General features: G+C 40.8%; 2 protein-coding genes across 6 annotated transcripts; both read right to left on the bottom strand.

The window, feature by feature from the left end:
• Positions 1-85,361: 85,361 nt before the first annotated feature.
• Positions 85,362-133,971, bottom strand: LOC148018440 (uncharacterized). 5 transcript variants are annotated; one of them, XM_087661926.1, is made up of 3 exons: positions 130,131-133,971; positions 129,507-129,885; positions 85,362-88,180 (listed from the first exon to the last, which is right to left on the bottom strand). In XM_087661926.1, exon 1 carries the CDS (start codon positions 133,704-133,706, stop codon positions 130,236-130,238), a length of 3,471 nt encoding a protein of 1,156 aa, XP_087518052.1. In that variant the 5' UTR covers positions 133,707-133,971; the 3' UTR covers positions 85,362-88,180; positions 129,507-129,885; positions 130,131-130,235. The 5 variants fall into 5 exon arrangements, with proteins under 5 accessions (XP_087518052.1, XP_087518051.1, XP_087518050.1 ...); XM_087661925.1 differs by having other exon boundaries at positions 129,511-129,885; XM_087661927.1 differs by lacking the exon at positions 85,362-88,180 and adding an exon at positions 107,159-107,794.
• LOC148018441 (putative pentatricopeptide repeat-containing protein At3g28640) lies at positions 86,277-87,719 on the bottom strand. The gene is made up of 5 exons (XM_087661573.1): positions 87,455-87,719; positions 87,127-87,307; positions 86,922-87,021; positions 86,803-86,880; positions 86,277-86,522 (listed from the first exon to the last, which is right to left on the bottom strand). The coding sequence occupies exons 1-5, from the start codon at positions 87,717-87,719 to the stop codon at positions 86,277-86,279; spliced, it is 870 nt and encodes a 289-aa protein (XP_087517699.1).
• Positions 133,972-144,179: the final 10,208 nt, after the last annotated feature.

Genomic DNA, 144,179 nt, shown 5'->3' with positions numbered 1-144,179 from the left:
CTTGCATGATGATGATTGCTTTTATCATGAGTAGCAGATGAAGATGAAGAAGAAGATGATGATTACACTGTCCACAAGTAGCAGCATGCACAACTTGAAGATGATGTTGATGGTGATGGTGCCCTACTCAGATCATGAATAGCAGAGGAATATAAAGATGATGATGATGATAAGCATAAGGTAGAAAATGTAGAGGATTTGTGTGAGATAGGGAGTAGGGTTGCTAAAAGAAACTATTGCTTTTCTCCACTAATTTTTTGCCCTACTTTTCTTTATTATTTTCTTCCTCAATATAAAAGCAAACCCACAAAAGCAAGCAACTTAAGGCTCTTAATCCTTAATATGCACAAGGTGGTTTCTTTATATTCTAAGGTGATTATTTACGACTATGATTACCACTTACAATCTTGAAATCATGAATTATTAAATTATTATCCTACCATAATTGCAAATCATAATCTCAATCATAATCTCAATCATAAAACCTAAATCTACAACTATGCACCATGCAAGTGACTTTTGTAGTCAAGATATCCTTGCTCCTGGAAATGGAACCAAAAATGTTGGATACCATACTCTGAACATATTTGGGATGTTTAAACACACTCATATTATTTTAGGAACTTCATCCACATAGTCGTTGACTACCTCTCACATAGTCTCTTGCACTCGAATCCACATTTGATTGTAGTGAATGCACAAGGCAAATCTCCATGCACAAAGAATATTGTCATGCATCCCACAATCCAAGGCACACTCTTTAGGCTCCCACACTCTACAGCCTTTATCATGCAAGAGGAGAGCATGGATAAGGCATGAAAGAGTACACGAGAAGAGAAGAAGGCTTCATGGTTTGTCCCTCACCACACACACTCTCTCTTTTTCCCTCAATATCAACCTTCCATAGGACAAAAGCAAGAAAGCAAGAGCCAAAAGTTAGCACACACAAGAATAGCTTGTTCCATTCTTTCTCATTATTTTTATATAAGTTTTTAGGGTTATGATTTCCCTATCCCCTTTAGGCATTCTAGCCTTATGTTGGCCATGTGACCAATCACCATCAACATCATTTAACTTAAATGCCTTTAACTTAAATGCTAGACATCTATCAATATAATTTTCACATGCTAGCTCTCTTTAGATATTTTAAAATAATATAGAACTTAGAAATTTGAAAAAATTTATGGTCCCTCCAAGCTCTTCCTTTCTTTGTGTCTTCACATTGTTCACAATGGTCTTGGGTAACCTTGATATCATGATGGATGGCTTAAACTTGTTGGTCCATTTCTTTAGGCATAGCTTTTGAAGCTTCCACTTTAGACTAGAGTTTGGAAAATTTAATATGATGTATGGCATTCTTTCCCATAGAGAGATTAGAATGGGAACATCTTGATCATCAATTTTGCTAGCAAGTGTCATTATAGGAAAATTTTACAAGAGGTAGATATTCAATATAGTATCTTAGCTCTTTGCCATAGAAGAATGTTAGTACTTATTCAATGGTTTGATTCACACACCTTCTCAATTTGGTCATTTTCTTAGAAAGTCATGTTAAAGCATAGTTAAGTTTTGATGGCTTAGAATAGACAGGTCCAAAACTTTGAGGTGAACTTGGAATGCTATCCCCAACTATACTTTTTGGTTGCCCATGAAGTCTAATATTTTATTGATAAAGAATTAATGCCATATCAAAATATTTATAAGTAGACTTGACCAAAATCATGTGAGTAACTATAGTCAATCTGTCTACCATCTCCATGATAGAATCATATCCACTAGTAGTAGGGCAATCTAACTACAAAGCATGTGCTTATAAACTTCTACCTCATCTACAAAATGCCCAAGGGTTGAAGTTTCCTAGGCATCTTGTGTAATGTTCCCGTGCAAATATTAGTAATAAGTTAGTAAGTTAATAAGTTAGTTAGTCTATAAGTTAGTAAAGTTAGTTAAGTTATGAGTTAGTAAGTTAGCTATAGTTAGCTTATACATTAGTTAGTAAGGTTAATAGTTAGTAAGTTATATAGCTTATATATATTATAGCAAGTTACTAACATTAAAAATATTAACGTTAAGAAAAGAAAAGGGGCGTCACGAATTGATGACTGCCATAAAAGTGCCCCCCTAATCATCATCATCATCATCAGTGTTGTCATCATCATAATCATCATCATCAACATCATCATCATCGTCATTGTCATCTTCTTTGTCATTTTTATCATCGTCTTCATCATCATGAACAAAATCGTTGTCAATAGCCTCACAATCCCCCCTTTTCAGAAAATTAAAGAGAAAATAAAATAATAATAAAAGAGGGAAGCTCCCACTCTGAGTGAAGAAGTTGGTTTTAACATAAAGAGAGGAGAAAGAGAGAGGAAGGGAGAGGTAGCATGCACTCCCTTCTGCCTATAGAAAGGCATGCCCTCTACTCAATTGTGAAGGCACAAAGAGACCCTAAGAGGCTGCGAGAGAGAGAGAGAGAGAGAGAGAGAGAGAGAGAGAGAGAGAGAGAGAGAGAGAGAGAGAGAGAGAGAGAGGAGTTACCCCGAGAGGCTGTGAGAGAGGGAATTAGAGAGAGGGTTAGAAAGGAAAAGAATTAACTCAACCCCCCGTCTCAATCTTCAACTATGTAATGTGCCCAACTGTCCTCTAGGCATGTTTTTAGCAGTCCATCGAGAGATGAGAATCTAAGCAACTCTGCCCAGCACTCTCATGGAATGCAACGGGGTTTGTCACCTAGGGTTTCTCGAGTCCACCCCACAATGGAATGTTCACTGCCAAACCTTGTAGGATCGACCTGAAATCTGGGTTCCTAGTGGTCAAAGTTTCTTAGCAGCATTCTAGTGTCGAGTCCTGGACGTTCTACCTTACACAGAGATACCCAAGCCAAATCAAACCCATGTCACACTTTGTTCAAAGGGAATGGGAAATGAGAGGGATGCACCACACAACCTCTCTGCCTGTAGGGCATAGTCCCATTCCAGTCCCCTAAAATGGCATGAATCGGGATTCCAACCTAACAATACTTAAAGGTCACAAACGATGGTAAAACCTTGTGAGAAGCCTCCTAGTTCTCTGGGACCACTCTATTGTAGGATGGACCTGTCGAGGGTTTCGCCCACCCGCTTCCCTTAGTAAGCGTTCTTTAGTTATCTAATTAGGTTCTATCACATTTATGTATGACATTTAAAATCAGCTTCCTTAATTAAGCCTTTTAGGGAACAAGGTTCATTCGCGTAATTTACAACACAAACACGAAAATAGTGCAAGCAGTCCTTTTGACAAACAAGTTCCTTAACTTATCTTCAAGTTAATCTTTGTCTTCTACCCATACAAGAGAAATTATATATCCCTTTTTCCCAATAGAAGTACCCAATCCAAATCACATGGCACCATAATTTCCATCCTTTATCTAGAATAGCATCTTCAATGCCTCAGGCATTAGGCTCATGGCAATCTTCAACTCCATTCCGGACTAGACAAGGGGTGTCCAGAGCTCCACCTGACCCCAAGTGGCCTAGGAGTGAGACACAATTTTCGTGGTTAGCCTTTTCACCACTCGACCTTCAGCCCATGAATCGACTAGTGCCCTTCTCATGTTGAAGCACGATGTGACATTGGAGATGATCCACACGTGCAAAATATCATTTCCTTAATTAATCCAGTTATGAATCAAGCACAATCAGCCCAATATCATTTTCCAAGAAAATATTCATTTATTCCCATGGCAACTTGTCATCACAAACCCCTACCATACATTTACCATCAATCACAAGCACTTGGAATAATCATCCAAACCACAATCCAACAATCAGTTAATGCAAATGCATTTAGGATGTTGTTTGATCAATCAACAAAAACAATGGTATTCTTTTCCAAACATTGCAAGAATAGTCGTGATAACCTTTCCATCGCATATTTGCTCTCCCCCTTGGGATCAGGAGTAGTTTTATGTAAAATTTACTTCACACACTCTTCTTTCGGCTAAGGCATATGTTAAGGTTTCAAACACTGTACAAGACATAAGTTCTATTAATCACTTACTTTGATCGATAACCCAGCCTTCAACAAGTACAAAAACATTGGTCACTTAGGGTTTCCTAATCCTTGAGCTCTTCATTTTCCTTGGAGTTGATGTTGCGTCTAGCCCAACCCCAAATAGGAATGATAAACATAGTAGCATGACAATGGAGCTAATTGTGTATGTACGTGGAGTTGTATATTGTTAGATATGATCTGCCCCACCCTCATTAGGTGCTACCAATGATCCATGGTGCTCAAAGTTGTAAGGCTCGCATTATGAGGAGAAGCCAAATGTGAGCCTGGACATTGGTAGAGTCCTGACTTGTATATCAGATGAGGTCTATGTGACCGGATGGAAAAAAGGTGACTGTTGTGGGTCTAATCTTTGGGTTAGATGGAGTGGTTAAGCTGGTAGCAACTCGAGGCGCATTGCATCGAGTTGGGGTGTAAGGGAGTTAAAAGGGGGCCCGATGGTAAAGGGAATATTCCCTAGTCGACTAGTGGAGGCTCATATGGTAGGTCGGTCAGCAGGCTGACCTAACGACCTTCGCGGGCTATAAAAGCTAAACCCCTTCGCAGCCATCTCACACTCATCTTTCACCCGGTCAGAGTTGTTGTTCCAGCTAGCCTTAAGCTCTTCACCTATCTTCTGTCTAGATCGCCATCTAAGCTTCACACAGTGGAAGTGCACGGGTGGACAGAGCCATCTTTGTATCAGTTGTTTGGAGTTAAAGAATTTACTGATTCTCCTCTTATCTGTTGTGTACTCTCTATCTCTTTCTCAGATCCTGTTCGTTGCGCCATGTAATATTTTACATATATATAGGGATGAATTGGAGCTATGCCTATGTCAACCCATCATCTCTTCCTCTCTACTCCTTATATTGCCTTTGTTGCCTACAGTCCCTTGAAGTCCTTCTATTATCCTTGGCTACATTGCCATCCTCCATTATTATGCCACTGCCATCATCCTTGATTGACACTTTAGCTACCAATCTACACCATCCGAGCCTAATAAACATGATTATTGGCATCATTAACTATATCTTTTGCCTTACTTAAGATAGCAATTTCTTGAAACCTAGGCCTATCTCCAATATAATCCCAACTTCTTTGATTGGTTTACTGCAAGCCTAATTAACACAAAACCAAATCTTTCATCTGCTTTTGTTACCATGCCAAATGCATCTTCATCAAATATTATAGAATAGAGTGACATATATGAGCATTCTAGAAGCAAGGGTATGGTAGTATGCTTGAGACTTTAGACCCTAATCCTGAAGCCATTGATGTCTCTACCAAATCCACCCATTACTTAGACCAATTTGAGCCAATTGAATCCCAAATTACTTTCAAGGAGGTTTCTTAGACTAACTTATAGATCAATGCTAGAAAAAAGGCAAGAATTTTATTACTTATGACCAATATCGTGGTTGGATTGGCAGTGATGCCCTCGCCCAAGGCTTCATTGTGGATTATGGGATTCCCAGGTGCATTCGATATTCTTTGCTTCGGTCAATCACTCCAGCATTCCCATTGGACCTTGGGGCTAGTCTAATATTGATGGCTTTGGATCCAACAACCATATAACGGGGCCATTTCCCAGTCTTCTTTGCTTTAAATGCAATCCCCACAAGTCTTCAGCTACCTCTTTCTCAAATAGAGGGCCAATTGGGAGAGGGAAATTAAGTTGTAGATAACCAAGAGGAACAAGGGGGAGAAGGACAGCTCGTGTGATCACCCTCTAAGGAGGGGGAGAGAAGAAGATCCTTGAGAGACTCTCTCTCTCTCTCTCTCTCTTCAAGGCCATTTAGGCCTCTTCCTACAGCATAGAGGGGGGAAAAGGGAAGGGGGGGGGGGGATAGGCTCGTGGCTCCCCCCCTCATCATCATCGATTTTCTCGTCATCTTCTTTCTCCCCATCAACTCATCATCACGCCATCTTCCTCCTCTTTCCCCACGCCACCTGTCAGCAACGACAGGGGGGGAAAGATAAATTTTTTTGAAATAATTAATTTGTTTTGGGGGGTGGTTCCCATGTGGGCGCACGGGGATAAATTACATGAAGGAACCTGTGATTTAATGAACTAATTAAAGAATTTGGTTGTATATGTTTCAATAAATGTGCTATAGGTAATTTAAAAAAAAACTAAAGATGATACCATCATCAAAGGAAAGCATGTGGGCGTGACCCTTGACGGTTCTGTCCAATGGTAGGGTGGTCCCGGATAGTTGGGAGCTTTTCTAAATCGGTGATAGAAATAGGAAGGTAATAAATTGACCAAGTAATCGTTAGGTAGAACCGACTTGCATTTTTTTAGGGGGCCCGATTGGGATTTTGCCCTCTTTGAACCAAGTGCAATGGCAAGTCCGCTTTGGTGCTAGTAATCCTGTAGGATGTGGAAACTCAAAATTACTGATGCTATCTGGCTATTAGGATACTTGTGTGATTTTAGGAACCTGGAAATTTAGATTAATCCTAGTGGGTTTAATCAAAACTCTTCCATTGCGATGTAGACTTAGTAGGGTCTAAGTGACAAACCCCGTGATACTCCAAGGGAGTGCCAGTCGGTGTCATTTGGAAAACCTACTGATGGACTATAAAAAAGCGCACCTTGGAATGAGCCTGGGGCAGTAGATACCTCACATCTTGATTATTTTTACCTTGACTCTTTGGAAATTTAGGCATTGGGTCACATACTATAGTACATATCCTTGCATTGCAAATTGCGTTAAGGTTTTAGAATGACTTAGGTATCTAGCTATTGGATTATCATGAGTTTCCCACAAGATCTTAGCCTTAATATCTTGACTCTTAGGGATACAAATGAAATCTTGGGAATAGAGACACCCATTGCTTGCATGATAGTCCTTTATCTTGGCTTGTTCTTTGTCTGAGCTTCCACCTTAGAGTATCGTGGCCATGAGCAATTTGTACTCCTTGTCATGGGAAAATGGCTTGTCATACAAGCTCTAGGATTGGGTTATCAAGTATGGATAGCACTCTTAAGCTTCTTTCCTCAACAATACTATTAATGAATGTTTTTGGACTCAAGGAATCTATAATAAAAAAATTTACCATTTTTCTGTTGGTACTTGATCTCAAAATCAAACTCTTGCATTATCTCAAACCATCTTCTTTGGGCATCTCAATCCATATTTTTTGCCTTGTGTTTAGGTTGGTTTGGATGAAGATCCACTTAAGGCTCTTATGGTCTATCATTAGAATATTGTTCGTAAAGTCCACTTACATTAATGATCATTTCAAATTCTTTAGTAAAATCAAAGAGTTTCAATACCAAGGTTTTGGCTATAGATTCATTGAGTCAATCAAAACTCTCTCGGTGTTTAACTATCCATATGATTAGAGTCTTTTTCTTCAATAGGTTACTCAAAGGTGTTACAATATGCAAATAGTCATTGATGAAGATTTGATACCATCCTATCAATCCCAAGAATCCTCAAATCTCTTTGACTATCTTAGATATTGTAATGTCCCCATTACTTAGTTTATTTTAATGTGCGTATACATTCCAAAGAACATTGATTTATGAAACTCACTCTCATTATGAAGATAATAATTATTATTAATGAGGTATTATATGCCAATTCATGGAAGAAAGACTTGGGAGACCCTCACAAGACTAGCTTATTAAAACTATGTTTGTAGTATAGAACAACAAAAAGACCTAGCCTAGTGGATAGTCACTTGGCAGTTAAGTGCACTTGGGTGACGACATTGCTAGGATAGGTGACCTCCCATGAAGATTTTCCTACAAGGTAGTGGGAGCTTCTCACACGTAGCCAATGGTGCCAACGAAGCCTTTGTAGCCTGTTGCCAAGTATGCCAAAGCCAAGATGCCAAGGTCTATACCTTGGTTGCTGCCTTAGTTATAAGACTTGGAGTGACGGCCATGTGGTGCTCACCCATATATTTGTAAATTTTTATCTTCACACTACAAAAATGGAGCTCTCTCTCTGACATCATCAATGATGTCATTAGAAGTGCTAAAAGAAGTGTTCTCTCTTTGTCATTGATGATGCCATTAAAAAATGATAAAAAGCAAGTGTCCTCTCTTTTACCCCTCCCCCCCATCGCAAAACTATAAATTGAGGGCTTGGGGACGACCAGGAAGGGGGGGAGGAGAGCAATCTTGACAAGGATGAGACACTGGTCGAGAAGAAGGAGACTCTATTCCACGAGACAAAGAGATATCATTCCATTCAACCCAAGGAAGGGAATATGCAGAAGGTCTCTCATCCTCTTCTACTTTAATTCAAGAAGAGAAGACACTGAAGAACTTTATCCTATTCTATCAATCCGGTTAGAAGTCATACCTCTACTCTTATCCCTATTCTGCTTACTAGAGAGAGAGAAGTATTTCTCTCCATGAGGCAAGAAGAACCATCCGCGAGGCCTACATCATTGAATCTTGCAATAACCATCATCATCATTGAGAGTCTTACACCCTTGCCAACCAGTATTATTGTCGTCTTCTTCTTCTTCTACAAATCATATTTCCATCATGGCCTCGAAGAAAAAGAATTCAAAAGCAGAAGTTGGGAATGACCCTACTAACTTGGAAGCAACAATTGGATTTGTGAGCACGGGAGTCACTAATGAAGTCACAAATGCGGATAACAACTCTTTACCAATTTTGATACCACTGGTTTTTTTCCTAAAAATTTCTATCTGAATTCAATAGAAATAAGATAAGAAATACTGCGATATTAGAGTATTCACTTTGTAAACTATTAGAACATCTTATAGGCTAGAAACTGTAAGGAAAACTATGAAATTCTAAAACTCAAGAGAAATCATGAGGAATTTTTCAAGATGGATTTATTAAGAACGAACCTTGAAGAAATTAGTTAAGGATATAGTTTAATCTAGAAGCTTTGATAGAAGATTTTAAGACAAAAAATATCTCTAAGTTAAAGAAATTGACTTAAGGCCGAAACTTGGTTATAAGAACAAACCTTAAACTAGGAAGTTAGAGACCCCGAAATCTAGATACCCTTAGTTAATTTCCAAGGGAAGAGTTCATTATGTGAAATTCAAGTATCGATTACTACTAGATTAATCATCACTTGAAAGTTGCATGATTGATTGAAGTCATAACTGGTTAAAGACATCAATCTTGTTTGATATTTTCTAGATTAGATCCTGATTGAATTAAGTATTGGAATAGATATAAATTGAGGAGCCCTATACTCCCCCAAGGATAGGTGCTGAATCCTCATACCAAGAGAGGATGTTTTTACTGCTGCATAAGCATGGACTGACTCTGATGGCGAGAGGTCTCCAAATAGAGATCGTATTAAGTAGGAGGTGGTTAAGGTGCCAAGGGAGCTCTAGCTAGTAAATCCTTTACACACATAGGAACTACTTGGTCCCCTATATGGCCCAAGCTCTACTTGGGACACCTTAAAATGCTAGATATAGCTGGATTTGATCTTGGTGACGTGCAGATGCACTGGATGAGGCATCACGTGATTTTGTAATTTTTCTCATGTATGGGCAAGAGAACACATATTATGGAACATAATCAATGAATTTTTTTAATTCTGATTGTATGTCCATGAGTAAATTATGCAAACGAACAACTGTGCATGAAATGATTCTTTTTAATTAATGAAGCTATTTTTATATGTTTCACATAATGTGGTAGGTAATTAGATAAGTAAGAACTTCCATAAAGGGAAGTGGATGGATGGGTTCCTACTAGCGATCCAGTCCTATGGTAGGGTGGTCTTGGTTAGCCGAGAGGTTTTCCCAAAAATAAACACTAGGAAGAAACTCTAGGAAGGGCCGATTTATTGACTTACTTAGGGTTTGGTCTCAATATCCAAATTGTAAATTATCTTAGGGGAAAGGTACGGTGGATGTAAATCCTTAGTTTGCTACTGGAAAAAAGTGTTGTACTCCATGAACCAAGGGTAATAGCAGTTGCTCCTTCCAGACAAGAAGCCTCTCAAAGGACACCTCCGAATGTGAGCTAGTTGTTGATAGGTGATTATTAGGTCAATTAGGAACCTTTAGGTTGGTCCTTCATGGGCAATGATAGGATGCTTCCCCTATGGGGTAGACCTAGGGAAAATCTGATCATTCTTGTTAGAGTACGAATGGCAACAGCTAGAAGGTAAACTCTGGGCCACTACTAAAATGTCACTCATTGCGTAATCAAGGCAAGTACGTTACAGATACCAACCTTACTAATATAGGATGTCTCTTACTTCTATAGGGTCTACCAAAATTTCCTCACTAGAGAGACAATGTATCTCGAGAATTAGATCATATCCATGCAAAATATGCATCTCCTATTCTTGCCATAGAGTAGCTAGTTCTCATGAAAGGTTTGTAGTGCAATCTTTAGATGGACCTCATTATCCTTTAAAAATTTGGAATATTCTAGTATATCATCAAAGAATAGTAGCATAAAGTCATCTAGATGTGGCCAAAAGATATCTTCAATCAATTGGTTGAATGTTTCCAAGGCGTTGGTCAATCCAAAGGGCATGACCAAGAATTCTTAATGTCCATATCTAGTGTTGAATCTAGTCTTTGGGATGATTGCTCTTTGATTTAGATTCGATAGTACCCAAACCTCAAGCCTATCTTTAAAAAGACCTTGGCTCTATGAAGTCATTCTAAGAGCTAATCAGTCTTGGATATGGGATACTTATTCTTGATTGTCACTTGGTTTAGTCCTCTAAAGTCAATACAAATTATGAGGGATACATCTTTCCTTTTTTGAAAGAGGACAAATGCTTCTATGGATACTAGTTTGACTCCTAGAATTAGCTCTATCTCATGGTCAAATTCTTGGTTCGAAGAAGGTAATTGCACCAACCCTTAGGGAGGAAGATATCATCAAATTTTTTTATCCACAAAGGTAATTTTCCTTCATTGGTCTTTTCAACCTTGTTGAAAACTAATCACATAAATTGGTTGCCCCTTTCTCAACCCTTTTTGAAGTCACCTTGCTTTGGATAGCTAGACTTTGGTCCTTCCACCTTTCCCTTGAGTCTTTACCATGTTTCCTTCCAAGTCTTGGAGGATAACTTCTTCTTTGGTACATAGGATTTGGGCTTTATTCTTCTTGAGTTGATCCATGTCCAAGATGCAATTGTAGCAACCCAATGGTATAATATGGAATTTGGGTTTGGTTTTTTGCCTCTCTAATAATACAAGGAGATTGGAACACCACTTGACTAGTGAAGTCTATGAATCCCATGGAATTTAGATGGTGTTGGTCATGGGAAGATGTTCAAGTGACTATTAAATATTGCCTTCTCTAGCTTGGCTAAGGGTGGATATGTTGCATGCGATATCAAAGCATAAATATTTTGTTCTTATTTGATTTATTAATCAAAATAAATAAACAAGTGTTCATCCAAATCACTTGGTAAAATGTTAGTCCATGTCCTACGCTTTTAGTAGAGTTCCTTCCCCATTAGCCAATTCTACAATCATTTTCTTACGTTCAATAGAGTTCCTTCCATTACCCAATTCTATAATCATTTTCTCTATAATATTGGAATCTAGTCACAAATCTTAACTATACTTGGAGCAAAAAAGGGAAGATTACTTCCATGTTCAATTGGTGTTTTGAAGGACTTACTCATATAAGTTGATGGAGATAATGGGTTTGAAGGACTTACTCATTTAAGTTGATAGAATCTAGATAAAAAAGCATTTGTTGTTAGCTCCTTGTTCTCCATGGCCACATGTATGGCTCCTCATTTGATTTCCTCCCCTATGGTATACTCTTCTTCTTCTACTAGCCTATCATAGAGTTCAATCATGCTCTCACCACTCTTCCTCATCCATAGCTTTTGATGTTATTTCCATTTTCATAATATTTTTTGATTGGTTGGTTCAAATTAGTGTTTCAAGGGTGCTTTGGATAGTTAGCTCTTAGATCTCTAATCTTTTTGCATTGGTAGCACTGCTTTGCTTAGCTAGCACGAGCCTTGAGTAATAGCATTAGCCCACCCATTGCCTTTGTGTTGTTTATATTGCTTCCATAATTTAGATCATTTCTCCCATAGTTATTGTTTTCTATGTAGTTTCTTTGGCCATTTTGGGCAATCAATTTGGCTATGGACCTGGTTTACATAAGGGTATCTGCAAGAGTTGTGGGTATAGTTGGCTCAAGTTGCATGTTTAGAGGAGGATTTAGACCATGGTAGAATCTCATGATTTGTGGAGATGCTGTCATTGGTGGTGCATACTTGTGAAGGCTCATAACTTTGAGTAATACACTTCCAAGGTCAGATTCAATTGAGAAAGGCTAAAAATTTTATTCATCTTGATGGATTCAGATGATGGATGCAAATATTGTTGTTTCATAGCTTTCTTGATTTGTTTCCAAGTACAAAAGCTTTGATAACCCCATTATCTTGACATCATTGTTTCCATCAAAGCATAGCCTCACTGGTGAGATAAAGGTGTACACTCATGTATTGGTATGCAACATTGGTTATGATAACCTCAAAATAATCATCCATGGCTTCAGTCCAAATGTTTGCATCTTATTCTATCTTAGATCATTTTTTGTTGAACTTTGGTGGCAAGAACTGCTTCAAAATGAATTTCTTTTATTGGAACCCCTTGGAGGTGTTTAGAGTTCACTTGCTTAAGAATTGCAAAAATTCACCAAAATTTGTGGTGATCCAATAAAGTATTTTGAGCTAGAACCACTTTATTGTTAAGAAAAACCCCTTACTTTCATGGTGATTCAATAAATTATTTTGACTAGATTGTGTGGTGAGTGAAATTAGGTGCCATTGAGTATTCACCCTCAATGTTGGTGGGGAAGGCAAGAACCCTCAAGCTCCAAGAAACAAAGAAGTTTACAAATGTGCTAAAAGATGTTTACAATGGCACATATCCTTGCCTTTTATACTCCATCCTCGATTAAGCTAAATTTCCCTAAGCTACAGGGTACAAAATTATTTATTACAAACTTTCTGTATAGCCTATGGTACAAATGAAATATAAATTTATAGCTCTATTTTTTTTGTAAAAATCTTGCCAAATTGGTTATGAAGAAACCTTTTGATCTATATAAAATCCATGATGTAAATATTATATCTCAAATAGGCCAAACATGTTTCATAAAATGGTCTCAAGCAAAGATTGTATTGGCAATCAAGTTAAATTTAGAGAAACATTAGAGCAATCAAGGAGTATGTTTGAGACATGTAGTTAGAATATGATATAAGTTAGAAAAACTTTGAGCAAGCTCTTAAACAAGAACATTGTATGTAGGATCTCGAGCAAGATGGTGATTTAGCAAGTCTTTGAAAGGTCTCAAGAATAGGATTTAGTAGAACTATTACAATAATTACATGAGTTGCAATTGAAGGTTGCAAGACTTCAAGAAAAAGAGCAAACAATACCAAAAGGAATGGTTTGCAAGGATACAGGAATGACTATGTAGGATGAAGTTAAGGAACTCTTATATGAAATGTATAAGTTACAGTGGAACCTATCGTGACTCAAAGAAGATGCTCAATATGCTGAAGATACAGAAGAAGTTGCTTGATGTTGCATATGTGTTTTTGATAGATGCTTTGCCTAAAGATGTAGAGGACACATTTCTTCTAAATACAAATGATATAAACAGAATGAATGCAAAAGATATAGAGGCAATGGATACATATGATTTGTTTGAAGATGCAAATGATGTGGAAACAATGAACACAACTGAGATAATGACAATGCATGCCGATGATAATGTGAATACAACCAACATAGATGATATCTTGATAGAGAATGCATATGGTGCTTTGATTGTGAATGTAGATGTGAATGATACAAATGTTATACAATCCGTGCAAGCCAAAGAGAATGTTTTTCAAGGTGTTTCCCTAGCACAAAACAGAGAGATATTTTTCATGCAATTTGCTTCTTTATGGATACTTGTATTAAGATCCTATCCTTTTATATATATAATGACCTGGAAAACATGGATGCATGCTTTTCTATATGTATGATGTTGGGGAAAATGTGGATATGTTTTATGGACCAAAACCATTTAAGCTAATTGCAAAAGGGAAGTGGGAAGCCTCAATGCTACCATATGATCTAGGTGGATTTGCAAGCTTTTGAATGCTACAAAGTTTTGATAGGATGCAGCTACCATTTGATCCTGGTGGATCTATGAATTTCTTGGAGTAGGATACAGATAGCTACATGCGATTTGGATTTCATGAGCTTTCGATGCCCTATGATCCACGAGGAAGTACTTGGATTAGGTGCATGCTTTTGTGGATATCAAGTATCTAGATTTATGTTCCAAGAGGAAGCTATGGTAATCATCACTTATGTAAGGTGATTATTTGGATTTTTGATGAAGCATCACTATGTTGATATGCATGACTTTTGGGAGATGAGTATTTGGTCTTTTGACCCAATGGGTTGCCTTATCATGCCAGAGGATGTATAGGTTTAAAGGGGATGGATGTCATGTGGTTACATGTTCAATGAAGGAAAAGTAGGGATATCTATATAAATATTTCAGATATATGCTTATGGGATACTTACCCATGATCCTAACAGGTTTTTCTAAGATCAAAACCGGCGGTCCATTAAAGAAGTCTAAGTTTTTATTATTAAGTTCTATTAACTTAATGAGAACCTTGGGTGGATCTAAACATATGCAAGAAGATATATTGAGTGTTACAAGGCATCCAAGCCTAAAAATACAAAAAACTAACATGTTTTTTAAAAAGTAACATTTTTTACTATTCTAAGAGAATTCTTGTAATTTTACCCACGTGGGCTTGTCGACTAAGTCTACTCGCTTCCATTTAAGTACCTAGATGATCAACTTTAGAGTTTGTATGTGAAAGTTATGGTGGAAACAAGTTGTAGCCAAGCTCAAGAAATGACTACTATCTTAAAGAATCTGTCATAGCTACATGGACTACTTGGATGTATGCTAACTTGAAGATCAATGAAAGATTTTGTGATGTTTTAGAGGCCTAATGGTGCTCCTATAGAAGATATTTTGGATATGCATGTTGATTTATCTTGAATGAAATCTATGTATATATAGATTTTGTTCTTGGAAAAGGGGTTTATGTCTTGAATTTGGATCATGTGTATAGCAATTGGATTGGTGTATACAATGTATTTTTGAGCTATCCTCTCATGCTGAGCTATGGTCTCAAACTTGTCTAAATTGGATTCATGCATGTTGTATAAAATCTAAATCAAGGACTCTCCTATAGATAGGTTTCCAATATTTCTTATGTCTCTCTTGTAGAATACATTCTTTCTTTTTGAGATCATTTCTCTCTTCTCTATGACTCTTCTTATTGAATTGGGATGCCATACAATTTACATCCATACTATGAAGGCAAATGAGGACTTGTAACTCCAAATGCAAAAGGCCTCACAACCAAAGATATGCAAATGAGCATATGATGGAGCTCTTTCAAACCATATCTCCTCTGCAGCCGCTTGATAGTGGTCAAGAGCAGTACATAGGGATTGATTAATCAAATGTATGGCAGTAGTAATTGCCTCGCCCCAAAAGTGTTATGATAAGCCTACTTGGCTAAAAGCATACTATGAACTCACTCCTAAATCATCCTATTCATGCCCTCAGCCATACCATTTTGGGTTTGGATATATAGGGCAGTCAACTAATGCTTAATACCCTTCTTTATCACAAAATTGCTCAAAGGCTTTAGATACATACTCACCCCCATTATCAAATTGTAGGCATTTCAGTCTATACCCAAACTAGTTCTCAACAAAAGCAAGCCAATGTTGAAATGTAGCTAAGACTTTTGATTTTTTCTTTATGGGATATGCCCAAACCTTATGTGAGTAATTATTAATGAACATAGTAAAATAATTTGCAGCACCTAACAACTTGTAGGGCACAGGTCCATAAACATAAAAAATGAACAAGATCCATAAGTTTGCTAGCCATAAAGACAATGATCACAAGAATCAAAATACTTACAATCAAGGGAGGTGGAATATACTGCAAATGGGTAAGCATTTCCATTCCCTTTAATGTCATGTACCCAAGGCGGTGATGTCATAACAATATATATGGTAGCCAAAACATGGTCAATAGACCCAAATACAAGCAAGAGGTAAAGAGTGCCAGACTTGGCACCTCATGCCAAGGCAAGATTCCCACAGGTAAGCTTCCATGAGGAATCACCAAAAGAGATCAACCAACTACCTAGCCAAAAGAAGGCTTTTAGTCAAAGCCAAAACATGGCATACATCATGCAAAGTAAACATACTTCTTGAAGAAAACTGTAGCGGGACATCTCCAATACCAACAATATCCAAGGCCTAGTCATTATCCAATTTGATAGATCTTTTCATGCTGCGATAGGAATGGAACCACTCTTGATGAGGGGTGACATGAAATGAAGCCCTTGAATCAAGTAGCCAACATGGAGCATAGGTGAATGAGGCATCAATTGAGTGTGAAATATAGAGAAAAAGTTGCAAGTATGTAGTGATCATCAAAATCAATATGCACAACATTAATCTCTTCAACGTTGACATTGGACTTGCTACTAGGGACAATGCAACGATCATCATTCTTTTTCTATAGTTTTTCTTTTCTCTTTTCTTTTCTCTCATCATCATGCATTCTATGGTAGTGTGACCAAATATGGTTATGCTTCCCACAATAGTGACAAGTCAATGTAGACTGACAACCACGAGACTTAGTGCAAGATTGTCCATGTGGCTGAGAATAAGACTTCTGAGAGTCTCTCCCATGGTGGTCATTACTGCTCCTACCATTATTACCTCTTACTATCAAAGCATGAGCGGTGTGGGAAGCATCTTTCTATTAACATCTTCATTCAAGAGAGTACCCTCTAGATCCAACAATTCTAGCCTATTAATAGGCACATGTGTACACATAGCAGTATGAAATTCATCCCATGGCTCAAATAATATAACCAACAAGAACAAGGGAGGAAGATTGTCCTTAAATTCAATTCTCTACAAAGACAAGTGGTTAAAAATAGAATGACCCATTTAAGTGGGCAGACATGGAAGTCCCCTCCTTCATATAAAGATCCATAAGTTGCTTCAACCAAAATATTTGAGAGGCAAGGCTTTGCTTATCATAGACATTGCAAATCTTGTCCCATAACTCCATGCAGTTGCCAGTCAAAGGCAACATTATAATAGACTTACTTAGAGAGACAAAATGATTGTACATTTACATAACTCATCTTGTTCAACCCAATCCTCTGCATCAAAGCATTCATGCTTTACACCCTCATATCTCAATGGGTCAATCTGCAATTTATATCCTAGAACCTACCAAATTTGTGCCTTCTAATAGTTGCAATTTGTGCCATCCAACTTCTCAATGTTAAAGATAGCACTATTATTTGGCCACTAGCCATAATGTAAGATATAAAAGCACAATACAAGACAAACAAGCTATTGTAAATGATAGCAAAACAATCCCAAAATCACAGCAAAATCAAGGGCTAAGTAAGAGAAACTGCTAGAAGGATGAGTTGTCCTCTAACTATAATCAAGTAACTATTACATCCAAGTGACTATCATGAGGAAGGGGAGTTCCATGATATGTTTGCTTTGAGTTACATTGAATTTAAGGGTTTGAACTAGATAGACTAATCCATGCCATTCTAACAAACCTTGTCACAAGCCAATGACACAAATATCCTATTATTATGAGGGTAATAAGAATTTGGCAAGGACAAGGATTGTTGTGAGGGTGACAAGAACTTGGCAAGGACAAGGATTGTTGGCTCACAACTTACAAGGAATTAACTTGAAGAAGAAGAAGAAGAAAAACTTGATTCTTTATTGCAAGGAGAGAAATTTAAAAAATGTACTTCTTGACACAAGATTGATGCAGTGATGCTTATAACAAGGCTAGATTCTCAATACAAGACAAGATCAAAGACAAGACGAGACAAGAACTAGAGTTACATGGCTTGGATTGGAACTAGAGAGAATTGATCTTGAAGGAGCCTCACAACTGGCATTGGCAAGAGAGAAGGGCTTATAGCTTGAGACCTCTATTTATGCTAGAGTTTAATTAAAATGACATGCTATTGTAATAAACTATAGCAAAATGCCAACAACCATATATGAGCAACCAAAAAAGAAAGACTAGGAACAACTAACACTGAAGACTGTCACAACCGTAATGTGTCAATACCATACATGTGGTAGGCATATACATCATGCACATAGGAGATCTTAAGCTAAAAACAAGAGAGCTACCAAATGCATAACCCATTGAGTAAAGCTCAATATATAATCCAAAAGCATATAAATATCACTAACAATACACAGATAGACATAAGTGCCAGGTCTAAAGTAAGTGATCAAATCAACCCAAGATAGGATAACTGCATCCAATATATATCAAGAGAGGATGTACATGAAGTGTCCCTGACATATGATTTTTGATGCCGAGAAGTGCTTAAAAATAGCCAAAAATTACGAATCTCAGGGAAAAAATAGACTTCGTCGAAGGCGGCGGTGGCGATCAGTACAATTTTAAGCGGCAAGTCCCTAAAGCGCTAGTGCTAATTTTCATGGAAAATCAAATGGTGGCGGATGACAAGCTAGAGTTTTCCTAGATGCAAAACGATGTCAGGAATCCAACGCAAGTCTCATATCTCAATTCCGAGGTTGTTTGATTCCCCATTTAATCCCTGTAAGGTTCGGGGTTGTGAAGTGGCTACTGGATCTAAAAGTTGAGAAGAGCGTGACGGGGCCCAGCTTTGTAGATTTCGATACCACGGAACCAGCCATCCAGATGGATCTCGATTTCGATGTCGTTTGCCCCCCCAAAACTGAAAAATCCACTTCCGTGCAGTGTGAAACCCAAGTCATGAACCAATTCTTTTGTGTTTTAAAGCTGAAAGCTCTAATTAAGAGCTTAAAAAGCTCAAGAATGAAATGCCATGGGGGCAGGGCATCAATTTTTTGCGCCCCATTTTTTCCTCCAATTTTCATCATTTTCTGATCGGTGCAGGCAGGAGGAATCCTTTTGGCCCTGAGATGCTTTGATCCTTCACCCTCCATCGCCATAAATGGATCAAGGAATGATGCATTGAGCAAAGAGAAAAAAAACCAGTATTTCTCTCTCCTCCCTCCCTCTCCTGCATAGAGGTAATTCATGTGCAAGAAATCAAGAAGAAGAGGGGCTGAAGGATGCTTGTCCGGCTATGATCGGATTACTCCAAGATGAAGAGGAGGGTAAGGAAAGAGGTTCAGCACTGAAGAATGGCTGCTAGTCAGCATGTGGACTACCTAGAATAATTATTAAAAAACCCACAATGCGCAAGACATGCGGTATGCTCCAATTTTATGAAGAAATTTACTTGTTTTTGTCTGGAAACTTCTCAATGAATACCAAATCTTCCATGGATAGTCATTCTCTTTGCTTCTCTATTCTTCAGTTCGTTCCCAAACAATTTGCCACCAAGATGCAAGTTTCTGCTGCCTCAACAGAAAACACATCCTTTCCATGAGAACAACAAGCCTTTTGGGAAAAGCCTAAGAAAAGTAGTATAGCACATCCATCTAAGCTGTTGATACATCCTCATTAGGATTGATTAGAAGAGGAGGGATAGACTTCCTTGTAGTCATGTGTGACTATCAATGCATAAAAGCTAAATACCAACAAAAGTGAGCAATCAACCTCACAAAAACATCATCTAATTGGGCATATCATCTTTTGGTGCTTCCAAGTCAACAATGCTCCTTAGAGATATATATAAGCAAACTTCTATTATTGGTATTTAATCCAAAATATAGGGGAGACAACACAAGGTTGGCAAAGCAAAGAAAATGTCCATGCAAACAATCGATACGTTGCTAAAGATGGTCCATCTTAGCAAAAAGAGTATCACTTAATTTGCTTGCTACTTTAGGCTTTCAAGTTCATCTATGGAAGATTGAACAAAAGAGACTACATGAGAAAGGGGAGAAATAAAACGTTCAATTAACTTACATTGTAACTCCTCAATGTAAAGTAATTGAACTCACCCTCACAATTACCTAGCTTGGAAGCTAAATTAACCATATCAAATAGGGCAAAATTACGCTCCTGTGTTAGTGAGGCTTGAACATCCTTGGCAACAGCTAACTTATTTGTCATCAAAGTAATGGTTTCTTTCTTGCCATCCAAAAAATTTGCAACTTTGGTCATCTCCTTATGAATACCACTTAGAGCGGTTCATTCTAATACTAAATCCTCCAAATCTTTACTCAAATTACTAGTCAAGAAATCTACTTTTTCTTGCAAAGAGATATAGACTCCTATAGACACATCTTGGAGAGAAGAAATCACCACTATTTCTAGTGTTGCCACGACATTGGAGACCATCTATGAGAGCATGGGCCCAAATAATATAGTTTCTAAAAATTATGGTTTCCCTTTCCTTTGTGATGTAAATAGATTGGTACATGAAAGGAATGCAAGAAGGGAACTAGTGGAAACAATAGGCATAGGGGCCTATACAGAAGAAGGATTAGAAACAAGGACAAAACAAGGACTTTGTAGGCAACATTGTTTTCTACGAATCACCCTCGTACGAGGTTTATCTTCCTCGTCAAAATTTTCTAGCATTGGAGGAGGGAAAGGAATTGAAAGTGGACATTGCACAAGAGTATCATCAAAATCAAGAACAAGAAATCATCGTCCACACTCCGTTGGAATGTTTGGACTTTGAGCAGTCTAGGCTGCCTCGCAAGGAAACATCCTACCTCATCCCACAAGGATTGACCTAAGTGTTTCCTAAGAGTCTCCTATCTTTAGCTAGCTCACATTTAGAGGTGTCCTTTGAGAGACTTCTCATCAAAACGAAGAGGGGTCATTGCCCTTGGTTCATGGAGTGCAACACTTTTTCCCTGTAATGGGCTCAGGTTCGTGGAATACCAACGTGTTCTAGTAGAGCCGCTACACCTTTCCCCTAAGATAATGATCAACCTGGGTTCTAAGGATCTAACCCTAAGATAAGTCATTGTGTTGGTTCTTATCCTATTTTTTCCTTTTAGGAAAGTATCCAACTCATCGGGTCCACCCAACCATCGAACGCCTTTCGTAGGTCGCTCGCCCAATTTGGCGATATGCAGGTTTCAGGAGGTCGTGGTAACTTTAGAGGCAAGGGGAGCTTTAGAGGAAGAGGTGGATGGCAGAATAGAGGTTCTAAAAACTCTAGTATTGTGTGTCACTACTGTGGCAAAACATGTCATATTGCAGCTCAATGTTATACTAAGAAAGATGATATTCGCAGTGGTAAGTTGCAGTAAGGAAACTATGCATTGTCTTCACGACAGAATGAAGATAAAAATGAACCTCTGTTTGTTATGCAGCATATGTTGAATGCTGTTACAGGAAAGGGAACACATGATGACATTTGGTATGTTGATTCAGGTGCATCCAATCTTATGACCAGCCATGCAGAATGGTTTGGAGAGATGCAGGATTTGCAAAATGCAGATTATGTGCAGACGGGTGATGATTCATGCCACCCAATTTCACACATTGGAAAAGTTCCCTTGTCCTTGCATGATGGTAATACAAAGAGTCTTTCAGATGTATTACATGTGCCATCTATTACAAAGAACTTGGTGTCAGTCGGTCAAATGGTAGAGTAAGGGCTGCAAGTCAGATTTAATGCAAAGGACTGCTTTGTAGAAGACTTCAATGACAAGTACAGGTTGGTAGCAAAGGGAAGTAGAGTTGGACGTATGTTTACTCTGGATGCTGGAATTCCTACTATGCTATGTATGCTAAAGGAAAAGGTGTTGTTGAAGATATTGAAAGTTGGCGCAAACGCATTGGACATGCAAATATACAAAGGCTAAAATTAATGCAGTCCAAAGGGTTGGTTACAGGTTTGCCTACATTTAGAGTTGCAGAATTTCATAAGGTATGCGAAGCATGTCAGTTTGGTAAGCAAGCAAGACAACCCTTTTCACATGACAGAGATATAAGCAGAAATATCCTTGATGTTGTGCATACAGACATTTGGGAGCCTACACAAAATGTATCTCTTGGAGGCAGTTCATAGTTTGACACATTCATTGATGATTGTTCTAGAAAGCTGTGGGTATATTTTATAAAGGAAAAGAGTGAAGCGTTTGAGTACTTTAGAACTTTCAAGGCTGCAATTGAAAGAGAAACATGCTTGAAAGTAAAGTGCTTGAGGTCAGATGGAGGGGGAGAGTACCTCTCAAATGAGTTCAGTGATTTTCTGAGGTCTCATGGGATAAAGAGACAGTTCACATGCACGTATACCCCACAGCAAAATGAGGTTGCAGAAAGGAAAAACATGCATATTGCAGAAGTTGCATGTGCCTTGATGGATGAAAAGAATATCCTAAGCATTTTTTGTCTAAGGCTGTTCATATTGCTGTTTATATTATGAACAGAACTCCCACAGCTGCAGTTCATGGGATGGCTCCTGAAGAATGCTTTACTGGCAAGAAGCCTGATGTATCGCACTTGAAGGTATTTGGATGTATTGCATATGTTCATGTACCAGATGAGCTACGGAAGAAGCTTGATCCAAAGGCAGAAAAATGTGTCTTTATTGGATACTCTTTAGAGCAGAAAGGGTATCGATGTTATAACCCTGTCACATGTAAGTTCAGAGTGAGCAGGGATGTCATCTTTGATGAAATGAGCACTTGGTATGCATCTAGTGGTGATGCATTGGATGATGATGATGATCATGACACTCATGTGTAGGCTGAAAAGCAAGAATCATGGACTCTTAGTGGACCAGAGACATTATCTGGTAGTCCTTGGTCTGGGAGACTAAGGAGCACCTCTACATCTTCAGATGCATCTAGTAGCACTACAGGTAAAGACAAAGGAAAGAATAAAGTGTTAGATGGCATTGATGCAGTTCTTGATGGAGACTCCAGTGGCTCAGAGAGCTTGGATGATGAGCTTGGTATTCCTTCTGTCAAGACACTAGGTGTATAGAGAGCTCATAGTAATGTAAAGGCTCCATTGAGTGATCCGGTGGTACACTGATCTAGCAGGCTCAGATACCTTGTTAAAAGATTTGGTTTTGAAGGTTATGCAGCTCACCATTATGCTTATATGGTGAAACTAATTGAGGATGTTGAGCCCACTTGCTTTGAGGATGCTGTTGGTCATACTCATTGGGATGCAGCAATGGATGAGGAGATGGCTGCATTAGAGGCCAATAAGACTTGGGATCCAGTATCATTTGCTGAAGGGCAAGAAAGCTATTGGATGTAAGTGGGTTTATAAGATTAAGCACAATGCAGATGGTTCTATTAGTAGGTACAAAGCTAGGCTGGTTGCAAAAGGCTATGCCTAGACATATGGCATAGATTATGAAGAAACCTTCAGTCTAGTTGCTAGGATGGCAAGTGCCAGATGTGTGATTGCTTTGGCAACAACCAAAGGTTGGAGATTGCAGCAAATGGATGTGAAGAATGCCTTCTTGCATGGTGATTTGCAGGAAGAAGTGTATATGGATCAACTAGCAGGTTATGAAGATTTAGAGCATCCCACGTATGTGTGTAGGTGGAAGAATGCGCTCTATGGGCTCAAGCAGCACCTAGAGCATGGTCTAACAAGATCAGAGAGTATCTTGTCAATATTGGCTTTTATGTTTCTGATGCTGATCACTCACTTTATGTGAGAAAGGGAGATGGAGGTTTGGTCATCATAGTCATCTATGTGGATGACTTGATTATTACAGGTGATAGTGATAGTGGGATTGCTGAAGTCAAGGATTTTTTTATGAAGAAGTTTGAGATGAAGGATTTAGGTGAGCTAAGGTAATTCCTTGGCATTGAGTTGATCAAATGTGATGATGGTATATGGCTGTCCCAAAGATAGTATGGCTTGGATATGTTGTCCAAGTATGGTATGACAGCATGCAAACCATTTTCAGTCCCGTTGAAGTAGAATGTTATGTTGAGTGCTAATGTTGGGGATGAGATAGAAGACCCTACTATGTTCGGGAGGATAGTGGGGAGTTTGATCTACATGACCATTACAAGGCCAGACTTGAGCTACGATGTTGGTCTTGTGAGTCAGTTTATGCAAGTACCTAGGAAGCCACATTTGGATGCTCAATATATGAAGTCCACATTACATTATGGACTTTTCTATAAGGCAGGTACAGATGTACAGGTGTTTGGATACACAGATGCAGATTTGGCTGGTAGTATGTCTGATAGAAGATCTACAAGCGGATACATGTTCTCTCTTGGTAGTGCAGCAGTTTCTTGGAGCAGCAAAAAGCAATCTACAGTTGCTTTGTCGAGTACAGAGGCTGAGTATAGAGGTGCTGCTGTTGCAGCATGTGAGGTAGTATGGCTACAAAACTTAATGGTTGATTTGGATGTGCAGGTGGAAGGTCCAGTTGTCATTTATTGTGACAACATGAGCAGTATACAGTTGGCTAGAAACCCTGTGTTACATGCCAGGACAAAACATATTGAAGTACACTACCACTTTGTGAGAGAGAAGGTACTAGTAGGTGAGATTGACTTGGTGTATGTCAGCACACAAGATCAGATAGTTGACATCTTCACGAAGGCATTGGGTACAGAGAAGCTTCAAAAGTTTCGAAGCTTACTTGGAGTTGCAGAGATGCAGTTGAGCTTGAGGGGGAGTGTTGAGATGACAAGCTCAACACATGCGAACAGTAATGATGGGCTGCCTGGTTAGATGGGTCCACACGTCTATACTTAGCACATCGGTGGTCATTATGACTCTCACATAGCCACTGACTCATTACTTATTATATTCAGGTTGTTGCACCTATTTACAGCTAGCATAGTTATAGTGCCAATCAACTAGTGTAGTTGGTTATGCATTGTTTGACTTAGTAGGCCACTTTCCTTTATGTTGTATCTTATCTATACTTTGCGTACATTGTAAAGTGTGTGTAAGAAGAAGAAGAAACCAGCAAGAAAACGTTTTGGCCTCCATCTCTCTTCTTGTCTCTTGAGTGAGCTTCTCCTTGTGCATTCTGTGTGTGTTCGGCGCAGCATCTTGAGTAAGTCCCCCCACCACACAATTCTTGGCGCCCACCATATGGGATGTTTCAGCCATAATTGCCCTCCACTGTATGTCAAATTTTTCCCATGGCACTACGACTTTAGCATAATCACTTGTTGATGCCATGACCACCATAGCTTCCAATATACTTATTCCATGCCCTCTAGGTTGATGGATGATTATACATGATTTCTCTTGGGTAGAGACCACACCAAGGCAAACCTCGGCCCATGCCATCGCATTAGAGAATGGGGTAATAACTAACTGGTTATTCTTCTCATCCCTAAATTATCTTCTGTAGAGGACTCGTACTCTACATAACTAACTAAGTCCATCAATAAGTTTTGTATAGGGAAAGCCAAGGTTTTCCATCCTTGAACAAACCCCATTTTATGGTTAGCTTAGCATATACTGATGGAAATTATAAACTTAGGTCCCTTTACAACTTAGATTCGGAGACCGCCACTTATAGACAGCTCTCGGCAGATGCACCACTGATGGGACCTAAAATGGGTCCGCACTAGCTATGGCACTAGCTGGATCTCATGCATATGACAAATAACCCCACCACACGGCGTCACGGGCCAGGAGCATCCAAAACTCACTTTGCACTAAATACTTATGATGATTTTGTGTTTATATCCAATATGTAGTCCAACGTTCATCTTCCCTTCTCCTCATAGGGAGATCCCATAACATATAGGCATAATGCCTCGTAATACACACATAGGGAAGCACCTTTTGACTGATTGCCGCGGCTCCACTACGACTCTCCTACACCTCGGGGATTAGCCCCAAGATGCATCGCTAACACATATAACATTTGCGCAAACTCCACTCTTTCATAATTCAGTGTTCCAGGCGATTTTGATTTGCCTCACAAAACTTTCCCCAACGGAAGCGCCCATCTAAACCTACAGCTTAGGTTTCCTGTCCTCTCAGTGTTTATCAAAGTTTATCAATTAATTGTAATGCATTCCAAGAGATACCACGTGGCATGCTTGATGTAAGTTGTATGACGATTGTGCACAACCATTTTATGATTTTTTTTTAAAACAGCCATATGAGGTGCAAAAAGCAACCCTTTTGTGGATTTTAACTAAGCATTACATGTTGTGCTGCTTTAGGGACTAGCACTGGAACTTCCGTGCTACTAGTCGCCTATATTTAATTATGGCACGATCCCTAAATGCTATGCACAAAGAGGAAAATCAAAATTTGTATCTTTTCAGCAATTAGATTGGTGCACAAACTTCCTCTCCCCCTTACCGTTTAGGTGTTGCTACATTGCATAGGTATAAATGGTTGTTTGTGTCTTTTTGTATGTAAAAAATAATAAACACATACTATAACACAAAGGAAGAGGCCAAACTGAGGTTTGACCTCATGATTTAACCTCACCAAACATTCACGCACATAAATCTTATTTTTCCATATTTTTTTAGCACGAAAACCCCAAATTTTCCTATTTTTTCCTACTTATTATTCATGAAAAATATGTATTTTTTTATTTATTTGTGTTGGCTTATTATTTTGACTGAAAATTAATATTTTCTCTAAGTTTATCCCATTTTCATTCCTTTTTTCCAACTCAAAATTGAAAAAACCAATAATTTTCATTAAAAATAACATTTTTGCTTGCTTTAAAGAATTAATAACGGCTCTAAATCATTACGAGTTCTGCATTTCTATAGTTACAGCCCTCAAACGTGATGCACACAAGGTTCAAACAAAAATTCATTGCATATGAACAACATTTGGACCATGAAACCTGTTGACCACTTCTTTCAGATGTCTCACTCTACATGTTGATCTCTTCAGTGATCATAAGGGAGACCAACTCATCGAAATCTGGAAATGGCTTTCTGACATATACGAAAGTTACAAAAGACTTCCGAGCCTTTTCATTGTTAAGTCTACCCAAGGTAGACGGCACCAAATCATCATCATCGGGCATTGCATCAATCACTGCCAATGCATCTGCAATGCTCCTTACCTTCAGTGCATACTCATTGATAGACATCTTCCCTTTCTTCAATATATTCAACTCTTGCTTGAGTTGAATCTTTCATGACTTTGTATTTACAGAAAACATACTTTCAAGTATGGTCCAAGCTGCATATGAATTCTCTGCATTTCTAATATGTCCCAGCATATTATTGTCAATTACTGCAGACAGCCAATACATGACCTTCTTGTCTTTTTCATTCCATTCCTTCCGTGCCTTTGTCTCTTTTGCAGTTGGAGGATCACTCACCTCCAGCTCCTTTTCTTCACCTGAAACAAACTCGTAGAGGCCTTTTCCAATAAGGAAGTTCGTGACATAGAACTTCCATGAAGGGTAGTTGTTCTTGTCGAGCTTCTCAATGATGGGGCTTCCACTGTTCTCTTCCATTATCACAAAACTAATACCAAACAGCAAGCAAATCTTCTGCAACCCTCAACTTGTAGTGCACAGCAATACATTAGACAACCTTTTTCACTGTCTGCTCAACAATACATGCAATCTGCAACCTGTTTGCAGATAAACCTTATGTTTAATTCTTGCAAACACCTCAAGAATTATAGAGTCGCAATCTGTAACTTGCGCACCCACTTTCAGTCAAAACAACCGAAATCACAGTGTACCTTGAAACTGTTGTCCGCAACCTTGTGGCTTTAAAACGGGGCCTGAAACGGCCTCAAATGCTCAAAATAACTGTGGAAAAAGCCCTAAAGGGCATATATGCAGAATACACAGCGTTCTTCATGCACACTAAATCTCACTGCAATTTGAGATATTTGCTCTGCCATGCTTCCGGTGCCTCCACAGGTACTATCCAAGAGAAAGAGTGGAAGGATGGGTGAGCTTCTTACCCATGGCTTGCTTGCTCGAACTTTGCTTCTTCTCCTTCACTTTAGCCTTCGAAATCAGCCTCTCTCAATGGCGCGGCTCTGATACCATGTCAAGAATCACATGGTGGGGGGACTTGCTCAAGATGCTGCGCCAAACACACACAGAATGCACAAGGAGAAGCTCACTCAAGAGACAAGAAGAGAGATGGAGGCCAAAACGTTTTCTTGTTGGTTTCTTTTTCTTCTTACACACACTTTACAATGTACACAAAGTATAGATAAGATACAACATAAAGGAAAGTGGCCTACTAAGTCAAACAATGCATAACCGACTACAGTAGTCGACTGGCGCTATAACTATGCCAGCTGTAAATAGGTGTAACAACCTAAATATAATAAGTAATGAGTCAGTGGCCATGTGAGATTCATAATGACCACCGACATGCTAAGTGTAGACGTGTGGACCCATCTAACTAGGCGGTCCATCATTAATGTCCGCATGTGTTGAGCTTGTCATGTCAACAATGGGGCATCGTGCCAAAATTTTAAGTATCACAAGGATGTTAGAAGCCCTAGATGTAAAGGGGAAACCATTGCTTAAAAGACATAGCCATACACGGCGTAGCGAACAAAATTTGAGAAAGAGATAGAGAGTACACAACAGATAAGAGGAGAATCAGTAAATTCTTTAACTCTAAACAACTGATACAAAGATGGCTCTGTCCACCCGTGCGCTTCCACTGTGTGAAGCTTAGATGGCGGTCTAGATAGAAGATAGGTGAAGAGCTTAAGGCTAGCTGGAACAACAACTCTGACTGGGTGAAAGATGAGTGAGTGATGGCTGCGAAGGGGTTTAGCTTTTATAGCCTGCGAAGGTCGTTAGGTCGGCCTGTTGACCGACCTACCATATGAGCCTCCACTAGTCGGCCAGGGAATATTCCAGGGAATATTCCCTTTACCATCGGGCCGGGGGTGCTGCCCCCGGACCCCCACCAGGGGGGTTGTTGGCCCACCTGGGACCCCCCAGCCAGGGGCCGCTTCCGCGGCCCCCGGACCCCACAATAGGGGCCCCTTTTAACTCCCTTACCACGCAACTCAATGCAATGTGCCTCGAGTTGCTACCAGGTTAACCACTCCGTCTAACCCAAAGATTAGACCCACAACAGTCACCTTTTTGCCATCCGGTCACATAGACCTCATCTAATATACAAGTCAGGACTCAACCAATGTCCGGGCTCACATTTGGCTTCTCCTCATAATGGGGGCCTTACAACTTTGAGCACCATGGATCATTGGTAGCACCTAATGAGGGTGGGGCATTGATCATATCTAACAGCCGCCCTCAATGTCCACCCATAGGTGAACTATCTTCTCGGCCCAATGCCGAGTCTCTGAAGATGAACTTGAAGCAGATCCTTCGTAAGTGCTTTGGTGAAGATATCTGCTCCATTATCCTCTGTTGGATAGTAGACCAATTCCACTATCCCATCCTCCATCAAATCACGCACATAGTGATATTGGATCTCTAAATGTTTGGTGCGTGCATGAAACACTGGATTTTTGGCAATGGCGATGCAACTCTGATTGTCACATCTCAGCACAGTTGGTTCTTCATCCTGCACTCCCATATGCCATAGAATCCTTCTCAACCATACGGCCTCACATGCAGCAAAACAAGCTGCCTTGTACTCTGCTTCGGTAGAAGACAATGCCACTGTTGGTTGCTTCTTACTAATCCAAGAGAAAATTCCTGAACCCAAAGAGAAACAATAACTAGAAACTGACTTCTTGGAATCAATTTCTCCTGCCCAATCTGAATCACAGTTCCCCACAAGAGAAGTTCCGAAACTGTATGTGATACCATAGTCAAGAGTTTTCTTCAAGTATCTGAGCACCCGCATCCCAGCCTTCCAATGACTCTCATGAGGTTTGTTTGAGAACCTGCTCAAAACACCAACAGCAAAACTGATATATGGTCTGGTGTTACACAAGTAGATCAGACTGCCAACCAACCTCCTATACCTCCCAATGTCTGCTAGTGCTGATGTATCCTCGACGGATAACTTTGCATTCACCTCCATAGGTGTAGCTATCTCCTTGCACTCGGTCATGCCAAATGCCTTCAAGATCTCCCATGCATACTTCTTCTGAGAGATGAAGATCTTTCCTGGCTCTTGCCAGACTTCAATCCCCAAACAATAGTGTAGCAAGCCCAAGTCTGTCATTTCAAACTCAGAACTCAAAGCCTTTCGAGTTTGGTTGATCATATCTTCATAGTCACTTGTAATAAGAAGGTCGTCCACATATAGGACAATCACTACATACTTTTTACCATCCCTGTAAACATACAAGTTAGCATCTGAGGCACATCTTTTGAAGTTTAGGTTTAAAAAGAACCTATCTATCCGCTGGTACCATGCTCTGGGGGCTTGTTTCAGCCCATACAATGCCTTCTTCAGTTTACACACTTTGTTCTCAGAATGGGGGGCCTCAAACCCTGGTGGCTGAGCCACGTACACCTCCTCCTTGAGGTCACCATTTAAGAACGCTGACTTAACATCCATTTGGTACACTGGCCACTTCTTATGGGCAGCCACTGCAAGTACCGTGCAAATAGTGGTCATTCTGGCAGTTGGGGCAAATGACTCTTGAAAATCAAACCCTTCAACTTGTGAAAATCCTTGGGCAACCTGTCTAGCTTTGTACTTTTCTAAGGTACCATCAGCCTTGTACTTTACCTTCCAGATCCACTTGGTGCCAATAACCTTCCGCTTTGCTGGTCTATCCACTAGCTCCCAAGTGTCATTCTTCATTATGCTGTCATACTCTGCCTGCATAGCAGCCTTCCATGATGGATCTGCAAGTGCTTCTTCTAAGTCAGTTGGCTCCTTTACTTCTCTCATAATCTCAACCATCAAGGCCATATTGACTATGTGAGCAGAAGCCCTCCTTTGCTCCTCTATTCTCTGAGACCTCCTTGGTCCGTCTGCCTTCTCCTCAACAGATGCAGGCATAGGATTATTGTGGTCATAGAGCTGCTTCACCCAGCGCGGCAATGGCTTTTCCGGTGGGGTGATATCAGGTTGGTGAACTTTTTCCTCATCATCTGAAGATGATGCTTCCTCCTCCTTAAGGATAGGGATAGCTCTCGAGACAGGTTCATAGTGGACTACTTCTTCGCTTGATGATAAAGTGGAAGAAATTGCCTTCTCCTCCTCCACTGTATGCGGCTCCTCCTTGAACACCACATCACGGCTCGCGATGATCTTCTTTGCCTCTTGGTCATATAATTTGTAAGCCTTCTGCTCATCACTATAACCCAAGAAGATACATTTTCTGCTTTTTGGTTGTAACTTGTTTCTCTTCTCATCTGGAACATGTGCATAACGTTCACATCCAAAAATTCTGAAATGTGAGACAGATGGTTTCTTACCAGTGTAAGCCTCATGAGGTGTTTTTCCCTTGAGAGCCTTTGTATAGCTCCGATTTAGAATGTAGACTGCAGTATTAACAGCTTCAGCCCAAAAATGGTTAGGCAATCCCTTGCCCTTTAGCATGCATCTTGCCATCTCCACAATGGTGCGATTCCTGCGTTCCACAACACCGTTCTGCTGAGGTGTTTGAGGCGTCGTCAATTGACGCTTGATCCCTTTGCTCTTGCAAAAGCCTTCAAACTCCTTTGAGTTGAACTCACCACCACCATCTGTTCTAAATTTCTTCACACTTTTCCCAGTTTCATTCTCAACAAGTATTAGCCATTCTTTAAACTTACCAAAAGCTTGAGCCTTATCACGAAGGAAGTACACCCACATCTTCCTACTGTAGTCGTCGACAATCAACATAAAATAAGAAGATCCCCCCAAGGCCTGTGTAGGCATCTTACCACACAAGTCAGCATGCACCAACTCTAGAGGAGCTTGTGCTCTATTCTTGCTTTCTTGTGGAAATGCCTTTCTTTGTTGCTTGCCCATCATACAAGCTTCACATGGTTCCTTCAATTCAGTTATTGTAGGTAGGTGAGCAACCATACCTTGCTTTTGCATCTCCTTCAATACTGCAAATCCGATGTGTCCAAACCTTTCATGCCAAAGCTTACTTGTGCCCACTCCAGCGGTGGCTGTAAGAGCACTTAGCTCATACAGGTTGTTCCTTCTTTCTCCTTTGCCAACAATTGTGCCAGCACTATCAATAATTTATGCACCTGTCTTCTTGAACCTCACTTCATGACCAAGATCAGTTATGGCAGCAAGTGATAAGAGATTTCTCCTGATTTCGGGAACATACAACACATTTGAAAGCTTTTTGACTTCACCATTTGCAGCAACAAAAGAAATAGTACCTGTGTCCGCAGCAGGGCATTTAGCATCATTTCCAACCGTCACAGTGATGGATTCTTGTAGAGGCTGCATAGAACTGTATAGACCTTTCTTGTTGGTCATGTGACGGGAGGCCCCACTATCCAACACCCAAGAGTCAGTGGTAGATTCTTCTTGTGCTGAGGAGCACACTTCCTCAATGGTCGCCATGAATAATTCCAACTCTGCTTCAGCCGTATTGGCTGTCTCTTTCCCTTTACTTTTAAGGATACCATTCTTTTCATCTGCCTTCTTGACACGACAATCTGCAATTGCATGTCCTTTCTTCTTACAGTAGAAGCACTCTCCTTGAAACTTCTTCTTGCCGCCCTTCTTCTTTTTGTCACCATCATTTTTGGTGGAGGAAACACCTTTGCCTTTTGCATTGGCAGAGAATGCAGCATCTCCATTGTTGCTTCCTTCTCGGGCTTTCAACCTCAACTCCTCCTCCATTAATAATGCACAAAAGTCCTCAAAAGTCAAAGCTTGAGGTCTCACTTGAGTATTAAGGGCAGTTACTAGTCCATCAAACTTTTGTAGACAAATCCGAAGACACCTCCGAGCTAGCTCTTCGCTAGTCTTTTGTATCCCAGCGCCAGCCATCTGGTCGCGCAGATTCTTAATCCGAGTGATGAATGCTTCAACCGTCTCTCCTTCAGCAAACTTCTCCGCTGCTAGTTGATTCTCCAAGTTTTGAATCCTTGTTTGGTTTCGCGTTTCGTACTGACTCCTTAGTACATTCCAAGCCTCTGACGCTTTGGTTGTATGCTGAATTAGAGTCAAAACACTGTCAGAACAGCTTGTAACTAAGGCACACAATGCATCTGCATTCCTTCGTTTCCAAGCTCGTAGAAGATCTGCATTCGGAGGAATCATCACACTAGGATTTGATGGGTCGAGGGTAGGCTGTGGTTCTGCGTTAGTCCCCAGCACAGTCTCCAGAAGCTCATAAGAATCAAGGATAGTTGTAATTTTGAACTTCCACAAGGTGTAGTTTGTACCATCTAACTTGCCTTCGCTGAAGGTTGGTGGACGAATCCTCAGTGTTTGAATAGCCGGTACAGCAGCACCACCTCCTGCACCGCTTCCTGATGCGCTAGAACCGCTTTCCGGAGTCGACATCGTTTCTCTTTGCTGTTGAAGCCTTTGCCTCTTGCACGCTCTCCGATCTCTAGAGCCCCCTGGGCTCTGATACCATGTAAAATATACACAGCGCAACGAACAGAATCTGAGAAAGAGATAGAGAGTACACAACAGATAAGAGGAGAATCAGTAAATTCTTTAACTCCAAACAACTGATACAAAGATGGCTCTGTCCACCCGTGCGCTTCCACTGTGTGAAGCTTAGATGGCGATCTAGATAGAAGATAGGTGAAGAGCTTAAGGCTAGCTGGAACAACAACTCTGACTGGGTGAAAGATGAGTGAGTGATGGCTGCGAAGGGGTTTAGCTTTTATAGCCTGCGAAGGTCGTTAGGTCGGCCTATTGACCGACCTACCATATGAGCCTCCACTAGTCGGCCAGGGAATATTCCAGGGAATATTCCCTTTACCATCGGGCCGGGGGCGCTGCCCCCGGACCCCCACCAGGGGGGCCGTTGGCCCACCTGGGACCCCCCAGCCAGGGGCCGCTTCCGCGGCCCCCGGACCCCACAATAGGGGCCCCTTTTAACTCCCTTACCACGCAACTCAATGCAATGTGCCTCGAGTTGCTACCAGGTTAACCACTCCGTCTAACCCAAAGATTAGACCCACAACAGTCACCTTTTTGCCATCCGGTCACATAGACCTCATCTGATATACAAGTCAGGACTCAACCAATGTCCGGGCTCACATTTGGCTTCTCCTCATAATGGGAGCCTTACAACTTTGAGCACCATGGATCATTGGTAGCACCTAATGAGGGTGGGGCATTGATCATATCTAACACCCAGGTCCTAAGTGCTAAGGATAAGGTTGCTTTTGATGAGAGGCAGAAGCTCCAAGATAAAGCCATCATGGAACTACCTAGGAAGGGGCAAGATATGGAAGATCCTCTAAGAAAGGATCGGAATGATATGGTAAGAGCTATAGGTCTCCCTAGACCACTTTATGAGTTGGCAGAAAGGGACATTAAGGATAATATTAACCTCCCTACTCAGTAAAGGTGGAAATGGAAGAGGTTGGAGATCCTAAGACACTAGGCTTAGGCCATGAGATTACGAGGATTTTAATGGCCCAGTGCTGATCCCGAAGGAAAGGACTAAATGCCCTCCTCCCTATTGGGATCTCCCAGTGTTTCATGGGTGGTTAACGATGAGGATCTGATGGTGCATTTATGAGAATACGGTCTAACTTACCTTGCAAGTGGGCTCAATGATATTCATCGAATGCTTGTATTCTCAAGTACCCTAAAGGGAGTGTCTAGAAAATGGTATTGGAGCCTCCCAAGGGGGTCTATTAAATCCTTTGAGGAGTTGAGTGATCGATTTTTAGATGAATATGAGAAGAAGGTGCCTATGACCCAAGTTTTAGGGTAGCTGATGTAGATTAGGCAAGAGTCCTATCCTTTTGTTAAAGAATATGCTAGAGCCTTTGATGATATTTTGAGGCTTTGGCCAAGAAGAGCTACTGCATTGCCAGGTGATGTGCTATGTGAGCTCTTTTTGAGTGGCTTAGAGATTAACATGAAAATCCAAGTGGAATTACAGAATCCTAAGTCGTTAAGGGAAGCAAAGATGCATGCCATTGATTATGAGGGACATATTCAGAGATGTTTGGAAAATTTTTGGAGTTTTCCCCGCTCAGTACAAGTGCATCCTAGCTTCCAACCATTTCTACAAGGAGATAGCTCACTTGTTGATACTAAGGCAGCCTATGAGAGGAACCTTGGTAGCCAAAATCTCCAAGTAGAAAATGGCAATAGTAGGGATAATATACCCACCCCCTGGGGATAAAAGATTCCAAGCCCAGTAAGTCCCATCAAGGCTTGCAACATTTCCATGAGAAGTAGTCGTGACGGTGGAATTGATAGAACCATTAGGTCTACAAGCTTAGATGAGCGTTCTAGTTGTGCTCCTAATAAGGCTCTTGAGAGACCTTTCCAATTTATAGATGAATCATGCTTTCGAGTAGATGTTATTCCTTTTAGTAAAAGCATGGTTCCTATGGCTAAGCAGTTGTTGTAGAGTGGACAAAGGCAAGTAAAGACATCTCGTGTAGAGAAGATGCGGCATGCCAAAGGTCCACCTATACTAAATAGAAGCCATAAGGCTATGAGGCCATCTGGTAATGGTGATAAATCCACAGTGAGTCCATTGGACCAATGTGGGCAGATGAGGCAATCTAAGAATATGAAAAGGAATATGAGATGGATTTGGAGGCCCAAAATCCCTAAAAATATTGTTGGTGTCAGATGAAGGGCCAGGAATTGCATGTAGACATGCTTTGATGGATTCCCAAGAGGATGCGACTAAAGGCCATAATGCGGCATATGACAATAGGAACCACCACTTTGAGATGCATCTATGTGATGGGTCTAGGCTTGAAGCTCTGTCTAGTTTGGATCGTATCATTGACATATGTAATGGTCCAATTAGAGAAGAGTTGAATGATCATAAATCCATGATTCTCCCTGTAGGAGGAGTTACTGGAAAGTTGGGACAAGCGATCCATTTGAATGACGACCAAGGGGATGAGATATATCAACCTAACAATGTCATTCATTCAGCTCAGAGTACCCAAGAAGAGATGGCCATTATTATTGAGATATCAGTAGAAAGGCTTGGGCTAGTGGATCTACAAAGAGCATAGATCAAGCTTTTAGCTAACTCGCATGAGTAGCATGGGGCTAGTCCTCCTATTTTATACTATCCTTGGTATCCTGATTAGTTTGATAGGATGTGCTGTATATGCCAAGAAGATCATATATTGCATGGATTAGAATGAACTATCCATTTTAGGACCAAAGGGCCAACTAGTTTGCAGTGAAATGTGCTATTTCTTTAGGCCCAGAGGGCCATTCATCTATTTGGTGCAGGTACAGTTAATGGGGTTTTGTTGTTTTAGTGATTGCAACATATAAGTTGATGAAGTCGCTGGAGGGAGGCTTTGCTACAAAGGAGATTCTTGTGGCCATTCCAAGTGGTTTCATCCCCTTTTCGATTTTTTCCCTTAAGCAATTATTTATATATGTGCGGGTGAGGGTTTTCTTTCTTGTTGGGGACCGACAATCAAGGCATGAAGTCCTAGGTTTAGGTTAGGTATGTTTGAGGGAGGTATGAGTAGTTGTTGGCTTCTATAACGACATTGCCAGGCATTGAAAGACCTGTTTTAGAATGCAGTTCTAGTGACCCTATTCTGCCAGCCTGCTAGTAGGCGGCCATTCTAGGAGTTCCTATTAGTTGTGAGGCAGTTAGAGAAGCCTACTAAAATAATGATGGAAATAGACAAAACCCTAAAGATCTGAAAGACAATATATGAATATATGAAGGTGTGTAAAAAGGGATTTTACCCCTATAAAAACAGAAAAGGAATGAAAGAAAAATCCTTGAGCTGTTATTTATCACCTTGCAAAGGCCTGGTAGATTCCTGGGGACGAGACAAGACTCGGGGTTGATGCCTTGCCCTTCCTTGGGGTGACATCTTGCCATTAAAAAAAAGAAAATAAAAGATGGTTGGAGCGAAAATAAAAGTGAGCATTAGAAAAGTATTAAGTGTCTCCTTGTGAGGGCTTGGTAGGTTTTTGGATACTGATACAGGACCTGAGGCTAATGCTCTATTCTCCTTGGGTCACTACGCTCAGCTCTCTCCTTTTTACATGCCTGAGCATGGACAATCGGGGGCGCTAAAAGGGAAAAAATGTGCTAAAAAATAATACCTTTTGATCAGGCTATAGGAGTCCTCGCCTAGGAGGAGCTCGTGGTTGAGTTGTCCTTAGTTAGGAAGGTAGGTCAGACCACCACTTAGGGAGACCTCTTTGATAGTTCCTTTTAGCTTGGCTGTGTTGCAACAGTTGGTTAGTGACTAGCTTTGGGCCTTCTATCAGATTATGTTGGGCCTACTTCTCATGGATTTCATGCCTTGGTTTTGTCAGGGGGTAGGGTATGAGCTGTGATGTGTTGTGTTGTGTATTTTTTGTATCAGCTTGATACTCCTTTTTGTTGTTTATGTGCAGATCTCTTCATGGGATTTGACGGGTTGAGTTGCCCTATCCTGTGGTCGCCAATGAGTGACATATGATTTTTGATGCAGAGAAGTGCTTAAAAATAGCCAAAAATTATGAATATCAGGGGAAAAATAGACTTCGTCGAAGGCGGCGGTGGCAATCAGTAAAGCGACAGGTCCCTAAAGCGCTAGTGATAATTTTCATGGAAAATAAAATGGTGGTGGATGACCGAGATGGAGTTTTCCTAGATGCAAAACGACGTCAGGAATCTAACGCAAGTCTCATATCTCAATTCCGAGGTCGTTTGGTTCCCCATTTAATCCCCGCAAGGTTCAGGGTTGTGAAGTGGCTACTAGATTTGGAAGTCGAGAAGAGCACGATGGGGCCCAGTTTCATAGATTTCGATGCCACGAAACCACCCGTCCAGACGGATCTCGATTCCGATGTCGTATGCCCTCTCAAAACTGGAAAACCCACTTCCGCGCAGTGTGAAACCCAAGTCATGAACCGGTTCTTTTGTGTTTTAAAGCTTAAAGCTCTAATTAAGAGCTTAAAAAGCTCAAGAATGAAACACTGGGGGGGCGCCGGGGGGGGGGGGGGGGGGGGGGGGGGGGGTTTAGTTTTTTGCGCCCCATTTTTTCCCCCAATTTTTATCATTTTCTGATCGGTGGAGGGAGGAAGAATCCTCTTGGCCCTGAGATGCTTCTATCCTTTGCCCTCCATCGCCATAAACGGATCAAGGAATGATGCATTGAGCAAAGAGATAAAAAACTAGTCTTTCTCTCTCCTCCCTCTCTCTCCTACATAGAGGCAATTCATGTGCAAGAAATCAAGAAGAAGAGGGGCTGAAGGATGCTTGTCCGGCTATGATCGGATTGCTCCAAGATGAAGAGGAGGCTAAGGAAAGAGGTTCAGCACTGAAGAATGGTTGTTGGTCGGTCTGTGGGCTGCCTAGAATAATTATTAAAAAACCCGCAACACGCAAGACATACGGTATGCTCCAATTTTGTGAAGAAATTTGCTTGTTTTTGTTGTTTCATGGTTCAAATGTTGTTCATATGCAATGAATTTTTGTTTGAACCTTGTTTGCATCATGTTGAGGGCTATAACTATAGAAATGCAGAACCTATAATGATTTAGACCCGTTATTAATTCTTTAAAACTTGCAAAATGTCATTTTTAATAGAAATTAGCGGTTTTTTCGATTTTGAGTTGGGAAAAAGTAATGGAAATGGGATAAACTTAGAGAAAATGTTAAGTTTCAATAAAAATAATAAGCCAACACAAATAAATCAGAAAATACCTATTTTCCATGAATAATAAATAGGAAAAAATAGGGAAAATTGGGATTTTCGCACTCAAAAAGTATGAAAAAATAAGATTTATGTGCGTGAATGTTTGGCGAGGTTAAATCATGAGGTCAAGCCTCAGTTTGGCCTCGTCCTTTGTGCTATAGTACGTGTTTATTGCTTTTTACATACAAAAAGACACAAACAACCATTTATACCTATACAACGCAGCAACACCTAAACGATAAGGGGGGAGGAAGTTTGTGTGACGATCTAATTGATGTAAAGATACAAATTCTAATTTCCTCTTTGTGCATAGCATTTAGGGATCGTTCTAGAATTAAATATAGGTGACTAGTAGCACGAAAGTTTCGGTGCTAGTCCCTAAAGCAGCGTAGCACGTAACGCTTAGTTAAAATCCATGAAAGGGCTGTTTTTCGCACCTCACATGTCTTTTTTTTTATATCATAAAATGATTGTGCACAATCGTTATACACCTTGCATCAAGCATGCGACGTGGTATCTCCTGGAATGCATTGCAATTGATTGATAAACTTTGACCAATGTTGAGAGGACAGGAAACCTAAGCTGTAGGTTTAGACGGGCGCTTCCATTGGGGAAAATTTTGTGAGGCAAATTAAAATCTCCTAGAACACTGAATTATGAAAGAGTGGAGTTTGTGCGAATGTTATATGTGTTAGCGACGCATTGTGGGGCCAATCCCCGAGGTGTGGAAGAGTCGCAGTGGAGCCACGGCAATCAGTCGAGAGGTGCTTCCCTATGTGTGTATTACGAGGCATTATGCCTATATGTTATGGGATCTCCCTCTGAGGAGAAGGGAATATGAACGTTGGACTACATATTGGATATAAACACAAAATCATCATAAGTATTTAGTGCAAAGTGAGTTTTAGACGCTCCTAGCCTGCGAGGCCGTGTGGTGGGGTTGTCTATCTTATGCATGAGGTCCGACTAGTGCCATAGCCAGTGCCAACCCATTTTAGGTCCCATCAGTTCCACAGTCTAAGTGTAAGCTCAAGCTTAACTACATAAATCCAAAGCTCTATGTAACATCCAAAGTAGTGTAAGTAACTCCCACTAGAATAAAATCAAATACCAAATGAGCAGTACAAGCTCAAAACATCAAGTACAGGACATCTAAGTATCTAAGATACATAAAGCGTATGCCATGAATATAAAACCTAATAGATTCTTCAAGCTCGTAGCTATGTAAGCCACTAGAGTAACCAAGGCATGTAACCACGGCTAAGATCAATGTAATGGAGCCCAAATATTGGCTCAAAATCATGCCATAGCATATCAAGAAGTATACATAACAATCGAAGCAGCGGTATATCCATTGAGTATCTCGTAAAGTATTAATGAGCATTAGGTATAAGCTTTTCACTTATAAAATGCTTGTTGCCTTGTTATTATAGTACCAAAATGACATTGAAATAACTCAAATCCATCCCAAAAGCATAACCATACCATTTGAGCATCAAAATAGCATCCCTAAAGTATCTAACATTCATTATGAAATTTACTATTTGATGCTAAACCAAAACTATTATATTCTATGTGAAATAGAGAACATAAAATTGCATAGAATCAAATTTGTAAATGCTCAAATCTATAGCTCTTGTCATGCTCTTTGTTTCTAGCTATAGAATATCTAAATCTAATACCATATGCAAAAGTTATGAACAAAATATAACAATACTATCAAGCTTGCATACATGTCCATGACTTCTACAATATGCTCTATATCCACTCAAAATGGATAAAATGGATGCTCCTCAACTAAATAAGTACTCAACAAGGCTCAACTAAGCCTTGGGAAGCTTCTCAACAAGGTGGGAGTAAGTTGAAATGGGACTGAAATAAAGCCAGAAGAAGGAAAGACTCAATGCATACCTCGATATAGAAAGAAACAATAGCTACCATGAAACCTTGAGCTAAAGTTTTAAATCTAGGTTGAAGCAAAGAATGACGAAGCTCCTTGAGTGATTAATCTTGATACCAATTAAAAGGTAGGGCTTAAGTAGAAGCACACAAGTGGAAGCAAGAGCTATGGCGGATGGAGTAAGAGAGCAAGAGAGAGACACCATATGTGGGAACTCCAACAACCACAATGTGTGACTAGCCTTCCCTTATTTAAATGTCACTAAAAGAATAAAGAATGGAGTGATAGTGATGGGTGCCTACCATGTGTAGTGTACAAGTGTGGGGTTATTATTAGTGTAATGAATACATGGGTGGCTAGGCATAGGTGCCTTTACCCCCAACAACTTTTTTATCTCCACTACATACATAGGTACTATTAGTGTTATGAATACATGGGTAGTTAGACATACGTGCCTTTAACCCCTAACAACTTTTTTAGCACAACATATCATATAAGCCTACAATGGATACTAGGTTTCATCTAGCTTTCCTTGATAGCCAACATATGGAATACATCATTGTTTTGCCACCCATGGCTATTGAATGCACTTGATGCAAAAGTTGCATGTATAGAGGAAAAACTACATAAAGGTAACCTATGTTATGTAGCACAATAGAAAGTAGATTGTAAAAGCCATTGCTTGTAGAAATGACCTTTATTGAAAATTCTACACAAAAGGACCACTTGCACCACATTGATAATAGGAAAAATGGAGTTTGAAATAAACATGAATGTTCATCAAATCTCTTCCCTCCTTGATCTTCTTTGTTTCCATTGGACATTATGTGTAATAGTATCTCCATATTCTACACAATGATAGATTCACTCCACATGAGCTCATACCTAAGTTCTTTGACACATGTCACATCAATGTCTGAGTAATTTGGCTTGACTTTTATAGTATCATGGAGTAGATAGAAATGATTTCTAAAAGGTCTTGCAAGAGGTAGAATGTTTAGTGGTTTGCCAATCCTTTTGCATTGTTGGAAAAAAGTTAAAAGGAAGAGTCCGAGTGGAAGCACACAAATGAAAGCAAGAGAAAGGCAAGAGCTATGGTAGAGGAAGCAAGAGAGAAAGAGAGAGAGACACTATATGTGGAAATTCCAACAATCACAATGTGTGATCAAACTTCTCTTATTCAATAGTCACAGAAAGAATAAAGAATAAAGTGCTAGTGATGGTGCTCGCTATCTATGATGTACATGTGTGTAGTTACAATGTACAATGAGTAAATGTGGGTGGATAGGCACAAGCATCTTTACCCCTGATAATTTCCCACTTAAAGGCGAATGTACCTTAGTGAGAAGTAAAAGAAAAAGAGAAAAAATACAACATGTACAGAGAGTACAATAGGATGAGGAATGATGTTATCCCATCCTACTTCCATCATCTCCGTAAGGAAGGTAAAATATTTAGTTGAGAGACTTTTACTAAGCAAATTTGCAGGATTCTCACTAGTTGAGATTTTGACAAGCTCAATGGACTTGTCCTCTACCACCTCCCTGATGAAATGGGCACATGGGCACCTCAATATACTTTGTCTTCACATGGAAGACCAAAATCTTAGCTAACTAAATATGAAAGGTAAGAAGGATCGAAGCTTGCTTGGAAGAGCTATGGCGGGAGAGCAAGAGTAAGAAAGAGATAGAGACCAAATGGGAACTCTAACAGTCACAATGTGTGACCGGTGGGCCTTTCTTTATTCAAAATATCACTAAAAGAATAAAGAATAAAGTGACAGTGATGGGCGCTTGCCACCTGTAGTGGCGAGTACTGTCAATGTAGTAATACATGTTGAGATGGCAAGCTCAACACATGCGGACATTGATGATGGAATGCCTAGCTAGATGGGTCTGCACGTCTACACTTAGCACATTGGTGGTCATTATGATACTCACATGGCCACTGACTTATCACTTATTATATTTAATTTGTTACACCTATCTACAGCTGGCAAAGATATAGTGCCAATTGATTAGTGTAGTTAATTATACACGATTTGACTTAGTAGTTTACTTTCCTTTATGTTGTATCTTATCTATACTTTGTGTACATTATATAGTGTGTGGAAAAATAAGGAGAAATCACCAAGATAACATTTTGGCCTCCATCTCTCTTCTTATGTTCTTGAGTGAGCTTCCTCTTGTATATACAGTGTGTGTTTGGCACAGCAGCTCAAGCAAGTCCCCCACCGCACAATTCTTGACATGATATCAGAACCGAGCTACTAAGAGAGGCTGATTTTGAAAGCTGAAGTGAAGGAAAAGAAGTAAGGTTCGAGCAAGCAAGCAATGGGTAAGAAGCTCTCCCATTCTTCCACTCTTTCTCTTTGATAGTGCCTGTGGAGGCACCAAAAGCAAGATAGAGTGAAAATCTTAGATTGGTGTGATTTTGGTGTGTGAGCAAAGTACTATATATCCTATAAATAGTCCCTTTAGGACATTCCCGCAGATTTTTTGGGCACTTGAGGCCATTTTAGGCCGTGTTTTAGAGCTGCAAGGTTGTGGACAACAATTTCAAGGTACACTGTGATTTCGACTGTATTGACCAAACATGGATGCATAGGTTATAGATTTCAAATCTGTAATTTTTGAGGTGTTTGTCAAGAAGAAAACATAAGGTTTATCTGCAAATAAGTTGCAGATTACATGTATTATTGAGCAATCAGTGAAAAAGATTGCTTGGTGTATTGATGTGCAGTTGTTGTGAAAGGCTAAAACAAACTAGCTTGCTGTGTTGTATCCTTTTTTGTGATAATGGCAAAGAATAGTGAAAATTCCATTATTGAGAAGCTCGACAAGAACTACCCTTCATGGAAGTTCCGTGTGATAAACTTCCTCATTGGAAAGGGCCTTTATGAGTTTGTTTCAAGTGAAGAAAAGGAGCCAGAGCTGGGTATCCCTCCGACCTACAGATGAACTAAAGGCATGGAAAGAATGGAATGCAAAAGACAAAAAGATGATGTACTGGCTATCTGGACTCATTGATAATACTATGCTGGGACATATCAGGAATGCAAAAACTTCACGTGCAGCTTGGACAATTTTTGAGAACATGTTTTCAGTAAATACAAAGGCACGAAAGATTCAACTCAAGCAAGAGTTAAATACCTTGAAGAAAGGAAAAAATGTCTATTAATGAGTATGTTTTAAAGGTGAGGAGCATCGCAAATGCTTTAGCAAGCGATTGATGCAATGCTTGATGATGATGATTTGGCTTCATCCACTTTGAGTGGCCTTAATAATGAAAAGGCATGGAAATCATTCGTTACTTCAGTATACGTACAGAAGCCATTTCCAGATTTTGATGAGCTGGTCTCTCTTATGATTATCGAAAGAGATCAATATGCAGGGTGACTTGTCTGAAAGAAATGGTGAACAAGTCCAAGCATTTTACTTAAGTTTAGGAAGGGGACGTGGTAGATCCTGTTCGAGAGGCCATGGTATGGGACATGCTGGTGATAACCAGCAAAAAAGGTTCAAAAAGCTCTAAAGGAAGAGGTGGATGGAAGAATAGAGGTTCTGAAAATTTTGCTATTGTTTGCCATTATTGTGGCAAAACAGGTCATATTACAGCCCATTATTATGCTAAGAAGAATGATATTTGTAGTGGTAAATTACAGCAATGAAACTATGCATCATCTTCACAATAGAATGAAGACAAAAATGAGTGTTTGTTTGTTATGCAACATATGATGAATGTAGTTATAGGAAAGGGGACATATGATGATGTATGGTATGTAGATTCAAGTGCATCTAATCATATGACCAGTCATGTTGAATGGTTTGGAGAGATGCAGTACTTAAAAAATCCAGGTTATGTGTAGATGAGTGATGATTCATGCCACCCAATTTCACATATTGGAAAGGTTCCTTGTCCTTGCATGATGGCCAGACAAAGAGTCTAACAAATGTATTCCATGTGCCTTCAATCACAAAGAATCTAGTGTCTGTTGGCCAAATGGTAGAGCAAGGGTTGCAGGTCCCATTCAATTCAAAAGGTTGTTTTGTAGAAGACTTTAATGATAAGTGTAGATTCGTCACAAAAGGAAGTAGAGTTGGCCACATGTTCACTTTAGATGTTGGAATTCTTGCAATGGATGCTGCTATGTATGCTAAAGGAAAAGGAGTGGTTGCAGATATTGAAATACGACATAAACGTATTGGACATGCAAATGTGCAAAGGTTGAAATTAATGCAATCCAAAGGATTGGTTACAGGGTTGCTTTCCTTTAGAGTTGCAGAATTTCATAAAGTTTGTGAAGCATGCCAGTTTGGTAAGCAAGCAAGATAACCCTTCTCGCATGATAGAGAAGTGAGTAGAAAAATACTTGATGTAGTGCATATAGATATTTGGGGGTCTACACAGAATGTATCTCTTGGTGGTAGCAAATACTTTGTCACATTTATTGATGACTTTTCAAGGAAGCTATCGGTATATTTCATGAAGGAAAAGAGTGATGTATTTGAGCACTTCAAATCTTTCAAGGCAGCTATTGAAACAAAAACAAGATTGAAAGTGAAGTGTTTGAGATCAAATGGAGGGGGAGATTATCTCTCTAATGAGTTTACTAGCTTATTGAGGACTCATGAGATAAAGATGCAATTTACTTGTAGGTATACCCCACGCAAAATGGGGTTGGAGAAAGAAAAATAGGCATATTACAGAAGTTGCACAAGCATTAATGGCTAGAAAAAATATGCCAAAATATTTTTGGTCTAAAGCTATCCATACTGCTGTCTATATTATGAAAAGAACCCCCACAACTAAATTCATGGGATGACTCCTGAAGAATGCTTTATTGGCAAGAAGCCTGATGTATCACTCTTAAAGGTATTTGGCTACGTTGCATATGTTCATGTGCCAAATGAGCTACGGAAGAAGCTTGATCCAAAGGCTGAAAAATGTATTTTTATTGGATACTCTTTAGAGCAAAAAGGATATCATTGTTATAACCTTATCACATGTGAGTTCAGAGTGAGCAGGGATGTTATTTTTTATGAGATGAGCAATTAGTATGCACCTGTTGGTGATGTATTAGATGATGATAATGATCATGATAGCTATGCGCAAAAAGAAAAGCAAGAATCACGGAGTCTTAGTGGACCAGAAACATCATTTACTACTACACCTATAGTGAGCCCTTGGTCTAGGAGACTGAGTAGCCCCACATCTTCAGGTGATAAGTGTTGTAGACAAAGACAAAGGAAAGAAAAAAGTGCTAGATGGTAATGATGCATCTACTAGTCATTTGGGATTTGATGAAGATTCTAGTAGTTCAAAGAGTTTGGATGATGCACTTGGTATTCCTTCAGTCATGACACCAGTTATACAGAGAACTCATAGTAATGTAATGTTGTAGGCAAAGACAAAGGAAAGAAAAAAGTACTAGATGGTAATGATGCATCTACTAGTCATTTGGGATTCGATGAAGATTCTAGTAGTTCATAGAGTTTGGATGATGCACTTGGTATTCCTTCAGTCAGGACACCAGTTATACAGAGAACTCATAGTAATGTAATGTTGTAGGCAAAGACAAAGGAAAGAAAAAAGTACTAGATGGTAATGATGCATCTACTAGTCATTTGTGATTCGATGAAGATTCTAGTAGTTCAGAGAGTTTGGATGATGCACTTGGTATTCCTTCAGTCAGGACACCAGTTATACAGATAACTCATAGTAATGTACTGTAATATTTTCACAGTGAAATATTAACGACCCTAGACCCCGCACACCCCGCGCAAAAAGCAACTCAAAATAATATCCCGCAATAAAGATACACTGGCCTAAGTGCTCCAGCATCGTGCATTTACAATACCATTTCCACGTAGTGCATATGCAACCGTGGCTTGAAAACCGCAAGCCACCGTAGGCCTCCGCGGGAACACCCCTTCATGGGACAAAAAGATAATTAAGTGCAAATTTTTTTAAAATTAAACCCCCTCCCCTTCAGCCGTTGCATGGAAGGGAGAGGGAGTATGAGTAATGTCATGGAGGGGCATGGGGGAGGGAGGCATGCAATTGCCACTTGTGTGGCCACTCTTGCCCCTCCCCCCCCCCCCCCCCCCCTTCAACCCTATATATGAACCCCCCTCCCCAAGCTTGAGGGGGGAGGAGAGAGGAGAGGAGGATCGTGTGCTACTGCCACCGCCTGTGGAACTGCCCGCCGTCGTCCAACAGCTGTCACCATGCCACCTGGTCGTTGTCGTCGCATCCATCATCATCACCATCATCATCATCATCTCCATCTTTATCCCCAATCATCACTCTCTCTCCATGTCATCCTTATATCCAAAAGTATGGAAGCTTCTACTGGAAGCTTCTAATTGAAGCTTCCTTAGCCCTAGTTCACCCCTGCCTCCGGTTTTTCTCAAAATCGTGTCTTGCAAGGCCCAATTTCTGTGCAGGAAAGCAATCTCGGGCAGAAGTGACTTCGTAACGCGTGAGAAAGCTAAGAGGAAGTTTGCTTAATGGAAATTTGTTGCGTTAATGGCTCCTAGGAAAAAGGCGAGAGGAGCACACACGGGAGCTTCCACCCAAAGCACGAGAGTGGACAAAGCCCCGATTTCGAATGCCCAGGTTCCAAGAAATATTTCCGCATGGAAAAGATGCATAAAGCATGTTTAATTCTTGTAGGGAGCTTTAAATGCATTTACTCATTCGATCTACAAAGTTTAGTTGCATGTCGTGTATTTGCAATTGCTTGCACTTCCGTAGTCAAGAGTAGTTCCAAAATCTGAACGTATGATGCATAACTTATAAGATGATATCATGCTAAGACCGTGTCCTTGTTGCATCTCACAAAGGATAGGGCTTAAGTCGCATAATGCACTTATGTAATAATTTTCCAATTGTATCTCATATATAAGATAAGCATAGACCGTCATTAAATTATATTCGGATAGTCGCAATGCATGGAAAGGATTTATGAAATTTGCAAATTGCATGTGATGATAATTACATTTTAGGTTGGGTTAAGTGCTAAAGGAAGGATTAAATCAATGATGAACTCATGGCATTCGCTCATGCATGGAGTTCTTTTATCAAAGTTTGAATGCATCTTCATTAAAAATATTAAAGCTTGATTTCAATGCATCAACATAGCGTTTATAAGAGTTAGCTCTGAATATCAATCATTATAAGGCAAGGAAAAGGAAGATTATTGTAGATTCTTAGTTGCATAAATGCAAAAGGGTCTTTGGTCTTGAAATTGCATAGAATGATACATCTCGCTCGTCTTGCAGTTACTTACACCTTTTAGCAAGTAATTGCATCTTTAAAAGGGAAGATCATCTTTAATCGTGGGTTGGTTAGATCAACTAGGTAATTCACATATAATTGAGTAGCATTACATGAGAATCATAAAGGTATGATTAGTTAGCATATGACGATCACCTCAATGTGCTAGGTAAGGTTAAGCTGTGTTAAAATTCTGCCTAGTATCGCACTTGGGATGCCGATTTAATACTTCCAATCTTAAAGGTCCTACCCACATCCACGAAATGTTAGGATTATTTAATCGCCATGCAAAAATGATCTAGGGTTCTCACCCTAAGGATTAGTTGATCAAATGCTAGACTTCTGCAAGAAATCTAGGAACCCTAGGGCCAAAACGTTTATCGGCCTAGAAGGGTTAGGTTTTGGATTGGGTCAATAGGTCTCCCAAACCCTACAACTTGATCAAAGGTATTCTTGACCAAGGAATACCATGTAATGAGAAAAATAATCCCCACAAGTTAGATGCTAACACCTATCTCGTGCAACAAGCTGCAACATCATATGGTCTTGTGTCTAAATAGCATTGCCACTCCTTAGATCAAGTTTGGTGAGTTCTAAGTAGAGGTCTAACTTTTCTAGAGGATGAATAGTCATCCTGCCACATCACTCTTCCTTGGACTTAACTGCCAAGCTAGGGGAGTTACGAATTTGCCAAGAAAGCAACTGATCAACCAAGTTAGGGTGACGAGGTTGCCCAAGATTTATTGACCTTAATTTAAGAAAACCTAAAAAATAGAGAAAATTTGGGTCAACAGGGTATAAGCCCTAACCCAAGGAAAAAGGGTAAACAAGCAACTCAGCTTACAAAACCCTTGGGATCTTGCCAAGTCGCAATTAATCCAGGATCGAATGCTGCAAGCATTCAAGGAGAGGGAATTATACCTTAGCAGTTGGCCATATAAACGACCATTGGAATGTTCTTGATTGTACACTTAGGTGTACTGTTTGTACTTCTTTTCTCAAGGAACTAATTCAGGAAAAAATATCTAATGCTTCAGGTTAAAATCCTGGAGGGAGAGGCAGTACCAGTTACCTCCGACTCTCTGTCTGACCCTATCTAGGGGGGTTGTTAGCCGTGCCAGGTACGTGGACCGAACCGGCTGCGAGAGGTCTCTCCGTGGGTGCTATTTGGAGTAGGAGGATGCTTGGGTGCCAGGGGAGGCTCTGACCATAAATCCCTTGCCTCCAAATCCTACATAAGAGGCCGACATGACTCGAGATGGGATCTCGAGGCCCACATACTAGTCAACGGGCAGAACTTGGAATAGCGATCCCTGAGGATTACTGGAATAGCCTCGGGCAGGTTTATTTGATGTATCCCAAAGACTGATAAATAAAGATCAAATGTTGGAAAAGAAACTTGCTTGATATTGTTTTTCTATGTCAGTGCTTAAGTTACATAAAGGAACCAGTGATTAATTTGGTTAATTAAGGAAGCTATTTTTACTTGTCAAACTAAATGTGGTAGGTAATTAGATAACTAAAGCAACCTGAGGAAAGTGCAGTGGACGTGACTCTGTGTCCGTCCTATGGAAGGGTGGTCCCGATTGGCCGGGAACTTTTCTCAAAGTAATTGACAACGAGGTAACAATGACCTAAAATCTATAGAGCTAGAGTCCCGATTTATGTTGTTTTAGGGGAACAAAATGGGACTATGCCTTATGGGCAGAGAGGTCGAGCTTCGCATCCCTTTCGTTTCCCATTCTCCTTGAACCAAGTGCAGTATAAATCCACTTTGACCCTGATGTTTCTGCGTAAAGTAGTTCATCTGGGGCTCGACGCTAGCTACTTTCTAAGAACTTGACCATTAGGAAACCCTGATTCAGGTCGGTCCTAAGTGGGAATGGCCGGAATGCTTCCGCTTCATGGCAGACTCAGGAAAACCTAGATCGCAAACCCCGTGTCATTCCTTGGGAGTGCCCGGCGGTGCTTTCTAGACTCTCTTCCCGATGGGCTGCTAAGACGTGTCCTACAAGTGGATAGGGGGGGACATGTTACATGTAAAGGCTTCATTGAGTGATCCAGTGGTACGCAGGTCTAGTAGGGTCAAATACCCTATTAAAAGATTTGGTTTTGAAGTTATGCAACTCACCATTATGCTTATATGGTGAAACTAGTTGAGGATGTTGAGCCCACTTGTTTTGAGGATGTTGTTAGCCATGCTCATTGGAATGCAGCAATGGATGAGGAGATGGCTTTATTAGAAGCCAATAAGAATTTGGATTTGGTACCCTTGCCAAAGGATAATAAATCTATTGGTTGTAAGTGGGTTTACAAAGTCAAGCATAATGAAAATGGTTCTATTAGTAGGTATAACGCTAGGCTAGTTGCAAAAGGTTATGCTCAAACATATGGCATAGATTATGAAGAGACATTTAGTCCAGTTGCTAGGATGGCAAATGTTAGATGCGTGATTTCCTTGACAATAGCCAAAGATTGGAATTTGCAGCGAATGGATGTTAAGAATGCCTTCTTGCATGGTGAATTGCAAGAAGAAGTGTATATGGAGCAACCAGCAGATTATGAGGATTTAGAGCATCCCACATATGTGTGTAGTTAAAGAAGACGCTTTATGGGTTGAAGCAAGCATCGAGACCATGGTTTAACAAGATTGGAGAATATATTGTCAATATTGGATTTTGTATTTCTAATGTTGATCACTCACTTTATGTGAGAAGGGGAGATGCAAGTTTGGTCATCATAGTCATTTATGTGGATGACTTGATTATTACATGTGACAATGACAATGGGATTGCTAAAGTTAAGAACTTCTTGAAGAAGAAGTTTGAGATGAAGGATTTGGGTGAGTTGAGATACTTTCTTGGTATTGAGATGATTAGATGTGATGATGATATATGGCTATCCCAAAGGCAGTATGGCTTGGATATGTTATCCAAGTATGATATAACAGCATGTAAGCCTCTTTCAATACCGTTGGAGCATGAAGTTGAGTGCCGACATTGGGGATGAGATAGAAGACCCTACTATGTTCAGGAGGATAGTAGGGAGTTTGATTTACATGACTATCACAAGGCCAGACTTGAGCTATGTTGTTGGCCTTGTCAATCAGTTTATGTAGATGCCTAGAAAGCCTAACTTGGATGCAGTTAGACATATATTGAGATATGTGAAGTCTACTTTACATTATGGAATTTTTTTATGAGGCAGGTATGGATGTACAGGTCTTTGGATACACAGATGCAGATTGGGCCGCCGGTAGCGTGTTAGATAGAAGATCTACTAGTGGATTCATGTTTTCCCTTGGTAGTGCATGAATTACATGGAGTAGCAAAAAGCAACTGTAACGTGTCCACTAGAATCCTCTAGGACACGTCTTAGCAGTCCATCGAAAAGGTTGTCTAGAAAACTCCACCCGGCACTCCCACGGAATGTTGCGGGTTTTGCAATCTAGGACTTTCCGCGTCTGCCACGTAACGGAAGCGCCCTGGCCGTTCCCACTAGGATCGACTGGAATTGTTTGGTCATTGTACTAACAGCGACTAGCGTCAGACCTGATCGAACTACTTTACGCAGAAACGCCAGGTCTGAAGCGGATTCATGCTGCACTTGGTTCAAGGAGAATGGGAAACGAGAGGGATGCAAGGCTCGACCTCTCTGCCAAAAGGCATAGTCCCATTCCGTTCCCCTAAAACAGCGTGAATCGGGTAATCGGTAATTCCAAGTCATCGTTCTCACTACTTGTTTCGGTGATGTTGATCATCCTTCTGTTCGTCGAAGACTTTGAGAAAAGTTCCCGGCTAACCGGGACCACCCATCCATAGGACGGACCCATGGTCCATCCTCCGCACTTTCCTCGGCTTGTTTTAGTTATGTAATTACCTACCACATTAGTTTGACATATACAAACAGCTTCTTTGAATTAACCCTGTTATGCACTGGTTCCTTCACGTAATCTTATCACAGGACATAAAGAAAACAATGCCAAACAACTTCTTTATTATCATTTTATCCTTTTATCTTTGAAATACAAGGAGTTCCCGCCCGTAGGCGTATTCATAATCTGCCCGAAGGCTATCCAGTAATCCACCAGGGATCACTAATCCAAGTTTCCGCCCGTAGACTAGTATGCGGGCCTCGAGATCCAATCCCGAGTCACGTTAGCCTCTTGTGCAGGGCCCGGAAGGCGAGGGATTTACGGCCAGAGCCCCCTCTGGCACCCAAGCGTCCTCCTGCTCCAAGTAGAACTCAACGGAGAGACCTCTCGCGGCGGGTTCGGTCCACGTTCCCGGCGCGGCTAACAACCCCCTTGGTTAGGGTCAGGCAGGCAGTCGGGGGTAACTGAAGCTGCCTCTCCCTTCAGGCTTCAACCTGAAGTATTTAGATATATTTTCGTCCTTTAGTACATTAAGCAAACAATGCAAACAGTGCTTTCCAAACTGTTACAAGCACAATCAATTTCCAATGGTCGTTCAGCTGGCAAACTGTTAAGGAGTGACTTCCTTTCCTCCGAATGCAATCCGCATTCGTTCCGGAATCAATTGCAACTTGGCAAGATTCCTATCATTCTTGGGTTAGGGTCATACCCTACCCATACTTTAGTGTTTAGTTGTGGTAGGTTCCAGCAACCATGTCGCTTTGGTTTATAGTCTGGTCATTTGCTTCAAGGCAAATACTTAACCTTCCTTTTCCTTGGCAAATTATTCCAAAAGTGAGTAACAGGATGATTAGACATCCTCCAAATCATTCCTAATTAGGTTGGCCCATGGTTCTGGAAATATGCAACTCTGTCGGAGTTTCGTCATGATCCTTAGGATAACCTTAGATCATTTCATACATGAACATCCAATTGCTTCGACATTTTGTGAACGTGTGTAGGATCTTTAGATTCACGGTTTTTGTCTAAAGCTAGGTCGAATTATTATTGCACTAAGTTCTAGTTGGCACTTGGAATACCTTTCATTCCGACGGAACCATACCCATGATTAGGTTACTTAGTCACTATCTTGCGACGAGGATGATCCTTCTAAAGGTAATAACTAAATCTAACGGAGAGCAATAGATACAATTCCACCAAAACGCGTAAACATGCGATTGATTGCCTCTACGTATCACATGGTTCATGATAACATTATCTTTCCTTAGTAAGGTAAAATGCTTGCCAATCTGTACGCTAACTTTCCTAGGTCCTACTAGGATTTACCAATTAATCATGCCTACTACTTGTAGTCCATACTTTCGAATACTATGCTTTGACCCTAAATGCAGCTCTTAATGATGGCATGACGACTACGCAATACACAACGTTCTCCTAGCTACGAAGTAGATAATGAAGTTTATACAAACTAGTGTTAATTTATTCCATCTTACAAGCTATTTGCAAGTCCATACGTTCACTTTAGTACTCTATTCTTTCCGGAAAATACCTTATGGTGTTAACCCTTTTCCTATGAAGTCATTGCGAGAAGTATGTTGCCTAATGTGCAGCACACACTTATTCCTACCATGTCTAGGACGGAAGATAATGTACTTATAAATTCCATTTCTTTGCCTAAGTTTAGACTCATTACCTTGATGATGTACCAAAAACTACATGCAACTAGCCTTCTACTCGTTCAAATTCACGACATATATCAATCTTACCTAATGTTCAAGAGATGCCTTAACACCTGTATTTCTTTCCAATTTCCGTATGCATTAAAATTAAACGTAAAAATGTGCAATTTCCTTTATGAGCTAAGCGCGCCTAATCATTTCCTTATGCGGAATTAACTCGAAAGAACCTGGACTTGAGGAGTCGGCGAGATGTCCACTTGTACATTCGGAGATGAGCCTTCCGCGGTCGCACCTTGCGATCTTTTTGGGGCCATCGTAGACGTAAATCCGACTTCCGATTCGCCTTTGGGATCTACGGAGTGACGGCCCTCGGAATGCGGCCTTCCAACCTTTGCCTTTATCCTTGTAGGCGGAAGATTTCTTTACGCGATGTTGCTTGTGGCAAAAGCTTTAGGAGTCTTTCAAGAAACTCGAATCGGCACGGAATTTAATCTCGGTCGGCTTGCGGCTTTAAAAATCTATCTGCGAAATCCTTGTCGATGGGTCTCGTGGGGTCTTTACGGTCCTCACCTCCTCCTCTTCAAAGTTCCGGGGAGGGTATGAAAAGATCTTCTTGGCAAAGTGGTGGGAAGGGCCTTTGGAAAGATGGTGGGAAGGGGGCTTAAGGAGGCCCCCCCCCTTAGAAGCTCCTAAAGAAGCTTCTAAAGAAGCTTCTTCTTCCACAGGACCACGTGGGGGGGGGGGGGGGGGGGGGGGGGGGAAGGGGCCGTGATCTACGTGGCGGGGCCTGAGATGGCCGACGGACAGGGCGGGAGTGATGGCCTGGCGGCTGGCGGACCCCAGCGGCAGCGTGACGGCTCGGACGTGGCTGGCGAACCAGCAGCTGGCGGCAGCGACGGTGGTTCGTGGTGGCTCCTGCGCGATGGCGGCCCTTCCTCCCTTCACGTCGGCACGACGACCTCACCTCTCCAGCACGGTCCTCTCTCCCTCAATTCCTCCTCCACAGTTCCTTCTCACAGCCTCCCTCCTTAGCACACCCCCTTGATGAGGGGTGTTTATATAGGAATGGGGGTGGGGAAGAGGGTCTCCACCCACGTGGAGAACTTCCTCATGCAATCCCTCACTTGGCCATCCCCCCTCCACACTCCCTCTCCTCCAGCCATGCATCGGCTGGGGGAAGGGGTAATAGTAAAAAAAATTTGCCTTAATTTAATTAAATTGTCCCTCCCAAGAGGGTGTTTTTGCGGGTCTTGCGGTTTTGATCTCCCGGTCTTGATTTACCAAAGCGGAGGATCCCATTTCACGCGCGCTGGTCACACATTACACTGTCAATAATTTCAATGCAAGAGGTACCCTTTGCACAGGGTTTACACAGTGTGCGGAAGGTTAATATTTACGGTACGGATACGCGAAAATATTACATTCTCTCCCCCTTAGAAGAATCGAGATGTCCTCATCTCGAGATAAACTGGGGATATTGAAGATTGAGAGAGCTTTCATCCATCCAGGTAGCATCCTCTTCGGGATAATCTTTCCACTGGACGAGGCATTCTCTCAAGGTTCTAGATCTCAACTGTCTCTCCCTGACATCTAAAATCTTTTCCGGCCTTAGTTCAAGGATTCCTTGGCTAGGCATTACAATTTGTTGGTCATCAAGTACATGATTTGGGTTGGGTACATACTTTTTTAAGAGACTAATATGGAATACATTGTGAACCTTTAGGTTATCAGGAAGTTGCAATTTATAAGCATTGGGTCCTAGGCATTTGAGGATTTTATACGGCCCGCAATACCTTGGACTTAGCTTCTTGCATTTTCCTAGAGATAAAGAACTCTTTTTCGGCCGTACACGAATGAAGACCATGTCTCCTTCTCCGAAGATCCTCTCTTGGCGCTTCAAATCCGCATATGCCTTTTGTCTGTCTTTGGCTGCTTGTATGTCTTGTCTTATTGACCTTATTTGGTCATCCATGTCCTCCAACATTTGTCTTGAAGCTTCCACTCTTAGGGTAGGATCTGAAAAATTTAGAGGACTTCGATAATCATGACCATACAATGCCTGAAAAGGAGTCATTTGAATGCTCTGCTGATAAGAAGCATTGTAAGCAAATTCTACTAACGGCAAATATTGAATCCATCTCTTTGGCTCTCGACAGCAGTAAGCCCTAAGAATATCCTCAATGATTTGATTTACTCGCTCTGTTTGTCCATCTGTTTGGGGATGGTAGGCAGTGCTAAAACAGAGTTGGGTTCCAATAGCTTCAAAGATAGCTCTCCAGAAGTGAGAAGTGAAAAGAGAATCTCGATCGCTAATGATCCTTCTAGGTAACCCATGTAGCTTGAATATTTCTTTGATAAACACTCTTGCAATATCGGAGGCTTTATAGTTTGTCTTTACTGGAATCAGGTGTGCAACCTTAGTAAGCTTGTCAACTACAACCATAATGGAGTTGTATCCTCCTTGGACTTGGGGTAAGCCCACCACAAAATCCATACTGATGAATTCCCATTTCATTTGGGGAATGTCAAGTGGTTGCAATTTTCCTGGCATCATGGCATGTTCAGCCTTGATACGTTGGCAAGACAAACGTTCGGTGACATATTTGAGGACGTCACCTTTGAGCCTCTCCCAATGATAGCTCTTCCTGACTGCATTAAGAGTCTTTGCATAGCCGGGATGTCCTGCGAAAGGGGAGTCATGAGCTTCCCACAATATCTTCTGCTTAAGTGATTGGCTTGCTGGTATACATAGCCTTGTTCTATAGTAAATAAGTCCATTGTCAACAGAAAATTCATGATACTTGGCCTGTAACTTCGGATTCTGGTCCTTGGCAAATATTTCTTTTATCATTGCTTGGTAAGCTAAGTCATGGCATGATTCCTCTCTAGCTAATTCGAGTATAGGGTTGCTTGGCATGGATACCTTTGTAGCCAGAGATCTGGCCGTTGATGGATTCTGCAGGATTAGGGAATTTAGGAATGCCTTGTGACTGAGTGCATCGGCAACTACATTCTCTTTCCCTGGTCGATACTTGATTTCAAAATCATATTCCTCCAATACTTCAATCCATCGACGTTGCCTCATGTTGAGCTCGTTCTGGGTAAAAATCCATTTGAGACTCTTATGATCGGTTACTAGAGTGAACTTATTTCCCAACAGGTAGTGTCTCCAAAGCTTTAGAGCATGGATGACAGCTAATAACTCCAGATCATGAGTGGCATAATTCTTTTCGTGACTCTTCAATTTCCTTGAAGAATATGCTACTGGATGACCTTCCTGCATAAGAACACACCCCAATGCAAGAATGCTAGCATCAGTTACTACCTCGAACTCCTTACTGAGATCAGGAAGTCTCAGAATAGGTGCTGATACCAAACATTGCTTCAGTTGGTCGAAACTATTTTGCTCGGGAGTTGACCATGTAATAGAAGTCTGCTTCTTTAGTAAGTCAGTAAGAGGTGCTGCAATCAAAGCATAGTTTTTGATAAAGACCCTATACCATCCTGTCAAGCCAAGAAAGCTACGTATCTCTTTGACAGATACTGGTATTGGCCATTCAAGCACATCTCTGACTTTGGCTGGATCTACTGATATTCCTTCTGATGATACTATGAATCCTAGATATTCAATCTGACGTTTGAAGAATGCACATTTCTTCATTTTTGCATACAACTTATGGGACCTCATTGTCTCCAACACAATCCGTAGATGGGGTTCATGATCTTCTTCCTGTTTAGAATAGACTAAAATGTCATCGAAGAAGACAAGCACGAAGTCATCAAGATATGGCCTAAAAATATCCTGCATTAACCTATTGAAGGTGGCAGGTGCATTTGTAAGTCCGAATGACATAACCAAGAATTCAAAGTGCCCATATCTTGTATTGAAGGCCGTTTTGGAATATCCTCATCCTTGATCCTGATTTGATAGTAGCCTGACCTGAGATCAATTTTGGAAAAGATCTTTGCACCTTGAAGGCGATCAAGAAGCTCATCTATTCTAGGAATAGGATACTTGTTCTTGACTGTTGATTGATTCAACCCACGGTAATCAATACATAGTCGAAGTGTCCCATCTTTCTTTTTCTGGAATAGGACTGGAGCTCCCCATGGTGAATTGCTAGGCCGGATGTAGCCCTGATCTAACAGTTGCTTGAGTTGTTCCTTCAACTCAATAGCTTCCGGAATAGACATTCTATAAGGTCTCTTTGCAATTGGCGCAGCTCCAGGTATTAGCCTTATTTCATGATCAACTTCTCTTGGGGGTGGAAGTTCAGTTAATTCCTCAGGGAATACGTCAGCATATTCTTTTAGCCAAGAGGGTCCCTCATGAGACTCTTGCTTTTGATCTAACTTGTTGAGTTTGATCAAGTAAACAGGTAATCCCTTCCTAACCCCTTTTATGATCCGCGATACCTTGGCTAGCTGGATTCTCGGCACTCCTGCCTCACCTTGAGTCGTAACAAACTCTCTGTCAGAGTTTCGAAAGGAAACTTGACCCTTTCCACAGTGGATGTGGGCGTCATTGGGCTTAAGCCAATCCATCCCGAGTAGACACTCATGGATGCCTAAGTTCATGACTCTGAATTTGACTGAGGTTTTCTTTCCTCCCAGATAGAACTCCTCCTTAGCAGTTTGCCTAGCACAAGTTACCTCACGACCGTTTGCCAATTCCACAAGTAGGGTAGGTGCTTCTACTGTGGCTATTCCTAATCTCTTAGCACATGCTGGTGAGATAAAGGAATGTGTACTGCCACAATCAATCAAGGTTTTGAAACCTTTACCTTGATAGTCCGACGGTGTTTGAATTACCGAGAACTGGCGATTCGGCCCCTTCTTGTGTAGAGCAGCATGGACCGTCGCTCTTTCGAAATCCGCTTCCATAGTCGGATCTTCCTCTTCCTCTGCTTCACATCTTTGCCTATTGGTAATGCAGGCAGCTCTTCCCCTTCCACGGGCGGCGGCTCCCTGACCGCGGCCAATACCTTGACGATGTCCCTCGCTGAGCTTGGGGCATTGCTTTTTGAAGTGACCGAGTTCATTGCAGTGGAAGCATCGGATGTTTCGGCCATTACCGTGAGTAGGAACAAAGTTGTTGACGTTATTTGTCCTTGCCTTCTTTCTTTGTCCTTGATTGTGGCCTTGAACTCTCTTAACCTGGGGTTTGAATGCTCCTCTGCTTGGGTCGCTATAAGACCAATTCTTAATACTCCTTGGTTTAGCTTGTACTTCCTAAATTATAGGTGCCGCTCGAATGAGTGCATCCTGAAGATCTGAGGGACGCATAGATTCGAGACGGGTATTTACAGGTGGATTTAAGCCTGCGCAAAACTTGGACACCTGCTGTGTCGTGTCCATTTGTGGCGCATACTTCAAGAGTGAGACAAACTTAGAGTAGTATGCGTCAAGCGTGAGTCCTAACTGTTTTAGCTCATAGAACTCATTCATTTTCTGTGTACGATATGCGGGTGGTAAATATCTCCCTTGCACGGCTTGCTTTAACTTCTCACAGGTAACGGATCCCTCTGAAATCCCTTGATCCCTGCACCATTGTTTCCACCATAGTCTGGCTTCACCAGTGAGTTTTAATTTGGCGAGCATGGCCTGATTAGCAGGTGCAGTGCCAGCAGCTTCGAAGTAGTCCTCCATAGATTCAATCCAAATCTCAGCGTCTGATTGGACGAATCTGCCTCTCCCGTCAAACTCGGGTGGCTTTATCTGTTTGAGGAGGAACTTCTTCTCCTGGATCACAGTCGTACTTGCCGTAGGGGGCGAATTTGGAACTTGTACCTGGGTTTGCGCCTGGATAAAAGTTTTCTTAATATTATCATATGATAATTAACATTAACTCATCTTTAGTTCAACTATTTCGTCACTCATGAAGCTACTTAACTTTTTGCAACAACCTTGATGCACAATCGGATAGTGATAAAAAGAAGTCCTTATTTATATTTATATGGCGTAGCCTCATACAACATCTCCAATCATTACATCTAGTTTGGGGAGAACAACATAGTATTGGATTTGTCTACAGGAACTGTGTAATAGTAGGGTTTTGGGTCATGTATCTTTAGGAATCGATAATTCATCGGAAGTTCGGGATATCCTTTCCGCTGGAATCCATACTTCCCATGGCGGCCCAGTACCTTAATTCTATCAGCTGGAATTACACGGGTTACTTCCTCATAAACATATGAGTTTAATTCAACCCTCCGACCTCGAATATGCAAAGTCGAATTTACGTGAGCTTCCACAAAAATGAACAGCTTCACGACTTTCAAATCTTCCAACCACTTGATCCTCTTCAGGTTGGTCTATAGATAAGCGAACCGGTGGGCAGCTATGTAGTAGATTCCTGAAGACCCAGTCCATCTTCGCTCTATATATAGAGGTGATGGGTTATAAATCTGCTCCAAGATGTTCATCATTTCAATTCTCTGCCTATAATGCGGAGAATGCATCGCAGTCATGAACATGATCCGGAACACCAAAAACTTGTTCCACGCCTCGTAATTCTGCAAGACAGTATCGAAGATGAGAAAATGTTTGGACAGGAATAATTTCTTTATTTCACTTCTAATGAAATCTTATGAAAGCAATTTCATTGTAAGTCGGCTCTGATACCAACTGTAACGTGTCCTAGAGGATTCTAGTGGACACGTTACAGCAACCTACAATTGCTTTATCGAGTACAAAGGTTGAGTATAGAGGTGTTGCTATGGCAGCATATGAGGTGGTATAGCTACAAAAGTTATTAGGTGATTTGGGTGTGCAAGGAGATGGTCCAGTTGTCATTCATTGTGACAACATGAGCAGCATATAGCTAGCTAGGAATCCAGTGTTCCATGCTAGGACAAAACACATTGAGGTGCACTACCACTTTGTGAGAGAGAAGGTACTTGCAGAAGAGATTGACTTGGTATATGTCAGCACACAGGATCAAATAGCTGACATTTTCACAGAGGGATTGGGTGCAGAGAAGCTTCTAAAGTTTTGAAGCTTACTTGGAGTTGTAGAGATAGAGTTGAGCTTGAGGGGGAGTGTTGAGATGACAAGCTCAACATGTACAGACATTGATGATGGATGGCCTGGCTAGATGGGCCCGTACGTCTACACTTAGCACATTGGTGGTCATTATGATACTCACATAGCCAGTGACTTATCATTTATTATATTTAGTTTGTTACACCTACCTACAGCTTTGGCAAAGATATAGCACCAGTCAATTAGTATAGTCTGTTATGCACGGTTTGACTTAGTAGGCCACTTTCCTTTATGTTATATCTTATCTATACTTTTTGTACATTGTATAGTGTGTGGAAGAAGAAGAAGAAATCAGCAAGAAAATTTTTTGTCCTCCATCTCTCTTCTTGTGTTCTTGAGTGAGCTTCCTCTTGTGTATATAGTGTGTGTTTGGTACAGCAGCTCAAGCAAGTCCCCCCACCACACGATTCTTGACAATACACGGGCAGCTAGGCGGAGGCGCCTTTACCCCCAACAACCTCCCACTTAAAGGAAAATCTACCCCAATGAGGAGTAAAAATAAAAAAGAAAAGACAGTATAATGTACACATGTATAACAAGATGAGGGAAAACATCATCTCATCCAACGCCCATCAATCTCCTTAGGAAGGCAAAGTGCTCAGTAGTGAGGCTTTTTGTGAGTAGATCTACAGGATTTTTGTCAATGGAGGTCTTGACAAGGTCAACAAACCTGTCCTCCATGACCCCACATATGAAGTGATACCTCACCTCAATGTGTTTCGTCTTTGCATGGAAGGCTGGATTCTTGGCTAGCTGAATAGCACCCATAGAATCCAAATGCAGCATAGGTATAGCATCAATCCCAAGGTCATGAACCAAATGGCCTAACCATAGGGCCTCCTTGCAGGCCTCAGTGGGGTGCAACATACTTGGCCTTAGTGGTAGAGAGAGTCGTATACTTCTGAACCCAGGACATCCAAAAGACAACACCTCCAGTATAGGTGAATACATAGCCAGAAGTGGACTTCCTACTATCTGCATGTCCTGCATAATCGGAGTCTGTGTACCCCACAACTCATGTATCCTAGCTGCCATAGCAAATACACATATCTCTTATGCCCTTCAGGTATCTCATGATACCCTTCACAGCATCCCAATGTTTCCTGCCAGGTGTAGCCATATAGCGTGCCACAACACCAACTACAAAGGCAATATTTGGACGAGTGGCTATCATGGCATACATCAAACTGCCCACGGCTGATGCATAAGGGATCTTGGTCATCTCGGCCCTTTGCTCATCTATCTATGGACAATTGGTCTGTGAGACCTTCACATAAGAAGGTAATGGACAGCCAATAGGCTTCATGTCCTACATGTGGAAACACTTAAGGACTTTATGAATGTACTTCCTATGTGGGAGATAGAGTAGTCCCTAATGCTTGTCGCGCTTAATGCACATACCAAGAATGTGAGAGGCATGTCCTAAATCCTTCATCTCAAAGCTCTTCTTCAACTGAAATTTAAGAGCATCCAACTTATCATGAGCTTTCTGTGCTATCAGCATATCCTCCACATAAAGTACCAAAATAAGCAATGAGCCATCATAGGCTTTCTTCGTGTAAAGATATGGATCCATAGCACTCCTGCTGTGGCCTTGTGACTGCATAAAGGTATCGAACTTATGATACCATTCCCTAGGTGCTTGCTTCAAGTCATAAAGACTTTTCTTCAACTTGAACACTTAGGCTGCTCCATGTAAATCACATCATGCAAATCCCCACGCAAGAATGCAATCTTGACATCCATCTGATACATGTCCAAGTCAAGCTGCGTGACTAAGGTCAAAACCAAGCATAGGGTGGTCATCTTGACCACAAGAGAAAATACTTCATCAAAGTCAACTCCATGCTCCTGTTTAAAACCCTTAGCAACAAGTCTTGCCTTATAAGCCGACTTGGGGTGCCCATGGGTAATTTTCAGCTTGTTATACCCATTTGCATAGCAAAGCCTTCTTGCCCTTAGGCAATGCAACCAAATCCAAGTCATATTCTTATATAAGGAGTCCATCTCAAACTACATAGCCCTCTCCTAGGAGTGACTATCATCCTTGTGCATAGCCTCATCATAGGTGAGAGGCTCTCCTGCATCTATAACCAACACATAACGCATCGGGGGCTCAAATCTATCAAGCAGATGTCTCTCTCTAGTAGACTATCTCACTACAGGCTCTGCTGCATGTCTAGCATCTTGTCCACACCCTGGCCATGTGTACCAACTGCTGCTGTAGGCTATCCAACTGATTGTGTAGGAGCAAGTGGCTCCTCCTAGAATATAACCCCACATATCTCTACTACCTTCTCAGGTTGCCTATGCATCTTGTCTTCATGGAAGACTATATCATGGCTGTGGATGACTTTTCATGCTTGCGGATCCCAAAGGCGATAATCCATCTTGCCTACATCTCCATAGCCAAGGAAAATTCATTTGACACTCTTAGGATCAAGCTTAGTATGCTTATCCTTGTGCACATGGCAGAATGCCTCATATCCAAAGACACATAGATGTGCATAAGACGGAGGTTTCTCAGTCCATACCACCTTTGCAACCTGGAATTCCAAACCACTAGAAGGTGATCTATTTATGATATGCATAGCTATACTGATTACCTTAGCCCAAAAGCTTTGTGGTAGGCCTGGATGGCTAAGCATACTATGTACACACTCTTGGATAGTTCTATTCATCTGCTCAGCCAAACCATTCTAAGGTGGGGTATAGGGGGTGATCAACTAATGCTTAATACTCCTCTCGTCACATAGCTGCTCAAAGGCATGTGGCACATATTCTCCCCCATTGTTAGTCCTAAGGAATTTCAGCCTATGCCCAATCTGGCTCTCAACCACAAAACAAGCCATCTATGAAACACAGCCAAGACATCTAACTTAAGCTTAATGAGATAGGCCCAGACTTTATGTGAAAAATTTTTAATAAACATCACAAAATACTTTACACCACCCATAGACTGACAGGGCATGGAGCCACACACATCCGAATGTACCAATGCCAAGGGCTCACTCATGCGTGTCCTAGCAGACTTCTTATGCACATTCCTAGTCTGTCTGCCATAAAGACAATGCTCACATGAATCAAAACATGCATAGTCAAGGGGCGGTAAGTATTGCAAACCAGAAAGCATTTTCATTCCCTTCAAAGACATATGGCCCAAATGGGCATGCCAAAGAGATACATGTGGGATGGAACCCACAGACAAAACATGATCAACAGAGGAGCCATCAATGACAAGAGGATAGAGGCTGCCAGCCTTGGCAGCTCTAGCAAGCACAAGTTTGCCACAAGTGATCTTCTAGGCAGAATCCCCAAATGAAACATGAAACCCAGTATCATCAAGCTACCCTGCAGACATAAGACTACATGTAAGTGCAAGTATATGACATGAACATCCTGTAACACAAAAGTATTGCCAGTAGTTAGAGGACTACAGCCATACATCCCCAATGCCAACAATAGCAAGTGACTTGTCATCACCCAAGCGAACTGAACCAAAGACAGTGTGGTAGGAATGGAACCACTCACTGCATGGTGTAACATGAAATGAAGCACGTGAATCCAAAAGCTAGCATTGTGCATACATAGAGTGAACCTCGGTCAATGGCATAACATCACAAGAACTAGCTGCAAGTATGTACTCCCCATCAGAATCATCAGTCTACATGATATTTATTTCCTCGGTTTTTACACTAGATTTCGTAGGCATAATGCTGCGATCAAAGGACTTTTCCTATACTTTGTCTTTCCCCTTGTCTTTGTGCTTCTCATTGCACAACTCATGACACCATGGGCGTATGTGACCCTTCTTACAGCAATGATGACATGTCATATTAGCATTTCTCCCCCATGAGACTTGCTACGCGACTTACTACACGACTTAGACCTAGACTTCTACGAGTCTCTGCCACGTCCATACCCACAGTTATTATTTCCAGTATCATCTCTGCCTCTAACAATCAAAGCATGTGACACACGAGAGGCATCCAAGTTCTTACGGTTGATCTCTTCCTATAGAAGAGTACTCTCTACATTAGGCAAGTCAAAATAGTAGCAAGAGCACATAAGGCAGTGTGGAATACATCCCATGACTAAGCAAACAATGGAGTAACCTCATCATTGAAGGTAATGCCCTGCGAAGTCAAGTTCTTGAGAATAGCATAGAACTGGCTCAAATGAGCAGACATCGTCATATTCTCCTTCATGCGCAAGCCCATAAGTTACTTCAGCCAATACATCTGACTTGCTGGACTTTTCTTATCATAGAGGTCTTGATCTTATCCCAAAGTTGCCAGGCACTCTATGCTTCCTTAACCACATTGTAACGCACCTATTCCAGTGAGAGACAAGATGAGGGTGGACTTGCATAACTCATCAAGCTCATCCCATTCATCATTAGTCATAATTTCAGGCTACTTGCCATGCATCCTTAGTGGCTTTATCTACGATTTCTGCACCAATACCTGCCAAACTTGGCTCTTCCAATAGGCATTATTCATACCATCATACTTATGATGTTGAAGATAGCACTATCAGTGGAAGAAGAAGCCATACTGTAGTTCAAAATGGTGCAGACATTTCAAAACCGATTGCTGTTTTCTACTATGAACAGCCAAAATATCACTAAAACCAAGTCAAAATGACCACGAACTGATAGTTAATGATGCTGCCAACCAAATACCATCATAAGTACCTAAAATAAGGATTATTCAACATGAAAAATACATCACCACAGTCCATGCATAACTGCTTGCTATAATAAATTATAGTCAAGTACAATGAGAAAAAACCATAGGCAAAATGAATGCACCAAGTCAACCACCGATTGTCAAAGCATAACCATCATCAAGCGGGCATAAATCAGCATGCGACAGTCATACGGACATCGAGCAAACATCTCAAGCAAACACCTAAGCATATCAAATGAGTCCGCCAATAAGCCAGCACACCCTTGTGTAATAGGGCAAAGTGTACACAACACTGGCAAGACCTGACACAAATAGATGCATGCTCAAGGAGTGCAAAGCCCAAATTAGCCCAAGTACATCTATGAGGACCATGGCATATCAACCATGCAACATCCAAGCAAACATCCCAATCTCAAGTATCCGAATGCTCAAGTAGCATAAACTGCCTGCTCAATGTCTCAAGCATATCAAGTCGCTCCCATTGGCACAAAAGCCATAAATATCAAGCAAAGAAGCTTAAAAAGGACATATGATAGCACCAGTGCCAGAAGATCCAAGGTCAAGCATCAACAAGACCTCATGAGCATATAGGCCATGTAGCATCTGTACATTGCATCCATAGACATCAAGTATATCCAAATTGTAACTCTATCAAGCCGAGAAATAGCCAAAGTAAGCTCTGGGCAATCAAAAATCCAAAGCAAGGCTCAATAGCATCCAACTCTAGACAATGTAACAGGCATGTAGTAGTGGCATAGGCCAAGCATGTCAAGATCGGTTAGACATAAGTAAAGTATATGCCATAAGTACATCAAAGATGGAGATCCAAATGCTTTGTGAAGAGAAACCAATGATTTGAAGCAATATCAAGTTCAAAGTCAAAATTCGATGATCAATATATCAACATACATCTCCAAAGCATGTTCCAATTCCAAGAGGTATAGACAAACATGAAGTAATAAGCTTCAACCCACTGTTGTACAGTAGTGATTTATTGTTTAGAACTGAGTATTTGCAACCCTTAGATCATGCCAAAGGCATGGCAAAGCACTAACATTACATCCACCAACCAATAGGCATCAATGGCCTAGCACACGGGCATCAAGTGAAGTGTAGATGAGCTCCAATCTTCATGTAAAGGTCTGTGATAGACATAAACAGCAGGTTTGTTGTATACACAGTCAAACTAGAGCTGAATATCAGTGCCCCAAAGCCTCTACAAGGCTCAAAGCATGGCATGGATCAATCCAAGTAGTGCCACAATGCCCAAGTGTCCAAGCATGATCATTAGCAAGAGCAAACGAGTTGTCCAGGGGCTGAAGGAAATGGGCACAAATCACACTGATTTGTTGATGGCTTCTGTTGCTCCTACTGAGGCTATACTAGGTGGAAGAGGGCTCAACCTTGAGCCAATGAAGGCCTAATTCAAGCCCAAGGTTTCCTACAAAGGCTTCAGGAAGAATATGATTTGAATAAGCTCCGATGGTGGGAGCTATGGCTGCCCCTGATCTTAAAACCCTGTTGTACCTGTAAACTTCAATGAAACCCTGAAGCAAGTGAATGAATACCTTTGTTGGAATGTCCTAAGGGTGCGCAAAGGGGCCAGGTAGGTGCTCGAGAAGTCGGGCAGTGATGGGAGCTCGAGAGAATCAACTATGGCTGTCAGGAAGGAGACCCAATGAATGTAGGGATTCAATAGGAAGCTGAAGATGCCACGAACCAAGCTTGAGCAGTCATGAATCCATGCTCTGATACTAGTTGAAAGGTGAGAAGGATTGAAGCTTGCTTGGAAGAACTATGGTGGGAGAGCAAGAGCATGAGCAAGATAGAGAGTGAGAGAGACCAAATGGGAACTCCAACAATCACAATGTGTGACCAGGCCTTCCTTTATTCAAACTATCACTAAAAGAATAAAGAATAAAGTTATGGTGACAGGCGCCCGCCACCTGCAGTGTGCAGTGGCGGGTACTGTTAGTGTAGTAATACATGGGCGGCTAGGTGGAGGTGCCTTTACCCCCAACAGAATAGCACTCATAGAATATGAATGTAGTATAGGAGTCATAATTATACCAAGATTTCAATCTTTGCATGGAAGATTGAAATCTTGGCTAATTAAATAGATATCATAGAATTTGAATGTAGTATAGGAGTCATACTTATACCAAGATCAAGTGGACAGCCTAACCATAGGGCCTCCTTACAAGCATCAATAGTCATAATCTATTCAGCCTCAGTAGTAGACAAGGACGTGCATTTTTGCTCCTTGGACATCCAAGACATAGCACCTCCAGCATAGGTAAAGACATACCTAGAGGTGGACTTCCTATTGTCTACATGTCCTACATAATCCGAGTCAGTGGAATCCATGACTCATATATCCTAGCTACCGTAAGCAAATGCATATATATATTGTACATTTTACGTATCTCATAACACCCTTCACGAGACCCCAATGTTGCCTACTAGGTGTACCCATATAGGGTGCTACAACTCCCATTGCAAATGTGATCTCATGACGAGTGGCTATCATGACACATATCTTAGTAATCTTGGCCCTCTCATCATCTGACCATGAACAACCATGGACAATTGACTTGACTAATGTTTACATGAGAAGATAAAAAGAACAACCAATAGGCTTACCATCATGCATATGAAATCACTCAAGTACTCTGTGGATGTACTCCTTTTAGAATAATTAGAGAAGTACCTTAGAGCAATTACACGTAATGTGCATACCAAGTATGTGTGAGGCATATCCTATGTCCTTCATTTCAAAGCTCTTCTTGTCGATCCAAGTCTTCAAAGCATCCAAATTAACATGAGCACTCCCAACTATAAGCATATTATCAACATAAAGTACCAAAATAATAAGGCTACCATCATGGGTCTTGTTTGTGTATAAACACGGATCCATATCATTGTGAGAATACCCATGTGAATCCAAGAAAGCATCAAACTTATGGTACCACTCCCTAGGTATTGCCTAAGCCCATAAAGACTCTTCTTCAATTTGCACACTAGGTATTTCCTTCCTTTCTCTGCAAAGCCCTTAGGTTGCTACATATAAATCCCATCATGAAAATTTCCATATAGAAAAGTTATCTTAACATCCATCTAATAAAGATTTAGATCCAACTAAGCAACTAAGGCCAAAACTAAGCATAGAGTAGTCATCTTGACTATAGGAGAGAAGACTTTATCAAAGTCAACACCATGCTTTTGCCTAAAACCCTTTGCAACCAACCTAGCCTTATTTGCTGCAAGCTTAGGGTGACAAGGGATACTCTTCAACTTATACACCCACTTACAAAGCAATGCATGTTTCCCATTAGGCAAGGAAACTAAGTCCCATGTATGGTTCTTTTGTAGCAAAGAAAACTTAAATTGCATAGCCTTGTCCCAAGAATGAGAATCACCTCTATACATAGCCTTTTCATATGTAAGTAGCTTAATAGAGTCTTTCAACATGACATAATCCATAGGGGACTCATAGCAATCTCAAGAGGACGTGAAGCTCTAGCAGAGCACCATAAAGCTAGCTATGGGGCCTGTATGGCATGTTGTAACATGCTCACCTATCAGCTGTCACAGCATGCTTTTAGTGGTCCATCGAGAGATGAGTCTAAGCGACGCCACTCGGCACTCCCATGGAATGTCACGGGGTTTGTTGCCTAGGGTTTCCCAAGTCTGCCTTGCAATGGAACGTCTGCGGCCAAACCCAGTAGGATCGACCTCAAATCTGGGTTCCTAGGGCCAAGGTCTCCTAACAACATTCTAGAGTTGGGTTTTGGACATCCTACTTTATGTAGAGATACCCAATCTGAAGCAGATCCATACCGCACTTGACTCAAAGAGAATGGGAAATGAGAGAGCGGCTGTGCCTGTAGGCCTTAGTTCCATTTCGATCCCCTAAAATGGCATGAATCGGGTCCTAACTAAACAATACCTAAATTCAAATGGTGATATATCTTTGTGAGAAGCCTCCCAGTTCTCTAGGACCACCCTGCCGTAGGACGGACCTGTCCGGAATTCCGTCCACCTACTTCCCTTGATAGCTTTAGTTTTCTAATTAAGTCCTACCACACTTATGTGTGACATTTAAAATGAGCTTCATTAATTAAGCCTTTTAGGGCACAAGGTTCGTTCGCGTAATTTACCGCGAATAGACCTCTTGTGGCGGGTTCAGTCCATGTTCCTGTCATGGCTATTTAAAACCCCCTTGGCTAGATTTGGCAACCAACTGTGGGTGGTTTGGCATGCCCTCTAAAAGCTCCACTTGATTCACTATACTTATTTACGAGTTTGGGGTTACACAATCTTTAAATTTAGAAATAGTGCTCCTAAATTCACAAGCACAAACCAAGGTGCTGGTGAGAGCTTGAGACATCTGCTAAGGTGGGGTCCCTCTCTTGACTCAAGCGTTGTCCTTCGTGCCTTAGCAGTAATTTCCAATATCCTTCGAAGGGTAGGGAATCTCTTCATTCCGTCCCCCTATGAAGTAACCCCAGATTGGCTTAGTTTCTTTGAAACCCTAAATAAGTTGAGTTGAACCCTATCCTTGCGTGTGTAGGGTTCATTTATATTGAACAAATTTTTGTATTTCATAAGTGCAGTTGATAGTTATCTTCATGATGAATCCCTAGTAGTGCAACTAGACTGATCATGATGCCACACAATTTAGAGGCATAGTTTTCCTAGACAATACAATGCTGCAAAGCAAGCTTTTGCTTTTGGGAATTCATTTTGATGCACTTATGCCAAACACAAATAGAGACTTGTATATATATATATATATATATATATATATATATATATATATATATATATATATATATATATATATATATATATATATATATATATACATTTTTCTTGGGGTGGAGGACGTGAAGTTATCAGTCCTAAGAAAAAAAACGAACACTCCTTCTGAAAGTTTATAGAAGTCGGATACCTGTTTTTGTCTTGCAATGGTCTAGATATACTTAAACGTTATTGTAGCAATTCAGGAATTTCATGTACTTGGTTCAAACCCTCACTCCTACCTTTCCAATTTCACAAGTTTGTGATGCAAAGAAAAAAGTACGATTTCTTCTTAATTGACGAATATGCATAAGTGTTTCAACAACCCATTTTTTTTTAAAGCATGCTAACATTAGCGCATAATCTGAAGTATTACGTGCATAATCAATAATATCTCGACTTCTTCTTTTGCAGGCATGAATACACGATTTTCAATATGATAAAATGATGTGAACTAAATGGTGGTTAGTTATGATAGAATTTTTCCGAATAGTTTTCCATTCCCAATGAACCCGGCCTATGTCCTTAAGACTCCCCATCAGGGTAGGGTGAATAGAACGCACCTGCCAAGTGATGCGGTTCCTTGCTCCATGGCTCCATCAGTTGAGGTGGGATTTGTGTTTGGTTGGACCTTACTTCGTTTGGGAGGCATCGTAGGATTTGGCTTTTGCTTCGCGGCTACGCGTCCAGATTGCGGAAGAGATGGCTCATTGAGGAAGGGACTAGGTTGTAAGGCTTTTCCTCCAAGGGGGGAAAGGTAAGAGGAACGACGAGCTCCAATTTCTTTTACGAAGGAAGAGAGAAAAAAAATCCCTTCTCTCTCTCTCTATCTCTCTTTCTCTCTTCTCTTACCCTCCTTTTTCTTCTCTTCTTCTTCTCCTCTCTCTCCCCCTTTATTCTTATTCTTCTCTTCTTCTCTACTCCCTCTCTCCCTCTCCTTCTTATTCCCCTCTTCTCCTCTACTCACTCTCTCTCTCTTCTTCTCTGCCCACTCTCTCCCTCTCCTTCTTATTTCTCTCCCCTTCTCTACCCACTCTCTCCCTCTCCTTCTTATTCTTCTCTACTCACTCTCTCCCTCTCCTTCTTATTTCTCTCCTCTTCTCTACCCACTCTCTCCCTCTCCTTCTTATTCTTCTCTACTCACTCTCTCCCTCTCCTTCTTATTCCTCTCCTTTTCCCTAATTGAGTAGCAATAGGTCATGCCCCTCCACCTAACCTTCCCATCCCCTGGTGGATTTTTTTAATAGGTAATTGGGGGGGTGTTTTGTAATGGAGGCTCTCCCTCCCACCACCTCCTTTGCCATACGATAGCAGCAGTTCCCCCCTCCTGCCACCTCCTTCGCCACACAACAACAATAGTCCCCCCTCCTGCCACATGCCTTGACACGACAACGTCCCCTCCCCTCATGCCGTCCGCCAATTGGCGGTGTAACCAGGGGGTTAATTCTTTTTTTTTTTCATTTTTTTTCATTTAGGGGGGAGGGGAGTCCTATAGCAGAAGCGGGACTATTACACGTGGTAACTCCTCTCTCTCTCTCTCTCTCTCTCTCTCTCTCTCTCTCTCTCTCTCTCTCTCTCTCTCTCTCTCTCTCTCTCTCTCTCTCTCTCTCTCTCTCAAGCTCCTTCTCGCAGCCTCTTGGAGGGTTATCCTTCTACCTCTCTCTTACAACCTCCTGGGGTTTCCTTGTGCTTCTCTAACTGCTCCCCATGCCTCATATTTATAGCTAAACAAGAGAAAGGTTGTGGCTAAGAAGAAGAGCTCTTTGTGGAGGGGAGCTTGGCAAAATCAACTATCTAAACTTCTAAGATGCAATCTGATGCTCAAATCACAAATCTGATAGTTCTGTTGGCTCCGAAAGGGGGGTAAAAATCCAAGACTCTTGATTAGAAATCTTCTAGATCACTCCTTCTTATTCTCCCTGTTCGAAGTGATGTTTACACCCTGTAAACTCCGAGTGCAACATGCGAGATTTTGCCAATAATTCTGTTTTTCATTAAATCTTTAAAATTGGTTGAAAAAAATCACTTGCTTTTTTTTCACATGACATCCTGTTCTAGAAATTTCCATATCTTTCTAGGATATTTACAATAAAGGTCCATGGAATTGCATTTGGTGGGTATACCATTCCTGGCATGGGAGGAGGTAAGACTCCTCTTCCTGGAGTCATTGACAACCTTGCTTCAACTTCGTCATACAATCTTGCACCTTCCACTACAGCTTGCAAATTGAATGGTCTTCTCAATTCCACGAACTTGCAAACTTCTGGTTGTAGGCCTCTGAGAAACACTCCTTTCTGAATGCCTTCGTCCAAATGATGGTTAGTCCATCTCTTCAGGATGGATTCCATTCGTGAGACATAAGCTTCTACTCTTTCTCCAAAGGACTGACTTAGGTTCATGAACTCCTCTCGCATCTGCTCTTCAAAACCTTCACACCTGAATTTAGTGAGGAAGGCCAACTTCAAGTCATCCCATGTGCCAAAAGTTCTTGTTGCTTGTCTCTCATACCACTGAAACGCCGCGCCTTTGAAAGTGGCAGGGAATATCGCTAACCAATGCTCAGGGGTTCTGGCATTATTAGCCACACATGCTACCATAAACTCTGGTACATGAAGATCAGGGTCTTCATTGTACTCTCCTTTAAAAACTGGCAATGGGACTATATTTGCTAGCCTGTCATCAATATTTCCAAGACGAATCTGACTAGGAAGGGGACCTTGAGTTGCCATGGGGACTTCTATAAAGAGTGCTTTTAGGGCGTCAAAGGAGGCTTCTGCTGCAAGCTCGTTCTCAGCTTTGATTTTTGTCTTCTCTCTTCTTACGTACCTCTGGACTCGTTCTAACGCTTGCCTCTTGATTGCATCATTCATCAGGGGGTTGGCTCCAACCAACTGGTCTGTACTCAACAGGATAGTATCAGAGAGGGCTTCAGTCTCTAAGGGATTCTCTAGCCAACATCTCTTCTACTTCCTTCTTTTCAACATCTCTAAATTCGGCTTTCAAACCACTACAGAGGGGGAGATATTCCGTTCTGAAAGTATCAAAACTCATTCTTCTTAGGATCGTTGTTGTGCCATTATAATAATGCCAGCTTCTGAGGGTTTCAACAGTGTGTGTTGTGAAAAACACTCTGTCTACCAACTTCCAGTGGGTTGCTAATTGGACAAACAAGAAATTGTCAGTGCACCAAGCATCCCATGTATCCTGCTGTTGAGCATCCATGAACAAATTCCAACTATTTTCCTTCTTGTTTTTGTGAACCTCCACAGACCACGACTCCTGGAGCTTCTTCACGATCTCCCACTTGATGATGTCTGGAAACTTCTCAATAATGCCAAATCTTCCATGGATGGTCATTCTCTCTATTTCTGCTCTTCCGTTTGTTCCCAACAATTTACCACCAAGATGTAAGTTTCTACTACCTCAACAGGAAGAGGAAATAGTCCACCACATAGAGCATGCATCATGATGGTAATATGTTTCTGCCATTGTTGCATGAACTTCTTATGGAAAGTGGCTTTGATAATGAGAATCTCCAACTCTTCAGTGGAAGAAGGAACGTTGCAAACATCCATCGAATTCTCCTCTTCTTGGCAATGTCATTTCCTTCATTTTTAGCCTCTTCTGATGCTTGTTGATGGGATGTTTCCCCGGCTGCACACCAAAAACATGGAGCCCCAAGAGGAACACCAAGGAAAAGGAGATTCTACTACAATAAAAATCTATCTTGTAACATGAACAAGCTTTTATTTCATTCTTTTGATGACCAAAACAAAGAAAACAACAATTCTTCACACAGCATCATAGTAGATAACTCCCACGGATTTGATAGAATCAACCATAATCTTCAATATCTTCATAGAATCCTTCAATAGAACAAAGAACATAAAAGAATACACCACTTTTGAATGGAAATCAATCACATAGTATTCATCTTCAATGTCTTCATAGTTCTCTCTCTCAATCTCTCATATACAGTTACACTGTTTTGATAGAATTGACTCTCTCTCTCTCTCTCTCTCTCTCTCTCTCTCTCTCTCTCTCTCTCTCTCTCTCTCTCTCTCTCTCTCAATAGTGCATCATCTCCTCACTACAATACTCTAATAATGACTCTCAATAATCCTTCTTAGGTCGTGGATATACCTGCCAAGAGGTATGTCTGATGTGAAGAGGCACTAGAGCCACTACATTGTCTCTTCATAGCTCACTACTATCACTGTCACTCCAGTCTTCTCTTCAATCTCTTCAGTCGCTGCTTCTTCCATTTGTTTTAGCTCTTTTGAACTTAGATTCATCCTTTCCAAAAGTTAGAAAACTTTCCCAAAGTCACACATACATTCTACAGAACACTTACAAAAGATCTACAGAACAGTACAGTACATGACCAGAGCAAATAGAGAACAGATACAGAGCAGAGACAGAGGCTCTACAGAAGGTTTACAGAGGGTTATAGAAGGTCATCAAAACCTCATAACTCATACTAAAACCATTCCAAACTATCAAAAACTATTCAATAAACCTTCAAAATATTTCAATCTTCATCAATCATCAATCCATGCTTCATACAGAAGAAAATCAGAACAAAACAGAAGCTATACAGAAGGTATACATAACCAATCAGAACCTCAACGGAACCTATCAAAATATCACAGAGCTTCATATATCCACTAAAAATCATCATGAGCTTCCAAAACATAATCAATATCATCCAAAAAACTCTCAAACACTTCCATTAACAACCATACATCACTCTAAATCCATCAAAAATCAATCATTCAGACCTCAAAAATAACAAAAATCAGTCAAAATTTTAGTCTTTTTCCACTCTCAACAATGCACTATGGTTACTAGTTCTTGTTTCATCAAGAACCATGTCCCTCCAATCTATGGGTCCAAAATTTGGGGTTTCCATCACATCTTATAGGCTTTCCAATCTATGAGGCCGGACTCTAGGCCTTTCCATCACATCTTACAGTTCTTTTCATGGTCCTCTCCAAAAACTTTTGGTCAACAACAACAATGCTTTCCAAGTTTATGTACCAACATGTACCTTGCTTCATCAAAATGTCAACAACAAGAAACATCTAAAAGGGGCATTATACATTAGTGTACTACATGTCATGTGAACTTAACACTTTCTTTCCTAAAGGGGCATTATACATCAATCTATTGTATTGAGATAACCAAATTGAGCATGCCACAACTCCATGCCATCCATAATAGTGGCATCAACTTGTAATGCATTCTATGATGCTCTCTTCTCATACAAGTCAAGTTGATATAGGTCATTGTACAATAGTCATGTGACAACAAGGTCATTCCCATTAGGCATATACAAGACATTTTGAAGTATGATAACATCCCCATTTACTACAATAATGGAAATATACCCAATGCTTGGATTGCATACGAAGCATTATAAGTACATCTAAGGAATTTTCTCTTTTGTACATCTGCGTGCGATACAAAATCACAAAGTGAAGTAATGTGCTTTGAAGCACCACTATCAAAGTAATATCTTTATTTCCAACCATTGGTAGACATTGTGCATGTGATGAAGAATCATAAGAACAATGCACAACAAATCTATAAGACCATCAAACTAGCCCAATGTGCTTCAACATCCTTTACATTGGTTAAATTTTAAGCAACAATTCTACCCAATGGCTTCTTTTTACTAGTAATCCTTTTCTTGCATCCCTCCATGACATGGCTCTTTTTCCTACAATAGTTGCATCTCGTCTTGTTGGTACCCTTGGTACTTTGAGTGTCTAAAGAAGAGGTTGATTTGCCTTTGCCCTTAAGAGTCTATTTGTTTCCATGAGTTTCCTTTATTTGTATAGCAAGTTGAAAATGCTCAATTATCCATAACTCATATTGGAGGAATTGACCCATGACTACTACTCTTGCAATATTAGTGAAACCAACCCTCAATGTATATGCATGGGCAATATTAGTGAAATCGACCCTCAAATGTACATGCATGGGCATTCCCTTTGGCAAGCAAGCAAAGAGTAGTAGCAAAACTTTAATATAACTCAAGTAGACCAACCACGACAATAGAAATAAGAGATGCATCTAGGATAACCTCGTAAGTTCCTCTCAACGGCCCATTATAGATGGGGGCCCTCGTACCTCCTCTTCCCAAGAGGTCACCTATCTCAATGTTGTTCACACTAGTGCACACTTAACTAGAAGTTTTCCATAATTGGAATAACCACCTCACCTCTTTAAGGTGATGGATGGCCGCTAATCTATCCAATTATGGAATCTTTTGCCATTTTTCCTAGGATTCAAACCTAGTCTCATCATATCATCATTGCACCAATAGTGAGCTAGATTTCTCTAGCAAGTGTGGATTGCATTTCTAGCCATTTGAATATCTAGGTCTACTAAGTATATCATCATGAATGGGAGTATGCACTAGTTAAGGGAGGTAAGTCATACTAAATTAAAGGGAATGGGCATACGCACACTAGCAAGGAAAACCCTTATTAAGAGGAATCCATCTCAAGAGGGCTAAAGTCAGAGGGGTAACGAGTGCCACACCCCCTCAACAACAAGTGTGTTGGGAGTAAAGGTGCATGTACCTAACCACTCATGTATACACTAATAGTACTCGCACACCTATACACTATACAGGTGGTGGTCGCCCATCACTATCACTTCATTCTTTATTCTTTCTGTGACATTTGAATAAGGGAAGGCTAGTCACACATTGTGACTATTGGAGTTCCCACATCTAGTCTCTCTTGCTCTTTCTCTCTTGCTCCTTCCACCATAGCTCTTGCTTCCCCTCACGGGCTTCCACACTCAAGGCTTCCACCCTTCAATTGGTATCATAGTTGAGATCGAGGAGCTATTTACTTCAACTTGCTTTAGCCTATGAATACCTACAATAGCTTAAGCTTTGTGGTAGGCATGGCCCCTTCCATTCGAGGTAAGCATTGACCTTCATTGATTCAAGGCTTGTGTGTGCCTACTCCAAGACCTTCCCTAGGTTGCTTGGGCTTTGTCTAAGGCTCTATTAAGGTCAACAAGTTTAGTAGCAACTATAACATTACTAGCATGATTTGCGCTTGTTGTTGCTGCTCCACTTCTGGTCAGTTTAAGCTCCTAAGCACCCTTGGAAATCTTGACAATCATTGTGGTCACTCACTCAACATTGGTATTGTGGTATTGAGCATCATTTAAGCTCCATACTCTCTGCTTACTACTATATACAATAGTAGACCTATTGTATCAGGTCTAAAATAATGTCTACTCAAAGATTATGGCTCCTATATTGCTCAATTGATGCTCATTTGATGCTATCACACTAATAAATGTTTGATTATTGCTAGGAGATGCTTCATGGGCCACATTGAGCTCATTTGGATTAGTTTAAAAAGGTAGTTTCATTGCTAGAATAACATGGCAACACCCTATTCTATCAATGATCTTGAATGCATATTGCCATTAATGGATTTTGAGCACTTTGGATGCTACACTCGTGTATACCATTGATGTTACATGCTTTGTTGTCCTCGTAGCATGCTATTGAGCTAAGATTGGAGCTTGGTTTTGTTGAGATTGGTTGTCATTCATTGTTATGGATGCTACTTGGATGCCACAGTAAGAGCTTTGCAAACTACTTGGGTTCTATACTTCCATATGTCTATCATATGGATATTGGATGTCTAGATGCCACACACATGATGTGTTGAGCTTATTGTGATTGTTTGGCATTTGACCTTTGTTCTAGTGGGAGCTACTACTTGACACTTGGATGTTACATAGATCACTTGATATTTTCACTTGAGCTTGAGTGTATTACACTCACACAGTGGGACTCATTGTGACATGTACATGCTCTCTTGATATGTATTGAATGAAGTTACCCTATCATGGACTAATTTGATCTCTTGACTTAGACCTAGCACTTATGTCTATCACGGCGTTGTCAATGGTATTTATATGCTTTTGGGGTATGTATTGAGTTTTGCTCAGTGGGATATGCATCTAGCAATTCTCTTCATTTACCCTCGACACGACCCTGTGCATGATGTCTATGCCTATTGCATGTATGGTTACTGATACATTGCAGTTGTGATAGACTTCAGTGCCATTTGTTCCTAGCTTTTTCATCTTGATTGCTCAGTGGGTTGTTGACCTATTACTACAATTTGTTACAGCAGCGTGTCATTTCTTATCTATGCGTTCTTTATGAGGCCAATCTCTTATACTTTACAATTTCTTGATTGCAGTTTGTGGATCACTCATTACCTTAGCAGTCTTTCTTGTTTACATCTTGATTTGGCAATGGTTTTGAGACTGATTTGCAGGAAATTACAACAACCTACTTACTTGGTCTCATTATGGCTGGTGGTTCTCATGATAGTGCTACGTTCAATATTGAAAAACTAGATGGGACCAACTATAGTTATTGGAAGATAGATATGGCGAGTTTTAGTGCAAAAATTACAGGTTGGACCACTAAAAAATGAGGGTGTCAAATCTGAAAACATTGGTACCGAGGATTGGGCTGAACTGGATGAGCCATGAAGGTCCACAATCAATTTATCACTCTCTAAGAAAGTTCACTATAATGTTGTGACTGACAATCAAACTGCATATCATCTTTGGACATAAATTAAGAATCTTTAAGACAAGTAGAGTCCTGCATCTCAAATATATTGGCTGAAATTTTTGATGGACCTTTACCTTCACATGAAGGAAGGGACTTCTATGTTTGCCTATTTGAATGAGTTTAACTCCATCTCCATCATCAACCATCTAGCTTCACAAGAGATTGAGTTCAAGGATACTTTGCATCCTTTATTTTTGCTTGGTACACAACCTGAGTCATGGGACACTTTTCATATGGCTCTATGTACTAACACTTCAAAGAATGGCCTAAAATTGTAGGATGTTGAGAGTGTGCACTTGATAGAAGAGGTGAGCAAAAAGAATACGGATGCTTCCCATATGTCACATGCATTGACTGTGAGAGACTGGGAGGAAAACAAGGGCCATGGTAGAGACTCTCAAAGGTCTTAATCTAGGACATGTGGACAGTCTCACAATAAGTCACATGGTTATAAGCCTAGTCTTACTTGACATTATTGTTAGACAAGGAAAATGGTAAAGAGAAAGTGCAAGAGAATAATCATAACGGGAGCATTATGCCTAGCAAGTCTAGTGTCAAGATTGAGGAGATTAATGTGGTGTAGTCTGATGTGTCTAATGATCTCATATTAACAGCCTCTTCCTTGGATACTTCAGAGCTAACTAATTCTTTGTCAGGATATGCTCCGTGTTGGTTGATAAATTTAGGGACTTCCTTTCATATAACCCCTCATAGAAAGTGGTTTCACTCCTATTGGAGTATGATTGGATATGCCTATTTGGGTAATGACCTAGAATTGGAGATAATTGGTATTGGCGATGCCCAATTGTAGTTTGGTTCAGGCAACATGTTCACTGTTCATGATGTACCTCATGTACCAGCTCTCACAAAGAGCCTTATCTCTACTGGCACCTTGGATGATGCAAGTTATTTTGTCTCTTTTGGTGATTTCCCATGGAAAATTACCCGTGGGAATCTTGTTCTTGCACGTGGTGCTAAGTCTAGTACCCTCTATCCCTTGCTTGTATCCCATGTCTTGGTAATGATTGCAATTCCACATGTATCTCTTTGGCATCGTTGCCTTGGTACACGTCTTTGAAAGGAATGAAAATGCTTACCAGTTTGGAATATCTTCCATCTCTAGACTATAAGTGTTTTGAGTCTTGTGATCATTGGCTGGCAGACACATAGTACACATAAGAAGTCTGGGATGAAGCATATGGGTGAGCCTTTAGCTCTTGTTTATTTGGATGTATGTGGTCCCATGCCCTGTTAGTTGCTATGTGGTGCAAAGTACTTTGTCACATTCATTGATGATTACTCACATAAGGTCTCAACTTACCCTATTAGGTAGAAATCGAATGTCTTATCTACCTTTCACCATTGGCTTACTCTTGTTGAGAACCAATCTGGATATAGGCTAAAATGCCTAAGGTCAAATAGTGGGGGTGAGTATGTCTTGAAAGCTTTTCAATAGTTTTGAGATGAGTGGAGTATTAAGTGTCAGTTGACTGCCCCTTACATCCATCCCCAAAATGGTATTATCGAACACATGAACAGGATGATTCAAGAGAAAGTCTGCAGTATGCTTAGCCAAGCTGGCTTACTATAGTACCTTTAGGCTGAGGCAATTACTACTTATGTATACTTGATTAACAATTCCCCTTGCACTACTATTGATTTACCAAGTTGCAAAGGAGATATGGATTGGGAAACCACCATCATATGCTCCATTGTGTATCTTTGGTTGTGAGGCATTCTACCATGTTCCCAGGAACAAGCGTAATAACTTGGATCCTAGGTCTGTGAAATGCATCTTTCTTGGTTATGGGGATGCAAGTGAGATGGGCTATCGCTTACAGGATCCACATGCTCACAAGGTTATCCATAGACATCATGTTGTTTTTCATGAGGAAAAGATGCATAAGTAGCCTAAGCAAGTAGTTGAGGTACGTTGGCTAATCTTTTAAGAGAAGCCTCCTGCTCCTGTATACCAAACTAGACAGCCTACAACAGTTGATGTTCTAGTGGCCCAAGATCCACCTGTTGTGTAGAATCAAACTACACTCTACTGAGTTAGATGTTAGCCTGAGCACTTTACACCCTCCATGGATTATGCTATGGTGATAGATGCAAGTTATGAGGCCATGCACAGAAATGAGTCACTCATGGGACAAGGCTATGCAATCAGATTTTGACTCTTTGCAGAAAAACTATACATGGAATTTGGTTCCTTTGCCTAGAGGCAAGAAGGCATTGCCATACAAGTGGATATATAAGTTGAAAAGTATCCTTGTATGCCCCAAGCTCGCTTATAAGGCCAGATTGATAGCTAAGGATTTTAAGCAAAAACATGGTGTTGACTTCGATGAAGTCTTTTCTCGTGTAGTCAAGATGGTGCCCTGTGCTTGTTACTAGCATTGGTTGCCCAGCTAGATTTTGACCTTTATCAAATGGATGTAAAGATGGATTTTGTACGTGGGGACTTGCATGATGAGATTTATATGTAATAGCCTAAGGGCTTTGGGGGAAAAGGCAAGGAACACCTAGTGTACAAGTTGAGAAAGAGCCTTTATGGCCTTAGGCAGGCACCTAGGGAATGGTACCACAAGTTTGCTGCCTTTATGCATTCACAACTGTGTAAGTGCCATGGATCCATATTTATACACGAAGAAGGCTTATAATGGAAACCTTATGATTTTAGTACTCTTATGTGGATGATATGCTTATTATTGGAAGCACTCATGATGAGTTGGATGCCTTGAAAACTCTGCTCAAGAAGAGCTTTGAGATGGACATGGGACAAGCCTCGCATATTCTTGGGATACGCATCACGCAGAATCACTCTAAGGGACTCCTTTATTTGTCACATGAGTATATCCAGAAAGTCCATGAGTGATTTTATATGCAGGATGGTAAGCATATTGGTTGTCCTCTACCTTATCATATAAAGGTTAGTCAAGCCGATTGTCCGCAATCAAATGAGCAAAGGGCCGATACAACCAAGATCCCTTATGCATCTGCAGTGGGCAGTTTGATGTATACCATGATAGCCACTCAACTTGACATAACATTTGTAGTGGGAGTTGTGGCACCCTATATGTCTACACCTAGCAGCAGCAGGTGGAATTGGGATGTTTTAAAGCATATCATGAGGTGCTTGAAGAGCACATCAAATGTGCATATGTTATGGTGGCTAGGATACAAGAGTCATGGGATACATTGACTCTGATTATGTAGGATATAGAAACAGTAGGAAGTCCACCTCTGGCTATGTCTTCACCTTTGCTAGAGGTATTGTTTCTCGAATGTCTAGGGTGTAGAAATGCACGGCCCTATCTACTACAAAGGCGAGTATGTTGCAGCCACTAAGGCTTGCAAGGAGGCTCTCTGGTAGGCTCTCTGGGTGGTCATCACAGACCTTGGCATTATTGATGTGGTCCCTACACTACATTCGAGTTCTATGAGTGCCATTCAATTGGCCAAGAATTTGGTCTTCCATGTGAAGACAAAGCACATTCAGTTGTGTTATCACTTCATCAGGGAGGTGGTAGAGGACAAGTCTATTGAGCTTGTCAAGATCTCGACTGACGAGAATCTTATAGATCTACTCACTAAAAGTTTCTCAACTGAACATTTTGCCTTCTTTAGGAAGATGATGGGCATAGGATGAGACAATGTCTATTCCTCATCGTGTTGTACTTTATGTGCATTTGTACTTTCACTTTTTTCTTGTTCTCTCCTCACTAGGGACCTATTCATCTTTAAGTAGAAGGTTATTGAGGGTAAAGGCGCCTATGTACAGTCACCTATGTATTAGTTACACAAACAATATCCACACACGTGTACACTAGGTAGTGGGTACCCATAACTATCACTTCATTCTTTATTCTTTCAATGACATTTGAATAAGGGGAGGCTGGTCACACATTGTGATTGTTAGAGTTTTCACATCCGATCACTCTTGCTCTTGCTCTCTTGTTCCTTCTACCCTAGCTCTTGCTTCCACTCGCAGACTTCCACCCGAGGCTTTCAACCTTTAAGGTGGGTATGAATGATGGACCTCCACATTACAAGGGCTATAATTGTAATAAGATAAAGTCTCAATCTATTATTTATGGTAGAAGAGGAAAAATAGGCATCAAGGCATATTCAAGGAACGAATGATTGAGGGGGGATTATCATTTTAAAAAATGTAAAGCAGGAAAATCATGTTCTAGAATATCCAGAAAAGAGGAGTTTGAAACCTCTTAGGGTGAAATAAGTCACAATGCCAATGTCAAGGAGAGATCCCATTGGTCCAATCCCCACTAGTAGTTCCTGCCTTATTGGAAGGTGAATAGCAAGGGGAGGTCAGATGACTCCAACCACATTAATCCTTGCAAGTCACTGTTTGGAATGGCTACATCATTCTAAAGATTGTCTAGCTTTTGCTACCACATTACAGTTATATTAGTCTTGTGATTTGATGGCTATCTTGTTTGTCTCCACGGCACCCTACTATCCACCATGCTTGCACGTGTGAGGCCTCGAAGGTTTGATGCTAAAAACTATTACTTTGTTACCAACTATATAGCATGCTATCATCCCAAATCTACCGCACTGAAAAAGTTCGAGAATTGAGTATGGAAAACTCAAAATATAAAAATTTACGAAGCAATCCTCAATTGCATGTAATAAGAGTGCATCTCATGCTCTAGGGCATTGCCCATGTTGGATTTCCTTATGTTCTTATGCTATTTTGGATGGACCGTTACAAAAAAACCTACAATACACTAGTTGTCTAGGGGTAATTTTCACACCAAAGACAAACTATATCCCTAAACTATTACTATAGTATGCCCTTATGTGCAATGCTTTAAAAAAGGCTCTGATTAATTAGAGGAAGATTTTCATTCGAACATCATTATTAAGTTATTAATTAAATTTATCATAATCTTTCCTTCGATGTATTGGCAAATATCAAAGCTCATGAACCTTAAGTTTCTATTCTTGATCAAATGAGCATGGGAAGCATGTACCACTCAAAATTAGCTCTTACATGAAGGGACCTATGTCTTCCATTTGTCCCATCACACTTGCATGTGTGTATAATCAACCTGCCCTTGAAGCCAATGCCACTGTTACAAGTACCACCTTTGCAAGCTAATCTAGCTTACTACCTGAACGTATATTAGATTTACATGCATCTACATGGAAGCCAGACATGACACTTGCCTTATATATTCACTCCCAAACATGAGTGAAAGTGTTTCACTTTGAAATGTATACCCTTATGCCAACCATCTCATTACACAATAGAGCTAGTTTCTACACTCTTTAAGCCTTTCACTGTATACCTTTACACAAAAGGTGTTTTTGCTACTCCACTTGTGTCTTTTGAAGATTGCACTAATGTTCTACTCTGAATAATTTTTGTTTGCTAAACCCTAGATCTCAAAGTCAGAGAAGATGCCCTCAACATTTTGCTACCAATTAGAATAAGAAAAGTCATACACACCAATACCTGTGTTACACCCATGCACTGGATGATATATTTGCAGAGTCCCAACAAGCTTGCAATTGCCCTTACTAGCATGTCCATGTTGAAACAAGATATCTCTATCTAAAACTTGAAGAAGACTTAAATGTGCTATGGTCAAAGAACTACTTAGAGCTCTTGACAAAATGTCATGCCACACTCTCAAATACCTGCAGTTCCCATTTCTAATAAACTTACAATGCCATACTCTCAAATACCTGTGGTTCCCATTTCTAATAAACTTACAATCTATCATTCAACCTGGTAGTGCTAGTAGCCTCATCTAGGCTATAGTACCTAACCTGACTACTTCGACTGAATTTCTAGGCTATAGTACCTAACCTAGCTACTTCAACTAAATTTCTGATATATACAAATGCTTGCAGTTTTCCTATTTCACCCCGTGGTGTGGTTTCGTATTTGTATTGTTTGCTGTTTTCCTACTTCATCCCATGGTGTGGTTGTTGTGTTTGTACTGTTCCAACTAAATGAAGACATGGATTCAGTGCCCCTGCTAATAAGGCCCACAAATGAACTTGCTGCACTATAGATACCTTCTATGGTGGTGGTCAAAGATATCATCTTTCAAGAAGTTTACAAGCAAGGCCCAACAGGATACGGTTCCTAAAATCGTCCCAGCTCAAATGTTCTCTTAGAGATAGATTCTGATTCAGAATGTCGACTTTCCAAGTGTTCATCAACAAAGTTGCTAGTTGGTACAAGAAGTTGGCAGGCAACAAATAAGAGTTGATCTGCACTGAAATTTCTTCACCAAGGTCCAAGGATGCATTTGAGTCTTTTGAAATGCTCAAAACCAAGGTATTTGGGAACACTAGAATCAAGCTAACACTCGCAGGTATGGCCCTAAGGCCAACAGTGTATGACCTTTGGTCTACATTCCCACCTTGTATATTGCATGGTAAAGTGACTTTTACCCCTCTTATAAATTTGCATATCTGACTTTAACGAATATTTTAAAGGAAAACTCCAAAAGCATATATATACATAGTCAGACCGCTTCTTACCCTTTTTAGGAATTTGATTTTAAAAAGCTCCAACACAATTTTAAAGGGCAAAGAAAAGGGCTCACAACGAACATTCTTAAGGAAAATCAGATGAAAACCACTAAAAGTAGCAGTTCTAAGAAGACATCGAGAAATTGTATATGCTGTCAGCATTTGTCTCAGCAGTAGCTAGCGATTCAGTAAGACGCAGATCAGTAGTATATTTCCTTTCACTAAGTTCAGTTTTAGCTTAGTATTTAAATTTGTATTCTGGTTATCTATGAAAGCAATTGACAATGGCAATAAAATAGATGTCCGAGTTGCTTAACAGGGATTAGTGGAAAAGAAAAAGCTTGAGAGCAATTGGTAGACCTGTACACCACATGCAATATGTTTGCAAAAGCAACAGAGGTGCTGACAGAGCTTTCCACTTAAATGGGCTGATAGAAAGACATGCCCAACTTGCACATGGAAAAGAAGCACTCCATTGTATGGAAGAGAGGTGTGTGGTATGGCAGAGCATAGAAGCTGTGGAGGAAGGCACTGAAATGCATGCAAAAGTTGTCAGTGGTTGCCAGAAAACAATACTGAGCTTCGTGCTGCATTAATGGATGTGTGAAGCACTTGCAAAAGTACAACAAAGTTCTGACGAGCTTTCTACTTGGAATGTAATAACTGTGCAGTAACATCTGTTTGGCAGGGCATTGGTAGACACATATGCAAAAGCCCTGAAAAGCTTCCACTGTGAGATAATGTCAGTTGGATTGTCTCATTATGGGGAAGCAGTAAACAATTTCCAGTGCATGCAACAGGAGGGCCTCTCTGCATAGATAGTTACTTTTACATGCTTATCAGAATTTGGCCGCTTGGAATGCATTAGTCACAGGTTTGGCAAGTGAAAAAGCATTAACACACTCATGAATTGCTCTTGCATGCCAGCAGTTGCATAGGTATTGCAGACACAGACATAAGATGCAGCAGCGATCTTATCTAGTTGCCCTGAATGTTCAAAAGCCCACGTCCCAAGCTCAACATTTCCCCATTTTCGACAAGCTGGCAACAATGAAATCCACAATGGAGGAAATCAGAGGATGGCACCTTCTTGATCAGTTCCATTGCCTTGACAAAGTGCCCTGCATGTCCAAATAGATTGACCATGCAAGCGTGATGCTTTAAACCTGGCATGCCACAATAACCCGTACACATCTGCAAAACACTTGGCCCAGATCCAGTAGGCCTGAGTGGTTAAAAGCATTAAGCGCACAGATAATGGTGATTGCATCTGGACAAAGGCCGCCTTGCTGCATCCATTCAAAGCATTTCAGTGCTTCTTCGCCATGTCCATGTTGAGCATCAGCAATGAACACATTCCGACATACTTCACCATGAACTAGGAGCACTTGAAGCACTTGCTGCATCTAAAAATATCATTATGAATTTTTTTGTCTTGGTCAGCTGCTCTCACAATGCCACAGCCTTCGAAAATGCAAGTGACTGCATCTGGACAAAAGCCCTCATATCGCATCCATCCAAAGTGCCTCCAGGCTTCCTCACCGTGCCCATGTCAGGCATCCCGCGCAATTCATGGATCATAAATCACTACATCCTGAAATGGAAGCTCGTCAAGTACTTTTTGTGCTTTTGCAAACACACCACATTTTGCAAACATGTCAACTCCAGCAGTACCAACCACAATACCTGTTCCCAGTAACTCCCATCATACAATCTCATCATGAATTTGTCTACCCTTATCAGCTGCTCCCAGGTTGCCACAGGCTTTTAAGACACAAGCAAAAGGTAACTGCTTACATATCTACCAAAGCAATGCCAAGAACCACCTTTGTCTGCAGCAATTTCTGTCTGACAATCTCATCGTGAATTTGTTTGCCCATTGCAGCTGCTCTCATTCTGCCACAGCTTTCAAAATGCAACCAAAGGTGACTGTCTCTGGTGAAAGGCCCTCGTGCAGCATCTGTTCAAAAGAGTTCAGTGCTTTCCTACTTGGGTATACCCAAAGCAGACCAAGGCAGTGAATTCAAAACTGGAAACTTGTCATCAAACACTCTTTTGGCATGCATGTCCACCAAAGCGTTCCCAACCACTATGTTTGTTGTGAGTAACCCACATCTGACAATTTCATCTAGCTTTTTTTGCCCCTTGCAGCTGATTTCATGCTGCCACAGGCTTTCAAAATGAAACCCGTCTGACAATCTCGTCATGAATTTGAGTTCCCTGATCAGCAACCATCATGCCACAGGCTTTCAAAATACAAGAAAATGTGACTTTGGGCAAAGGCCCTCCAGGTGCATCCACACAAAGCAGACCAAGTCACTGTGCCCTTAGTGGATACATCCTGCAATTGGAACATTCCAAATCACTACATTGCAAACTGGAAGCTCATCAAGCACTTGCTGTGCTTTTGTAAGTTGACCACATCCAGCATATATCCACCAAGACAATGTCAAGCATATTTGCTCCCAATATGACAGTTTTTCCCTGTCAGCTGCTTCTGCACTGTCACATACTTTTAAAATACAAGCAAAGGTGACTGCATTTGAACATAGGCCTTCACGTTCCATTTGTTTGAAGCACTTCAGCTTCATTACCATGCCCATGTTGGGCATAACCAGCAACCAATGCAGACCAAGAAACCGCACTGCCAACCTTTGCTATCATTCCACTCCTTTGATTGGTAAAAGAAAGTGTGATCTTTTTGTCATCCCTCCCACTAAACCCTTGAACCTAAATCAAACACTTGTTGTGCTTTTGTGAGAGCACCACACTTTGCATTATGTTGACCAAAGTGTCACCAAACATAAAGGCTCCCTCTAAGCAGTATTCCATTTCTCAACACAATAGCATGCAATCTGGTACAATGCTCCAGATCCTTCTGCTAGGAACAACCCTTCAGTAAGGCCACAAGCTTCTAGCCCTGGCCTTGCTATAACCATGGCCTACCTTGTCAGAACTTCACTTATGAGACATCAATCCACCCAATTCCCATTGCCTTAGCAAAGACTTGTACCCCATGAGCTCAGAGATAGAAAAAGAAGTGATCACAGGCAAATTCTTATGCCTGCACAAATCAATCTTATAAGCACGTGTTCAGGAAACTATCAATGAATTTCATTATCCACACCTTCCAGCCAAAGGACTAACACCGTATTGCAGGCATTCACATAAAAGATCATCAACTAAAACATCATGCAAGACCAAAATGAAAAGTAGAAGCCCGTTCTTGTTTCCCTGATTGGCAAGCTTGCAACCAAAAAAAAGGGGGGGGTAAATAGAGAAATATACATATACAAAACATAAAAAAGGAATAGAAAAACTCTGGAAACACCAACTACTGCCTGTCAACTAGGGGTAATTTTCCTCTTTGGGAATAGCCTAGAACTACCAACCATCAACTAAATATGCTGTAATAGGCAATGATTAATACCATACTTCGGTAGTGATGTATGTGAACACGCTTAGGACCATTGGGACACTTCTTCTTCCCTCTTTATGAGGTTTTTTTAAATCCCTGGCCTTGTATATATGCCTATTCAATTTTAGGTATACATAGTTTTGCAAATCTTCTCTATTGATGCCTCTCGATACACTTTAAGTTATGCTCTCTCAAGTGGCTTCTTCTTCAAGATGTATATGTACATCCTTCCAACCCTACATCCACAAATTGGTATCACAACGGGCTTCGATCTCTTGAGTAGAATTTAGATTTTTGATTCAGGTTCATTTTGGCCTCCATTTGCACTATTACCAGTATTGTGCAAGCTACTTCATCCCCTTGGGCAAAACTTTCTATAGCAATCACTTTTGCAAATAAGAGCTCTTATAATCTGGCTTTATACTATGCTACATAGCACAAGTTGGTTTTGTGCATATTTTCCTCTATACAAGCAACTTTTGCATCAAGTATAATCAATGGCCATGGCTAGCAACCATGATGTTTTCCATATATTGGCTACTAAGGACAAGTTTGATGGAACCGACTATCCGTTGTGAGTTTATATGATGTGTCATGTATTAGTTGCAAAGGGGCTTTGGAACATTGTACATGGAATTAAGACATTTAGATGGTGTTTCAAAAGTTGCAAGTATCACCAGGTGGTGATACTTTTTGCAGTTGCTTTTCTTATTTATTTATATAAATATTTTATTTTTCTTTTCTTTAGTTGTTGTTGCTCTTTACCCCCAGAGTTCTCTTGGATTAAGCTAGGATCTTTACATGGCCAGAAGAGGCAGTCATTGCAACAAATTAGACTAATGGTTTATCTGAGCCTTGGGATCAGTTCCATATTGAATGAGCATTGAAGAATAGAATGCCAGTGGTTTGGGATTGTGTGCTTAGCCATTGGAGATGGTGCAAGACAATGAGCCTAGCCAAGACAGCAGATGCACATGTGAGAATGCTCATGGAATAAAAGTCACAATAAATGAGTTACATTATACTTTTTGATGTGGTTGCCATGATAAAAGTTGCTTAGAACAACTTGAGGAATGTAGGGGTCACCATCCCTAAAATTTAGGGAGTTACTATTTTTGGACCCCAGAATTTATTCGCGTCATTATCTTCGTTTTTACACGAGGATTAATTCTCTGGTCTGTGCCGAGTCCAAATTTTGCACCGATCATGGAAAATTTTAGACCGGAAGGTTTAAAAGGAAAATTTGTTGCATATATGCCATGTGTCACAATTTGGGCACAAATTCCCAAAAGAGAGAGAGAAAGCATTTTTAAAAAACGTAATAGGCAAAAGGGGCAGATCTAAGCGTGAAGTTTTCAGGGGCTGAGGGCAGTTTGCTGCAAGTACATTAACTATGGAGAGTACTTCTTCATCTCTGACTCATGTAACAGTAAATACAGAGTTCTACAGATTGCAATTCTGCACTTGAATTATTGAGTTATGGTCACAAAAAGTGTTTTCCTACTTAGGATGTTGTTCTAGATATGTTGTAATGTCCTTATGCCGCTGTTTACTCAAAAAATATGAAAGGCTATCCACAGGTTTTGTACTTTGAAACATTTCATTTTTGTAACTTTCCATCTTTTGATTGATAAAGAGATACCGAAAGGGGTGCCGGACTTCGAGGCCAATTTGGTGTTGGGCAAGGGAGTGAGGTCTCTGTTTGTGTGTGTATGTTAAAAGACCAGGTAATAATTGAAGGGACTACCGCTTTATGTGAGTCATAGACTGGTTTCATGGTTCCATCTCTGAGATTTGAATTCTTCTCTGTAAGAATTTAAGCTCGGACAATTTTGGGTGAAAAGGCCATACACAGAGATTTTACAGAGATTACATGTGAGAAAGACTATGAGATTTTTCTTGGATATAGTATTTTTTGGATACAGGACTAGAGAGATGGCATACATGGGCAAAGGCAAAGGAAAACTCCCTCATGAAGAAGAGATTTCTTCTTTTGCTCATAGATACCAAAGAGAAAGTATTGGTGCATAGGTGTTAGCACCTTCTAGAACCGAGATTGAACCACAGGATGAGGAGCAAAAACAAGAGAACTTGTTTATGGCACAACTCCTCAGTATAGTTGGCTCTTTCTAACAGCTTGTAAAGAATCCTCAGATGTAAAAATTTTGGAAGTCACATAATGAGGATTCTCAAGCTAAGTCGTCAATCATAACATGGAGTGCTCAAAAAGGCAAACCTCTAATGTGCGTGAGCATGTGGAAAAGACACCAAACATGGAGACAGGTCTAGTGCCACAAGAAGCACAAGCACAGGATTAGGGAGTGAATGGTCAAGGTAGTAATGTACAAGTGGCACAACAGACTATTCCTCCTCAGTTTGCTACTTATCCTGGTTACTTTGGTGGTGGGTCAGTTTTTCAAGCAATGGCTGGATTACCCACTGGTTATCAAGGATATTTGCCCACAGGGCCACTAGGAATGATGCCTATTGAGGTAGTAAACCCACTTTATGCTAATATTGGTCCACAGCCCGGTTATCAAACTTTGTAAAGTCCTTATTTGATGCCTGGAGTACAAAATGCAGCGGCTGGTTTTACTCAGCCTAGTGGGCATATGGTAGCTAAGACAGGTGAAATTAATGTTGATAATGCGCCTAAGGGACTCCCCTTTTTACAGCCACCTATCTACGACAATCTGACACCAAAAAGTGCAAAGCCTAAAGACTATAAAGAGGGTGGTAAGGCATTAAATTTTGAAACCTTCAGTGCTATGCAAGTTAAGCTGAAAGCTTTGACATTGATACAGCAGTTTGATGTAGCTTACATTGGAGGGAATTTTACTGAGACTTCTAAGGTGCGGAAGGCTGCAACTTTTTTGAAAGATAATGCTTTGCAGTGGTGGAACATATTATTGATGCAAGGATATGCACCCGCCACTCGGATCCATTTTAAACAGTTGTTTGCAACTTCATGGTTAACTAACACGTTTGAAGTAGATGTCATGGCTGCATGGCATAAATTGGACAGGGAAAATTGTGTGGGTTTAGAAGAGTACAATAAGAAATTTTGGGAAGCACTTTTACTTGTGAGTTCTTACAGGACAATGCCCCTGTCAAAACAAATTGAAAAGTACTCTTGCGGTTTGCCCGAAGCCATCAAGGATTATTGTACCAAGGCCAAGGTTACAAATATGGTACAGTTAATTGAAAATGCTAGTGCGGCAAATGCATTGTTGAAAGAAAAAGCTGGTAGCTTTAAAGGCACTGAAAAGAAGAATTCTCAGTTTAAGCAGGATCCTGGCAAGAAGAAGAAGCAATTTCCAAAAAAGACCAGCTTTACAAAGAAGTCTTTTTGGAAAAAGGAGTTTTCAGCAGCAACCTCAGACTTCTTTTAAATAGGGCAAAGGACAGAAGAGGCCCCTTTTTGGCAAATCATTTGAAGAAAGAAAGGCTTTAATGATGGCTGGGAAACGCTTTATATGTGAACAAAAAGGCCATATTGCTTCTAAGTGCCCACAGCAATCTTCTAAAGATGTGGAGTATAAAGATACGCCAAGTAAAAAGAAGCCCAGCATTGACTTAGTGCCTAATAAGGTGGGAGATCAATCAGCTGATGATGCTACACAATTATGCAAAGCTTGGGAAAATATCAAAGATTCCACAGTGCTTATTTTCTTTGATCCTGGAGCTCGTGCAAACTTTATCTCACTAGCATTGGTAGCTAAGCTAGGTATACGTCCCGAGGAAATGGAACCAGTCGAACAGGCTGATTTGGCATACCCATGACATACTAAACCTGTCACCCCCATTCTTGGCAAACTCCGTATGCACATTCAGTGCTATGTGGACACAGAGGAGTTCCATATTATGCCTTTAGAGGGTTGTCATGTTCTGTTAGGTATTCCATGGTGCCACAGAAAGCATGCTATCTTGGATACTTACAACAAAACGATTACTCTTGTACATAGGAGCAAGACTCAGGTGTTAGATGTGAAGCTTAAAGGAGAGTCTGTCCTAGTTGTTTTTACTTCTGCAATTACTTCTGTAATGAAAAATCATATTTCTGTGTACTTGGTTTTTGCAAAGCAAGTTAATGAAGTTGACAGTAATGTGTCTCTACTAGATGAAAGTAGAAGGGCTTTCTTGGATAAATTCAGCGACTGTTTCTTAGATTTGTTACCATGAGAGTTACTGGAACCAGTCTATCTTCTCGGATAGGGTGGTTTAACCTGATTAAGCACTTAATTACAGCAATCAGCAAATGAACATAAACTGAAATGCTCACTTTACCTTCATAAACTTGGACAGTGGACACCCTGTTGGCCCCAAAACTGGCGCCCCTTTCAGTATTTCTTTAATTTCAATTGCTAATGGATAAATTACAAGCCAAGATTTCGCAATCTCCTTGGCTGATTCAAAAGCCCCTTGTTGTTCCAATAATCAGCAAAGCATTCGGACAAATTGCCCCTTGATTTTCACCCAGGACTTGCTCTAATGGAACCCCAACTAGTCAAATACTGCCCCAAATTCACAATAGATGGACTGGTATCTGAAATCCTCACAATTCCACGAATTTCCAGTGCTGACTTCAGTGTATAATGCCTTTGACTGATGGCACAGGTCCCAAGGTGGCTGCTAAACCCTAATTACTGCTGTAATTTAGGGTTTACAGCAGTAAACTCTCTGTTGTCCACCAAATTTGGTTGTACTCTGCTACCAATGGCTGAGAATTGTTGAGAATGCTTGAGCATAGACTGGAGGAGATGAGAGAATGCTGTAGAAAGAGAGAAAATCAGCTGAAAATGTATCTTTTGATTCGTAACTCTGATGACAAATCTGATGGCACCAACAGCTTCAAAAGGGGGGTAAAACACCAGCTCAGTTGCCGAGCCCTCCTCTTCTACCGCCGCCTCTCTTGAGGCGGAAGAGAAGACCTTCTACCCCCTATCCTATTGCGGCGCGCGATCAGTCGTCGTTGCCTCTTAGAACCAAATCTGATTACTTCCTCTCCCTCCACCAAGCTCAGAATGGCTGCAGTTCAGTTTCCACCACCCTCCAATAGCCTTCTCCCTAGTTGCATGGGAAAGTTTTGCCAAGTGGCAGCCTTCCTAATGCATTTTTAGCCATTAAATTAATTTTTCAGAATTAATTAATTCTGAAAATTAATTTCAGCCCTTTTGACCCTGCCCATCTGTAATGAAATTGGCTAGGCCATTTGCAACTTGGAGTGGTTCCCAACCTCTATTGACCCTTAGACTAGCATTAATTAATTAATTGCTAGTCCCTAGTGTCACCACTGACACTTAATGGCCAAACAATTGTCCTAGGGTCCAACCTGTCACCAACTAACCACCAAAACCTAGTTGGCATAACTTAACACAACTTTTTCCTTTAACACCCACTGCATCCTCAGGGTCCTTGGCCCGTTCCCATGAAATAATTGCCATGTGCATCATATGTGCTAAACAACCTTGCACATTTGATTGATAACTTAATCAAATGTTACTAGCAAGATTAAAGCATCTCAAAATTTCACGTCCCTGTAACAGTTACCCCCTGAGAGGCCTAAAGATCATACCATAGATCTTATTCCAAGGACTAGTCCGCCCAATAGGCCATTGTATAGGGTCAGTGCAGCACAGCAGAAAGAGATTATGATACAAGTTAATGAGCTTTTAGAGAAGGGACTAATTCAGCCCAGTAGTTCTCCGGTTTGCTCACCTGTGTTGCTAGCTCAAAAAAAGGACGACTCTTGGTGAATGTGTATTGACTACTACAAAGCCATGAATAAGAACACGATCAAGAATAGGTTTCCGATTCCGAGGATAGATGACATTCTTGATCAATTACAGGGAGCAAGAATGTTTAGCACAATAGATTTGAAAAGTGGGTACCATCAAATCAGAATCAGGCCAGAGAATATCCATAAGACTCCTTTTAGAACAACATTTGCTCTCTATGAATTTTTTGTCATGCTATTCGGATTGACCAATGCTCCTACCACGTTTAATAGGATGATGGATAGAATTTTCCACCCTTATCAAAGTTTCGTTGGCACATTCTTTGATGATATGATTATCTTTTCAAAGAATGAACAAAAGCATAGAAAACACATAGTTACAATCTTTAATGAGCTTTAGCATAACAGATTGCTCATTAATGGCAAGAAGAGTGAATTCTTTTTGAAAAAGATTCACTTGGGCATATAGTTTCTAAAGATTGTGTGAAGATGGATCCTGCAAAGATAGAAGCAATTGTCTCTTGGCCAGACTTGAAAACCATTCATGATGTCCATAGCTTCCTTGGCCTATGCTCTTACTACAGAAGATTTGTAAGATACTTTGCAGAGATTGTTTCTCCTTTACATGCGCTTGAAAAGAAGGATGTCAAATGGGAATGGACTAACAAAGAGAAATCAGCATTTACATGTTTGAAGGAAAAAATGACTACACATCCAGTACTTATTTTTCCAGATCTGTCTAAGCCATTTATAGTGTAGTGTGATGCATGTGGAAACAACATTGGTACTGTATTAATGCAGAACGGCCGAGTTGTGGCATACGAGAGCAGAGTACTCTCTGTCGTTGAAAGGACTTACCAAATTTATGAGAAAGAGTTATTGATTGTGATCCATGCGCTTTCTAGTTGGAAGCACTATTTGCTTGTTGGTGCTGATTTTGTAGTGCAAATGGATCATCAAACACTTAGATACTTTCTCACACAGGCTAAATTGTCAGAGAAACACATGCATTAGGCAATTCCTATCTATGTTTCATTTTCAGATAGTACATGTGGAAGGCAAGAAGAATGTAGTTGCAGATGCTTTATCTCGCAAACCACAAGTGTCAGTTGTTTCAATTTCTTATCACCATGAATTAGATGATATGAAAGAGCAATATGCTAATGATGAAGATTTCTCCGAAATCTATGAACACTTCATCAATGGCCAACATCATGATTATTATGTCTTCAAAGAAGGCTTTATCATGATGCATGGAAGACTATGTGTTACAAAACAACTAAGGCCAAAAGTTTTATTAGAAAGTCATTCTCCACTGTATGCAAGACATCGTGGTATAGATGCTACAGTCAAAGCAGTAGAGACTTTCTTCTATTGGCCAGCCTTGAGATCTAATGTTGATGCATATGTCAGATCTTGTCTTGTATGCCAAAAGGTCAAATTGGATAGACAGAAGGCACTAGGGTTATTGCAACCACTGCCTATTCCAAAAAGGCCATGGAAAAGTATTGCCGTGGATTTCATTTTTGATCTTCCAAGAACTTCTTTAGGGAATGATGGAATCTTAACTATCATTTGCAGATTCAGCAAATAGGCACATTTCATTCCTGTAAGGAAAAAGATTAAGTTAGAACACATGGTAAAGATATTTATGCATAATATCTTCAAGTACCATGGAATGCCACGGGCAATTGTCAGTGATAGAGATCCAAGAATGACTAGCTTTTTTAGGAAAGCATTGTTAGAAAACATAGGCACTACGCTGAAATTTTCATCTTCTTTCCATCCACAAACTGATGGACAGTCTGAAGAAGCAAATTCAACTGTTTTAGATCTACTGAAGTGTTATGTTTCAAATCATAAGACTTTTTGGGAACACTACTTGCCATTGGTTGAGTATGCATACAATAATACAGTGCACTCATCTACTAGCAAAGCACCTTTTGAGATTGTGGAAGATGGAAAGAAACTGCCTCCCATTTTGCAGACAAAAGATACCATTTTTGAAGCAGATCATTATGTAAAAGATTGGGAAGAAGCATATAAAAAGGTTAAGTATGCCTTAGAAAAGTCACAAGCTAAACAGAAAAGAGCTACTAATAGTCATCGTCGGAAACACTTGTTCAAAAAGGATGATTGGGTCTTATTGCGTTTTGAAAAGGCACGTTTGAGAAAATAGAAGGGCAAGGAACGTTTGTTTTCAAAGCTGAGTATGCATTACTATGGCCCTTTTCAAGTCTCAGAGAAGTTCAATGACGTGGCAAATAGGCTGAATTTGCTAGAGAATTGGAAAATTCATAATGCATTCCATGTGAGCCTATTGAGGCCTTTTATTGGTGAAGTGAAAGAAGATATGGTTCAAGATGAGTAGCCTGAAATAGAGGAATTAGATGAGATTCTAGTTCCTGAGCAGATCCTAGCACATAAGGATAGGAAAGTGAAAGGTAGAGTTATAAGAAGATTTTTGGTGAAGTTCAAGAACTATTCACCAATGGATGCCAAATGGATGGAAGAGGTTGAATTGGCAAATTCGCTTCAATTATTGCAACTTTATCGAGAAGCTTTCTTGCTGGAACCTACAATGACTTAAAATGCTTTTTGAAGCAATGTACATTCTCTATTGTACAACTGAATACTGCATCTTATCGAATAATGCACAATGTATGGTTTACACTTAGCATTAACATGTGTATCATTGAATGAAATCTCAATGCTTTGAAGTTGTATTTATTACACTTCAATTGAATGATTATACATGTTGTGACACTAATAGTTCAAGGATACATGCTATCGCCCTGTGTTGCATCCGGAAACATGTATATTAGAAAGGCTCTTAGTAACCATAGTTGGATAAAGGACGTGATCCTCCACCTATGTCAGACTTCAACTTACAATGGCACAAATGGTAGTGGGAAAACTCCTACCATTGCCTCGTGTCATCTGTTAGCAAGTGATACATGCAATGGCACTAATAACATGGAAAATCTTGTTATCGTCCTGTGTCATCCGTTAGCATGTGTGGCATGCAATCAAGGTCGCTTGCTTCTTTCAAGAGGGGGGTATGTCAGCAGGTGGTGATACTTTTTGCAATCGCTTTCCTTATTTACTTATATTAATATTTTATTTTTCTTTTCTTTAGTTGTTGCTGCTCTTTACCCTTAGAGTTCTTGAGGGGGAAGAGAAATCTTGCTACCCTCTGTCCTGTCACGGTGCGCGATTAGTTGTCGTCGCCTCTCAGAGCCAAATCTAATCACCTCCTCTCCCTCTACCAAGCTTCGAACGGCTGCAATTCAGCTTTCACCACCCTCCAACAGCCTTCTCCCTAGTTGCATGGGAAAGTTTTGCCAAGTGGCAGCCTTCCTAATGCATTTTCAGCCATTAAATTAATTTTTCAGAATTAATTAATTCTGAAAATTAATTTCAGCCCTTTTGACCCTGGCCAAAATTAAACATACCCATCTGTAATGAAATTGGCTAGGCCATTTGCAACTTGGAGTGGTTCTCAACCTATGTTGACCCTTAGACTAGCATTAATTAATTAATTAATGCTAGTTCCTAGTGTCACCATTGACACTTAATGGCCAAACAATTATCCTAGGGTCCAACTTGGCACCAACTGACCACCAAATCCCAGTTGGCATGACTTAACACAACTTTTATCTTTAACACCCACTACATCCTCGGGGTCCTTGGCCTGTTCCCATGAAATAATTGCCATGTGCATCACATGTACTAAACAACCTTGCACATTTGATTAATAACTTAATCAAATGTTACTAGCAAGATTAAAGCATCTCAAAATTTCACGTCCCCGTGAGACAAACCTCCCCCTTGAAAACCTTGCAATCGTCCTCGATTGCACTGCATTGGGCCAAAGCAAAAGTATATTGCACTAGAATTTCAATTTGATATGACAGTCATCACAACATTGGCCACTGTTGTCGAACCGTTGCATATGCGCAAATCTTATTGAAAATTTCCAGCCAACAAAACATTATAAAAAACTGAAAAACAGTCCAAAACTGTTGCTAGAAACCATTGGATGCATCCATAACTCATGTTTCTCAACCGTTCTAACTTCAAAACCACCATATAGCATATTCTCAGCATAAACCATGGCTGAAACTGTCAATGACATTCGTTTACATGTGGCTGTCCATGGAATCAATTGTAAACCATTAAAAACTGAGCATGACCTGATCATAAAATGGTCATGGACTGATATGAGAACTGATCACAAATGGCTGCAAATGTGACTCGAAACTGATCACAAGCTGATGGCAAAAAAAACTGATCAGAAACTCATGCAAAAACTGATGCAAAACTGATCCCAAAGTAATCATAAACGGGTCTCAAACTGATCAAAAACTGAGCTGAAACTAATCAGAAATTGATCTCAAAACTGAGGCAAAAACTCATGCCAAACTCGTCAAAAAAACTCATGCATAAGTATGGTCTTAGAGCCGCGGTGGCAACCATACTCATATACATGTATCTCACAGTGACTAGTACACTGAGTAGTGACCTCATGGCAGACATACTGTCAACACAGTATCTTGAATGCATGCTGAATACATCCGAGATCCACTACATACGAGACCTGCCCAAAACCGATGGAGTGGAACTGCTACCTCCCCCTTGAGCATCAGGCAATGCTCCGGACCCCCACTCTACTGAACCTGAGCAAGCCCGATCCAAAGTCGACTCTAACTGAAAGGCATCGAGATAAAGTTGCAATAACTGAGGATGGTCTGCCAAGTCATCCTCTTCCATCCATTTTGTATCCATTGGTGAATAGTTTTGAAACTTCACCAAATATCTTCTGGAAACTTTACCTCTGACCTTCCTTTCCTTATGTGCCAAAATCTACTCGGGTACCAAAATCTCATCTAGTTCCTCAACCTCTGGTTGAATTTCAGCAGATACATCTTCTGACACATCACCACGAAAAGATCTCAACAAACTGACATGAAAGGCATTGTGTATCCGCCAATGTGGAGGTAATTTCAGCCGATACGCAACATCGCTGATCTTTTCCAACACTTGAAAGGGCCCATAGTATCTCATGCTTAACTTCGGATACAACCTCTCTCTTCCCTTCATCTTTTTCAGCCTTGTCTTTTCGAAACGCAGCAATACATAATCGCCCTCTGCAAACTACACAGCACGTCTATGGCGATCAACTGCCCACTTTTGCTTGTCTTGTGATCTCTGAAGTGCATACTTTATCTTTGCATAGGCTGCATCCAAGCTTTTCACAAAGCAATCAGCCTCAAAGATCTTATCCTTAGTGTGCAAAATAGGTGGAACCTTCTTGCCACCCTCAACCACCTCAAATGGAGCCTTGCCAGTGGAACTATGCACCGTATTGTTGTATGCAAACTCAACCAATGGCAAATACTGCTCCCACTGTGTCTTGTGGCCTGAAACATAGCACATCAAAAGATCCAACACTGGAATTTGCTTCCTCAGATTGACCGTCTGTCTGCGGATGGAAGGATGATGAGAATTTTAGCGTGGTACCTATATTCTCAAACAACCCCTTTCAAAATAGACTATTCATCTAAGGGTCTCGATCACTGATGATCAACTCAGGCATACCATGATACTTGAAAATGTGCTGCATAAATAATCGTGCTATATGATCAGCCTTTATCTTCTTCCTCACAGGAATGAAATGGGCTTGTTTGCTAAACCTGCAGATAATAGTCCATATCCCATCATTCCCTGTAGGTGTCCTAGGAAGCTCAAAGATAAAGTCCATAGCAATGCTCTACCAAGGCCTATCTGGAATAGGCAAGGGCTGCAACAAGCCCAGCATCTTTTGCCTATCATGCTTTACCTTCTGACATATGATGCATGTCCTAACATACTGCTCTACATCATGCCTCAAAGCTGGCCAATAAAAGAAATGCTCCACTGCCTTGACTGTGGCATCAATACCTCTGTGTCTTGCATACGAAGAAGCATGACTTTCAATGATCACTCTAGGCCTCAACTACTTTGTGACACACAGTCGTCCATGCATCGTCAAAAATCCATCTCTTAGCATAAAATGCTCATGCCTTTGGCCATTGCAAAGCTGATCATAAACATTAGCAAAGTCCGAATCAGTAGCATATTGCTCTTTCATGGCATCCAACTCAGTGTAATAAACCATAGTGACTGCTGAAATTTGTGGCTTACATGACATCCATCAGCCACAACATTCTTTTTACCATCAATGTGTACAATCTAAAAATGAAACATAGAGAGAAAAATTGCCCATCTCATATGCTTCTCTGATAACTTTATTTGTGTCAAAAAGTACCTCAAAGTCTAATGGTCTGTCTGCACTGTAAAATCAACCCCCACAAATAATGTTTCCACGTAGACAGTGCATGAATTACAGCCAAGAGCTCTTTCTCATAAACCTGTAAATTCCTCTCTGCACCGTGGAGAATTCGGCTCTCATAAGCCACAACTCGGCCATCTTGCATAAGGACAGCCCCAATGCTGTTATCGCATGCATCACATTGAACCACAAATGACTTCCTTAGATCAGGCAACACAAGCACAGGATCTGCAGTCATCTTTTCCTTCAACTTTTCAAATGCTGAAATCTGTCATCTTTTCCTTCAACTTTTCAAATGCTGAAATTTCCACTGTTGTTCATCTAAATGGTACATCTTTCTTTTGCAAAGTATGCAATGGAGATACAATTTCAGCAAACCCACGTACATACTTCCTATAGTAAGAACATAAACCCAAGAAGCTGCAGATCTCATGAACATTCTTCAAAGCTAGCCATGAACGTATTGCTTCAACCTTAGTAGGGTCCATACGAATACCATCAGCCATACAATATGTCCCAAAAAGTGGATTTCATGCAAAAAGAATTCACTCTTCTTGTCATTGATAACCAGCCTATGCTTACATAGCTCGTTGAAAACAATGTCCAAGTGCTTTCTATGCTCCGTCTCATAGACAATCATGTCATCAAAGAAAATACCCACAAATGCTCTATGTGGCCGAAAGATGCGATCCATCATCCGATTAAAAGTGGCATGAGCATTCGTAAGTCCAAAAGGCATGACAAGAAATTCATATAACTCAAAAGATGTCCTGAAAGCTGTCTTAGGCACATCCTCCGGTCTACTGCGTATCTGATGATACCCACTTTTCAAATCTATACGGCTGAATATTGCTGCCCCCTGCAATCTATCCATAACATCATCAATCCGAGAGATCGGAAAGCGGTTCTTTATCGTGATCTTGTTCAGAGCACGATGGTCAATGCACATACGCCATGAACCATCCTTTTTCTGCACCAAAAGCACTGGAGAACAAAAAGGAGATGAGCTGGGCTGAATCAGCCCTTTTTCTAACAGCTCATTTACCTGACTCATAATCTCCTCCTGTTGGGCTGCACTGACTCTATAGGGTGGTTTATTAGGAGAGCTACTTCCAGGGATAAGGTCTATGCCATGATCTTCAGGTCTTTCAGGTGGTAGCTGCCTTGGAAGTGACTGAGAGAAGCAATCAGCATACATTTTCAGAAATGACATGCGATCCTTCTCTAATTTAGACATATTCCCAACATTCTCACTATCACCCTTATCCTTAGAAAAAACTAAATACGTTGAAAGATGATTTTTCATTACTTTAGAAATAGCAACTGCGGATACAACAGGGACAGATTCCCCTTTCAACTTTACATCGAGTGTGAATGTCTTTCCCTTATGTTGAATAGTGATCTCTTTTGCATATGAATCAATCACTGCATGCATACGGTGGCACCATGGCATACCAAGCAACACATCACAACCCTCAAGTGGAGCAATGTAAAACTCTTCGTTGTCCACAAATCCTTGTATGTGCAACCGATGCTTTCCAATGAGTGGTGTGACAGGTTCTACATGACCCTTACATGCCATTTCAACTTTCCCCATGGCTTCCATCTCATCCTCTTTGATGCCTAGACAGGCTGCCATGTTAGTAGAGATGAAGTTGGCTCGTGCGCCACTATCAAAGAAGATCAACGCATGCTGATCCCTAATTTTGCCCCATGCTCTGCACAACTCAGTAGAATCATCATTGGGCTGATCATTAACAACATCGGGCACCAATCCCACTAATGTTTTGGGCCTTTTACCCTTAGGATCTCCCTCATTTTCTGATTTTACGGCTTGCTGCCTATTGGGACAATTCTTGGCAATATGACCCTCTTGTTCACAAATAAAGCATTTATTTGCAGCCATCAATTCCCTACGTTGTGCCAATGTTTTCGAGCCCTTTCTTTGCTATTTTTGCCTCTTTTCAGGCTGGTTTTAAGATATGCCCCTTTTCTCAACCTTAAACAACTTTTTATTTGGCTTCTCCCCGCTCTCTTGGAAGCCCGAATCCTTTCCACGCAGCAAAACATCGGCTGTAGCAGCAGTCTCTATGAGCTGAGACATGCTAGACATGTTGGATTTTATGCAAAAATCCTTGATTCCTTTGGGCAACCCACGTACATATTTTTCCACTTGCTCATGAAAGGGTACTGTACGATAAGAAGTAACGGGCAGCAATGCATCCCAAAACTTCTTATTGTATTGCTCTAAATTTTTGCATTCCTTTGTGTCAAGCTTGTTCCAAGCTGTCAAGATGTCCACCTCAAATGTACTAGTCAACCAATTTGATGCAAACATTTGCTTGAATTGTACCCATGTTAACGGTGCTCTACCTTGCATCAAGAGCGTGGACCACCACTGCAATGCATTCCCCTTCAAGAAAGTGGCTGCCTTTCGAATCTTAGAGGATTCGGTGAAGTTTCCCCCTGAATAGGCTGCATCAAACTGCTAAATGAAGGTCAAAGCTTTTAGCCTATCTTGTGCACCACTAAAGGACTCAAACTTCACTACTTTTCCACCCTCATCATAGTCTTTTGCTTCCCCTTTGGGAGTCAAGTTGTCATACACTGGCTGCTACAAAAAGGGTACATTTGCTGTATTTACATCATGACCAAGCCCAAATGAAGCATTTGGATGACCAGCAGTCATTCCTTGAGCCCCATAAGCATTCGGGGGTGCAGATGCATTGCTAAACATTCCACTTTGTGCCCCAAGCATCAAGCCAATGCTACCATACATAGGGTTTTGCACATTTCCAGCCATACCCGAAAACAATGGGCCTTGCACACCATGCATTGGCTGCTGCATACCATAGGGATTTGTGCCATGCATTCCCATATGCGGCCCTTGGCCAACCATTTCATGAAAAATCGTGCTACCACCAAAGTATCCCGGCTGCCCCATCATAGCATGCATACCCGACTATCCAAAATCCATTGGATTGGCGCTTCTATAATGGCCTTGCATTTGCATTCCTTGCCCCATAGGTACCAACTATTTAGCTTCATTGACCTCTTTAGGAGCTTCAAGTGAAGGATTTGGCACTACCTTCGGTGCACCTTGCTGTCCCGAAGGTGTAGAAGTTGACTTATTCTTCTTGCCCTTGCTGTCCCTCTTCGGAGCATTCAAAAATCGGGTGAACTGACGATCCTTTGCCAATTCAGCAAAGGAATTTGCTATTGTCCTCATCCGATTTTTGAACTGGTCATCAAATTCCTCTTCACTTCACTGGTCATCTACCTCATGACAGCTCGAAGGCCCTGCATCTTGCCCAACAGTAACATTTTCAGCTTGTTGTCCATCATGAGAGCCTTTTCCAAGATTAGGCATTTGCATTTTCTTCATTTTTATGAGAATGTCCATACTGAGAGGCATCATCACTGCTTGATTCCATCTCACTGTATGAAGACATGTTGCTATAATTTCTCAGCTGAGCACAAAAATCAGCACTAGCACAAAGCTTTGGCTTGCAATCAAGTGCCTCGCGCTCACCAAATCAAGAGATTGAGTGATTATCTCGGCAATGGAACCATGAAACTAGCCTTCCTTCTCGGATAGGGTGGTTTAACCTGATTAAGCACTTAATTACAGCAATTAGCAAATGAACATAAACCGAAATACTCGCTTTACCTTCATAAACTTGGACAGTGGACACCCTGTTGGCCCCAAAACTGGCGCCCCTTTCAGTATTTCTTTAATTTCAATTGCTAATGGATAAATTACAAGCCAAGATTTCACAATCTCCTTGGCTGATTCAAAAGCCCCTTGCTATTCCAATAATCAGCAAAGCATTCGGACAAATTACCCCTTGATTTTCACCCAAGACTTGCTCTAATGGAACCCCAACTGGTCAAATACTGCCCCAAATTCACAATAGATGGACTGGCATCTGAAATCCTCACAATTCCACGAACTTCCGGTGCTGATTTCAGTGTATAATGCCTTTGACTGATGGCACGGGTCCCAAGGTGGCTGCTAAACCCTAATTACTGCTGTAATTTAGGGTTTACAGCAGTAAACTCTCTGTTGTCCACCAAATTCGGCTGTACTCTGCTACCAATGGCTGAGAATTGTTGAGAATGCTTGAGCATAGACTGGAGGAGATGAGAGAATGCTGTAGAAAGAGAGAAAATCAGCTGAAAATGTATCTTTTGATTCGTAACTCTGATGACAAATCTGATGGCACCAACAGCTTCAAAAGGGGGGTAAGACACCAACTCAACTCGCGAGCCCTCCTCTTCTACCGCCACCTCTCTTGAGGCGGAAGAGAAATCTTGCTGCCCCCTATCCTGTCACAGCGCACGATCAATCCTCGTCGCCTCTTGGAGCCAAATCTGATCACCTCCTCTCCCTCTACCAAGCTCCGAACGGCTGCAATTCAGCGTCCACCACCCTCCAACAGCCTTTTCCCTAGTTGTATGGGAAAGTTTTGCCAAGTGGCAGCCCTCCTAATGCATTTTCAGCCATTAAATTAATTTTTCAGAATTAATTAATTCTGAAAATTAATTTCAGCCCTTTTGACCCTGCCCAAAACTCAACATGCCCATCTGTAATGAAATTGGCTAGGCCATTTGCAACTTGGAGTGGTTCCCAACCTCTCTTGACCCTTAGACTAGCAATAATTAATTAATTAATTAATGCTAGTCCCTAGTATCACCACTGACACTCAATGGCCAAACTTGGGTCCAACTAACCAACCTGGCACCAACTAACCACCAAAACCCAGTTGGCATAACTTAACACAACTTTTGCCTTTAACACCCACCGCATCCTCGGGGTCCTTGGCCCATTCCCATGAAATAACTGCCATGTGCATCACATGTGCTAAACAACCTTGCACATTTGATTAATAACTTAATCAAATGTTACTAGCAAGATTAAAGCATCTCAAAATTTCACATCCCCGTGACACTTTTCATAGCCAAAAGCCATCCATGGATCACTTGCGCATCTTGGATTGCTTAGCTTATGTTTTAGTACAAGTGCAATGATGTAAGACGTTGAATGACAAGGGTATAAAAGGCATTTTTGTTAGGTTCATCAATGAAAGAAAGTATAAGTTATACCTTCAACAAAACATATCTTGTCAATCGTGATGTTGTATTTGTGGAAGATGCTATTCAACCTTTACTTTCATATACAAAAAAGAGAGATTTACGGTCACAAGATATGTGTATAGTCACATGCAATGCCAAATGTGAGAGTTTTCCAAACTACATAGGTTTCTCATTATGTCACACATCAATCTATATGTGATACCAATGTGAATGATGCACTTCTTGATGAGAGAATAGAGATTGAGCAGTCTAGGACTATACCAAAATGACTAGTGCTAACATAATGTGACAGTAAGTTGGACCACTGACTACTTGTACTCGTTCACACTCTCACATTGCCTATTGTGCATTAGATTGTTATGCATTGGTTGTTTCTAGTCTGTGTGATGAGGATGAGCGCGTGTCTTTTGAAGAGACATAAAACTCATAAAATTGGATAGCTACTATCCAATCTAAGTATGATGCTATTATCAAAAATAATAATTGGTTCTTATGTGATTCACCTCCTCACAAGAAGGCCATTGATACCACATGGGTTTACAAGTCAAAGTGCAAGCAAGATGATAGTGTTGATCGCTACAAAGCTAGACTCCTAGCAAAGGGTTATTCGCAAAAGGATATTAATTTTAATAAGACTTTGCTCCCACTTGCCATATAACAACTATTCTTAGCACATATGCATAAGCAGCTCATAATGGTTGGAACATACATCAGTTGGATATCAAAACTACATTTCTCAATGGTGATTTACATGAGTGTATGTTATTCAGCCATGTGATTTTGTACAAAAAGAGCAAGAAAACAAAGTATCAAATTGAGAAAGGCATTTTATGGCCTGAAACAAGCACCTCAAGCTTGGTATGAGAAGATAGATACATAATTGACTGCACATGGTTTTCAAAATAGTCCAAGTAAAAGCACATTATATGTCAAACATGAGGGTGATGTGCCTCTGATCATTGCAGTTTATGTCAATGACATGCTAATCACTAGCCCTAGTAAGACACACATTGCTAATTTTAAGGCTGCATCAAATTTAACTTTCGGCTGGCTGAGGCTAAGATTGGCCATTTTGTAGTAAGTGGATAGTTGCTAGAGTCTATGAGAGTAGATTCCGGCCAATCAAGAGCTGATCTAGAGCAGTAGCAACCAGCAGGAGACCCATCAGCAGTAGGCAACAGCATTCTGGACGCAATAGAAGCTGTAGGTGACAGCTATGTGGGGCTGGTGACAACATATCGAGGGCTCATAGCAGCAAGTGACAGCCATTAATGCTGTCCTAGATGAGGCCACAACAAATTCGAGACCAATTCCAATGACAAAAATCAGAAATTTCTCTCTACAATCATTTCTCAAATCTCTAATATTTTCCCCAACCATTCACAGCCATTGAAGGTGGAAAATAGAGACATTTACTATCAAAACCCTAATTTACAGCAGAAATTAGGGTGGTTGTAAATTAGGGTTTCCCAACCATCTTGAAGATTGTGCCCATTTATTAAGTACCCAATGATCAGATAAGCAATTGTGAATAAAGAATCTACAGCTGACCTAAAGAAGTTGCCAATTCCTGTTTAAATGGACTCACATGCAATAGTTTGATGACCAATTTGTGCCCAAATTACAGCCCAATCAAGGGGCAAACTGATTCTTGGTGCTGCTGGTCATTTGTGACATCCCTAGGTGTTACAATATGTAGGTGGTTTGCCAAGGTTAGACATTAATCTACTAACTCCTCCCACTGCATAAGCAATGTTAAGGCGAGTTGCAACCATAGTATACATCAAAGATCCACAAGTTAATACATAAGATATACCCTTTATAGCACTAACAAGGCATCATCCTTTGGGCAATCAACTTTGCTAAGCTTTGTATATGGTGGTAAAGGCACACCAAGAAGCTTAGCATCAACCATATTAAACCTATCAAGTACTTTACTAATGTACTTGTCTTGTGAGAAAAACAGCAAGTGCTGCCCTCTTATCTCTTTTATTGCACACGCCCAAAATATGTTCAACTGCCCCCAAATCTTTCATAGAGAAGGTTGAACTTAGTTGCCTTTTAAGAGCATTCAAAGTACTCTTACGCTTTCCTGCAATCAACATGTCATCCACATATAAGACCAACACAATAAGACTTCCATCATCAGCCTTTTTAATATACAAGCAATGATTTACAGGACTACATTTAAATTCATGGTTAAGCATGAAGTTATCAAACTTTTTGTACCATTGTCTAGGGCTTGTTTCAATCCATTTAAGTTGTGTTTCAGCTTACAAACCAAATGCTCTTTCCCTAGAATGGCAAAACCTTCTAGTTATTTCATGTACAGCTCTTCATCGAAGTCACCATGAAGAAAAGTAGTCTTCACATCCATCTGATCCAACTCTAAATCCAAGGATGCAATGAGAGCAAACAAAACATGAAGCACAATCATCTTCACCACTAGTGAAAAGTCCTCCTAGAAGCCTGTGTCTTTCTTGTGTATAGCCCCTAGTAACCAACCGTGTCTTCTACTTGGGCTTCCCATCAATACATTTCACTTTGTAACCACTTATTAGGGATAGCCTTCCTATCTTTGGGCAAAGGTACAAGCTCCCAAGTATTATTTGCATACAAAAACTTCATCTCTCCCTGCATAGCAAGCTCCCACTTTCTCTTGTTTTCACATGACTATGCCTCTCTAAATGTCAAAGGCTCATCCTCATCAATCAACAAAATGCAATCCAAGATGGTTGAAACCTTCTTGGTTTCCTTTTGATACGTGTAGACCTTCTTACCCAATGATCTGTATTGTCGGGCAATGGGCCTACATCCTTGGGTACCTGCACATCATCACCAGGTTGTTGATATTCAACATTTTTATGCTACTGTAACTTGTTTTCAACATGTTCTTCTTGCTGCCCTATTCCATTTTGTGCATTTATTTCCTGTCCATTAGCGTCTGGCTGTAGCACAATGGGTTGCTGCTTATTTTCGGTATCAAAAGAGATAGAATCTTCAACTAAGGGATGTTGCAGAGCTAGTTGTTCATACTAAAATTTGACCTCTTTTTTGTCAAGGTCACCTTGTGTAGCATGTTTCAGCAACTTTGCCTCATTAAATAGTACGTCTTGGCTGCGTACTATCTTCCTGCCTTGAGGAAGCCAAACTCTATAACCCATCTCTCCCTTATCTCCATATCCCATGAAGATACCCTTGATGGATTTCATGTCTAGTTTGGTACTCTGATCTACACATACATACACAAAGGCACCACAACCAAAAACACACAAATGGTCATATGAAGTAGATTTGCCAGACCAAACTTCTTTAAGAATGTCATTTTTCAATGCACAACTTGGAGAGCGATTGCATACATGACCTACAATTTTAAGAGCCTCTCCCCAGAACTACTACGAGAGATTAGTTGTGGATAGCATACATCCGCCTCTCTCACAAAGTGTGCGATTATACCTTTCAGCCACGCCATTCGATGTAGGATTACAAGGGGCTGTCAACTCCCTCTTAATGACATGCATCTCACAAAACGTTTTGAACTCATTACAAACATACTTACCCCCATTATCTATTCTTATAGCTTTTGACTTAAGTCCTTTCTATATGGTAACAAAAGCATGAAATCTTTTAAAAGTATCTAACACTTCCTTTTTGCTCTTTAACACATACACCCATGACTTTCTACTGAAATCATCAATGAAGGTGACAAAACAGAAGCATGAAATCTTTTAAAAGTATCCAACACTTCCTTTTTGCTCTTTAACACATACACCCATGACTTTCTACTGAAATCATCGATGAAGGTGACAAAGTACCATACACCCCCATATGAAATAACAAGCATACATCAAAGTGTAATAAATCAAGAGCATTGGACTTCTTAATGACACCATAGCAATAAGGAGACGTCACATATTTTCCATATATGCAATCATTACAAAATTTGAGACCAAAGCCTTTTACATGAAATCTATTATCTCCCTAAAGAGGAGAGATTCTGAAGGCCCTTTTGGCTCATATGGCCAAGTCTTTTGTGCCAAAGTTCCATCTGTGAATGAACTTCAGCCACAACCAAGAACTTGCTAGGTAATGCCTTACAATGCAAATAATACAAAGTCCCCTTTTTGCTACCTTTAACAATCAATATAGAGCCCTTGTGGATCTTCCAAGATCCACCACCAAGTAGACTTTTCTTTATGCCAAGTATATATCTAACATCCTGTAAAATCTGCTCTTGGCTATTTTCAAGAACCAAATGAATGGTACCTACACCCTCCGTCTCACATCCATAGTTGTTGCCCGAGTAAAACCTTGCCTGGGCAACCTGCAATGTATTCAAAAAATAACTCCAAGGAGAGAGTGATACGAAAAGAGGCACCGTTGTCCACTATCCATGATTGGGACAATCCATATGAGCTGAAAGTAAGGCATCAATTACTTCCTTTTTGGTGATGTGCATATCACCTGTTGCTGCCATAATGTCTACATTGCATGAGGCTACAACAAGTATCTCTCCAATGTCAAAGAGCTCTTCAATGACCACACTAGATGCAATATTTGTCTTTGCAACTTCTTTTGAGGCAAAGTTGTCATCATCTTTCTTGGCATCCTTATTTTTATTTTCCTATTGTTTCTTTCTTTCTTTCTTGCTCTTTCTTGTAATGTCAGCACTCCAGTTTTTTATGTCCTTTACGTCCACACTAATAGCAAGTAACATCCTATTGTTTGCCCTTGCTTTTACTTCCTACTTTTGCCTTTATTTGCTCTGACCTGCCTCTAAGATGATAGGCTGAACCACTATTTTCTCCACTGGACTTTCTTCTAATCCCTTGATTGAGAATAGAGCCCCTAACACCATCATAGGTTACAGCAGTGTTGTTGCTAATTGAAACAACTAAAGCCTCCCAACTATCAGGTAAAGTCATCAGCAAGAAAATAGCTTCAATTTATCATTGAAGACCTACAAACCAAAATCTTGCCAAACTGACTCAAAATCCCTATGAAAGCACTCAAATACTCAGATACTGGCTTAGACTCATCCAACTCCATGTTCACAAGCTTGCGCATGAGATGCACTTGATTTACTGGAGGTTGTATTTTTATAAGTATCCATTAACTTTTTCCATACAGCATAAGTAGTATCAAAAAGCTTAATGTATGTAAGTACGTCATCAGATATAACCATTTTAATGTATGTAATGGCCTTCTTGTTGAGTCTAACCCAATCCTCATCTGCCATAGCTACAAGCCTAGTTTCCAAGAGAGTATCGTCACAGTCCTTGAGAAAGAGTTTGCCTTCCATCCTGCCCTTCCATAGATCAAAGCCAGTGCCATCAAACCTCTTGATTTCAAGGAGGGATTTAGTGTCACTACTGCTAGAAGCATTAGTGGCCACTTGTCAGCAAAGTACCAAGTATCAATGCTGTAATTTATGACAGCAAACAACAAGCTGAATATTCAGCTGATTTCAGCCCAAAAGTTCAGGAAATAAGAGCAAGATTTAGTATCATTGTATTACAAACAGTGCCCAAATACAAGTACAGCAGTAGAGGAAATAACTTTCAGTAATATAACTGAAATTTCAGCATGCATTGCATGCATACATCACTGCCAGGTGACTCCCACTTTAGCAATGTCACCAAAAAGTACATCTCCAAATGTGCACCAATGTCAATAAATTCAGCTTAGCTGAATAAAATTTCACTGATACATGAAAAGCCCCAAATTTTTCAGATCCAATGTGCACTATGTTTGCAATTTCTAGGTCAAATGTCACTGTTACGCATGAACTCCATCAAATCTGAGAAAAGCCCCAAATTTCAGGCATGAAATTGCTGAAAAATCTTACCTCTGCTTCATGCATGAACCAGGGCTTATATAAATGTGCCGAGTCACATAAGAATGTCAAACAAACTATCAACTGACTGTCGTGACCTATCGTGAGTTGTCGCCTGTGTCCCACTGGTCAAAATTGACTGCCGCCTGATCACATAAGCTATCGCCTCGTCAGAGAGCTATTGCCTGCACTCATGCTGCTGACCTGGGAACTATCGCCTGTGACCAGAGAACTATCACCTGCACTTGCCTGGTCAAAACTGACTAAAAAGGCTGTTGCCTACATAGATTTAGGGTTTCTGACCTATCTCGCCTGTTTGTCTAGTACAAACCTGGCCTGAATTAACATTTATTCGTGTGGACAAGTTGAAGTTGACATGCACAGACTTCAAGAAGCGCGCACACCTTAGCCATAGCTCTAATATCAGTTTCAAGGGAAGAGCACGCAATGGGAGTGTGAGTCAAAAGTGGAGGAGCAGTGTTGAGAGTGAGAGAGATTGAATGCCAAGATGAGTGTACCAGATTATATTGGTACACAAAAAATAAAGTGTATTTATATGTTAGGGTACAAATAAGGGTGTGTTCACACCCATATAACTTTACACAGAGACGAAGGGACTTTACATCCAACACAAAACCCCCACTTTTTGGTTGGTTCCTTATCTATAAATAGAGATTGTGCTAGGTCACTTGTATCCCACTCTATCCCCCAATTCATCATCACATGGCAGCTAGCTCCTCCTCCTCTTGTTGCTGCCCACTCATTCCTCATAACCCCCAAGCTCCAACTACTGCCATGGACATCCTTTGTCTACCCTTCCATCCCCATGGGCTGCATTCGTCTCCAACCAACCATCACCAACCCTTTCAGCCCCTATCATCATCACCATTAACCCCTACTTTTGCTATTCAATTGCTGCCTAACTAATGGTCATCATCAGCAACGAGCAACAAGTCATTTTTGTGTTTTCAGCACTTCTCTTCATTGGCCTTTCCTCTAACTAGTAGTTACTGCACTCAAGATCCATCTCTGATGGACAACACAAATTAAAACCTCCCTTGACCCACTCCCACGAGAGCCACTACTTGTTGGACAGCTCTCCCCTTTAACATTCTATACATTTCCATTCATTTATTCATTCATGATTTTATTATCTTCATTTCGCATTTTTGTGTTTTTGAGTTAGTGTTTGAGTTCACTTCACTATGTTTCAATTGTGATCGTACACTGTGTTTTCTTTTGCAAACCCTAGCATATCTCCACAAACTCCTCAATTTTGTATGATCACCCAACCAAGTCCACAAGAAGGTTACTTTCTCTCCTATATCTTGTTTAGAGGGGGCTGTGGTTTCTTCTTCTTCAAAGGGGCAATCAAGGGTGGCAAGACCCCTAAATATTGAAGGCAAAAAAGGGCAACTCTCCATCCTCAAATAAACCCCAATCTTTGAAACCCACTTGGCAAAACATTCTTAAAAAGAACAAATATTGTTCTCACTACCAACTCACTGGTCACATGGACGAGTGTCATTTCAAGGCCCAAAGTGACCCTCCTAAACCTCTCTAAAATCCTTTTCAAACCTTAAGCACAACCATGAGTAGCCAAGTTTATATCCTTAAGCAACCAAGAGGGGTCTTGCTCCCGCACCTTATCACAACCTATCTACATCGTCTAGTGCCCACATGATCCACTAGAGACCTATTACCATGTGGCTTGTGAACCAAACCCCTCAACTACTACCTTCTTCCACCTTCAACATCATCATGGTGAGAGGGGATGCTTTCTATCAATATACGTTGTGGTTTTGGCTTGTCTTTTTTAGCTTCAGCATCAATATCCTTTTTTCATTTGTACCTACATTATCTTTGCATACTTACTGTTAAAAAAGGATTGCCTACGCCATTGATTGGGCAATTAAATGTCCAGTGCTAGTATTGTGGGACTAGGCATTGATTAATAAATAAATGCTAGTCCATGGCCAATTAAATGTCCCATGGAGGTTAGCACATGAATTGTGATATAGGCACTAGCCAATTATTGGGCAAGGTCAAATGATTAATTAATTAATTTTCAAATATTAACTTCTGATAATTAATTAATTAAATCTGAAAATTATAGTTATAGCGTTGCCAAGTGGCAAAACAAGCTGCCACTTGTTGTCAAAATTATCCATGCAAGCTAAGAGAAGGTTGTTTTGGGGGCTGGTTGAGGGTCATTCCAGCATTCAAAGGCTGAGGGAGGAAGGAGCTGCCACCAAATGAGCTCTAAAAGAGGTGATAGCTAACTGCACAGTGCGATAGGACAAGGGCAATAGGTTTCCATGTCCACCTTAGTGAGAGGCGGCAAAAGAAGAGGAGCGCTCATTAGTCGCACTCGGATTTTAACCCCTTTTCGAAGGTGTTAATGCCAACAAATTTGTCATCAAAGCTACCATTCAAAACGTACTCCTTTTAGCTAATTTTCTCTCTCATCCTCTGACATTCACTCCATGATTCTCAGCATATTCCAGCCATTAGTGAAACGCAATTAAAGAAATTGTTGCCCAAACCCTAATTTGCAGGAGCCATTAGGATTTCCATAGCCACGTTCAGATCCATGCTAAATTACTAAAGACCCAAATACTCAATATAGTGGCTAAAGGCATTAATTTTCATAGGGTAATCTAAGGGGTAGCCCATTCTCAAACTATTGTGGACCACGTGTGAGAGATTGAAGACCAAATCTAAGCTCGGATTGTTGTACAATCAAGGGCCAAATTATGCCCAAGCAGTGCTGGTTAATTATGACAGCCATTTGTGTTGAAGATTGAAGGAGATCAGCCTATATTTCAATGTACTTCAATCTTATAGCAATACAAGATAAAGAAATAATGCAAGGGGTGCTAGTCGTTGGGGCCAATCCGGTATTCGCTATCCAAGATAAAGTGGTAAGCTATGTATTTCCAAATTTGTATATTTAATGCTTGCTGTAATTGAGTTAAATAAGGTAAAGCAGGACAGCCAGGGCAAGAAGAATATGTCCTCCTCTGAAGCTTTGGGACAGCAAGAAGCTCCCAAAGAACAGCCAATGCAGCCTGAAGATGCACCTAAAGCTAGTAATGAGCAAAAGCAACTAGTGCTAGCGGGGCAAGACATGCAAATGCAAAGCCATCTTGGTAGTGCCAATCCAATGGATTTTGGACAGCAAGGCATGCATACAAATACGGGGCACCCATGATACTTTGGTGGTACAATATCCCATGCTATGGTTGGTCAAGGACCACATATGGGGATATATGGTACAAACTGGTATGGTATATAGCAACCAATGCATGGAATGCAAGGCCCAATGTATCCAGGTATGGCTAGTGGTATGCAAAACCCCATGTATGGTAGCATTGGCATCATGCCTACACACAAAGTGGCATGTATGGTAATGCATCTACACCCCCTGTATGTATGGGACTCAAGGAATGAATGCTGGTCATGGAAATGTTTCAATGATATCCATGAGAGCGAAGCGACTCATCCATCCGCTAGAACCAAGACTGTGAATCGTGATGCTTGCTCCAGCCCATAAAGAGTTGTCCACAAACGAAAGACCTTGTCTTTACGGTCTGCAAAAGGAAATCCAAGAGCCTACTCCACATAGACTTCTTCCTCCAAGTAACTGTTTAAAAAGACACTTTTCATATCCATTTGATAAAGTGAAAAACCATAATGAGTAGCTAGTGCAAGTGATAGACAGAATAATGTCAACCTCACAGTGGATGCAAAAGTCCCTTCATAGTCGATCATTACAACAAGCCTAGTATTTGTCCAAATTTCCATGACTTTCTTGTGACAAGGATGATCCACCAAGGTCAAAGTCCCATTTCAAACAGTACTCTCAAGCTCCTTTTCCATGGCCTCACATCGCTAGGGATGCTGAAGAGCCTACTGTCAACTTTCTAGCTCGAAATGCACTATATAATCTACGTAAAGACAAATGCAAATGAAGCCTGAGATACAAGCCAGGTAGATCTTCTAGGGCTTTCTAGAGTGGAATCCAGTGGGTCTTAGGAGCATCCCCGAATCCTGCATGGTCTACTAGTACCACCGAGGTAACGGATCTCACAGACAGCACTATCTCCAATGGAGTATCCTAAAAGATCAACTCGTTTTCCGGTACAGAAGACTACACAATATCCCTCTCATCTAAAACAACATCTCTCTAAACAATCACCTTGTTCATCCTAGGATCGAACAAGCAATAGGCCTTCACCTAAGTGAAATATTCAACAAAATCCAAGAAATCAGCTCAAGAAGTGAGCTTTCCTCTCTAATCATCAAGAGTGTGCGTATATGCACAATATCTAAAAACTCTATAGTGACTGACTACAAGCCTAGAGCCAAAAAAATGTCTTTTACATAGGTCTTCTGAGAGACCATCGCAATCAGGCACCGGTTGAGGATGTACACTACAGTGTTAACAACCTCGGCCCAAAGGCACTCACAGAGCTTTGCTATGAACAACATAGAGCATGCCCGATTCCTACACTCTATAACTCCATTCTAAGAAGGGGAGTTGGAAGAGTTGAGCTAGCAAGAAATGTTGTGCTCCTTTGCAAACTTGATGAGCTTGTGGAGGTAAACACACCACCATTGTCATCCTCATACATCCTATCTACCGACTTGTCTAATAATGCATCAAATGCACCCATGTTGAGAAGTAGGTGAAGTCGTTAAATTTATACTTCACAAATTACACCCACATGTACCTCAAGAAATAAAGTACTATCAAAAAGAAGTACAATGCACCATTCAAGGCAGTGGTGGATGTCAAACCACAAAGATTCAACATGGATCAATCTCAAGGGCACCTCAGCTCTATGTATGGTCTACTGAGGGAATGAAGTGAGGTATTGTGCAGAATTGCAATCTGCAGATCTCTAAATTCACTATTCTTACTGTCTAGATCTCTGAATTCATTGTTCTTACTGTCCAGCATGTCCAAAACAACATCCCTTTCAGTCTGGAATCATTCCAGCATTAAAACAGTCCCACAAACAGCACTAAATCAGAGCTGAAAAACCCTTCGATGGAATCAGCCCATCATGCAGAGCATTTCCTCTGAGAATAGAGAGAGAGTTGACTAGAGGGAGCAAGCTCTACCTCCATACATGAGTCAGAGTCGAGGAAGTACTCTCCATAGCTGTTGAAACTACAACAATTTGCCCTCAGCTCCTCAAAACTTCATTCTCAGATCTGTCCTTATGCCTATTACGTTTTTTTTTTAATGCTCTCTCTCTCTTTTGGGAATTTGTGCCACATGGCATACATGTAACAATTTTCCCGTTTAAACCTTCCGGTCTAAAATTGTCCATGTTCGGTGCAAAATTTAACCTCGGCACAGACCAGAGAATTAATCCTCGTGCAAAAACAAAGATAATGACGCAAACAGATTCTAGGATCTAAAAATAGTAACTCTTTAAATTTTAGGGATGGTGACTCCTGCATTTCTCGAGTTGTTTTGAGCAACTTTTATCATTGCAACCATATCAAAAAATGTAATGTGGCTTGGTTACGGTGACTTTTATTCCGTGAGCATGTATCTTCTATCTTGGCCAAGCTCATTGTCCTGCACCATCTCTAGTGGCTAAGCAAATAGTCCCAAACCACTGGCATTCTATTCTTCAATGCCCATTCAATATGGAACCGGTCCTAAGGCTCAAACAAACCATTAGTCCAATTTGTCCCAATGGCTGCCTCTTCTAGCCATACAAAGATCCCGGCTTAATCCAAGAGACCTCTAGGGGTAAAAAACAATAGCAACTAAAGAAATAAAGAAAAATAAATTTTAAATGAGTAAATAAGGAAAGCAACTGCAAAAAGTATCACCACCCGATGACAATGTGTCATACTCTAACGGATCCTAAAATGCAGCAACCAGCCTCCGAAGGTGTTTAGTAGCAGTAGACGCAGCAGTAGAATGTCAAATCAATGACAAACAGACAACTGGATGTAGAAAACCAGCAAAAGCATGCAGCAATGATGATGTGGCAGCTGTATAAATCGCTCTAGCAGCAAAACGCAGATCTGCAGCAGCAATCAAAACAAGCTGGGCAACGATTTTGAGTAGAGAAGGATATGAGATGGATAATAGGCCTAAGGTATGGATATGGCAAAGGCCTTAAGGTAGGTTCAACTCCTACTATCCATTCATAATAAAACAGGACTAAAGAAGGACTCTACTCTAATGAAGCTAGTCATAGCTCACCATGGCTCTGATACCATGTTGGGAAACAAGGATCTAGAGCTATGCTAGCTATGGCGGATGAAGATTATAAACATAAAACATAATTGATATAAAGAATTATAACTCAAATGAATTAGGTTCCAAGATAGATTAGCTTGGACTCATAAACACAATCTTGAGTAACTCAAACTGAAAAGTACCACTGCAAAAGGTGTGTGGACAGCAGAGATATGCACCTACAAACTACAAAAACAAGATTGAGGCTGGATGGAGGGCAGCATGCCTATATATAGAAGAAAGTTTGGAATCCCCAAACAAGGTTTGTGCTCACAGGAGACAAACACTCTCTAGGGACACATTTCTTTTTAATAAAGAGGTTTAATTCATTAATTAAGCATGTTTTGGAGCTATTTTAAAGAAGCTAATGTAATTTTAGCTCAACACTATGTACTCGATATAGCAGCTGAAAACATTAATTTGCAGCTGATCCAAGGAGTAGCCCATTCTCAAATCAGTATGGCCCACATGTTAAGAGGGTTAAGACTCAATCTAAGCCCGAATTGTTGTACAATCAAGGGCCAAGTTGTGCACCCAAGCAATGCCGGTTATTTATGACAGCCATGTTATTGAAAATTGAAGGAGATCATTGTATATCTTAGTGTACTTCAAACTTATATCAATACAAGATAAAGAAATACCACATGGGGTGCCAATTGTTGGGGCCAATTGACAGTTGTCCAAGATTAAGTGGTAAAGTGTGTAATTCCAGATTTGTATATTTGATGCTTGCTTGCTTGCAGTAATTTGAGGTAAATCATGTTATCACTACCCTTGCCAAGAAGTAAGGCTGGTTTCATCCACTATATACATTTGTATAGCACTGTGTTTTGTGATGCTTGGATGCTGAAAGACCCTGTCAGACAACCTTCCACCGAAAACCCCTACATATGTGATAATATGCATCCCTTTTGCTTCCTCAAGAGAAATTAGTGGGCTTCAATAACTTACTCTTGACACCAAGCAATTATCCCAAGCACAACTGTCGAGCTAAAAAACGCACTACAAACTAATTAGCTATTAATTACAACACCAAAACTCAAACTAGCAAACTTTCATTAAAAAGAAAATGCTTTCGTAGAGAATGTCTATGTCCCATAAGCCAAACCCTAATTTGGGAGGACCAAATTCCAATCCATCTACAAATAGACAAACTGCCCATCAATCAGCTTTAATCCTATTTTGCATATTGTTGGCACCTATTTCCACTGTCCACACTTCGTTTGCAAAGGATATCTCAGTTTGAGCTGCTATCTATTGCTGATCTACCTGCCATCCAGCTCTCTCCACTTGTTGGCGACAGTTCTCAGCCTGTGTACATCAGTTAGTTGGCTGCATTTATTGCTGCATATCATCTATCAGCCTATGTTTGACCTAGATTTGCTACGGCCTAGTGCTGATGTCATCTTCCACTACTGCGTTTACAGTCCAACGTGGTCATACAACCTACTAGCATCATGACTCACCTGTAGAGCTGTGTTTTGCTGCAGCAACTCCCATCTGGTCATTCCGGACTATTTCTCACTCTTCAATTGTCCGTCTAACCTCACACTGCTGCATTTGCTGCTGCCAGTCTTGAGACTGACTACTGCATTTTAGGATCTGTCAGAATACGACACACTTCCAGCTCATACTCTCTACCCCAGTCCTAGAGACATGGGAGTTCGGGGGTCACTATTCACTTTGCATGCATAGTGTGTTTGTTGCATTGAGCATCGTATATATTCCACATGCATTCATTGGCTTATTTTGTGTTCATTGTCTTTGAGTTACCCTAACCCTAATTGTGTTCTTTATCGGTCTATGTTTTGTCATACAATTGTGTTTGTTATCTGTAGATGAGTATTTATTTACATGGTATCCAAGTACTCAAAGAAGAGACCTAGGCTTTTGATCAAAGACCTCGTCATCAAAAACACGTTCATAGAGGGAAGATAACTTTGAACACTTCTACACCACTTTAGTCTCCCAAACCCTCCATGTAGAAACCTGAGCAAGAGTAGGCCTTACAGCTTGCTCCACAAGGATCCGATACAAGTGGAGAGACATCTGACTACCATGGAGTCCATACGAGATTACACAAGTTGAGTACGATCTTATCCTTATGCATCGGGCTTAACAACTATTGGAAGGTAAACCTCTTTTATCCCCTTTAGATTCGGTGCATAGATATGCTGATTTTGTAAGAAGGATGGACAATCTATGTGGAACGTCCATTCGACTAGAGAAACCAACACAGAGTACAAGCCTCTTTTCTCTACCCCTTAATTTACTCCAATGTCATGTGTGCCTATTTAAACTTCATCTTTTGTGGTTCCTACTTCTATGCAAGATTTCGATGATAATCAAGAGAAAGAAGGTATTGTTAAATCAATTCAAAATAGTGTAAGTCCTAAAGAGAAGCCATATCTTTATGTAAACACAAGAAGAGGTAATTACAATAAAAAATTTGTTTTGTAAGTTTCCCTTTTCCTTTTCTTCTAGTATTGTTTCTCAAGGTCGATTTGAAGTTGGTGAAACATCTCATTCTTCATTTCCGCCTTCATCCACCTTTCAATTTCAAAGATTAAATTTAGAAAATCAATTTAATGAATTCACTTCCACATCATCATCTGGAGGGACCAACAAATCGATGAATTTGGAGCATAGTCATGGGAGATCTTGGTCATTTTGATATTCTACTACGAATACCTTGGCATAGAAGAATAGATCCATCCATCGATCGGAATCAAAATAAGTTTAGATTTTCTTTCAAGGGAAAAAATATATCTTTTGATATGAGAGTGGAAGGAAACTCTATTTCCATCTTATCCCATATACAAATTTGTAAAGCGATGAAAAAGTCTATTTCCTCGTACTTCATTTTTGTCAAAGACTCTCACAAAGAGTCTCGAATTGAAGAGTCCATCTCAAACGTGAACAAGAACCGAATGAGGTTCTTAAAGAAATATGAAGATTATTTTGCAGACACTTTACCTAACGAGTTACCATCAAAGAGGCCAAAAGATCATCACATTGATCTCGTTCCTAGGAGCTTACCTCCAAATAGGCCACCCTATCGTGTGAGTCCAACACAACAAGAGGAGATTATGAAGCAAATAAATGAGCCCTTGGAGAAGGGTCTAATAAGATCCAATTGCCTATCTTTTTGCTCTCCAGTCCTCTTAGTGCAGAAGAAAGCTGCATCTTGGCGCATATGTGTGGACTACATGGCCCTTCCCAAAATTACAATTCGGAATAGGTTTCCCATTCCAAGAATTGATCAGATCTTCGATAGATTTGATAGATCCAAAGTATTCACCAGATTGACTTGAAGAGTGGATATCATTAGATAAGGATTGCTCCTCAAGATATTCATAAAACAACATTCACGATAACTTTTGGTTTGTATGAGTTTCTTGTGCTACGATTTGGTCGCACCAATACTCTTGCAATCTTTAATAGAATGATGAAAAGAATATTTAGAGCACATCTGAAGTTTATAAGTACTTTCTTTGATGATATTTTGATTCATTCAAAAGATGAAGAAGAGCATAAGCAACACTTGAAAATAATGTTTCAACAACTCTACAAACACAAACTTTATACGAATGGCAAAAAGAGTTCCGAAAAAAATCAAAGCTACTGTAGAATGGCTAGAATTGACTAGTGTTCATGATGTTCGAAGTTTCTTGGGATTATACTCTTATTACACGAGATTCATTAAATGGTTTGCAGTTGTTACTAAACCATCGTATGATTTAACCAAGAAACCATTGAGATTTCAATGGACCAAACTAGAGAATGAAGCTTTTGAAGCTCTAAAGTTCTATATTAGCAAAGGACATGTTTTGAGTATACTTAATTTATCGAAACCTTTCTTTGTAGAATGTGATGCTTTAGGAGACTGCATTGGTGCAATCTTAAGCCAGGAAGGCCATGCAGTTGCTTATGTGAACAAAAGGTTGCAAAATGCAAAAAAGAATGCTACTATCTATGACAAGGAGTTAATGGCCATCATTTAAGCTTTAAAAGATTGGAGACACTATATTTTAGGTGGAGAATTTCTCATCAAGACGGACCATGACAATATGAGACATTTTCTCAACCAACCAAAGATTTCTAAAAAGCATATTTGATGGGCTAATTATTTAGCTCAATTTAACTTTCAAATATTGCATATTCCTCGGAAGCAAAACAAGGTAGTTGATGACCTACCAAAAAGACATCAAGTTCATGCATATCCATGATTCATAATACAAATTTTACTAGTATGAGTGGCGTGTATGCTTTTGATGAAGATTGTAAAATCATCTAGGAGAGTTTACAACTTAGTAAAAGGGTAAACATCATGCTTATGTTGCCATACATGGGATTAGACATTCCACTTGCATTACCCAGATACATTGGGTGTTGTGAGCCATGCATTGGCTGCTGCATACTATAGGGATTTGTGCCATACATTCCCATATGCGGTGCCTGTCCAATCATAGCATGAAAAATGTACCACCACCAAAGTATCCTTGCTGTCCCATGCTTGCATGTGCATAATTTCCTTGTTGCCCATGTTCCCATGGATTGGCACTACTAAGTTGGCCATGCATTTGCACTTGCTGCCCCACAGATACCAACTGTTTGTGCTCATCAGGCATTTCAGACCCTCATCAAATTCTTCAACCCCTTGCTGGTCATCAGCCTCTTTATGCATTGAAGTGCCAACATTTGGGTCATTTTCCACATTTTCAGCATGCTGTCCATGCTAAGAACCATACCCAACATCAGTCATTGCATTTCCCCCTTCACCACGTGATTGACCAAGGAGTGATACATCCTCTCCACTTGATCCCATATCACCATGTGAAGACATGCTTGCTGTAATTCACTGCTGAGAACAATTTCAGAAATAATGCAATAGTCCCAAGTTGCAATCAAGTACCACAGGCCCACCAATTCAAAGGATTTGATGGTATCCCGACAATGGAACTATGAAGCCAGCCTTTCTTCCGTGGATGGGTGGTAAATCCCTAATTACAACTCAATTACAGTAGAAAATAATTAATGCAAATCTGAAAAATACAAATTTATCTACTGATCTTGGACAATACACACCTAATTGGCCCCAAAATTGGCGCCCCTTTTGATATTTCTCTAGCTTTATTGAAGAAGAACTTGATTTACAATGGGATTCTCCCAATCCCCTTCGCAAACCAAACTCCCCTTGCTGTCCAAAGTGACCAACAAGTCTTCAATCTATTTTGCCCCTTGATTCAAGCACTTAATTAGCCTTCATCCACTTCATAGACAATGGAAATGCCCCAAATTCAATGGCTGGCTAGTCCTCCACCTGAATTTAGCTGAAATTTACCTTCAGCCTTGTTAAATCCAAGTCTTGGAGCTTCCAATTTTTAGCACGCTTTCCAAGGCTACTGCTAAACCCTAATTTCTACTATAAATTAGGGTTTACAGCAAAGAAATTTGCAATTTCTCAGCCTCCAAAGGTCCAAATGCTGAGATCTTCAAAGCAAGGCTGTGAAATGGCTCGGAGATGAGAGAGAAAATTCAGAGTTTTGTCGCGAAAAATGACTAAAAATCAGTCAAATGTAGCTACTGTCCCGCCACAACAGCTTATAGATGCGAAGAACCGAAGAAAATCAGTCATCTACTGCTGCTGCCTTGTCTCAACAGCCTGTAGATGCTGTCACCTGCTGTTAATTGGTCTTCTCCTGCTGTTGATTGCCTCAAAAGGTCCTCTAATGGCTGCAAATCAGACCAGCAACATCTCCTCCGTCTCTCTTGCAGGTTGAATACACTAAAAATACCTCTCTCCAACCTCTAAAGACGTTTTTCAGTCTTGCATGGGCATTTTTGTCAAGTGGCAGTCTTTCCAAATGGTTTTTCCACCATTATCCATAATTAAATATTAATTTCAGCCTTTAAATACTGAAAATTAATCTAATAATTATTTCGGTGCCTTGAAAAATAATCTGACTGGCCAATAATTCCATTCCTGAGTATCTCTGCGCCATCTTTGACCATCAGATTGGCGTTAGCTACCATTAAACGCCACTTCTCTAGTGTCAACAACTAACACATATGGCCAAATGAATGACCTAGGCCAACAACTGGCACCAGATACCACCAAGTACATGTGCGACATAACTTATAACAACTTTTACCTTTGACATCCTGTGATTTCATTGGGTCTCGAGCTCGTAAATTTACTTTAACCCCAGTTGCACCTCACATGTGTAACATTTACTTAATCATGTGATTAAAAATTAATCCACATGCTAAGTGAGGTTTCAAAAATACATGTCCTCGTGACAGGAGCAGTTGGCGAATGAGGGGATAACCACTACAGACCAACTTCGAGTGCATCATATGGGCCCACGAGATCAAATACATCATAGTGGAGACCCCAAGGCCCAACCACAAGGATTAGATGTTTCAAATACAAGAGACCCCACTATCAAAATAGATGCCCCATGGAGGACACAGCCTCATCAGGCAGGTCTAGAGTAACAGCCACTAGTGCATATGGAGGAAAGGAACCACAACCCCCGCACATCCAAGAAATCCCTAGTGGAAGTGATAAAAGCCTAGACCATCCAAGGGTGGGGACAGTCAATGCTCGTCCCCAATGCATAGCGGCCCATGTAGCAACAATCCAACACTTAAAAATCAAGGATAGAGTTAATAAAGGGGATCAAGCCATTATGGTGGACACAGAGGCCACCCACAACTTCATCACACCAGACTGCGCAACCAAACATGGACTAAATTTGTCCAAGGTCCCATAAGGATTAACAATAACTTTTGCACAAGGAGAAGTCAAGGATGTGAAACAAGTCTTTGCAATACAAGTAGAAGCAAGAAAGTGGAAAGCCAAATTCAACTTCTTAGTTATTCCCATGGACGATTTTGAAGTCATATTAGGCCTGGAATTCTATGACAAGTATGTCATCGCATTGTTTGGAAAAGGAGTTAATGAGATGTTGCTGGATATGCAAGGAGAAGGCATTAGAGTACCTTGTGAAAGGATGTAGCTGCCAAGCAAAACATCAATCAAAGTACAAAATGAAGGAAAATAAGCCTAGAGTCTCATGCCAAACAGTGAAACCAAAGTACAAGCCAACTAAGAGCGCCATCCCAAGCACCATCTTGTCAAGTTAACCACATCAAGCATTGCATCATGACCTGCAGTGCCAAGCGAGTGGAGAAGTCAGTAAAGCAAGGAGACATGGCGTATCTATGCATGATTCGACCCATTGAGCAAGAGGTCACCAAGAAGCCCAAACCCCAAGCCAGTAATACAGAAGTGGCACAAATATTTGAGGAGTTTAAGGATGCAATGCCGGCAAAACTACCCAGGGGCCTACCACCCAAAAGAGATATGGATCACAAGATCGAACTCATTCCAGGATCCGCCCCACCGGCTAGAGCCCCTTATCATATGAATCACATAGAACTCATGGACAGGTATCCGTACGTAGTACGGACTGATCCGTACGGTACGGTACGGTACGAAAGGTATCCGTACGATTTAGTACGGAAAAATGGGCACTTTTTGGCCACTCTACTTTAAGTCTACAACTTTCTTTTTTTCTTTCTCCTTTCTTTTTTTTTTCTTCTTTCTTTCTTATTTCTCCCCCAAGCCTCTCTCTTTCTCTCTCTCTCAAGCTTCCTCACGCCCTCTTTTTCTCTCAAGCCTCCTCTCTCTCTCTCTCTCTCTCTCTCTCTCTCTCTCTCTCTAGTTGCACTAGTACCACATACGAAAGGTTTGATACAATACCATACTTTAAATACAGTACCTTACATATTAGTACCATAAGGTACCAACTTAATGGATGCATCTTTCCCATTCGAACTACACTTTGGGACGAGCTAAATGCTCCTTATATTAATATGATTCTCCCATGAGATTAGGTTATTTGAGATTCAAACAATTTCTCTCAACCTTCTCTCTCTCAAGCCCACACTCCTCTTATTTGTATGATCATGCATGTATGATGTATCCGCTCCCATCTATGCAGTTATAAGTTGTAGGAAGCAGTAGCACATGTTACGCATTCCGCATTAGGTTTTGGCATGTTATCCTCAAGTACTCATCTTATATACTCTAATAGCATTGCTATTTAGAGTCGAAATATCTATTCTATTATCTTTTATCTAAACTAATCAAGTTATTTTTTTTGTCGTACTAATATCGTACCGTATCTTGTAAAATCTTAAGGTACCATTTAGTACCGTATTTTATTTTACCGTACCGTATCGTACCTTTTATACCTGACAACTATGCTTATGGAGTTGAAGAACCAGTTGCATGAATTAGAAGAACAAGGTTTCATCTGCCCCAACAAATCCTCCTGCGGTGCCCCGATGTTGTTTGTTAAGAAGAATGATGGGGGACTCAGGCTATGTGTAGATTATATGGCCCTTAATAAGATCACTATAAAAAACAAATATCCCATGCCTCTAGTTGAGGACCTCTTAGATAGGCTACATGGAGCCATATACTTTAGCCGCATAGACCTTAGATCAAGGTACCATTAGATTCGCATAACAGAAGAAGATATCCCCAAAACAGCCATCCATACCCGATATGGCAATTTTGAATGGCTAGTCTTAGGTTTTGGACTGAGTGGGCCAAGCATCTTTTGTGGCCTCATGGATGGAGTCTTTAGACCCGATTTAGATGTTTTCGTCATTATCTACATCGATGATCTCCTAGTATATAGCAAAACTCTAGAGGAATACAAAAGACACTTACGCTTGGACCCGATTTAGATGTTTTCGTCATTATCTCAAAACTCTAGAGGAATACAAAAGACACTTACGCCTGGTTTTTGAGAAGCTAAGACAACATAAACTATATGCCAAGCCACAAAAAAGGAATTATAATTCCTAGGATTCATTGTAGGAGAGACAGGTATCAAAGTGGACTCCAAGAAAGTAGAAGCAATCAAGAATTGGCCAATGTTGAAGACTGTGAGGGAAGTGCGAGAGTTCTTAGGCTTCACGGTATTTTATAGAAGGTTCATCAAGGATTATAGCCTCATCATCGCACCACTATCCCACCTCACCAAAGAAGATAACATATTTGCATGGGGAAGCGAGAAGCAGGCTGCTTTTGAGCCAATGAAGAAATGTATGAGTCAAACCCCTGTCCTAAAAGTACCCAACTTCATCAAGCCCTTTGAGATCTCTACAAATGCATCATATTATAGCATTGGAGGCATGCTAGTGTAAGAAGGCCACCCCATAGCTTACGAATCCAAGAAGTTCACAAATGCCAAAACCAAATGGAGCACACACGAAAAGGAGATGCTAGCAGTAATCCACTGCCTTACAAAATGAAAGCATTATGTCCAGGACAAACACACAGTAGTCTTAACCAACAACATCTCCCTAAAATACTTCCAATCCCAACCGAAGCTATCTACCAAACAAGCTCGATGGCTTAACTTCTTGGCAAATTTTGACTTGGAGATCAAACACAAGCCAAAATCCACCAATAAGATGGCACATGCTCTAAGTCACAAAGCTGATTTGAAAGCCGTTAATGTGGTCAGCATCAACTTCCTTGAGTTAGTGGAGGCTTTGGAACAGGACCAAGACATGCACAAGATTATAAAAGAGGTGAAAGCTGACAAGACACCGCATGGCACGTATAACCTCGAGAAGGGAATTCTGTTTGTAGGAAAGAGATTGTACATCCCCAACAACATGGAACTGAAGAAAGTCATTTTATATGAAGTGCATGATGGAAAACTAGGGAAACATGAAGAACAAAGCAAAATACTTGAAGTACTCAGAAAATAGTTCTTTAGGCCCAACATGAAGGAAAAAGTCATAGACTACATCAAGGCATGCCCTATGTGCCAACTTGAGAAGACACCATGTTCTCAACCAGCAAGCTTACTCCAACCAAAGCCAATACCTAGCGGACCATGGGATGTAATTAGCATGGATTTCATTATGGAGCTCCCCGAATCCCATGGATACACCATCATTTTTGAAGTGATGAACTATTTCTCCAAGCAAGCTCACTTCATACCTGCCAAGCCACCATTGAATGCCAAGGAGATAGCCCACCTCTTCTTCACATATGTTTTCAAGCTACATAGTCTACCCTTAGCCATAGTGTCAGATAGAGATGGAAGATTCATGAGTGACATGTGGAAGGAACTCTTCCAAACCCTGGAAACACAATTGAGATTCTCATTATCCTTCCACCCCGAGACAGATGGGCAAACAAAGCAAATCAACCAAGGCATTGAAGACTATCTCACGAGCTACGCCTGGGTGGACCAAAAGGATTGGACCTTATACCTCAATGTGCTGGAGTTTCACTACAACAACTCAATCCACTCCGCCACCAGCTACACACCCTTTGAATTAGCCACAAAAAAAGAAGTCATCACCCCCCTTGCCTTAGCATCAGGAGAGGCCAACTCTGAAGATCAGGATGCGGAAGAATTCTTGAAGAAATAAAGAGATCGCAATGTTGCAGCTAAGCAGAGCCTAGAACAGAGCAAAATCACCATGACAGAACAAGCCAACAAAAAGAAAAAGGCAGTACTCTTCACCAAGAGAGACATGGTCCTAGTCAGCTCCAAGCATGTGTCACTCCCAAAGAATATGAGCCTCAAATTCAATCGCTGCTACTATGGACCTTACGACATTACTCAAGTGCCGAATGAAGTCGCCTACAAACTTGACCTGCCAAAGTGTATTTGTGTTCATAATGCATTTCATACTCGACTTCTGCGTAGATTCTATCCCCACAACCAATGGGGGCAGCCTGTACCAATGCTTCATTCCAATGGCCCCTTCAAAGTAGAAGCATTCCTTCGACGCCGGAAACACAAAGGGTACCCTGAGTACCTCACCAAGTGAAAAGAGTGCCCTCTCAAGGAAGCCACTTGGATTTCGGAAGCAGAGGCGTGCGAACGTAGCAAAGACACCTTCGCCATCTGACTCAAGGAGAATCCCACCAATTCTTCCAACGTTCCTTGAGTCATCCTAACAGAACTCATCATAGGCCCAATAACGCCTCCACTCCTCAAACGTAATTGAGTCAAGGGTGGAATTGTATGGTAGCCCGAATAAAACAAAAGCCCCCAACAAGCCTAGATGGACAAGCACCGACCAGCTTGCTAGAAAAAGCTGTGTTAAGACCCCCAAGTCCTAGTGTGGCAAACACTAGCAAGCCTGATAGTGAAGGCTACGTTAAGACCGCACAAATGTCCTAGACCGTCAAACACTGGCCAGCTTGTTAGCAGAAGCTGCGTTAAGACCCCAAATGAGTCAAATAACCTCTACCCTTAGATTGCTAAGGATAGCAATCCAGTAAGCGGGGGTGAGTGTAAGGGCTTTGTAGCTATACCATAGTGTTGCTACTGGAAACACCTATATAGGGAGTAGTAGTGACTCTGAGCCCTACTTGGTTTCCATTCTATGTGTGATTCCCTATACCCAGTGGGTGAACCCTCTTATATGCAGCACCACGAGGGTGTAGTCCTGGGACGTGCCTATGTTGTACTATTTCTTTGATTGAATAATACAAGAGTATACCTTGCTCTCACATATCGTGTTACCTTTTTGTGCCATGTTGAGTGAGTGAACGAGTGCAGGTGCATCACAGGGTGGTGGGGTGGAGGGTGGGGGGTGGTGGGGTCGGGTGTGGTTGGTGGTTGTGAGAGACAGAGAATAGACCTGCCTTCAAGTTCCAACGTCCAGATTCTAAGGTTGGTGCTGACTTCAATGTAGATTCTTGACTGTGCACACACACTCTAATTGGCCACCTCATCTCTGCCTGCTGGTCCTGCCAGGCTCCAATGTTTGGTTCAAAGAAAAGTTCTTCCATCCTCATCCAAACCAATTTAATCTGTAGTAATGGTGCACCATGCCATTAAGGGATTCAAAGCTTGAATAGTAGACAGCCATGCAACAGCATATCTCCACAAAGCTCTTGAAGGCTACTAGCCTTATGCTATGATCAGGTTATCTTTTGCAGATACTGCAGCAACTTTTTTGCTAAGATATTGGAAACATTAGGAGGAAAAACTGCACTAATCTCCCTTTCATACTTCTCCTGTAACACGAGAATATACGATTATAACATGAATTACTCTCCAAGGGAAATACCATTACAGAAATATTCAGAAACTCTTTGTGCAATATGACAAGACTTTTGAGACTTCAAACAAAAGGGGATTTTTTAGTAAGCCATTATCAGCATGAGCTAAACCTATATCAAATACACTTCGGCAGAGACTCAAATCAAATTACACACAATGTTAAATAAGACAAGGAGCAACCAAAATATATCACACAAACCTGTTATCAGTCTCAATGTCCATTTGAACTTTTGATGTTCTCATCAAGAACTGTCAAACATACATTATTGGGGAATGTTCTTCCCTTCCTAAAACAATACGCATATTAAAGACTTCCATGCTGAACTGGCCATGTAATCTTTCGATTTTCAAGCATTCTGATCTTGGCCAAAGTATCATTCAGCATCCTCTGCAGGTAATTCTTGCTTAACTCACCATGTATTCGCTCTTGCTCAAGTTGCTGTCGAAGACTGTCCCTTTCTTCTATTGCCATTTTCAATTTCTGTTCTAGTCCTCTTACTTCCTCTTCCATCTCTGCAAGTCGATTTTCTAGGCCACTGTTATTTAGAAAGCTGTTATCTCTAGTGCTCCTTTCTAATTTTGAGCATGTTGCTTCTACCGATACATCATTAGGAATGACGCAAGATTTCTCAGCTGTACTCGTTTCTAGTTTTGAGCATTTTGCTTCCACAGCTCCATTGTTAGGAATGACACAAATAACACCCTGAATTACACCATTGCGAGATTTCTCAGCTTCCACTGCTTGTTTTGCAAACATCCGACCCAAGTTTTCTAAAGACTTCCGTCCAAGTAACAACTTGTTCTGTGTGACACCATTCTTTGAACCTTTGGCAGGGCTTTGCTCATGCATTGCACGAGGAGCAGCATATGCCCCTCTTGCAGTGGCTGCATGGGAATCAATTGATTTGGAAACAGTGGAATGAGATGCCAAAGAAACCCCTTCAGTTGACAGTCCCCGGTCCTTACTTGGTTTGGGCACTGCCAATGCATGTGAATTGATGCATTCCACAGCACATGGAGTAGAAGAACCAGGTCTTGATCTGGTTTCAGTGGCCACCCCAGGAGTATGACTAGGAGAACTTTCACCACTAGAAGCAGCAGTAGTCAGAAGTACATCTGCAGATGACAATACTGTTCTAACCACACCACGAACTCCCTGATAAACATCACCCTCCATTTTCACTTTGCCAGCAACAGTGCCTTGAGTACAAGATGCATGGACTGAAAAACTAGGATTTTCTTGATTTGCCTGCGTAAAAGAGAGAGGTACATCTGCGCTAGTGCCTAATGCAGGGGTACTAAGGACACCTGTTTCAACACAAGAAGCATGAGTCATTGCAGAAATGTGATCATTTGATGATCCCACAATTGAGTTATCTGTTAAAGAGGACAAGCCATGCTGAAGCTGTGTTAATGACTCAGATCGCCTCTCTGATAATACTGACTGCCCACCCACAAGTGACGGTTCAAGGGCAGCTTGTGCTGTAGGTTGTGTGACTATATCCATCGTCTGACCTCGATCATGAGAGGATAACCCCCTTTGAAACAAGGGAGCAGTAGCCTGCAATTGAGCTTGAGACTGCCTTACAACCTGATGCAATTTTCTTTGTTCTAGCTGCCTGATGTAATTTTCTTGAGCTTGTCTTTGCCTGGCCATAAGGTCTGCCTGAGACCTTGGAGCTGCTGCAGACAATGAGGAATTATGTGCAGCAGGACTTAATCCTGCTCGGGAAAGGCAGTGCTCAGGTCTTGAAGTTCTTGGACTTGATAAAGATGGTGGAAATGGTGGTAATGTTATGGAAGAAGGCCCTTTTGAAAAAGCTGCTGCTGATCCCGGACCTTCTGGAGACTTTGAAGGTGGTGGCAACAGCAGGGGATCAGGACCTACTTGTTCTGCTCTCAATGTGGAAGGCCCTTTGTAAGATTGTTTTCCGTCCCTATCTTTGAGAGTGTGGTTGACATAGCCCACTTTGTGACAATTATTTGACCAATACGTCTTCTGCATTTCAAGTAAGCGGGCCTCGAGTCGCGCAAGCACTACAGTCCTTTCAAAACCTTGCTTATCATGGGCAGGCTCCACAAAATTGGCTTCCAATACACCAATAATACCTCGACCACGACTGGCTGCTGAATTCCATATTCTCCAAAATGGTTTAATAAGCCTGTTTTTATGATATACATTGAAGCCTTGAACATCTATATGCTCCTTAGCATCTTTTACAAAGCCTACGGTTACAACAGCCTTCATCTGGCCTGACGCATCTGCTGCCCCCTGTGGCCTGTAAGTGGACACCTGGGTATACATCAAATCATCAATTAAATTGTGATGTTCGACCTCCTTCCCACGCAAGAGCATCCTAAAGCCTGATGGAAGTCTTAGGTACAAAATTGAAGCATAGCTTCTTAAAGAGTGACTGTATGTCAAATAATGCCTCGAATTTGGGAAGCGCTCTGCCATTGAAATACTTTTCTCGTCTCTATTTACTCCTCTGACCTGTATGTCATAAGGATCTGCATTAAAATCCAACTCAAGCTGCCCTTGATCATCCTCCCAAAGATTGTAGACAATAATCTTTGTTCCTTGGCTTTTCATCTCCTTGAATTGATCCAAAAGGTCTGCTTCTGTCACGTATGGGGACCATCGCTTGATTGTCTCCATGTTCCTGTTCCAGTCGTCCACATTGCTTCGAATCAGCTTGCGAAGACCAAAAGCTTGGACCTCATAATCAATCATGGGAACAATAATATCCTCCTGCCCAGTCTCCCGCAGAAAAGTGTATGACAATATACCAATGCTCTCTGTGGGACTACAACCATTCCGCTCTGGACACCGAGAAAACACAATGACATCTGCCCCAAGACGCATGGTACTAGTCTTGAAACCATTTCCATACTGGCCTATTGTATTCGCAATTTTACTCTTTGCAGAATAGCCAAGGGACATGCATTGTCGCATGCTATCAGGATTCATGCCACCCCCATCATCCTCAATCAGTAGCATTGGTTCCCCATTTTTTGGATTTCTGATCATATCCACTTTCACAAACATTGCTCCATTGACAACCTCATCCAGGGAATTGTCGAGCAGCTCAGCAATTGCACCTAGGGCCCATTTGTGACTGGTTGCATTGGAATGCAAAAACTTGGGGTGCACCCGAACATGATCCATCCCACTCCCTTTCATCTTTCGTCCAGCACGGTCACTCTCATAGTCTCCTGCTTTCCAAAACTGCCTAGAGATCCTGTCAGGGACTCCAATAGGAGTGGAAGGCATCGAGGATGCCACCGAAGGAACTGTAGCACTGCTGAACCCAAACACTTGCTGGGGATCCAGAGGTGCAAGAAAATCATCCGGGAGGCCCGGTGTCCCTGGCGTGCCTGGTTGATGAAGGACGTGAGTTAGTGACACCGGTCCAGCTCTATGTAGGGCTTGGGGCAGGGACGCATTGCCTGATGTGCCATCTATTTGGACTCTGGGCCTTTTGGAGGCATTTCCATCTGCGGCATCGTTGCTATCTGAGTTGGGCCTTTTGAACTGAGAATGCCCAGCACGCGAGGGAGAGGTGACTTCCGTGTTGTTGAGAGCAACGGTGCTGATCCCATCATCATTCCTGTCGCTGCTGCTGCTGCTGCTAATTTCCACAAGGGGGATTGCAGAGCGGGTGGCGCACGGAAGGGCAAAGTCAGGAGGCGGCCTGGGCTTGACAGGGGCGGGGAAGTCGTGGCGGAGGGGCCTGTGGGGTGGTTCCTCCTTCAAGATGTTGGTGAAGGCCATGGAATCCAATCAAAAGAGATCCTCTGATTGAAGATCAGGGGACTCTGTAAAGAAGCAGGGAAGGGACCCGCGAGTGCAAGCGCTGTGAATCTGCAGGTGGGCGGATCCGGTATGGAGAGCGGGTACAGACTCCAGAGTTGCAGGAAACCCGACGCTAGAAACGCAAGATTTTGAAGTTGAAGAGATTCGCCAGAACAGAGGAGTGACAGCTTGTAGAGGTTATTAAAGAGGTAAAACTCAATGCTAAGAAGGGGAAGAACCCAACAGAAAAACTCTTAACCGACTGATTTTCCAGAGGGGATTTCCTGGTATTTGTACAGATTCCTGTTCTGCACACGTGTCAATACTGAAATTTATTTTGCTTTTTACTTAAGTTTTTTGGCTTCCTTGACATCCAAGCTTATGGTTATTTAGCTTTTTTAAACTCGCTTTTCTAGCATTAAGCTTTTTTTCATTGTTTTAGTTCCTCATTAGCATGTAAGCTTTTTAGTTGCCCTTTTTCCTCTCACCTCACCTTTTCTTGGGTCAGTGATTGTAAAAGATAAAAAGCTTTTACAATCACCTCCTTTTCTTGGGTCAATGATTGTAAAAGATAAAAAGCTTTTATCAGGTTTTAGAAAATGAAGAACAAAATGTTTTTTTTTTACTAATTTAGATTTGCATCTATTACTAAAATAGAATGTCACGAAATGTTGTCCATGTACAATGATCACATCAATGTAACCCATTCATGGGATGAAGTGTAATTAATGCTTGTCTCTACTTCATCAATAGGATGCTCCAAATGTAGGCCTTAACAACTATTGAAGCACATTAAACTTCCTTAATGTAACTCACCTTTTAAAGCAACAATAAGAAGACTGTGCAAAAAATAGAAGAGATGTAGCAATTTAGTTATGCTTGAGAATGCTACTTTGATTGCAACCCATTTTCTTTCTTTTTGCCCTGCACAAGAAAGACAAAATGCCACTTGTTTAAAGGGAAGAGGGGCTTCAACCACTCAATTGAAGGGAGGAGAAGTATCAAATCAATTTGAAAAAGCTTATTTGGATCTAGGTATCCATAGGAATAAAGAGGATGTTTATGGAAAAGTTAACCTTCATTTTCTTTAAAGCCTTAGGAAAGTATTCTTAAGTAGAAGAGAAGATAGGCAAGCTTCTTTTACTAGACCTCTCCTTAATGAGGAAATTAATGTTAAAATAAACCCTAGGCTATAAAGCTACTAAAAGGCTATGTCATTTATGACCTCTTTATAAGACATATTATTTGTCCATCCTCTAAATTAAGACATCATCTCCAATCCTCTAATAAAACATGACCTATGTTACACTAACTTTGATGGAGATATTAAGCCATCCAATTCAACTTTTAATAATCAATATCAATGGCTACCCTAATGCTAAAATAATTTGTTTTCTCAACCCACAAACATGGGTTCAAATCTTGGTTTTTTGCTCTATCATTAGATGAGGTTGCAAGTGTGGAATTTGAACCAAATACTTGTAAGTCACCATGCATTCAGCTACTAACCGAGTTACAACCATTTGCGCTCTCTCTCTCTCTCTCTCTCTCTCTCTCTCTCTCTCTCTCTCTCTCTCTCTCTCTCTCTCTCTCTCTCTCTCTCTCTCTCTCTCTCTCTCTCTCTCTCTCTCTCTCTCTCTCTCTCTCTCTCTCTCTCTCTCTCTCTCTCTCTCTCTCTCAACAATGGAATATTTTCAAATTAATTTGGCAAAAGAACACTTAGATAATAGTAATTTGACTACATGACACAAAGAAAAAGCTTAGGTTATCATCATAAGCATTACATTCTATTGAGAAAATATCCTATACCTTAAATAAGAGAGAAGGCACCTTCTCTAAAACTCTTATTTGGGGGCTTGAAGAATTTTCGATATCTTATTAAACATATATCGTGAGTTTCACTCACAAACAAAAGTAGGAAATAGAATCAAGTTGAAACTCTAGCACATCTATAGTGTTTTAAATTTGATTACATTCCCTACTCTTTTTTTGCTAAAATATGATGAATATAATTAATTAACAAAGAGATGCATTACCTTAATCCCAAGCAAGGATATGCTTTGGGACTTAGGGACATGGGGAGCTTAGAATATTTGTGATTCTAAGGAGGGGGAGTTAGGTTTTTATGAAGCCAACTTCTAATGTTTCTATACAAGGAGAGGTGCTTTGGGCTTTTTATCCCTAAGCAAAACTCCAACTAATGTATCTTTATCACCAACAAATGCATGTAAAAGAATGGGGTTTTGGAAAAAAATTTGGTCAAGGGTGTTAGGACAAGGTTTTAGTGGAGGAGGGAGGAGGGAGGAGGGAGCATCAAGTCTTTAGTAGGCGGTTAGGGGAGGCTGGATTAAGGGATCTAGCTCCATTTTTTTTTTGTGTTTTTTTTTTTGGCACAAGTGGGGGGGGGGGGGGGGGGGAGGGTCAAAGTGGTAGAGTATTAGGATTCAAGTGGAGAATCAAGTTAAGTAGAATTAGTCCATTCCTAAAATTTGGTAGGGGTAATTTTGATTCCAAATGATAAGACTGTTCATGCATAATGACCATATGAACCACAAAAGGTAGTAGATTCTATATCTTACTTCCCCATCTCTACCTAGGAGCTCATACACGAAGTAAGTCCCTCCTTTTATCTCTATCTCTTTGTAAAGCCTATTTTGACAATCTATTTTGGTTATACTATGCCTCCCTTCTTGTAAATAATAGAGATGCGTGTCCTATCTCCTATTTTGACAAGCTATTTTGGTTATACTATGCCTCCCTTCTTGTAAATAATAGAGGCATGTCCTATCTCCTTTTCTTCTCTACCACATAAATAAAGGAGATGTGGCCTTCTCCTTTTCATGTATCTCATAGAGACGTATCCTCCACAATCGCTTCCTCTGTGTGTCTATAAAAGGAGACTCACTCTCTCCTTCTAATCATCAAGTTTCGAGCAAGTGAGTATTGGGGGTAAAGGTGCATGTGCCTAGCCACCCATGTATTACTACACTGACAGTACCCACACTTGCACACTATACGCTGGCAGACACCAATCACTATCACTTCATTCTTTATTCTTTCAGTGACATTTGAATAAAGGGAAGGTTGGTCGCACATTGTGATTGTTGAAGTTCCCACATCTTGAATCTCTCTCTCTCTTACTCTCTTGCTCCATCCGCCATATCTCACACCTCTCTTACTTCTACTTGCTTGTGCTTTCACTTGGGCTTCTCCCTTCAATTGGCATTAGAGCCTCCTTCTTCATGAGCTCAAGGTCAATCCGGCATTACTTCAGCTCTCATTCGAGTCACCTACAGTAGGGTTTCACGGTTGGTAGCCATAGCTCCACCTCTCGAGGTTCATATTGAGCTCTCATTGCTCTAGGACTTCTCAAGACCTATTGGGGCTATCTCATGGCATTCTTGAGCTTACATTGAGCTTATTTGAGGGAGTATTTAACTCAATATTCAAGGTTGGAAATACAAAAGCGTTTCTTCAGCTATGGCCATTTTCAAGCACTTGTGCTTGCTCAACTACTCCTTGGCTTTGGCATTGTTTACCACTCCTCCCGACATTGACCATTAACATTGAACATTGGTTTTGAGTCATTGAGCTTCAGCTATTAACTGTGCAAAAAGGGCGACATGCTGTCATAAAATAGGGACAGCCATATCTTCAACTGTTGGAGCTTGTATATGCTTCTTGAGATGCCAGTATACCTATGTTTTGTTGCTGGATACTTGGGGGATCATATGTCATTGGTTTGAGATGCTATTGGACTAATTTAAGCCCTCTTTTAGCTCAATTTTCTCATAGCTATCATACCTATCATAACAAGGCTGAATGCTATTTATCTTGGAAATATCATGCTCTTGGCTTATGTGATGCTCCCAAGATGCTCATTTGATGCTGAACACTTGGGGAATGTTCAGTCAATGTATTGGAATGTTTTTGGATTGATTTGAGCCCATATTTGGCTTAATTTACTGTCATTTTTACTACTATAATAAACCAAGCTGGAGTCTATTTTATCATGAAAGCATATATGTCTATTGCTTGTTGATGCTTCCCGATTACTTAGGATGATACATTGATATCTATGGTTGATGCTACATGCTTGGCCATGCTCTTTGAATGCTTTTTGGCTTTGATTGAGCTCACTTTTGCTCAGTCTTGATTGTCATTTTACTATTGTACATACAATGGGAAACAAGCTTTTAACAGGAACAATCTATGTCTAGTGCTCTTTCATGCGATTTGAGCATTCTATCATATGTATTGGTGCATGACATTGAAGCTATATTCTTGGTTATGTTATTGAATGCACTTGAGCTTTGATTTGAGCTTAGGACATTTGACATTGGTTGTCATTACTTCATTGGATGCTTCAGAGGTTTATGATCTTACGGGCTTAAAGCCACTTACACGAGGATTTGAGTTTTGTTTGCTCATTTGGTATCTAACTTTTGCTCTAGTGGGAACCGCTTACTTGACACTTGGATGTTACACTGAGCTTTGGATTTTATTTGCGATTGAGCTTGAGCTACTTCAATTATGCTTGCATGATGCAGCCTGTTGTATTATTTATGAGAGCAATCCCCTCCATTTTATGCTATTTTGGTCATAGTTTGTGGTGGACAACTCATTATTTGGTCCATACCTCTTGTTAGCTTGTTTTGGCAGTTGTTTTGGAGCTATTTATAGGTATTACAACAACCTGTTTGGTTTGTACTGTGTCTCTTTTTCTTGTAGTATGGTTAGTCATTCAAATGACAGTGCCATCTTCATCATTAAAAAGTTGGATGGCAATAATTATGGCTATTGGAAGACCCAAATATAGTAGGTTTTGGTGCAAAAATCTCAGATTAGGCCGATCAAATGCAAGAGCATTAAGCCTAAAGGTCAAGATTAGGATGCATCGAATGACTTAGATAAGCTTTGTAGGTCCGTGATTATCCTGTCCCTCAACAAGCAAGTTTATTATAATATTATCACAGATGGGCAATCTACATGGGATCTTTGGGAGAAAATATGTAATCTCTATAATAAGCAGAGCCTTGCTTCTCAAATGTATTGGCTAAAACAGCTTATGGATCTTTGTATGAAGGAAGGTAATAGTGTTTCTCAACATTTGAGTGAGTTCCATGTTATCATTGGCCAGCTGTCATCACATGGTATTGACTTTAAGGACAATCTTCCACCTTTGTTCTTGTTGGCCACATTGCTTGAGTCTTGGGACATGTTTCGTACTACTATGTGTGCAAGTAAGCCCAAGAATAGACTTAAATTATTTGATGTAGAGGGTGAACTCCTGACAGAGGAGATCAATATGAAGAATGTGGATGCTTCTCATACTTCTCATGCTTTGATTGTTTGGGGTCGCCATGATGGCAAGAGTGGGAATGACTGCGTGGTAGAGACTTGCAAAATTCTCATTCTAAGTCCCATGGATAGTCTCAAAGTAAGTCCATGGGACGTAAGTCCGATTTGACATGCCATTATTGTGGGAAAGTAGGATATATTAGGCCGTAGTGCCATAAAATGTGCGTTGACAAGCACAAGGAAAAGGGCAAATGGAAAGCACAGGACAAGTCAGATGATCGCAACATGATCCTTGCTAAGTCCAGTGTTAAGATCGAAGAGATCAATGTAGTGCAACAACTGACTCTGATGATGATTACATACTTGTAACTTCTTCTTTGGATGAGTCACGACAGTTGACTGATGCCTCACCTATAAACTGAAATCAGCTGTTTTGGCTGCCTTTCAACACTGTCTTGCATTGGTTGAGAACCAATCTCGGTATAAACTAAAATGCCTACAATCTGATAATAGAGGTGAGCATATCTCTAAAGCCTTTGAGCAATTTTGTGATGAGAGGGGCATTAAGCATCTATGGCATTGTACATCCCACCCCATAATGGTATGGTTGAGCGCATGAATAGAACAATATAGGAAAGGGTCCGTGTAGTATGCTTAGCCAAGTAGGCTTACCACAATAATTTTGGGCTGAGGTAGTGACTACTACTGTACACTTGATCAATCGATCTCCTTACAGTACTATTAACTTTCAAGTTGCAAAGAGGAGGTGTGGTCTGAAAAACCTCTATCGTATGTTCATTTGCATGTCTTTGGTTGTGAGGCTTTCTGCCATGTTCCGAAGGACAAGTACACTGTTAACCCCAGTGCAAGATAGAGAAAAATGAAGCAAAAGAAAATTCAAAAATACAAAAAGCCCGATGGATGGAGTAACAAGAGAAAAGGCCAAAATCACAAGAGAAATCTTAAATGTTCAAGTCAAATGCAAAAGGGAAAATGCACATTTTAAAATGGAAAAGCACCCCTAAATTTTTGTAAAAGAGCATGAGGCTCCCTCTTGTGCGATTTGTAATGTGTAGATGAGCATAGGTGAAGGACAATGTAAATAGAAGTGAATAGGAAAAGAGGACCTAGGCAAGACGATTGGTCGTGTAAAAAAGGGGATGGGTGCCCAAAAGGGATTAGGGCATGTATAAAAGTAAAAACGTGAATAGAGAAACTCATTTTTGGTGTGTGGAAAACATGGCTTTCCTCTTCTTCTTCTATTCTTCTCTTCATCTTTTTCTTGCTTGTGCTTAAGAGAGTGAATGAGGGAGTGAGGGTGAGAGACCGTGGTGGAGAAGCTCTCCATCTTCTCCTCTCTTCTTCTTCTTCCCTTCTTCTTCTCATGTCTTGTCTCGTGCAGCTATGGAGCATGGAGCTTGAAGGTGGAGGATTGAGGTTGCTTAAGCTTGCATCTCATATCATGGAGCTACCAGAAGGTTCAAGAGAGAAGGGTACTCGATCGGGCATGGAGGTAAGCTCACTACACTTGTAGGGTAGAGGGTGCATACGGCTATATGAGAGGTATTAGCATTCGACTCAAAATGCTTGAGCCAATAAGTAGTCCATGGGTCTTGGCAGTGAAGCAAAAGCTCCCACATTTTGGTTCCGTTGCCAAGACCAACGGATTCAAGCCTTGAGTGCTTGCATGCCCAAATCGAGTATTAGAGTAGGGTTTTCCTTGAATCAATGCCTTGAGGTAGATAGGTGGGAAGAAAGGGCATTTGATCTTCATTGTTGTAAGTAAGTGTTTTGGATTCTTGAAGCTTAGATAGGTTAGTTTGATTAGCATTGGTATTTGCTTGTGATTTATAGGCATTTGTAGGCTTTTTGCTAGGAAAAATAAGGGAGGAAAAAAGACAAATACAATAGGTTTTTGCTGTAACAGCATGCCTAAATTAGGGTGCAAAAGAGGAAAACGACGTTGGAATTCGAGAAGAAAGAGAAAGGGGCATCAAAGGAGTGTTGGAAAGGGAACTAAGACCCTGAGGAAGGGAGAGAGAGCTTGCAAGGTTAGAGAGAGAGAGAGAGAGAGAGAGAGAGAGAGAGAGAGAGAGAGAGAGAGTTAACAGGTTGTTGTACAAGACCAAGGGAGTGGAGACTGCATTGATTCACATGATTTGAGTGCATATGATGCCTACATGTGAGCTACCTTAATTGTTTATATGTCATAGATTGTGTTTGGAGTTTGCAAGAGACCCTGGGGTTGAGAATTGAGACCAAACGCATCAATTTAGTGCCGCGCTGTGTGTTTGCATAGATGGGATCGGATGGTCCGATTCCCAAAATGGGAAGGTTTGATCCAATTAGGAACATCCAATTTTTAAAATTGGAATTAGACTAGGCCATCTGTCCAATCAAACATCCACACCAAAATTAGAAATAAACAGTTAAAATCGGATCAGATGCTCCAAAATTAGAAATTGGAGTCGAAGTCAAAAATAAAAAAATCTAAAATCTAAAATCGAATGTTTGATTTTAAGAATTGGACAGAAATTGGTAAAATCAGATAGATGAACAAAACACAAAATTTGACCTCCTTTGACCTAACCAAACCTAGATAGGGGCCAAATCTTAGCCATAGGACACCCTAGTGCACTCCTAGGCAAGTAGATACGACAAAGAGCAGATTCTCCCAAAGACTTGGCACCCGACAGTGTAGGAGTAACTGCAACTGCTAACCGCGCCCAATAGAGACCTTGAGCAGACTAAGAGGGTGGCCACAATCCATGCCTTAGAGCCACATTGGACCAAAACTGAACGAAGGGGGAAGTGAGACTTGCATTGAATTTGATGCATTCACATATCATACTAGTTAATCACTTGAAATGCACATGAAAAATTGAAAGCATGATTTTGCACGGTGCATAGTCAAGAGCACTATTCACAAGGAAGTCGCTTTAATTAGAGGGCTGTTTGTATTAACAAGGAACTTATACAAGATAACCTAAACTGAATGAACCCACCACTAGGAGAAGACCCCAAACTTTCAGGTAGGAGACTCGAGGAGCCAAACTACTTGGAGAAAAAGAGGAACAACACCATTAGGGACTCGATGTTGTCTGACTTGATTAACTTGATCGACACCTTAGTGGCTTAATAAACAACCGACAACATGTTTGGCCCTAGCATCAATCATGAAAATGATGAGCTTGATGTGGGAGATTTCCTAGTTGATATCTAGCCAATGGTCAATCAATATGACTTGCAAACCAAGATGGAGCATCATGGTAGGTCGGCTAAGGACATCATAGGTGACCTTGAGGAAAAGAGTGAAATTTGTCAAGGAAAGTGCTGCAAGGCATGGTTGCTTACAATCAAGAACAACAAGCTCAAAGGCTAAGGCAAGAAATAGAAATGTGAAAGGTCCACTGCGTCTTAGTGCTTGCTAACCGAAATAGAATAGGACCTAATGCGGAGAGGGAGAGAGTGCTAGAAGCTGACCTTATGCTGATTGAGCTTCTCACGAAGCAACTCTTAGATAACACGACTACAAAGTGGAGTGGAATGGCCCTAGCAACTTCGTTGCTAACAGGACTAGCAATCACTCTGAATTTGAAGAGCCAAACAAAGATACATGTAGTTGCTAAGCAACTCAACAAGTATTAGCCCAATAATGACCCATATAGCTTTGTAGAGCAATTTGAGTAGGTATGAGAGACAAATGGCCTGACAAACCGTGCTCAACGTGTGCAAGCTTCTGGTGTTTGACTTGGGGATAAAGAACGCATATGGTCCACTAGTCTCTAAACAATGCTAAATGCAACAACTTCAACAATCTCAAGAGTCTCTTCATCAAGAGATTCTCTGAGGCAGGGTACTTGGATAACCTTATTGTTCGATTAATGAATGTTAGTAAAAAAAACAAGAAGGATATTTGAGATTATGTCAATCATGTGCGGAGTCTCTTTAAGAGAATCCCAGTTGTGCAAAGTGACCTAGCAAGCGAGTGGTCTCTATCGTATTTATAAGCGAAATTAGGAATGAAGATATTTACAAGGCCTTGGTGAGAAACTCAAACCTGCAAAGGGATGTGCTAGCTAGGGTCTTCAAAGAAGCCATATGTATGGAGGAAGACTTGCTCAAAGAGAGAGGCTCGAGAGCCACAAGCTGAGATAATGCAGCCTCTAGAACCTCAGAGAGAGCTATGACTATTAGTGAGAGATCTAGCTAGAGTAACCAGGAGAAAGGAAAGAGTGTTGACTTGAGCTAGGAGTTGGAAGATGTAAAACTAAAGCCAGCCAAGCTCCAATAGATGATAAGAAGACCTACTCAATCTCACAACTGCAGTATATTTGGCCATGATGCTACGCATTGCTATTTACCAAGGAGATTACAATACCCACAACCATACAACTAGCCATACTACTTGGGAAATAGACCACAACACTTTGAAAGGGGAGCTCCATTAGCTTTCCCATGGCCTAATGATACCAAGTCAACTGTCCCTAGGATGGACATTAACCCCACGAGCATACCTAGACTACCTGGACTCTTTGTGACCCATCCACTGAGTGGCACTTCGATACATTATGTAGAGGAGCCGAATGAGGACGACACATGCATAAACCCTTATGTCTCTTATGAGGAAGAGGGCAACCCCATTCTGATGGATTTTAGACCAATACTAGTGATGGTGTTAGGTCGGGGAAGGGATAGAGGCCTAGGAGAACAAAACCAGGAACATCTCATCTCATTGTCCTCTTGAACGAGAGCAAGCCAATCGAGAAAAGTTCGACTTGAGATGCCCAGAGTGTGGAATCACTCATTTGTATACTGAATGCCCTAGGCAAAAACCACCCATTAGCTCAACTATCATGCCATCTGTACCTTTGGAACTATTTGGAATTGAAACACTTGATGGCAAGGCCACTCCCATCTCATTGAGTGTCATGACCAAAGCATAAATGAAGCAGGCTGGCATTTCATTGCCAAGACCTAGCAATCTAGATGTAGCCTTAATGGGAAAGAAGACTCGCCAAAGGAAGAAAAAGAGGATTGATGCCAAAGTAACACTAAAAATGGACAGTGCAACCACGCTAGTGAGAGGGAAGCGAGTCACATATGCAGAGGCTCAGACTTCAGCACCCAAGACAACAGAGAAGGGGAGTG

Source organism: Lygodium microphyllum, chromosome 21 (genome assembly GCF_053477565.2).
Source record: "Lygodium microphyllum isolate KBCC chromosome 21, Lygodium_microphyllum_v1.1.10, whole genome shotgun sequence".
Taxonomy (NCBI): domain Eukaryota; kingdom Viridiplantae; phylum Streptophyta; class Polypodiopsida; order Schizaeales; family Lygodiaceae; genus Lygodium; species Lygodium microphyllum.
The sequence above is the reverse complement of the archived record's forward strand: the minus strand, read 5'-3'. Positions and strand labels throughout refer to the sequence as shown.

Bases quoted from the DNA above. Each gene is read 5' to 3' on its own strand.
- LOC148018441 (XM_087661573.1), bottom strand. From the start codon at position 87,719: ATGGGCATGGTAATGAAGCTGAAGTGCTTCAAACAAATGGAACGTGAA. The intron at 86,881-86,921 runs GTAGATATGTAA...GTGTCTTAAAAG, and splicing joins TGGTTCTTGGCATTGCTTTG to CCTGTGGCAACCTGGGAGCA. The intron at 86,523-86,802 runs GTATTGTGGTTG...TGATATTTTTAG, and splicing joins ATGGGAGTTACTGGGAACAG to ATGCAGCAAGTGCTTCAAGT.
- LOC148018440 (XM_087661926.1), bottom strand. From the start codon at position 133,706: ATGGCCTTCACCAACATCTTGAAGGAGGAACCACCCCACAGGCCCCTC.